The sequence below is a fragment of the Corvus moneduloides genome, chromosome 3, assembly GCF_009650955.1.
Source record: "Corvus moneduloides isolate bCorMon1 chromosome 3, bCorMon1.pri, whole genome shotgun sequence".
In the NCBI taxonomy this organism is placed as follows: Eukaryota; Metazoa; Chordata; class Aves; order Passeriformes; family Corvidae; genus Corvus; species Corvus moneduloides.
Window position 1 is genome coordinate 111,954,444 of NC_045478.1, and position 144,179 is coordinate 112,098,622.

The 144,179-nt window shown below is 41.0% G+C and overlaps 1 long non-coding RNA gene across 4 annotated transcripts; it reads left to right on the forward strand.

Annotated features, from left to right (window-relative positions):
* Positions 1-32,617: 32,617 nt before the first annotated feature.
* LOC116441541 lies at positions 32,618-102,896 on the forward strand. 4 transcript variants are annotated; one of them, XR_004239123.1, is made up of 9 exons: positions 32,618-32,724; positions 54,483-54,559; positions 78,177-78,337; positions 80,162-80,251; positions 82,326-82,475; positions 83,652-83,847; positions 94,010-94,175; positions 99,755-99,847; positions 101,820-102,896. It is a non-coding gene; the product is annotated as an uncharacterized LOC116441541 (long non-coding RNA). The 4 variants fall into 4 exon arrangements; XR_004239124.1 differs by lacking the exon at positions 32,618-32,724 and adding an exon at positions 45,966-46,323 and having other exon boundaries at positions 83,652-83,791; XR_004239121.1 differs by lacking the exon at positions 32,618-32,724 and adding an exon at positions 45,967-46,323.
* The last annotated feature ends 41,283 nt before the right edge of the window (positions 102,897-144,179 follow it).

Sequence of the window (144,179 nt, forward strand, 5' to 3'; positions counted from 1 at the left end):
TCATGAGTGGTTTAGTCTTTTTTTGGCTATTGGCTGACATTTTATGGTCATTTATGGTCCTGTGGCTGTGTCAACTGTTCCTGTTACCACCACTGGTTTTAAAGCTGCCTTTTTTACTATAAAGTTGCATGAAGATTTTTGAGATGGTGCTTTTTATTCCTTTCAAAAAAACTCCAAGAAAGCTGGAAGATTTGTAATGGGTAATTAAATTCTGTTCGTCTTTCCAACAGTGCTCTTTTCTGGTTTTGTTTTTGGGTTTTTTTTGGGTCTGATGTTATCTTACTCAGCATCTTTCTTAAACGTCTGGTGGAGTCTGTGTGACAACTGGACCCCAGCAACACGCTGTTGCACGTCATCTTTATACCAGAGGCAGTTGACTCCCTCTCCTGCTTTCTGCCTTGCCTGGGAAAGATCGGTACCTGGATGAAGGCCAGTCAGCTGTAACTGAACCCATTCCACAAGAGATAAAAATGCCCGGGAATTCATCCATCCACAGAGCAAAAAAGCAAGATTTGCTGGCTTTCTCACAATCAGCCAAGCTGCCATTAGTGGGCGGACAGTGAGAAACTCTTACATTTAGTGCAAGAGCGATAGTCTCCTGGATAATGTGGTGATAAACACGTCACTGATACCTAGAACTGGAATTTTTGTAAAGCACATCATTCTGGCTTCTACCTATACCGGCAGTGGGAGAAGCTGTGCAGATTTCAGTGGAAGCAGAGATTGAGTAACTTCTGAGTTATTTTGAAAAAAATCAGTTAAAACAAACACTGAGATTTTGTTCAATTTTTTTTTTTTTAGGTATGCAAAGAGTAGACAAAGCTTTTCTTTAAGTGGTGAGTAAAACAGTTCTGTAAGGTGACAGGTAAGAAAAATGCCAAATTGTTAAGGCAGTTGCTAAGCTTTGCTGATTTATTTTGTTAGCCTGAGCTGTATTTGTGCATTTGTTTTATTTATCACAGAATATTGTAATAACAATATCAAAAGAATTTACAGTGGGGTATACTATTTTACTTTCATCAAAAAAAGTTACAGCAGATGCTTTAAATTTACTGCAGATGGTGGCAAATATTTGCCTTACTGTAAGATTACACTAGTAGAGTGTCATGGCTGTTATTTAGTAAATCAGCTCATGATTCAGGTGGTAATATCTATTAGCTGTGGCTGGCAAGGCTCAAGTGAAATAGAAAATAAACCAAATACTCAGCCGGTTCTTGCTCTTGGAGCAAATGTTTTTTCTTTGGAGAAACAAGATTTTTTTTTTTTAAATTTTTTTTTTTTTTGGTGTTAACTCTCTCATACCCTCCTTTCCTACTTGATTGTGAGAATTCCTGTAGCCCTGCAGGGCTCCCACCTGCCTAGAGAGCGAGGCCTCAGCATGAGCAGGACTGCTGATGTGTTCTCACTGGGGTCCCCCGTCACAGGGGTCTAAGGGGTGATGTTTCACAAGGGCCTTGCTGAATCCAGTGCTGCCTTCTGCTCCTGACTGTCATCCATACGGGTTTGTCCAGGGCAAGGGCACTGAGCCTGCTCAGGAGGCTGGGCCACACATTTTTTTTCCTCAGGAGCTCAATAGAGCTGAACTTTCCTCTTGAGCAGTGGTGTGAGGTGGGGGACGCAGGTGCGTGCACAGGAGCTTGATATAAATGGATTTGACATCGAGGTGCAGGGACGTGGCCTTGTCCCCTGGTATCAAGAAGGTGATGGGTTTGTGGGACACCTATCACTATAGTCTCAGAAGAAATTGCATTTTGGTTGCCAGTGTCCCAAGTGCACCATCAGGCCTTAATGGTCAACATCACCAGAAGTGTCCACCACACCCGCTTCGCATGTTATTTAAGCTCTGTCCCTGCCTTTGAGAGCTGAGCTTGGTTAAAGGAGCTTTAGTCTCCAGTCCAGCTGCAGCCGTGCCCCTCTCTGGCTGTGGATACCCTTAATCTGGGGACTCACTCTCTTGGGCCTGTCTTGCCACCATGGATGTCCCTGGTGACCCTTGGGCTCTGTCTGACTTGGTTGTCCTCAGCAGGTCAGATCCTGGCTCTGACTTGTGCTCCCAGCCTGTTCTTGGTCCTGCCTCCTCTCTGTGAGCTCTGAGATGACCCTGGGACTGCTTTACCCACCTTACCAAGGTGGGGGGGGGCTGGGTTTTTGCTGGTAAGGCCTCAGCCATGGGATTCCCCTCAGGTCCTGGCTCCCTGTCCCTTGGGGAGAACCTGACCCATGTGGTGCTCCGGCGTGGGCCCCACTAGTCCTGCTCGTTTAAAATGTCAGGTATATCTGAGCCCTTCTGCATCCGTGGAGTGAGCATAAAATAGGAAGTATTAGTGGGGTAGCTTCACGTGTTTTCCTCCATCTTTTTTTTTCCCCTCCCAAGAAATGTGGGAAGAAGCCAAACATGAAGAAAGTTGTCTTTATTCTGTCTTATCAGCAGTGCTGTTACACCTGGTGCTGAGCTTACCCACATGAAAGGACGTTGCTGCATCCTGTGTGAAGTGACGTGAGTGCCAGCTCATGAGGTAATTCTCAGTGGATTGGGAGCAGGAAGCACAGCCCCTCTCCTCAGATATCTCACTCCCTGGGGAGACTCTAGAGGTTTGAACAGCTCAGATAAGTAACTAAAGTTTTTCATGCTTTTACCCCATCTGGTTGGAACATATAAATCTCTTGAGAGTACAGAAGGCGTACAAGATGTACTTCATGTCACTGAGTTTGTTCCCTGAAATATGTGATGGTTTTCCTAGGTGAGAGGTGCATCCACACAGTCCAAGGATGAACAAAAGATTTGCTCCTTACAGAGCTTGATGTCATAACGGTTGAAAATCACAATTCAGGCTCTTCAACAGGGTAAAAATTATCTTATTTTGCCAGTTTGATCTTATGTGTGAGATAACTAATAATTTTTGATGTGCCAGAATAGGTCTTAGAAAACAGGAGTAAGAGAGGACTAAAATGTTTGGGATAAGATCAGAGAAAATACTCTTACTTTAAATTAATAACTGCATAGTTTGAAATATTGGAACACTTTCAGCCATTCGCTGAGGTCCTTTTGGGAGTAAGGGAGTGTGTAAGAGTTAATCCAGTTCCACAAAAGGTAATCTTGTTATGAGTTAGTGCTAGCAATTTCTAGGTTAATGGATATCCATGAGGAATTGTCCAATGTTTATGCTATCTAATGCATGTCTGCATTATGTGGGGAGTGGGATTCACTACTCTAGCATATTTTTTTACAGAACAATTGCCATTAAAAAATGTATACTTTAGAGAGTTTTAATTATGTTAATTATCACATATTTTGTTAATAACATTTTCTTTTGAAGATGCCCATTAGAGGTTTTAAAGTGTTAATTTACTAGAAAATCAAATGAGAATGCTGTTTGAAATTTCCTTTTAAATTAACTTTACTTACTTTTATGTCCTAATTAAGTGGAGATAATAGTATTGATGGAAATATTACAGAACTAGGAATTAGTGCTCAGATATTTTACTTAATACCAAGACTTTAATCTTAGTGTAATGTATCTTTTGTTCTAATCAACATATAGCCTTTGCATTTAATTTACTGATGTGTTTTGATCAAGACATCTAAATAGGAACATTGATGCAAAGTGGAGCTATCCTGACAGATAGCCCTCTGATACTGTTGAGCTGTTTCTGAGCAATAGGTTCCCCCCACAGCAGCTGTAATCTCTACTGGAAAAAGTGTTGAGGGTTTTTTAGTATTTTAGCATTACCTCATCACATATTAGGTAATACACAGTGATCCCACTTAAAACAAACTTTCCATAGTGTTTGTAAATCAGTCTAGGATGTGTAATTCCCTTCAAGTTTGACTGCTCTACTGCCTGGTCCCACAAAAGCCATGGAATTTGTCTATTGCATAGGTCTTTACCTTGACGCAGAGATATATTGTATTGATATGGCTGTTTCTCTGCAGTAAAAGGGATGACATTTCTATGTATCATCGGTTTTATATCAATAGAGCTGCATGAATAGCAGGAGAACAACTGGAAAAATAAGTAAAAACCCCTTAGTATCTAAGCAGTTATATTCCTGCAGTATTGATGTGGGGATCAGACTTCAGGGGAAGGTCTAATCCAGCTGAACGAAATAGCAGTTCTGCCCTGATAAAAAGGAGTCAGGCTTTCCTGCATGTCCTAACCCAGCCTGAAGGGACTTGTCAGGGTTTTGTGGGCTTTTGCACATGCTTCAGTACAAAATGGAGAGGCAGCAGTGGTGGATGCCTGCTTAGCACATGCACACTCATACGTGGGGGTTGCCCAGCAGGATAATTCCACACGTTTTTGTGAAGTTCATTCTTCCTGTATGATGAACACTGATGGCACCTGTTCATCGATTTCTACCTCGACGTTCACTCGCAAAAGAGCCATTCTCCAATGCTTGGTCTTCATGTACTTTGTTCCTCTGAAGTCCATGCCTGACAGTCTTATAAAGGGATAGAATTGATCTGAACCCCTGGAAAATCCATTCCATGTTTCCTATTCTGCATGTATTGCTATATTTTTGCCATTGCAGGAAAACTTGTGTACTGATGGTTGGGCTTGTGGCTTGCAGGGCTGTTGCGCTGTGGGATGTCTATGACAAGCTGAAGAAGATCCAAGCAGAGCAATATGATGGGTTGGTGACTGAAGAGGGGCACTTGTAAAAGCAGCGCAAGCTATGTAAACCAAATATCCAATTTGCTCAGAAGGGGTAATTTGAGTTACTTTTAAATAGTTAGCTTTTATGGTCAATTGGGTACTGCCACATTACTAGTAATAAGCCATAAATCTATTTGGTATAATATGAAATCATTTTTTAAGACTCAAACTAAATTTTCAGGTAAAGAGGAGAAATTGAAATTTATAATCCATACCTTTTTTTTGTGTAAGTGTTATTAATAAATTAGCAAGAAAGAGGCAGCAGATGGAATGAATTGTTGTAGTTCATTAATTTTATGATGGCTTTCTTTGCATGAGCCAATTACGTCTGTCATTGTATCTCTAAACTGCAGTGGTGCCCAAAGGAAAGGGCACACAGACAGGGACAAATCATTGAGGGGATTTCCTGCTTTCTGAGACTGCCAGAGAAAATTTAGTCTCTATTCTTACTAATAGCTTTGGTGGAGATATCAGGCCCCAAAAGCTGTTGAAAATATGGTTCTTAATCCTACCTTCAAAATCTGGTGAAGAGATGATTAGTCTTGTTGAGTGTGTACAAAACTGGAATCTTCTGTCTGAAATAATTATCAATTCATGATGATGATGACAGTTTCCGAGTTTGATCTTGGTGTGCCTTCACGTTCTCAGGATGTGTTCAGGAATGCTTTTCAATGATGCCATGCTGCAATTTGCAGAAACAAGCGCCTATGTGGTTAAGGACAATAGGAAGGAAACTTATACTTGTGGTGCCTGTGTCTCAGGAAAGCTTCCTTATATATGGCATTGTGACCTCTTTAATTAGAAAACACTCTGCTATCTCCTGAGCCCCTCTGTGGCAATACACTGATAAAGTTTCATGTGGAATATGAGTTGATTTGCTTTACCTTCAGACCCTGTATTCTCAACTTGGAGATAGTGGTTGTTTTTCTGTCAGATGTATGCTTCACTTAATGACCATAGTTTATTACCCAGTAGGTCATATCCTGTATATATTTTAAGAACAAACACCTCTGAGATTGTGACTTGGTGGAAGGAGGTGACATGTGTCATTGCTGTTGTTTTCACTACAGCCTTGTGGAAAAACTAATTACCTTTTCATCTTGGTAAATTCAGAGGTCAGTTTACCACTACTATATCACAACATGACAGGGAACATGGGTAATTAGGTAGGCTGTGTAACCTGGATATTCCATGGATCTCATTACATCTTATTTAGAAAGGCTATAATTTGATTGGTGGAAAATTAAGGCATCTCCTCATGGGTCATTTTATCTTTCTGCAATAATAATTCTTGGCTTGATTAAAAATTGATCCAGTGTCTTAAAGTGAATTTATTATTGCTGCAATCTATCACCCACAGACAGATAATCTGGTTCCCATCTTTATCTGATTTGAAAAATCTGTCACTTATTATGTGTTGTTTTTTTCCCAATCATTTAAATTGATGGTTTGCTGAGGCACGGCGTGCTACCATAGGCTTCTTGGAGAAAGCATGTACGAGACTTTCAGCCAGTATTTTTTACTGCAAGGAATCTGATACTGTGTCAAGTATCGATTGGAACTGTGTTGTGGCATCATTTTCTCTAGAAAAAAAAATCAAGCAGAAATTTTGGATGCAGAGCAATAAGAAGGACAGACAAGTCATACTGTTGGAGGAGATGGTCTTTGTGTTCCAAGTGTCTGGGTGAATTCCTGCCTTGTGTGCTGCAGCTCCTGCTGAAAGCACATCTTAAATTGGTGAGGTTATGCAGAGGCTGGTCCCAACCTGCTGGCCTTAGGGAGTCCTGAAACCACCTTACCAATGGGGCTGTGTGCCTAAAACCTGACTTGCTCAGATAAAGAAAGCTAGAAAAAACAAAGGTTACATGCATGAGCAGTCTCACCAGAATCACAGTTTTAGGAAGTACTTTTCCCTCCATTGTATGCTTGAGCTTTGACAGATCTTCTTCAGGCTTCAGTTTTCATCTAATTTGTTCATGTAAAAGCAGAGTGTGAAATTCTGATCAGGGAAGAGTGATCTCCAAATTTGAAAAACATCCAAGTTGAAGAAATGTTGCGGTAAGCATTGCACTAAGAATACTAAAAGGATTTGACACATGCTCATCTCTAAAATCAACATTTATAAACCAGATGTAATTGTTGGAAAAACACTGTATTTGTGGTATAAGCATTAGAGAATCGCCATGATTCCTAGGCATTTTAGCACACTTTCTTTCCAGTTTTCCAAAATATTTTAAAAAAACAGGATCGTATTTGTTCCTGTGCAGAACCCTAGCAGATTCAGTGTACCTATACCTATGCTTATAAGGGAGCACTGGTAACTGTTACATACGGTCTGACTCTTGCAACACTCTGGAGAAAAGGGATGAAAGAAGATTGTGCAGCCAGCTGGTCAAGGGCTGGGTGTGTGAGAGAAGAAATGATTATTAACAGTCCTGCTGTATGGCTTTAGACTGAGGCAAAAACATGAAAAAACAGAGGCACACAATTTTTGGTTGAATTTTTTGGAGCAGAGTAGAGCCTGGGGCGGGTGTTTCTCTCAGCCAATTTCCTATTATTTAAAATATGGTGGCTCTTACCAGATAAACAGTTGGAGTTCAGCTCTGGAAGTTTGTGTAGTTTGGTACAGAAGATTGTCTATAAATTTAGACTGAAAACAAATAGCAGAAAAGAATTGATGTAATAAACCTTTGGTTATGGAAGACAAGCTGGCTGATATTCTATCCTTTGGGTAATCAATGGGAATTTTGCTGCTGACTTTTGTAAGGCGGAAATTTCACTTTTTGCATATTGTAAAATGTGTCCTTTCTAGCTTAGAATAGGTTGCCAGACCCACCCAATCAATGTAATCCAGGACTGATAGTCTAAAATGTTTTTTGTTTGTTTCTGGTTTTTTTTTTTTTTTTTTTTTTTTTTTTTTTTTTTAAGTAAGAATTTTAAATGGCATCTGCAAAATTGAATCAGTTCTCTAATGTTGAACAAGCATAGTTGGCTCCCTTTCCCAGCCTGCAAAGGATGTTTGTAACCTGTGATTCTGGATACTAATCAGAACAAGAGGTGGTACTCTGTGAAGTGGGGGAAATAACCTTTGTAAATTAAATTTTCCTGCTTAGGGTTGCTTACTGCATTTGTTCAGTCTTGATGTCCTGTTTCAGTTTGGGAAAGAGACTGCTCAGAAATGTGTTCTTCGTGACTTGTAGTGATGTATTGTGAGGTCCCATAGTCTGGAGATGTGCAGTCTTTGGAAGGGGATTGTGACAGATGCTTTTCTCTGTTTTGAGATGAAGCTTGAAGACGGGACCCCAGGGCAGGCTGGGAGATGGTCCTTCTCCAAGAAGCATTTTGCTGTACCCTGGGCCTCAGGGCAGTATCTTGCCTTTGGGGAAAGAATCAGCTCCTGAAATTCGGATGTGGGAGCCTTGGGGTAGTCAGAGCTGCCTCTCCACAGCGTTCATTTTGCACTAATCCTGCTCCCAGCTCCGGGGTTTTTCATGAGGTGTTTAAAGTCTGCTTCCAACAAGCACCAAGCTGCTGACCTTTGGCTCAAGTAATGACTGATAGCAAGGGAGAAGGTTGTCTGAAGAAGGGACTGCCAGTTGCACGATCCCTCATTGATTGGCTCTTGTCGTGCCTCCCAAGTCACTGATGATATGATCTTGCTGCTGGTAATACTTTCCCCAGAGACCGCATGTTCATTGCTTATTGCTTGTCCGTATTCCCCATAATTAGACCCAACTACAGGATTGGAATGCAGATAAAAGCAATAAGGTGTTACTTTCTCTGTGACATGTTACCAGCAATATCTGAAAAGCCATCCAGATGGATAAAGCTGCACGTGACCTTCAAACAGGAGAGATCAAGCTTGTAGACGTGGGGTGGATTTCCCCCCTTGTATTTCTCTGAGGGCAGCAATAATAGGTGCTGTTTGTTTGATCTCCTTAAATCCAAATTTCAGTCTAAGCTAGGCTTAAATTTCATAATTAAACAAGATGTTTCTAGATGCAGAGGATTCTTACATATACTAATAGATTTGTATTTGGCCTAAATGTCTGTAGTGCCTAAAAAGAACTGATGTAATTTTAATATGGATTTAGTATCTCCACCCAGGAAGTAACACCAGCAGAAAACAGGGTCAACAGAACAGTAGCAGTAAGGATAAAGAAGTATAACAGAACTGTTTAAAATATACCATCCATTAGTTTTTAGTGTCCAAATCAGCATTACAATCTGTAATCGGTGTTGCAAGATCAGGCCGTAGTTCTGTGCATCCTATTTAATTATTAATGATTTTTTCTGCTGCCAACTTATTATAGAAGGAGTTTTTGCACTTCATACCATTTGGGCTGAATTTGGATTTTCCTGACGCTTAATGCAAGTATGTGTCTGTAGCTAAGGACTCTTGTGCCAACACCTGAGATTCCCAAGGCAGACCTGACAGGCTTAAAGGCTCTTCTCAGTCACCTCCTGCCCTGCAGGCTGCTCAAGGCCTTGTTCCCATGGGCCAGCAACATGGGTTTAGGGTGCTGCAGTGCAGTTCTGCTTGTGGTGTTTAAAAACATGTTTTACATTAGAAATCATAAAATCACATTTTGTTCAGTGCAGATTTTCATATGAGATTGTGTTGGAATTTTTTTCCCCAGTAAGGCCATGCTAGCTTTTATCTTCCTGTTGTGTAAGAATGCCTGTGCTCATTCTTAAGCAAATGTACAGGGTTGTTCTCAGTGTGCAGGCTTGCCTTGTGGGTGTGGGTACTCAGAACAAGTCCAAGGGCTTTGGTGGAAGACTGCTGTGCCCACACTCTCCTGAACACGGCATCAGTTACTCAGCTTCCTAAACTCACCTGCAGGCACCTGGGCAATTGCTTTAGAAGGTGCTGGTCTGTATTTTCACTTTCCTCCTCCCTATCTTGTGATTTCCTCACTAAAGAAATACCCAGGAACATCCATCTTCTGTCTTATCTAATTAGATGAGCCTTCTCAATCATTGTTGGGTCACTTGTCCTGTCCATTTCTTCTCACAAGTGACAAACGGGGCAAGGTTCCTGCTGTATTCACCACCAGCAGTGATACCAATGAAGAGGGGAGAGAGGAAAATGGTTTGCAGGGTATTGGCACAAATGATAGCACTGAACACTGTGCTATATCTGAAACCAAATGGCTCTTTCCCCCTACCCTTCCCTTTATTTATAAATTCTCTTCTTCCCTTTATTTATAACTCTGTTTTCCAAGTGCGAGAACTAATTACCACATCGTGTAGTTTCATTTACTCATCCTGCACATAAAAAGTGTTTTCTGTGCTCAGAAAGTACCAAACTGCAGTAAAATCCAGTAATCTTATATACAAACAAAGTGATCCAAGCACAGATACACTGTGTGTCAGAGGCTGTATATGCTACCAGCTCTCCTGCCAGAGCAGAGGCAATTTCACTGGGGCATTGGCAAAGGTAACAGTTTTCCATGCAATATTGAATACTGGTGGTACCAACTAATTTGAAGTAAAATGAAGTTAGTGCTGGTGATCTCAAGTTATAAACAAGGCGGGTTGTTTGGTTTTTTTGTGGTTTTTTTTTTTTTTTTTTTTTGTTGGTTGGTTTTTTGCTTTATTCTGAGGGAGGCGGGGGGGGAGAGAAAAGAAAGGGAAGACTTCATTAATTAGAAAATGAAACATGGGAATTTGTAACTTGTAATTTCATGTGAACAAATAGTGATTTTTTTGAGGGACAGTTATTATAACCCCCATAAAACCAACCTGAAATACCAAAATAATACCTGCTGGGTCAGCAGATGTTCTGAGGAGTCTGTACACTAAAGGAAAAGCTCTGCGTCTTCAGCCCCTTGGAAGCATCTCTTTAGCACCGTACACCACCTGATGTATCTTGCTGTGATCCTTTGAAGCCTTTGTAGATGTTTTCTGGGATCCTTCTGGGATGCATTTAAACTAGTAAACAGTGATTTTGTGTAAATACACCTTCTTTCCATGTGTTATATGGGACAGAAGATATTCTTGTTGGGGAGACATTCAATATGTGCATATTTTTAATGGGATTTTTCCTTTCCCAGATGGTTCTTCAAAAATAATTTTGTTATGAAAACATAAGTCAAACAGGAGTGCAGGGTGTTAGGATGTAGCAGGCAGCTGGGCTGTGCAGGAGGCATGAACTGGGGTTCAGAGTTTTTCTCCTTGTCAGTTTAAGCCCCGCCTCTTCTATGATACTTGCCTCTAGTAAATTAATGCAAATCTGTGGGTACCTCAGAAAGTGTACCTCAACCTGTAGCAGAGGTGGAAAACTGTATGAAAAAGATGTCGGAAGGGAATTCTGTTGATTACCTGGTCTGACGTCCTGCTGAAAACCTTTTCCAGGACCCTGTCAAACTGACTTGACTATTTTCAGCAAGGGAGATTCCACCACCTCTCAGGGCAACCATATTTCAATGTGCAGTTGTTCTCATGGTGAACAATACATACGTATTAGTAGAGAATTTGCCCTGGAGCAACTTGGTTCTCTGCATAGAATTTGGTGTGTTCTTTGTCAGTGTGACTGAATGGCCATTTTACAAATGACTTAGATCTATTTGAAGAGGAGTATGTAAGTTATAAATTAACACACACACAGGAAATGCACATTTTTAATGAACATTCAGGAAATCTTTGAGAATAAAAATAGCCTTGACCGTAATTTGAAATGATATCCTGGCCAGCAAAAAGGTTTATTCCTAAAGCATCCAAGCTCAGTTCCATTATGGATACAAGCTTTATTTACTAACCATGGCAATGATGGAATGATATTGCCTTCCATGTTACAAAGCTTTGATTCACCTGTTGATACCAATAGAAATATTAACACTGTTTTGTGGCTCTTCCTTCCTTAGCACAATGCAGACTCATTTTGTGTACACGCTCCCCTATCAAAGGCATCCTGACAGTTGTTAAATCTGTTCTTCTTTATTGCTTTGAGTTAAGAGACGTAGGCAAAGATGGAAAGAATAGAAGGGAAAGTTGAGCATTCAGGGAGAGAAATGAAAACCATTCTGGGGAACAGAGGCTGCAGAATGGGAGACTCATGGCAGCAGGGAAGAGATTTGTCTGAGGGGACAGGCAATAAAACCACATAAGAAAAGTGTGGGGAGTGGGGCAGAAGAAGAAATGGACAAAAGCGACTGTAAATTGATTCCTTGGCTTCCTGGAGATGTGCAATCCAAATGATTAGCTACAAAATCTGTGATTTGATAGATCTGGTGCAATAGAAGAAAGATGACATCCTACTAATCAAGAAATGCATAGTTTGATTAATCCTTTTTTCTCATTTGTAAGTTTTGATTTTTGTCTAAGTACATCACTGCCAAACCCGGTGTTTGCAGTACTGTGTCATTTTGGCTGTGTAACCCTTGCCATTGCAAGGTGCTGGAAGGCACAGTGTCTTTCTGGTCAGAATGTTCCCTTTTGTCAGTACATTTCTGAAACTAATGTGATTGCATCAACTGTATGCGAACCATTAAACCTGATTTTTAAATATATCAGGAAGAAGTATTTGTCTAGAATTAGCTGACATTTGGTCAGAATACTGCAGGAATAGCATGGTAGAACTGTTTATGTTCTAGGCCTTTATAAAGAGTAGATATGCTCCATCATATTGGAGAAGGGGGACACACTAGGGTATTTTTGAACCTTGCAGCAGCTGTCAGGATTTCTACCTTCCCTGGGAAGTGAAGAAGAAAATGTATTTCTGTTCTCCCTGGGGAGGAACGGATGACTACTCAGTTGGAGATGTGCTATTACTCTCCCCCTGATTTTCCCAAGGAAACTAGGTATTTAATAATTGTCTTCACACAAGTACTGACTCTGACTGATAGGAAACAAATGGTTGTTTGATGTGAGCCCTGCCTCACAATGCTGCTTGAGCCCATGACTGAATTTCTGGGTTGGCTTTCACATAAGTTTCCATTTGATGCTGATCACCAGCACAACTGAGCACCTCTCATCAGTGTAGTAAGGTACTTGTTCAGTAGTTCTTCCTCAAGAAGAGAAGAGATGATATGAAATATAGACACAGAGCCATGGGAGTGTCATTCATTTTCTGTTGGGGTTTTTTGTGTTTATTTGTGGAAAGCAATGGAATTTCTCTTGCTTTTTGAGGCTGCTAATTCCGTGGGGAACACCTGAGAATGAGAGCCTTGTATTGATTGTAGAAAGTCTTGCTTGCACCACAGACATTCTTAACTAAAGAAGTCATCTTTGATATTTTGTCCCACATAAATATCTTGAAATGTCCTGTGCTTTTGGTGCCCGTGTACTCATAGCAATGAGTGCCCTGGTGATAAGCATCATAACCCAGTCGTTCATGAGAGTAGTGAGAAGCAAGGCTGCTTGGATGGACTCTCCAGATCAGCATTTCCAACTCACGGCTGGAATTTGGTGCACTGGTCTTTCCAGTGTGTTTAAGGCATCATGTCTTTACAGTGCTATGAAAACAGTGTCTCAAATTTATTTATAAAAGCTTTACATTTTCTGTTTTGCAGAAGAGGATTTAATGGGAAGAAATGTACCTGAATTGCTGGAGTCACACAGCATCTTGTATCCATAATGGAAATACAAAACAATTTTGGGCGATCTGATGCCCAACTTCCTGACCTTTGGCTTCAGATTTCTTTGGACTCAGCTTGTCATATTGTTGTAGTTTCCTATTCAAACTATGATTTAAATGACTCCCCTCCCCCAGCCTTAATGAAGATGTTTACCAGAGTCGCATCTGTCTAGTGTGACTTGCAGACTTTGTTTAGTGGAGGAAGGCCCAAGGCTGGCCTGCCAGAGGTGAGATAAATTGGGACTGAAATCCCCAGGGAGAGCCTGAGGTGTGAAAGCTGTTTTGCTATGACTAGCTCTCATCAGTAATGATAACCCCTCAATTTTGTGCCACCTAAATTCACCCAAAATTATATGCTAAATATAAATATTCATTTTATAAATATGCATGTTAATTAAATATACATTTATTTTAAATGCATGTGTTAATTATACATGTTACATCAGATCACAATTAAGTCAATAGAAATTGGAGATTTGCATATAATCATCCTTGTATACTAATCAGTTGTCAGTCTAGAAAGCCATTTTCTGCATCTAGACTGAATATAGACCTTGGTCCAGTGATCAGTTCAAAGATTGTGTAGCAACGTCAGTTCTTTTGTTTTTATGGATTTTCTTCCTAGAAAAGAACGGGAAGAAATATGACTCCTTTTCAATGTATAAAGAACATTCAATAGTTTCTTCATGTTTTATACTACTGTTTCCAGGAGCACTGGGGATTCAGATTTTCAGATTTTGGCTGAATGAGGTTACTCCTCTGATGTGTCAAAACTGTGGTAAGCCTGCCTCAATAATTTCTTTTGATATGGGATGCAAATTCTCTTTGAGCCACACACGTCATTTTTTCTGGTGTGCTACCTAAATGTAACTTTGCCTGACCCTAGATCTTCTGGGAAAAATATGAGCAATTCCCTGGGATGTACTTGGATAGTTATGGTCATATTGCCTTCTCTTGCCTGTTGATTTCTGCGTGGTGAGAGTTTTGGGTGCATACTGCATTTACTATATTAAAAGCCATTTGAAATCTCCATGACTTTGGTTTCATATCAATGTAGCTGAAACTGGGCATTTTTCCTGTTCCAATACAAATATATAAATGTCCCTGAGAAGACACTTGAGGGCTGAACTGTTCATACAGCAGAGTCACTTTGAGAGTTTGGTTTATCTGAAGCATTTCTCTAATAGAAGCAGGTGAATTTAGAGCTCGGTTTTGCCCGACTGTATTCACTGGTACCAAAACTCACCGTGGCAGTTGGTGCATCCAAGGCCATCCATGTTGGGCAACGAGCTTCAGTCAGCACATGGTAAAGTGCCATCCAACCCAAAGGAATCGAGTGCATGTGCAAGTGCTCTGGGGAAGGGATTTCTTCCTGAACTGGGATTTGGGGATCAAAGAGGAGATGAACATCAAGACCCTGATGGCTTTGGCAGTGGGATGCTATGTTATTTGGGAATAAGGACCCCATCCAGAGAAGCAGTTAAAGATTTGTTTCGAGGACTGCCAAGGAATGTGGTTCATGGAAAGGAATATATCCCTAAGTCAAGACTCTTTTTGCATCTGAACAGTCTTGTGGGGGGAATATGAGAAAGTGTTGTGGTGCTTTCCCCCTTGGCATTCTCCCCACATCCCCAAACCCTTGGTTCAGTGTCTCAAACAGGACTGTGGTCAGTGCTGCGTCTCTCACTATGTGCTTTCACTGTCTTCTTGATTTTTCCTCCAGAGCTTTAAATACAGTTTTCCTCAAAAACATTGTCATTATAGATCATTATTTACCCTGAATAGTTTGCAGGTTAAAACCCATCAAGGTATTAAAACAAACCCTGTGAAAAGTAGCTGTTTCATCAGTCATTTTAATCTTTAAAATATTTGCTTCAGGTATCCAGGACACCGTTGATTGCTTGCTGTATTATGTAAATCTAGAGCACAAAATAGGTCACTTTCCAAATTGTCTTCTTGTAAGGATGTAATTAACTGCATTAAGACAATTACTGTATTGTAAGTATCTACTGATTTTTAAAAAACAATGTAGTTTTAGTTTTGACAGCGATATAATTTTCTATTTATTATGTTTTAATTAGAAACAGTGGTAAGTAGGATTAAAGCCAATTGTATGGTAATTTGACATAACTATTGAAATTCTGAAGTCTACAGTACAGTAGTAACAGAAGGGGGATAGGGAAAGAAAAACTACTGATTATTCAAATCAAGAATTCTGGTAAACAGGAATCCTCAACCAGTTGCCTCTGGACTTTGCTCATGTTTGAGTCTGACTCTCTTCCCCGATAAAGGAAGGGTGAGCTTGGTATTAACTTTAAGAATCCTAGAGTTTTTGTAGGTGCTGGGAAGGTTGACTGTAATTTTGATGCCAGTGGTGTGATTTTTGTCTCAGTGTGTCCTTAAAGTCTGTATTTTGGCTTTCTGCAAATGTAAGAATTAAGATGAACTGAAAAACTCAAGTAGAAGATATATCCACCTTTCAAAAAGTGATGGGTAGAAAACGGCTACCTTGGCATGTCCAAAGGATTAGGAAGAGTAAGAGAAAAAGCAAAAAAGCACACATTTGGGGGTAGAAACATTGTTCAGCATAGACTTCAGCAGTGTGGCAATAGAAGATTAAGGAACAAATAGAAAACTTGCAAGAAATCAAGTCAGTTCTGGCGTTCCAATGGTCTGTCAAATCCATGGTCTTCAACTGTATAATGGCATGAAAATGGGCTTCCCCGTCTATCTGTTCCACTCTAATTCCTAATACCACTGTAAGTTTCTATGTGTAATATAAGACCACTGTTTCTCTGTCTTAAGACCTGCAGCTATGGAGAACAGATGATTCCTTCAGCATCAGCTCTTCAGCTGTAGCATTTCTTGTGAAACCTCGGATTATCCTCTCTTTGGACAATTAGATTACATCCATAAATACTGCTCATGTTTGCACAAGACTAACCTCATATCTTGGGTTTGTAACTTTGATTTTAAAGAAGGAAATGCAGTAGGAAAATTTCCAAGTTCCATCCATCATGGTGTTATGGCTGCAAAAGAATTTACTCAAGTGAAGTGAAAGGGGATTAGAACAACTGTAACCTGGCCAAATAGAAAGCTGAAAATGCCGAGTTGAAAGGGAGCTGCTTGACTGAAGGGAGCCTGTAAGAGGTCATCCTCAGGGGTGGAATTTTAAACCTGGTCATATTTAATGTTGTCTTCAGAAGTCATAGGACCCAAACTGATGAAACTTACTCTTGAAGTTTGTAAATGCTGCAAAGATAGAGTATGAACATCTCGTAATAAAGAACTGGACAACCTTGTTGTTGGGGATGGAGAGAAATGGGATAACATGGTTGCATTAAATTTTAAGTCACAAGTGTAAGAAGTAGAAATAATTTCTGGCACAAGCAGGAAAATGTTGCATTTGGATAGAATGGTGGAACCAGACCTACCTGTGCTAAGTGTTAACCTGATCACAAATTTCTGGCCATTATTATTTACTGTCGGTAACACAAGCCTCAGATATGTCGTGTGGAATTTTTGCAGTGGGAAAAACAGGTGAAAATTTCTGTAAATACTGTTTACCATTTTGGTCATCCATGTTTAAGAAGGAAGAATTCAGTCAGGAACGTGTGCAGAGAAGCGAAGGAGAAGTTTCCTTTTACAAGGGAAGGATACAATGGCCTACATACTTAGTCCATTTAAAATCAAGGACATCTGACCTCTTCATAACAAATAGGGAAAAGATTCAGGATAGGGAAAGAACTATTTATGATAAAGGATAGTAAGTACTAAGAATAAACAACTGCTAATAGTCTGGGAGTATGGATTTACCTCTGTGATCCTCCATGAAGTCTTCATGAAACCCTTGCTTACCATGGGGGTCTAGCAGGTGAAATATCTTTTGAAATTTCCTGTTTCCTTGAGGCTGCTGTGAGTAGGCTGCTGTGAGGAGTCAGCAGTCTTTTCTATCCACTTCTAGGGACTAGGCTTGTGGATGGGGTTGTCCCCTTGGAGCCCATCACCCTGTCTACAAACATCCACAAAGGGATTAAGTCTCACCTAAATCTGAAAGCAGCACCTAGAATTGAATTTGGTATTCCAACAGAGAAGTGTTGTTCCCCCCAGTCTGATCTGCCAGTTGGCATGAGGACAGCCGAGTCTGACCTGGTCACTGTGATGACCTCTGGAGCAGCAGAAGAAATTCTCTTCCTAGAGAGCCATTACCTAAAACATTTACAGGATGAGCAGTAAAGATGGGATTTAAGGGAAGGAAAACCTCACTACTGCTAGTCTGTCAATTTTATCTAATTTGCACTCATGAATAGAGATTTTTTTTCTTCTTGCTTCACAGGTGCACCCCTGCTGCACCAGGCATATTATTCTAGGCTGCTATGAAAATGTGGCTGCCAGGGTAAGCTGTTACAGTTAAATTGTGTAACTATATTTTACAAGATCCATAATGCTCATATCTGAAGATATTAATTTATAATAATTATATACAGAATTATACACATGTATTTACATAAAGAAACCCCAGGCTAACCAACTGTCCTTTAAGTGTTTTGCCATTGTTGTCCTCTCTTTTCCTTTCTTTCATTCCAAACATCCCTAGGACTCCAAGATAACATTTTTAAAATAAATGTTGGGCCTTCAAGTAAAACTTCTTTTTTGTGTAAGGAAAGGTGTTGTGACTCTTACAGCCTTAACACTAATCACTCACTGCTCCTTCCTGGAATATAAACTAACTCAGTTTATTAATCTGAAATAAACAGCAGTAACATCTCTAGCACCATTGAAAAAATGAATGCTGTACACTTTATTTTAAATGTAGTGAGTGGAAATTTTACTGTTGGTGCTTACCTAACCAGTTCAGGTGAATAATTTCGTCATGAAGATGTGAATTAATTGGTGGGGTTTTTTTCTCCATCTTGATTTTACTTAATGGATATGGCTCATAAATTTGTATCCAGATATGGAGTGAGATATATTTTGTTTAAACTTGTATTCCAGGCATGTCTGTGGAGGTACCAAGTACCTCGAAATCATCTGGCGTCTGTGGGAGTTGCAAAAGTTCAGTGCTGAGCAGAAAATCAGTCTCTTTGTGTTTTGAGAATGCTGATCCATTGTTAGGGTTTCCTTTTAAACTGAAAATAAACACAATGTGTGTTCTGTTAACTTAGACAGGTGCTAGAGCCGACAGCTCGAGGTTTAAGGGCAAGGGTCAAGCAATCAAAAGTGGTCCTCTCTTGCACAGATCATCAAACAGGGAGTGCATCAATGGGCTCAGTGGCCAAGGCTGGAAATTAATCAGCTCAGCCCTCGGTGTTTAGCCATGCTGATTATATACTGGCAAAGTGAGCAGGAGCTGACAGGCCAGGGGAGCTAACGTAATAGGAGTGCATTCCCAACAAAGGCAGGGAAGAAAGATCAATTTGCAATATTCTTTTCTGTACCCATGCAACAAAGCAGAAACATGAAAGCAGAACATTAAGGGATGCTCCCTATGAACTGGACAAATCAATAAACATCAGTGGTAAGGGGAGAAAAAAAGTTTCTCGTTCTGTTGTGTACCCTGAGGCCGCTTCTGTCTTTGTGAAGTGCTGAGTAGCAGTGGCCTCTGTCATGTTTCCTTTCACCTACATGGTGTCATCTGCTTCAGTCTCAAGGTGAATGCTGGTTTGCACAATCAGAGCGAGTGTTTAAGGAAATTATTCAATCTCTTTGGGAAGAGATGGTAGGAAAAAACACTCTGCAGGAACTGCAGTGGCTGCTCAATACACAAAGCTCCATTTCTGCATCAGTGCTTGGGGTAGAAACTGGGATTTGGTGCTTGCACGTGGTGAAAGGTTTTAATAGTTTCAAAGATTTCAGTTCAGAACACTTGAATAAGTGCCAGTTGCTTTCATAGGGAGCAGCAGATGCAAAATCTGGTTTGATGTATAGGAGTTTACCTTTTCTTGGAAAATGAATTCCCACAATCAATAGTTGGAATAATGTTAGGAACCCAGGGAAAAAATAGAGAGAGATGGATCCAGTTTGGGGACATAAATAATGAGTTCTAGCAGCATTTGGGAAAGGAAACTACAACTAAAAAGAAAAATGTTTACTGCAGCCACAGCCAAATCCGGTGTTTGGCCAGTTATTTTATCATCTTAAATATCTGGCTGTGAGAGCCAAGCCTGTAAATGAAAGTATTTCCAGCAGTGTTACAGCTTTGCACTGACCACTTTCACCTGTATGTGGAATATCTTTTAGATGTACATTCAATGCTGTTGGTGAAAGAACAGTTTTCTTTTGCCTTCCCTCTGGCTTTGATGGAGGAGTCCTCACTGTCTTGGCACTTTATTCTTAAAAACAAATTGAGCAGAATGCTAAAGCACACGTTCCAGCATGTGACTCCTCCCTTTGCAATGAAGCCTGTGCTTTACAGGGCACATGGTGTGAATTGGCTGTTACCTGCTGGCGGGGAACTAGTGAAGACCAGGGGACAGGTGGGGGCTTGTCAGCCTGGGCACAGTCCCCTCCACCCAAGCAGGATGGCAGATCAGGTCTGAAGAGAGCACCCATGGTGGGATCCAGCATGGGCCCTGGTGAGGGTGATGGCAGTGGTACCTGCAAAGTACTTTGCTGGTGAATGGCAGTAAACTATGAAACACTTTGGACTCTGGAAGATATTTGTGTTTTTCAGCAATTTTATTAAGGTAGTCTGTTATTTAAGAACAGTTTCCCCCCATTTGCAAATGGGGTAACACAGCCTGGCAGGTCCAGCCAGCAGGAATGCAGAGTGTGCCCGTTTAGAACAAACCCCCAAACTCAGCAGGTGCTAAAAAGCATTGATACCTCCTGCGAACAGGCTGTTTACTTGCAGAGCCAAAGCAGGTCATCACCAAGTTATGTGTGATATGAGGTGTTGTATGTCATGGCTAAGGTATGGGTGAGGAGGAGACCTTTTTTTGGCTGACTATTTTCTGACAGATTTGCAGGGTGAGTAAATTCCAAAAAGGTGATGATAAGCCACTAGTGTCTGTCTCTTATCCATGATCAAGAAATCCAGCAAAGGGGATGTGGGAGCAGGGCGGAGTGGGAGCAGTTGCAGAAGCCAAACTTGTGCCTTGGATTAGCGTCAGCTGAAGTATTAGAGAGTCAAAGAGAAATGCCTGGTGCTTGAGAAAAGTAAATTGATGCAAGTTCTGTAGAATAGATCATCTTTATGTAAGCAATGCAGCCATGCACCAGACTTGAACCTCTGGCATCCTGGTAAAGAAGACAGCAGTTGTGTGGTTGCTGTGTCCCCTGAGGGATCCCTGGGCTGCCTGGGCTTCCTGAATGTTACTGGGGAGACTGAGAAGAAATGATGACGTAGGAAATGGAGCAAGTCTTGAAAATGATTAGTCAATAAATGGTCGGAAAGGGATTACTGAGAGAGGTGCAGGGGTTGGTGGTGTCCTTTTGTCATGCTGCTGATCTGTTTATCATCAGCAATGCTTAATCACAATGCTCTAGGACTTGTCAGTGTTCTAAAAGGTTTGATCTAAACAAGTTGCTTTTGCAGCGTTTGCCGTGCTTGAGGTTCGCGTGGACTCCATACACAGAAAAATCCTTGTTTTGTAACCTGTTTTGTTTCCCTGCAATAAGATTGCATGAACCTGAGGGCTTTGATGTAATCAGAAGACTACTGAGGACTTAAAATATTTAAATTTTTTCAACGACAAAGTTTGTTTAAAGAGCATTACATTAAGATGTAAGAAATCATACAAAATGAGCATTTCCCAGGAAACAAATCAGCCTAGGGCATTGATTCTGGTTAGAGAACTGAAGTGTGGAATTTGTTATTTGTTTCTCTTGAGCATTCCATTTTGTGCCACCTGACTTGGTGTGTGTGCTGATTATTTTTCTCAGGATAGCACACAGCCATAGTTTTTTGACATTTGTTGAGGGAAAATGTGGTTAGATGGTTCAGCTGATACCCCACCTCTGTGAGCAGAAAACATGCAAGAGGCTTATTGGTAGTAGGACATTTCTGCTAAAATAATGAAGACTGGAATAGTTAAAATTAAGATTTTAAAAAACATATTGTCATCTTCAAGGTTCTAAGTGGCTGGAATGGAAAGCCAGAGCCATATGTGCTCTTCTTTAGGAACCTCTTCACAATGAGAGTGGTAGACATTTTCTGTATTTAAATAAAATAAGCTTTTCCATTACAGTAGATTCAGGAGTTCTGTTTATCAATCCAACTTGATGAAAGCTGGACAATGGAAAATAAAAATTACATAAATTTCAAAGGTTTAGTTTGGATAAGCTAAAAAGTTCTAAGTCACTTATGAATACAGGTGTTGAAAATCTAGTGTCACCTGGGTGGACTTGAAAATGTTGCCTTGTCTTTTCAAATAATATTGACAAGAAAATCTTGTCTATTGGGAAGAACATTTTAGATGTGCATGTTGTTAAGAATGGAACAGGAGTAATAGCTGATCTCTTTGACCTGACAAAAGTGCTCAGAATTTTTAAATGGATGAATGTTATCAACTGTTTCCATTGAGCAACAGCCACAGCCTAATGAACAATCTATTTTTGACCATCAGGAATACCATCATTTCATTATTTAATTTCAATTAAAAATTTCTGGTTTACCCTCTGGAAGTTCTATTCCAGTGTCAGCAAATGTCTAGAGGTTTGTAGATATTTTGGTTGTTGTAATGGTGATGAAACTGAGATTAAATTTGAGGAAATGATGTTAGTGACTACAGAGGAGGGAGAGGGTCTGGAAAGAAATGGAAAGGGAGTAAAAGTTAGGGGTCTCTTCTACCAGAGTTCATCATGCTCAATCCTTCCTTCCTTTCCTGGATTAGCATCCTGCTTAATTTCTGATAAATTAAGATATGGAAAAGAAATGCTTGCAGGAGAAAATGCCTCAAAGGGTATGGATGGCCACCTGCCTCCTCCAAAGGTCAGAGCTAGTGCTGGGCATTCTGTCACCTCCGTATGTGGATGCTGCTCCTCACTTATTTGTGGTGGTCACGCTGACAAACTCTGAGGTCTCGTTTAAAATTGCAGCTCGGTTTTTCCTCCTTTTTGTTCTCTGGTGTAGACTTCAAGTGTCCCATGTGTTTTGAAAATCCTACGAAACATAAACTTCCTTCTGAACACACCTGATTTTCTTAAGTTGCTGTGCATGTAGGGTTTTTTTTGTTATTTTTTGCCTCTCAGAGTTAAAGTTGGATCAATGTTGGTCATTGCATTCTGGAGAATGCTGTAATGTTGACATTTGGCCATCAAGAAATGCTTTGTGAGTGTTTTTGTTGAGTCTTCATTCCAGGACTTCTGAATAAAACAGCTAAATCCTGAAATACCAACAGAAGTTGGAAAGCAAACCTGATCTAGCTGATGTTAAATGACAGGCTCTTTCTTTTCCAGATTGTCTTAATTGCTTGTAGTTGATCTTCCTGTATCCTGTCTTTAAAAGCTGCTAGTTTTGAGGATTGTCACAACTGCATTTCAGCAAGGTCCGTCCAGTCTTGATGCTGTTCCAGGCTCTGTCTCTGAAATGCTCAGAACAGACTTTTTCTTCACTTGAGCATTCCCCAGAAGTTCTAGTTTTCATGATCCCTTATTTCCTAATGTTTTAGGATGTACTTTGGTTATATCTGAGGTGTGTCTGCCTTCTCTTCCCCTATTCTATTGCGTTGGCTTTTTAAAGGAAAGTTGTGGCTGGTTTGTGGTATGATAGGCAAACTTTACATAGGGTTATACTGGCTCTTCTGAATTCAGGAATGTGAGGACTCTGGGCAAAATCTGGGTGATTTTTCTCTTTGGTTTGTGGTAAGTGAAACTACAATTTAGAGCTCTTTAAAAAAATCAAATTCTTAGAAACAATCATTGTCATTCTGTATCTGAATGGAAACACAGATGGAAAGAGAAACAAGATTTATAGGAAAAAACTTGAGTTATTTTGTTTTGAATTATTTCTTAAAATGAAAAGCTGAATCAAGACTTCTCAGATTAGTAAAATCCAGCATTTTGACATCACAGAAAAAATAAAAAAATCCCCCAAACCAACCCATTTATTTTTTTTCCCCACTGAAAACGTAAAGTCAACAGCTTTGCACACTAGTGTTTAAAAGTTGTATTTTGTCAGTGGGTTCTGAACTCTGAGATTTGGTTTTCTTGGGGCTGCTCTGTGGTGTGGCTCCTTCCTCCTTGTGCCCTAGTTATTCTGATCTCTGCCTTTGGAAATTGCTCAGAGGTATTAGTTACTTTTCCTGTCACTATTGCCAGACCTTATCAGTCCTGCTAGCTAGCTGCTTATCACTGAAATAAGCAAAAGTTTGCTTTGTCATCTACTAGCTGCCAAGTATCATTCACAATCAATTTTTTCTACTGCAAGATGGACATGAAACACCTGCTAATTTCAGGCTGGTTGGTAAATCCCTTTGGACACTTTACAGGAGGCTACACACAGGCTGTTCCTTCAGTCCCCATTCAAAATGTGTGAGCATTTTCAAAAGGTGGTGTCGATTTCTCTGTGACCTGCATCCACACTTAGTGGTCCAACTTTTGGGATTGCAAAGGGAACCTCATTTTCCAGAATCTCTGTAGCTCATCCCTGTTATCCTGTCATGACCTACACTGCATTTAAAAATAATTTTGTATTAAGCAATGAAGATGCTAGGTTGGCACGCTTTTAAAAAATAAAAGCAGACTGTTTTTAAAGTAGCATGGCAATTACCATGCCAGTTGTTGCTGATGATTCAAAATCTCTCCCTCCAAGTTTCAGGGAGCCTTGTTTGTTGTTAATGCTTCTGCTGAGGCTACAGTGGTTATCTGCTCTGATTCACTGGTACAACCAGTATCTGTGAACTCTCTGAGGACATTCTTGGCAGCTGCAGGACATAATTACCACATTTGAGAATATTTTTTAGGCATTTGGATCTATGGCTGGCTTTTCAGGTTGCTCCCCAGCTAACGAATATGTTACTGGTTTGACACAGTTGACAGCTGGCTGTGCTGGTGGCTAAAGAACTGCCTCTGGGGCTGTCTCAGAATGAGGTTAATGACGGGCTAGATAAGTTCCCTGCATTTCCTATACATCATTTACCTGGAATTGTGCTCTTCACTAGGCTTTTCCATGATGACAAGGGACCTCACCAAACTGCCATATTTACTGAATGGTGCAGCTATTCTGCTGGGCCAAATTGGGGTTATTTACTGCGTTTGTTTATTTTTTGTTTGTTTGAATGAGTGACAACAGGAGCAAAAAATCTCTGCTCTGAAAATGCGCTGTTTCAATAAAGGAAACATCCGTTTTGGGCTGGACTCATACTTGTTAACTGTCTGAGCATCCCTTTTCTCTCTCAAGTTATTATGATCCACAAAGGAGTGTTTGTACTTGAGTGTGCTTTTGGTTTTCTTGCTTCCTCCCTACAGGGCTTCTGGAGACCATGACTAATGATGGATTTGTGAAGCTTCTGTGTAGATCCCATGTCTGTAAGTGCCTCACACATGGAAGTTTAATAGCTATTTTTCTTGTGATACTTCATTTGTGGTCAGCTGTGCAAGGTGAAGAGCAATCATAATGTTGATATGTGGTGCTGATGTTTCAAACAGAACCACAGGAAAATAATTATATTTGGGGAGGACAGCACTAAAGGGATTTTTTTTTTTCCCTTAAAGCTTTTCCTTCTCTCTGGGATGGTTGAAATAGTTAAGTCATTTTAAAAACAAATTCCCATCCTCCCTGATTTAAGATCTATTCCTGCAGTATGTATTGAGTGAGGGAGATACTGTAGCATTTTTATGAGGGGATAAAATATTGGCTTAATGATAATTTGGCAAAGTTTCAAGATATCTGAGAAGACTTCCTGGAAATTAAAAACAACTCAAATGTAAGAGAAAATTAAGCTAGTGACCCCAAGTACAAAAGGGGAAGAGCTCAGACATCCATTCTTCCCTGCTCCTTGATTTATTCTGTCTCTTTTCCTTTCCTTTCCTTTCCTTTCCTTTCCTTTCCTTTCCTTTCCTTTCCTTTCCTTTCCTTTCCTTTCCTTTCCTTTCCTTTCCTTTCCTTTCCTTTCCTTTCCTTTCCTTTCCTTTCCTTTCCTTTCCTTTCCTTTCCTTTCCTTTCCTTTCCTTTCCTTTCCTTTCCTTTCCTTTCCTTTCCTTTCCTTTCCTTTCCTTTCCTTTCCTTTCCTTTCCTTTCCTTTCCTTTCCTTTCCTTTCCTTTCCTTTCCTTTCCTTTCCTTTCCTTTCCTTTCCTTTCCTTTCCTTTCCTTTCCTTTCCTTTCCTTTCCTTTCCTTTCCTTTCCTTTCCTTTCCTTTCCTTTCCTTTCCTTTCCTTTCCTTTCCTTTCCTTTCCTTTCCTTTCCTTTCCTTTCCTTTCCTTTCCTTTCCTTTCCTTTCCTTTCCTTTCCTTTCCTTTCCTTTCCTTTCCTTTCCTTTCCTTTCCTTTCCTTTCCTTTCCTTTCCTTTCCTTTCCTTTCCTTTCCTTTCCTTTCCTTTCCTTTCCTTTCCTTTCCTTTCCTTTCCTTTCCTTTCCTTTCCTTTCCTTTCCTTTCCTTTCCTTTCCTTTCCTTTCCTTTCCTCTCCTTTCCTCTCCTCTCCTCTCCTCTCCTCTCCTCTCCTCTCCTCTCCTCTCCTCTCCTCTCCTCTCCTCTCCTCTCCTCTCCTCTCCTCTCCTCTCCTCTCCTCTCCTCTCCTCTCCTCTCCTCTCCTCTCCTCTCCTCTCCTCTCCTCTCCTCTCCTCTCCTCTCCTCTCCTCTCCTCTCCTCTCCTCTCCTCTCCTCTCCTCTCCTCTCCTCTCCTCTCCTCTCCTCTCCTCTCCTCTCCTCTCCTCTCCTCTCCTCTCCTCTCCTCTCCTCTCCTCTCCTCTCCTCTCCTCTCCTCTCCTCTCCTCTCCTCTCCTCTCCTCTCCTCTCCTCTCCTCTCCTCTCCTCTCCTCTCCTCTCCTCTCCTCTCCTCTCCTCTCCTCTCCTCTCCTCTCCTCTCCTCTCCTCTCCTCTCCTCTCCTCTCCTCTCCTCTCCTCTCCTTTCCTCTCCTCTCCTCTCCTCTCCTCTCCTCTCCTCTCCTCTCCTCTCCTCTCCTCTCCTCTCCTCTCCTCTCCTCTCTTTTCTTTTCTCTTTTTTCTCTTTTTTCTCTTTTTTCTCTTTTTTCTCTTTTTTCTCTTTTTTCTCTTTTTTCTCTTTTTTCTCTTTTTTCTCTTTTTTCTCTTTTTTCTCTTTTTTTCTCTTTTTTCTCTTTTTTCTCTTTTTTATCTTTTTTCTCTTTTTTCTCTTTTTTTCTCTTTTTTTCTCTTTTTTCTCTTTTTTTCTCTTTTTTCTCTTTTTTCTCTTTTTTTTCTCTTTTTTTTGTCTTTTTTTTCTATTTTTTGTCTTTTTTATATTTTTTCTCTTTTTTCTCTTTTTTTTTTTTAATCCCCTTTTGCTAATTATCTCCCCTTGACCCTGGCTGCTCTCATTACAGGGTGGAGGGGTAGTTTGGTGTAAATTTGCTCTTACCATATCTGCACATTTGTAATTTTCCAGGGGTTTTGTTTTTTGATGATGGTGAAACTTACTGTGAAGCTTTCTGAATTGAGCAAATGTGTCTGAGGCCAAACCCCCTTTCTGCTTGCAGTGTGAGGGCTGAGGAGAGAGACACTTTCTCTGAGAGAATTAAATTCTTTCCTGTACTCGAGCCATTTGCACCATTTTTCTACAGGAAAATGTGTAAATATATGGAGGTGTGCAGGATGTCATAGATATTTTTTTGGTCTTCCTATTGCTGCTGCCTGTATATGGTTCATCTGAGCAGACTTCTCCATGTTATTCCCTCTTAAGGACCTGAGCTGATCCTCCTAGACATCTTAGATGTCTTATTTTTGGGATCCGTGTGAGTTTTTCCTCAGTTGGAAAATATAGAATCAGACTCACTAGACCTCTTGTAGCATAAGGAATAATTCCTTCTTTATCTGTGGAGCTCCTGACCTCACTGCTGGGAAAAGTGGAAGGTGTGGTAGTTGGAGACAAGTTTCTTGGTCTTGTTTTTCAGGAGGGTGGAAAGAGATTTTGGCATTTGGACATGCGGAGCCAGACACACCATTGACGTGTTTCATTTAATCACATCAGTCAGATAGTGATAACCTTTGATTCCTGCACAGCAGACATGCCGTGAGAACTGGCTGTGCAGAGCCATCAGAGAACATCTGATTTTAATCCGTTGTATGATTTAGCCTTTTAGAAAATTGCTACTTTTTAACACCTCCATTCTGTTCTCTTCCCATAATTCTGGGGAAGGCTGGACTGGGATGGAGCATATGACACAGAAGCTTGGGAAAGCTGAGAAAGCAAGGGAAGGGATATCAAGAAATAGGAATCAGAGTAACATTTGGTGGTGGTGTTGAAATGTGTGTTTGGGAAAAGTTTCCAATCTTTATAGCTACAGATCACTGTGGATGTCACCCAAATGTAATGGATGCTGGAGTCTGCTGTCAACCTCAAACAGCAGCTGTTCAGGGTGTGCCCCACTGCATTGGTTTTAGCTCTGAAACCCACTGTTGCTCATCCAAGTGATTTGCTTTGGTATGGAGCACAGAGAGGGTTCATGAGCTATGCTTGGAGCCTAGACTAGTTTTAAGTTTGTCTTGGGGAAGGCAGCTGGTCCTATGAAAAGCTCTGGAAATGCTGGTCCCTGCAGGTCAGAGCCATGTTGTGCAGTACATCAGCCTGAGGTCTGCTGGCATCATCTGTAAATCCCACAGATGCCAGCGGTTCAAGTGCTGATGGAATCCAGCTGATAGAGCTGTCATTCACAGCATTGACCCTGGTCCCTGATAAAGGTCAGCACCAGCTTTCAGGTTTCTTTCATTTATTTATTTATTTTATTTCCATGCTAACCCCTCAAAAGCAGTGATTCAAGCCTTGTACTATGACCTGTTGTTACTTGCTGTTCCCATTCTTAGCCTCTTAGCTCATGTTCTGCCTGTCATCTGTGTGCTCCAGAATGTCTTTTGGAAACTGCTGTAATTACCTCACAGAGCCTGTGGAGTTGGTTTCTTGTCAAAGCTCAAGTGGTGAAACTCTCCTTTTTTTTTTTAGATGCGAATTACAGAAACTTATTAGAGAGACTCTTAGTCCCCCCTTCCTCATTTCTTTGTCTTTTCACTGGATATTTTATTTTCTTTCATGACGTGCCTTTTAAAACAATTCTATGCCTGCCATGTATGTCTGTCTACTACTCTGTCTTGAAGAACAGAGGTCACTGAGAAGAAGAGGATGTTGTCCACTGCTTTGACAGCAAAATGCTTCTGGACAGGATGCTCTGGATACGCCAGCTGTGTCCACTCCGAGACTTGAGCTCTTTGGAGGGAGGCAATGATAGAATAATGTTAGTGGAAATCTTTAAGAATAAATAGGCTTTGGTCCAAGCCAGTTCTGCACTAGAACTGGGCAAAAAAGGTAAGATTTCATGGAGTGTCTCCCCAGATATCTAGGCATTTACTTTGTGCCCACCAGCCACTTGTAGAGATGCCAAGAACTGGTTGTGTCCAACACTGTTGTTGGCATCACCAAGATCTATGCAGAGGCTGTTGGAGTGTTTCCTCCAGTAAATGCCCCTTCTGTACTTAAATTCAGGGATAAACTGAGCTCATGGTTCAGCTGCCAAGATAAGCCACCTAGCCTGGATTTTGTGCCTGACTTCTTGCCATCCCTAGGAACACAGGTGTCTAAAGTTGTGGGAACTTTTCCTCCCTTTAAAACAAGGATACCAGCATGCCCAGTCTTAAAAAACATAAGTTAGTCTACATTCTATCTTTGTATTCTTATGTTGACACGAACAGAAAAAAGAGGTGAGCTGAGGAAGAGGAGGAAATTCTAATTCTAAAATTCTGAAGTGGAATTTCAGGGTCTGATTGGCTGTCTGTTTTGTTTTTCTTTTTTTCACTTGAGGAAATTGTTCAGAGAACTAACTTGATGTCTATGAAATTTTGGATAATCTCTGAAAATATGTGTCAGCTACATAAAAAATCTTGCTTGTGGGATTCAAGTAATTAGGATATAAGTAATTAGTAATTAAGGAATTAAATAACATTGTGAGATTTCAAAAACTCTTTGGGGAGGCTGAATGATGTTTCTCAGTGTATTTTGTTTGTTATAGTCCTGTTTTGCAGTGTGTAGGTCAAATATTAGTTGTGCCTGTTTAGGCAGGAACTTTGGGTGGGGGGCAGAGGGCTTGTCCTTGGTGTGCAGAACATATTTCCTGTCAGTGCTGGCTGATGGTCTGTGTGTCCATGTTTCACATGATGTGCTTCCCCTTGCAGCTCTCAATCCTTTTAAGGCTCTTCTCTCATTTAGTGGCAAGGGTTAAGCATTCAAACGTCCTTTTCCTGCCTTTCTATTGCAAAAGGACAATTTCTTTCAAAAGCAGAAAGATTCAATTTCCTTGACCCGAGGAATCCAGTTGATGTATCAGGGAACCTCAAATGCCTGGCAGCTACCAAAAATTTAGCTTTGTATTTGCATTGTTGGCTCTGAGCTGTGGATCTTCCGAGAGCTGCTGTGGATGCAAGCAGGCCATTCCCAAAAGGTGAACAGAATTTCCTCTCACCTTGAAAAGGGATGGGGAGGTGTGGCCATATATAGCTTTACAGACCTGAGCATCCTCTGCTGATCCGATTTAATTAGAAGGGAAAAGAATATCACTGGGTTGTTTGTTTCTTTTTTTTAAATTGCAGCCCCATAGAAATTCAAGACAACTGTCAGAGATTCCATCAGAGGGAAAATGACAGTGGGGAAAAAAGCTAGAAGAAGCAGGTAGACTTTTTCTCACTAGACTTCTTATGTATTATATTCTTGACAGAAATGTGCATTACGCATACATGCAGTATAGTTTTGTATCCAGAAATTCACACCAGGGACTTAAGATTTCAAAGAGTTTGGACATTTATCTGTTGTAAATGTAATTGTATCCAGAAGTAAATAAGACTCTGCAATTTATAGGCACTTTAATCTTACACTATTTATGGACACAGGATTGCTTAGAATAATGCTGCCTTATTTTATACTGATGGCATTGTATTTTCACCACTGTAGTACGGGTTATTTCAGCTGTGAACCTTTATCAGAGTCTGTGTGTTTCTAGAGGGTTATAAACTGGCTCGTGTTGTCTCTGAAGCAACATGAACTCTCAAGCTTGGAAGAACATAGTTAAAAATTTAAGATCCATCAGTGTACCAAATATTTATGCTTATGGATAAATATAGAGGATTCTTTCCAAACATGGGTGGGTGTGCTTGTATGAATGTCCTGAAGAGAGAGTTAAAATTAACAGCAGTTTATCTGATTCTGCTGTTTGTTATGTAAGGAGAGAGAGGGTGCACTCAGAACTAAACAGAAATACTTCTAAATTCAGAGAAAGTTGCTGTAAATAGACCCAAAATCCTTCCTTCTTCTGGGAACTTGTCCACGCACAGTGCTATTCTGTCTCACCAGGGCAAGGTGGATGTGTTGTTGCCTAGCTGGACTAATTTCTGGCAGGCTGTTAGACTGCACAAGAGCACCTGCAGGTGTAATATTTTAGTAAGAAACAGGGCTTCAATTTCTAGCACAGAAATGGGCTGGTAGAAGCGATGTTAACACAAGACAGAGTGTACCTCTTTTCTAATTCTAATATGCTGGCTTTTAATCAGCAGTGGTTTGACGTCTGCTGCTGAATAACAGTGAAAGAAGAGAGTTGCAGAATCAGGGCCCAAGTTTCTTAGCTATTGTAGCTGGGGACAAAAGAGACACGTCAGGTCACTTTAGAGTAAACAGTGGGGTTGGAAAGTGAGGTGAAATGGAGAAAATGTTTTGGATCTTCATCAACCCACAGAAAAATCTCAGCTGTTGAGTCAGCAGTAGAGAGGTTTGCACCTAACTTTAGCCCTTTTTTCCTTCCTGCTGTGCTGGCTCAGCTGCATTTGGATGTACCATGGAGGCTTTTCTCAAATGTGAGGTTTGTGCAACTGTCTCAGATTTTTCTACTTACTATCTGCAATTGCTGCCTCTTATTCCCTTAAACAATAACCTTCCCTACCCCACAATGCACATATATATGTGTGTTTATATGTATCTACATCAGCTCCCCATGTGCAAAGACAGTGTTCACACTCCGGTGTGCCGGTGTCTAGACAGGTCAGTTTATAATTGTCTCTAAGTGCTGACTCCTGCAAATGGGAACATTGTTTATCTGCTGCTTGGTGACAGTCAGAGATTCTTCTGAAGCATCATAGAAAATCAAATAAATTACTTCAAATCTTATCCTTAGTGGTAGAATGTACATTGATCAGTGTGAGGAGCCAACACATCCCTGTCGGCAAGTAATAGCCTCTGGGAAGTAATTTTTTTGAACCAAATAGGTGAACAAACCCTGTAAATGGTGATCAGTAAACAACAAAATTCCCCTGTACTTCAATATCAACAAGGATACCATCAATTCTCCTGCTGTTCATTTTTACCATCTCTATTATTCTGTGTTGTGCTGTCCTTGCCTCATATGGTGGCAGTTCATTGTGTCAGATATTCTTGCTTTTCAGTAAAAGTAAATAGATTTTTGATTTAGGATAATTTATGTTTAGCAATAGAAGAGAGTGTTTTATTTTCTCCTTCTCATTAGATACAATTTTTTAAGGTGTTTGCATTTGAAGAAGAACTTTTTCCTCTCTCTTCACATCCTCCTGCCTGTTCAGGCACTTGAGTGCCTTCTCATTTGAAATAGCTTCTTGTTTTTTTTTTTTTTTTTTAAAAAAAAAGAGGTCTTAAAGGCTAATAACCCCCCAAATTACAATTATCAGTATTTATCAAAGTAAAACGTGGTGTCATGCTGCATTTGATACAAAAGCATCCAGCTGAATATTCTATTAGACAGGTCCTGTGAAGTTAAAAAGAGGACCGGGTTGAGTTATCTCACCATGGGAGGAAAAAGGCATGCACAATCAGATATTTAACACTCCTTTGCAATTATGGGAATTTTTATTCTCTCCCTGGTAGGAAACATAGCATTTTACTGCAGTGTTTCAAGTTTGCCTCCAATGGTATCTGATAGAAGTGCTTTTATCCCCTGAAGATACAGTACAAAATACAAATCATCATTGGTTTTATCTCAGCTGGAGCTGCCTATTTTCTAAATGAGCTTACTCTGTGCTACTGCCCATCAGGCACATTTTTCATCCTTCATCCCCACTCTTTTACTATAGCTGGGTTTAAGTCCTTTCTTCTGTCCTTTGTTCCTTCAGCTCAGCGAAGTAAACAGCAGGATTGATCTTACACTGCATTTTGGTATTGTTCCAACTGCTCATCAATAGACATGGGCTGGGAATGCACTGACTGGAAAAGAAGGGCAAGATTGAAATTCACTTTTTGTTCTTTGTGCCTTTTAGTGTGCAGCGGAATGTCCCTAATCTGAAAGCTGCTACACTGACTGCCTATCAACATGCAAATTAATCATCAAGTGACGAGTCCCATATTCGCTCGAAGTAAAAGTCTTTAAAGGTATCTGTGCAAAAAAAAGTGGGGGGGGGTGGGGGGGGGAAGTAAAAAAGCCTTTTTTTGTTTATTTGTTTTTCTAATGTAGTTGCTGGTGACTGGTATGGGGAACAAACATGGGTTTTGAATCTACTCCCTTGTTTAGTCAGAAGCCTAATGCTTTGGAAGCATCTAGGTAGGGAGGGAATCTTTTGGTATCCTTGTAAGCAAGACAACTTAAACTAAAGATTACCTGTGGTTAGCAGCAAAGCAAAGGAGGGATTGCAAACAAAAGCAATATCATGACTGCAAATTATTTGTACCTGCTTTCCTGGGGAAAGACATTAGAAATAAACTTACAAATGCCGAATGCCATCGTTTCTCATTTTTTTGAGCACACAATGTTTCCGCTTGTAACTTTTCCCTGGGGTCTTGAAGGATTATAATTGAATTCGGGGCTGTAGCAAGAATATACAGTACTACTCTGTTTTAATATCCATTGACTTTTATATGGCAGTTTGATAGAATGTTTGAATGCAGGAAAAATGTAGGTATTCTTTATGGAAGACTAAACAGCTGGCAGAGAATAACTGAGGGCTGGAGAAGAGCTGGCTTACATGTATGAGAGCTGTTCTAGTGCGCTTATCTGGCTGTTGAGGAGCAGTATTTCAGACAAGGTTTCACGTTCCATCACTGTTGGACTGATAAATACATTGCGCAAGAAATGGCGCCAACCTGTGTCCCAAACTGAAGTAGTTTAATTAATTATCATAGCACTGGATGTATTTCATCTTCCTGTTCTTACTAGTTCTGCAGGATGTATTCTTCATCCTTGCCTGTGTGATTAGTCCCAGCCACAGAGCTGTAGGTATTCTGAAATCTTGAAAACTTTATTTATTTATCTGCCTTGCCCACTATATGATCTGAATCTCTATCTGCATCTTAGAAAGGAGGAAGAAATAAGAAAGGATTGCGTGCTGGTCTCACACCAGAGACCTACCCGCATCCAAAGTTGCTCATAATTTTTGTGTTAGCTTACATTTCTTTCAGCCTTCTTGTTCTGCACCCAGGGGTAAAGTATCCTTTGCTATGTAGATAGGGTTGTAATTTTCATTCTTTCTTGGAGGCAAAAATGTTTCCTCCTTGTCTATCTCTGGAGGAATCTTTCAGAAAAGGGGAAAGGAAAAAAGAGAGAGAAAACCAGAATGTTTTATGCTGAGCTAGGTCTGAGCTGTGAAGTACATGTAACAGTCCCAAATCTCCCGCAGTCGGGGAGTGAACACTCTGCCTTGTGCCAGGGTGCCTGGTTTCTGGGCTTATGGAGAGCCCCAGGAGGGGAGGGAGCAGTGTGGTGTGAGATGGAGGTATGAGCAGGGAGGCCAAACCCAGTGAGAGGAATTAAAGTCCCAGACTGGACATGGATGTGAAGGAAGGTGTGAGTAGGTGTTTGTCCCTATAATAATCTGTTAATAGCTGGAGCTCTGCCTGCAGGCTCTGAGCTCACCTTTGGCTTCCCACTGTTGCCTGGGCTTGCTGTCACCCTGCTGCATGGAAGCAGTGGTGGGTGCACAAGTGGGTTTACACCTGGGCAGCAGGAAGAGTATTGTCATAACTAACCTATTACGGCACCAATTGGGAGTGACTTCCAAGCCAGCTGAGAGCCTGGCTGCAGGGGCTGGGGCTCTGCCTCAGTGCTCATTGTGGGGGCAGGCGGGTCTGAGGGAGAGAAAATCTGAGCACACTGAGGAGAGTCTCTCTGTGGCTCTGGGGCCAAAAGAATTAGTGCCTTTAAAAATATAAAAGAGATTTCTTCTTAGCACAAGAATAAAGGCTCCTGAAGATTTCCATGGGAACAAATTCTAGTGTTTTTAATTTGTAAAGCAGTGGCATGTTATGCCTTTGTTCAGTTTTAGGGGTCTTTGGGGTTGTTTTCTTGTTTGTTGTTTTTCTTAAGTGGAGTGGCCAGCTTTCTCTTACCTACCACCAGCTCAAACCAGCAAAGTTTGCAGCGTCTCTTTTAAGCTGGAAGTAGATATCTTCATCCTCCCTATCCCAGTGTTGTCCTTTGGCTGGGCTGTAGCTGAGCTAGAATCCTAGCCTCCTTCCCAGTTGTCAGCAGGCACTGCAAGGTCCATATGCAATGGGGAGAGCTCCTGCTCATATGTGGATGTGTGGGCTGTTGTGGTGGAGCTGCATCCCACTTCTGCCTGCTCAGTGCCCCACTTCCAGAGGGCACCTGGCTGCTGCCCAGGACAGCTGAAGCTCTTCTCAGCTGTAAGTCACCTTCTATGCAAGACACCAGGCTCTGGACTCAGCATGAAAGGTCACAGGGTTTGTTTGCAAGCAGCCAAGCCAGGTAATATCTGTACATACACAAACACAGGTGCATGCTGATTTTCCTCCTGGGGGGGTTTCAGGCAAAGCTTTGGTTGCAGTAGCATGTCTGTAAACTGATGACATGCTGGGGAGGAAGATGTAAGCAGTAGCATAACCAAGACCTGCATCTAGGCTTGTTGGAGTCCATCAGTGCTTATAGCCAGGCTTGAGGTTTGAAATGGGCCTCGGTCAAGGCTCTGACTAGTCCTTCCCAGCAAGGATGTGCTCTCTGCTGAGAGAAAGCTCATTCAACAAGGTTGGCAGGACAACAGAGTGCTGACATGTCCATTAAAATTAGTGAGATGTCCTTCCCTCTGCCTCTGCTGCTGGCCTGATCCTTGTGAGCTGTCTTTGTCAGGAGCACCATAGTGATAGGAAAATCAGTGCTGCATATTAAGAAGGATGTCACATAAAGCCGGAAATCTTACGGGATCATTGCCTATGCACTCTTTTGCTTTCCTTTAAGCATATGGGTCATGCTCTAAGAATGGTACTCCCCAATTTAGTGCTCCCACTGAGAATCTCCAAACCTTGCTTGCTCCCTCCTACTTTGCTTCCCTCTGCAGTGGGATGGAAAGGAGAATTGGAGGCACGAAAGGTAAAGATCATGGATTGAGAAAATAACAATTTACTGGAAACAGCAATGAGATAAGAAAATAAACAGCAACAGTACTAATGACAGAGGGTACAAGAAAGAGATGAATGATTCCCAAGGAAACCCTCTGACAACAGACAACACCCAACTGCTCCCTCTCCATGCTATGCCAACTGGAAGAGACCCCTTTTCCCTGGAAGAGACTTCCTTTCCCCCAGCCCCGGCAATGACATGAGGTGGTATAGAATATCCTCTGGGTCCTGGCCATGTCCTCTCCTGGTTACTGCAAAAATTAACCCTGTCCTGGCTGGAACCAGGACAGTATGTTGGACTAGGAGAGAGGCAGGCATTACTAAACCCATCCCCAGATAGGAGTAGTGGGAGTAATGAGCAGTAATTTTACTGTCTGCCACTGTTTCCTAGACGTTTGAGTGAAACAATGACGTTAGATGGCTTGTGGTACCTGGCTTCAGTGCACTGTCTCTAAGCCTGCCTGGTTATATACTTTCTTAAACAACTGCAGGCATTTTCCACTTACTTGTGCAGGGTCCTTGTTTCTGTAACCTCTGAATTTTGTGCATGCCAGTGGCATGGAGCTTCCTGGCTTCTCTCCGAGATGCATTAACCCAGGAGTGCTCTCAGTCGTTACAGCTCAGCATGTGGGTATTGATCGTTGCTGCCTGTCCCGGAGCCAGTGTGGATGAAAGCAGGTTGAAGAGGGCATTGCTAGCTTGTGAATGAGTATGGGTGACATTCTGGCTCTGTGACATCAAACTTGTCCGGTGAGAAGGGGTCTTCTGCTCTTTTGTATTATTTTGTGAGTGTTGCCATGCTACTTTTATGCAGAAAACACTGACTACAGGTATCCGTACTCATGCTCTCTTTTCCCTGTGATTGATTGTGTGCTGAAGTACTGTCGCTTGTAGATATGTGTATGTATATAAGTGTACACTTACCCCATACAGGGGTGAGTATCATCCTGGCTTGCATGAGAGTTGGATTCATGCATGCTTGTGTACCGGTCCTGTGATTTTCCTTTTGAAATTTTATAGGTGGGTGGGAGCTTTTTCTCCTCTTACCTGCATGTGCTGCCCATCCCTTTTCCCAGGGAATTGGGCAGTGATGGTGAGGGTTCAGCATCTTTAGATATAAAGTCAGAAAGGGAATCCTCCTCGGTTGCTGACTTGCTGAAGCTGGTCACATGCTGAGCCAGTAAGTTTTGCTCTTCACCTTGATTGACTTCAGAGGTCAGTAACTTGGGGCCAGACAATTGCCTGGGATGTCACATGCTGTTCCTGTAGCTCGTGGGAAACTTAATTTTACAGTCGAAGCATTTCACTGATAGTAGCACAACTTTTTTCAGTTAAACAGGATGCTTTTACAAGAGCAGGGCTTTTGAAAGCAATGTGGTGCTTTTTCTTTGACTTTTAGGAAACGCTCACTGTGAAGGCTCAGTGTTTGTAGAGTAGGTTGGCCTGTACATGAATGCAAGAGGTCAGGTGCTAATGGAATCGGCTGGAGCTGCATTCAGGTTCCCTGTGGCACTTGGCCTAGCTGGTCTTTAAGAGATGTTTTGGAAGACTTGTAGCAAGTGAGAATGATAACTGTGCTTAGACAGCACAGGCAGGTAAGCTCACTCTCTACAATTTAGTTGTAGCTGGGAGTTTTCCACCAGAGCAATGTGTTGGGTCAACCAGTCTGCTGACATCAAAATGTTTCTGCAAAAATGTGGCTTTTTATTACAACCTTCCAGAGCTATGAGGACTGTGAGGCCTTCTTGGTTGCTCTGCCTCATCTCATGTCAGTGCCAGGCTGCATTGGTAGGGTCCAGAATGGAAGCTGAGCTGCCCTGGGAGCTTGGATATTAGGCATACAGCCTCTGCTTTTAACTGATGTTTTAAAAATGTCAGGGTTTTCTTTTTGCATGTATGTGGGTTTTTTGTTTGTTTGTTTGGGTTTTTGTTTTGTTTTTAAATACTTTCTTCAGATCATTAGAGGTAGAGTGGGGGAATCCTACAGCTCAGCACAGCTTAAAGCTAAAGGAATCTAGACAGATCCTCTGACTCCTTTCTTCCATATTAGCATGAAAGGTTTGGTTATATTTGACTTCTGCTCATTGAAGTTATCCCCGGAGATGGCACGAATAGCCTTAAATGTTACCAGATCAGCCATTTAAAGGTCACTGTCTTCTACAGCCTGTCACCTTTTCTGGGCCTCTAAGGCTATCATTTGTGCTGGAGTTTTCCAGTGTGTCTGGGATGAGATAGTAACCAGCACCAACCCAACCTACAGCCTCACAGGTGAGGACCAAGGATTCAGCTGTGGTGGTCTGCTGTGATGAATTTAAAAACCAGACAAAAATCTTTTGGCAAAACTAATTTTCTTCTAAAAGTGTCCTCCATTACACTTACCCCCTCATTTTTATAATGGAATGCACACAACAGTACGCATATTGACTTATGTTTTCAGTCAATATCAAGATTTATTGTCCCCTGAGTTAAATGAATCACAATATTGACCTCATTGTAAGCCAATACCAGCTTAATGTATTTTTTTAAAGTATTTTGTATTCATTTTTAGTAAGAGGGCCCATACAGTAGTCTATAATATTCATTTGTATTCCCCTTCTTGCTCTTTCCCCCTTTTTTTTTATTTCCTCATCTGTCTCTGTTGATGGCTATCACAGCAGTAGACACTGGATTCATTTAATGAATGAGAAATAAAGATGTCCAATAGCTGGTGTATCTCCGTTACAGAGACTGAATGAGTCATTTCCACAATCACCTTGCCTTCAGCTTGAGCCAGGAAAAGCAAGGTGCAGTGCCTCTAGCAGGCACTGATATAAAAACAATAGCCAAGTGTTGCTTGTATCTTACCACTCCTTTCTTTCCTCTCTCTTTCTTTCTTTCTTTCTTTTTCTTTCTTTCTTTCTTTTTCTTTCTTTCTTTCTTTTTCTTTCTTTCTTTCTTTCTTTCTTTCTTTTTTTCTTTCTTTCTTTCTTTCTTTCTTTCTCTCTCTTTCTTTCTTTCTTTCTTTCTTTCTTTCTTTCTTTCTTTCTTTCTCTTTTTCTTTCTCTTTTTCTTTCTCTTTTTCTTTCTCTTTTTCTTTCTCTTTTTCTTTCTCTTTTTCTTTCTCTTTTTCTTTCTCTTTTTCTTTCTCTTTTTCTTTCTCTTTTTCTTTCTCTTTTTCTTTCTCTTTTTCTTTTTCTTTTTCTTTTTCTTTTTCTTTTTCTTTTTCTTTCTGCATTTAAATTTTCCACAGGAGGGAAAAACCCAGTACTTCTTTAATATTGAATTCCATTTATCTCCATAAATTGGTTATGGTATACGATCTAAAGGACTCAGCTGTTTTTAAAATAGGTTTATTCCTTTTCCTTTAAGATTATTTCAGATTATTTCCACACAGTATAGGCGAGTTATAAGAAGACTCATTTTGCAGACTTCAGTGAGAGCTGCACATTTGCAGTGCATCGTTTCAGATGTGGAATGTTGAACAAAGAAATTAAATTTATATGTATCACCTAAATTATTTCAGATTCATGGTTCAGCAAAGAGTTCAGATCCTAATCAAATATGTAGTTTGCATGGGCACTACACCTTTTCTCAATAATAACATGGCAGTTCTATTTACAATGCTTGACTAGATTTTGTAATAATGCTTTTACTGAAATTTACCTTTTGTTTTTTCTGCTGCAGTCTTGGCTGCCCATTAGACATGTGCACTCTTAAAGCAAAGGTAATGATTGCAAGTAACTTTTCTTGAGAGAAGGGTTGAGAGAGTGAAATCAGGGCTTCTGTCAAATATTCCTGCCTCTCAGACTTTTCCTATGACTACTAAAAGACATGCTCATATGGGGGCAAGTAGATCTATATTCTGTATTAAAAGGAACAGTTTGAATATCGAGGTCATGAGAAATTATCTGAAAAGCTGCCTCGCTAGAATTGCCCCAACTATCATCTCATCAACATCCGCTGCCTCTACTGCGGCATGAAGGAGAAAAACACCAGCAGAAGATGTAGGGGAGGAGAAAGGGTTGGGAGAAGAGGACTAAGACATTATTGGAGCTGAGCCCAGGGTGGGAAAAGGTGAAGGAGCATCCTTCTTTCATGTGCTGGTCCTGGCCAAGAAAGGAGGAAGCTCTGAAATGCCTTCTTTTGCTCTGGCCTTTGTAACAGTCCATCAATGGACTTCAGGGTGTTCTACAATGCAATCCCCTGCAAATTAAGAATGTAGAAGCAAGTAATAAGCAATCTTCCCCATTTTGTTGACTGCAGCTTCCCCACTTGTCTCTGAGCAGAGCCTGGATCTGTGAGAATTTGGGTGACTGTCCAGGGGAAAATCAGTAGCCCCACTGAAATAGTACTGAGCTGAAGCTGGGCCACAAAAGGCTGCACTTCAGTCTTGCCTGAGCTTAATTGACACACAGTGTTTGTTCTAGAATTGAGATTTTTAGACAGCAAGGGAAGAATATCAGTTTCCGTATTGTTGAGGGATGACTACAGGTGGATGCTGTGTCCCAGCATAGAACACCTGCAGAGCTGGGAATGCAAACACTCCAACCTGTATGAGCAAATCAGTCACGTGTGTTCCCCTGAACAACATTTCTCTGATGGGCAACGTGGATTCGCAGACGTGCCCCTGATGCAAGCCCTGCTGGAGTCCCTCCAGAGCCTTTGAACGAGACCCAGATCTTCACTTAGCCCACACTCACATGAGCCAAGGCTGCCAGGGTGGTGCCTGAAGCATCCTTAGGATAGGGATTATTGGTGGGGTCACAAGAGTGCGAGCGTGCATGTGTGTGCTTTGAGAGAGGAGTTCTGGGGTGTTGGAGAAACCCTAGGCAGCATGAGAATTACTTGTGGTTTTGTTTTTCTGCACTGAGGGTTGCTGTCTTGTGCTGAATGGTTCTGTGCTGCACTCTGAGCTCAAATCCTGTAACTGGTGTTTTGCTGGGCTCTTTTTTTGTTTGGTTGTTTTTTTAATGACAAAGGAAAAATTCCTGCTTTGAAAACAGCATTGTGCCTTATTTTGGTCCATTACTAAGAATAGGTTTAGGTTGTCCTGTTCAGTGATTTCCACTGGTATTACACACCTCCAAGCCTGCTTCATGCCCTGATGGTGGTGGTTGTATTATTTTAAAAGATCTGTAATTTTGTTTGTTATTTGGAACATGCTCTCTGTGTGCATCCAAAGATCTGAAAAAAAAGGACAAAATTATCTTCTAATATGAGTTTTTTGCTTCTCCAGTCCTTGTTAGGAGGAAGTGGGAAACCCAGAGGGGAAAGCAGTCTCCCCCAAAGAAGTTTTTACTCAGACTTTTATCACTTTAACTTTCTCTTTTTTTTTTTTCTGTGGAATTGCTTGTCTAAAATTCTTATTCTGACACTGTGGGTACAGTAACATCACTGCTTCTGAATTTTGATGCTGAAAATAGGCGGATGGGGAACACATGAGAAATTGTTATCTGTAAGGCTAACTTCCTGCTGGAAAAGTCTTGCCATCTTGCTGTCCCAGCGTCTTTTTTGTTTGAAGAGCTCTGACTCCCTGAGCAGCTACTCTTGCTTTGGCATGCATTCTTATCTGGAACCAAGTAATCCAGAAAACAGCCAAAGGATGATGTTCTACCCTCTAAATCCTTCCTCTCTTCTGGAAATACCGCTTCCTTTCTCCTTGGTCGGGTGAATGAAGACTGAGAGAGGAAGTAGATTCAAACGAGATATGAAGTTCCTCTGTTTGTTTCTAATGTTTTATTTTGTTCAGGACAGAAACCACAAACTCAACGTTCCCAGAAATAATAAAATAGAACAGAGAAATTACACAGGAAGGGAAAAAGGAATTGCTTGGAGATGACTGCCCCACCTTATGTATTGGGGGTGAGATACCAGCTGTGTAAATCTTTTTGGCAGAACTTCCCCATTTCAGAGGTAGGAAGGAATTCTTCCTCTCCCTCACAGCTTAAAAACTGCAAGGTGAAAATATAAATACAAGTTTATAATTACATTTTAAAAGTTTCCTTCTGAGTCATGACATTCCTAAGGCTGCACGAGCAGTGAAGGGTTTCCTTAAAGCAAAGAAAAAACCAAAACAAGTGAGAAGCTTGAATAGTCAAGCAGGGAGTGAGCTGTGGTGATGCTGACAGAGAAGCTGTGAAGGAGCACACTAGAGAGGGCATAGAGAATTTGGATTGTGTATCCTACAGCAAAGAGAGTAGATCTCTGTTAGCTGTACATTAATTGGTACAGGAAGGCAATTAGATGCCAAAAACGGCAAAATGCTGGGCTTGTAAATTCAGTTTTCTGTCCAGAGGTGTGTCTTTGAAAAATCCCTGGCTTGTTCAAACTTTGATCTCATTGATCAGATGTTAGCACCAGGTAATTAAATGATAAAATAGAAAGAGATAGTCCAATAAAAGCTCCTTTTTTTCTTAATGATGATGAACTTAACATTCTCAGTAGCTGTTTTCAGGCAGAAGAATTACATTTGATATCTGGTCAATAGTGCATTTGCTTATTAATAGAGTGAATGATTTAAAATTAAACAAATGACCATTCAGATATTTATTAGTAGGCATGATAATGCCTGTAGTTCTAATACAGTGCTTAATTTATTTTAAAAAGTATCCTTCTCCTACTTTGTAATGTTTCTGTAATGTAGATGTTGCTTTACTGGGAGAAGGAATGGCAAAAGAAATAAAGTGGTTACAGCTTCATCCCTTTTATACATTGCTTGCTTGGTCTGGCACAAAATGCCCTTTTTTATTTGTGTTTTTTTTTTTTTTTTTGTACTATACCACCATCTGTGTACTGGGGGAAAAAATAATTTTTAATCTCAAGAAGGGATTTTTAGAGAGGAAACTAACAGGAGGCAAAAATAGCCAAAACCATCAGTTCTTCTAGGTGTGGGATTCAGCAGAATAAAAATATTCTGTGACTTTTGGGATTGCTGAAATGAAGTGAGTTCAAAAAGGCAAATACCAGTCTCCCACAGACTGAGTTAAGCTTTGGGGGGTTAATGTGCAGCTGATGGCAAGCTGAGAGGGGAGGGGGCCCAAGGTGCTGGGTGTGGTGCAAGGGCATGCAAAGCGCTTTGCAATTTTGAGATCCTTGAACAGTGCCGGCTCATTCCTGTTCCACTGTGGAGGTCTGCTGGAAAAAAATGCTCAGGAAGCACTCGGGGGCATCCTGTGCAGCGGAGGTAGAGGCTCAAGGCAGTAGAAGTAATACGAAAGAGTTAAGTGGAAAGCTTTTTCAGTGGAGATGCCAGGCTGAACAGACCTGTAACACAAGGTGTGAGTCTGTTAAAGGAGATAATACCACGGGAGCTGGGTCATACCAAAAAGCATCATTCCCTCTTTTGCCCTGCCTGTGTTGAGTCCTGGTTCCCCTTTGTGTCTCTGCTGTGATGTTTAGAAGCCCCAGGAAGGGCTTTGCCCTCCTGCAGAATGCAACCAACGCTTTCAGTGAGCGCGTGGAAGGAGTTAAGCATGTGAGTTCAGCCTGAAGCTCGGTTTCCTGGCTTATGTTGGTTGTTGCCAAAATCTTAATGTTGTTTTAATGCATTTTTGTGTTCATGAATCCATTTTCCAGAGCTGCCGATTGCACACACTAACCCTTTTTATGTGACTAAAAGCCAGCTGTAGTATCCTTGAAGAATCAAATGCTCTCATAGCTCTGGAAATTGCTCTGGGTGTGCATGGGTGTTTATTTGTGTGTCAGCTCTTTTAATCTTTCTACTGAAAACCTAATATACTGTAACTGGGACATTTTCAAAAAAGAGAACACTTCAAAACAATTCTAAATATAAATTAAATCCATTTCCAAATGGCTTGTTAAAAAATGCAGATGGTTTATATTTATTATATCATTTTTTTGTTTTATCACCTTGCAAAATTTTACAGCATAGAATCTTATTTAACGCGGGGGCATTTTAAGCAGCAATATTAGACAGCTGTACGTGCGTCATACTAAGAGATTTTTACAGGATATTAAAGTTGGTTCTGATGTAACCTGGTGTTTTGAGCAGCATTGATTAGGCATTTTCCATGTTTGTAGGTTTTTTTTAAGTAGGTGTTGTTTTTTTTTTTTTTGCCCCTCCCAAAATAGCCTTTTAGTCCTTGATTCCAATTGTTCTCAAGGTGTAAGGGAATTCAGGCCAGACTGATTGAGAAACTGCTCTCTGAGCTTATATGAATAACAAAGTGTGGCCCAGATATTATCTCAGCTGAAATTAGGGGTAATTATACTCTATAGCAAATTATATACATAGTTAAAATAAATAACAAAGCACAGTGTTCATATTCTGGTGATTAATTTTTTTCCCCCAAGTTCTGTTTGCCTTTACAATTTTTCCATTGCAATCAACATGCGAATATTGCTGGGTAGCAGCAGCACCTGAATAAGTGCCAGCCCCATTTGTTTTTTTTTTTTTTTCTCAGCCTCCAACAGGCACAAGCAGGTTTAATGCTAACTCAACTCCAGCTCCTCTGCTGGTTCTCACACCCTTCAGGTCAGAGCTAAATCCCCTATTAATTAAACAGAAATTATATCCGAAATAAATCACTTGGCGCAAGAAACCCACGGTGGAATTTTTTGAAAGATGTTTGCAATAATTAAACATTCTGTGACTGGTGACATTTTAAATAACTCTTAAAATACCAACCTGTGTTGATATTTAAAATAGGCTCTTCAGTGGAAAGACAATGATCCCATTGAGCAAATAAGATAAACCACGTCATCGTATAAGAAGGGGAAAAAAAGTCATCCAACAGCAACAAAAAACTCCCAAATGTTTTCATATGGCAAGAGTCATAAAAGTGCTTGGAAGATGGAGGTTGGGGGTGATTTTGTGGATGCTTGTGAAGGAAGAGCTGATAAACTTTCAGTATCTGTGCACTCCATCCCCAGTTGTTGAAGGGTGTGAGGTGGGTTTCCGGGCTTATGGGCACTGGTATGGGAACAGAAGGGATCATGGATTTTGGCTGGTCTTTTAGGGTTTTGCTCTCTATCACCTCATGCACTGCACCTTTCCTCCTGACCTGGCAATTTCAGGGGCATTTTGTGCAATCAAGCTGAAGCCCAAGTATTTCATCATTGTCCCCAGGCAATGTGCCACTTGGGCTGATGGGAGCTCGCAGCAGTGCTGCTGCACACTTGCACGGGCTTGCCTCACCCTGTGCCCACTGGCTCTGGAAAACATACAAACAAAAATAATACCTCACCACTACCAAAAAAATCCTGCCGTGGTTCCCTTCTCCCAGAGTATGTGGGGGAAATAAATAGTGAGTCTTGCCTGAATGCAGGAGGAGAGGAGGTGGGGGAATGTTGGTGTAGGAGCAGAAGGAACTGTGTGCCTTGTTGGTGGGGACTGGTCTTTGTGGTCAGTTGGAACATCTCTGTGCAACGCCTCTTGCAGGCTGGAGAGAGGGAGAGGATTGGGTGTCTTGCCAGGTTGGGGATCAGTGTAGGTGAAGTGGCTTTTGCACTTCCTTCTTGTGCTCATGGCCTGAGTGAGTGTGGCCACTGGGAGAAGGCTCATGGCCTGAGTGAGTGTGGCCACAGCTGGGAGAAGGCAGAGGAGAGCGGCCATGCCCTCTGCCCTGGGAAGGCATGGAGTTTTTCCAGACCTGGGCAGACCTAGGGACCTCTCCAGGCCTGTCCTTCCCCTGCCCTGGTCTCTGTGAGCTCCTGCAGTCTTAGGGCAGGCAGGGGGTGCCTTGAGGTTAAGTGAAAAACCAGCATGGGAATGAGAAGGGTCTTCCTGTGGGAAGTACAGGCATCTCGCATGGGTCTACTGCTAGACTTTCATTAAAGGTGCAACAGGTTATGTAGAAGTGGATTGTATCTATACAGTGACTGAAGACTGTCACACAGTATAGCTATACTCTAATTTCTTCAAGATGCCTCATGTCCAGCCTCTTTTCCAAGCAAACTGTCACTGCTGCATGCTCTCTTAGCTGCCTATTGCTCTCCATCTAGGTGGACCATGCCCTTCACCTGTAATCTCTGCCTAGAAAAGGACCGTGTGTGCAGCCAAACCTACTTTCTCAAGGAAAAGTCAGAAAGTCCTGTTTGTCTTGGTTTAGTCTTTTTTTTTTTAACTGCATTTTACATTCCACCTGGATTTTATAGCAGGCAATTTCAGTGAGAGGCACAGGAACCAAGAGACTTGGCATGTCTTTACTTGAGGAAAAATTGTCTTTCCTACTGCTGCAGCAGTCTGGCTCCATGTCTGGAGCTTCCTTGTATTTTGCTGGAGCTTCTCTCCTGGCTGCTTGCAGGGAATGCAGCTGAGGAGTGCATGGCCAAGGAACACGGGCAGCGTGCTGCTCATTTGGAACAGTCGAGTGGCAGCTCAGACCAATGGCTCGTACCTGCGGGTTGGATTTGTAAGCATTTGGGAAAATACAGCTATTCTACCCAAACCATGGCTTTGCCAGTCTAATCCTGTTTTCTCCTTGAAGGATTAGTTTCTAAGATTGGGACAAATCTTTCTGGGGATAGAAGAGGAGGAGTAAGCAAACACAACTGTCACTTGGAACAAGAATTAAGAAGATAAAACGTGAAGAAATGCTGACTTAGACTGATCTAGTCGCCAAACTGTAGTTCAGGGATGTGAGCTATGGAGCTGAGGCTTGGACTACAGAAGCACCTGGACAGGTAAATACAATAATTCCTCTCTGTGCTGGTGAATGCATGTCCTCCTCCTGGTTTAAGGCCTGAAGGTCTGGCAGTCGACGGCTTGTGACTGAGGTTACAATAGTGCCTGACAGCTGTGGCACCACTGCTCCAAGCTTCTGATGGTCTGGGAGGGTTTTCAGGGTCCAGCTCTGCCACTTGTGTTGAAACCCAGCGGTGATGCTCCTCCTGCTAGGGAAGGTGGGCTGGGGAGAGTGGGTCGCCTGCACCTATCAAAGTGTTCTTTTACTGTTTAATAGTTGGTACTGGCAGATATAAATTATTGCTTGTCCCAGTTGCTTGATGCTTTTAGGTGGGGGGTGAGGACTGTATCCTGAGTGACGGCGTGGTGGTTTATTACTCGTCGTTGTTAATTATTCGGGAAGCTCTGGTTAGGCTTGCACTGTGAGCACTACCGCAGGGCCGGCTGCGTGACGGCGGAGAGCTGCGGGGCGTGGGCGCGGCGGGGCCGCGGAGCCGGGGCTCGAACCCGCGGTCCCGCTCCGGGCCGCTGCTGCGGGTGGCCGGCAGAGGGCGCCGGGCCCCCAGGCACGGGGGGGAGCCCGGGCGGGGGGAGCCCACCGGGGCTGCCCCGAAGCCTGAGACCCCTGGGACACCGCCCCCTTCTCTCCCTGCGCCCCTTCCCCGTGGGCACGGCGCAGAAAGGGGGTGGGGGGAAGGATAAAATAAAATTTTAAAAAATGTAGGGAAAAGAAATTTAAAAAAAAATCCCAGTTTTAGCCAGACCAAACTTTTTTCCCGTGGATGCGTCACCCTCCGCGAGGAGCGGCGTGGGGAGCGCTCCAGCACGCGGCCGTGGGACCGCAGGGCTGCCTGCGTGGGCTGGGGGTGCACAAACTCATCCTCGCTGACGTTCACTACGAGGCCGCGCAGGGAGGACTCACCATTCTATATATTCGTTGGACCAGGTTTTTGGCACGTTGGGGCACTTTAAACTTGAGCGGATTCATGTACAAATCAATTCGGAATTGGGAAACCATCACTTCCCTTATGTATACATCTCTCCTGCATTACCAGTTTTCCAGCTGGGAAGGCTGGCAGGCAGACGGCTTCAGAGGTGGTTGCCAATGCTGATTCATGACCCAACCCACAAAGGATATTAATATGGTACCATAGGAACATTTTTCCCTCAAAGACAATGAATGTGTAACTTCTGTGATGCAAGTGGAGGTCAGTCTGATGCTGCTCTCTTGCCAGTAAGTTATACAATAAGTTTATAAGTGTACTTGTTGGACAGAGCCAAAACCTCAGAATCGCTTTCAGAGCCAGTTTTTTACCCCATTTGGTTTACTGTGAGCCCCTGGTTTTTTGGCCAGCTATAGTCATACTATAAATTAATTTTATTCTGCAATTTTAGAAGGCACTATAAGGTTTAGGAATATTTTTTTCCAGTTGTCACATTTCTAAATATGCTGTCTTTTTTTTTGCCATATTCAATGCCAAAAAGCACAGCTTAGGAATGTAGTAGGAACAGAGGAATTGCCACAACAGTCCATCTTGTCAGTCTCCTGTCTCTGTTGGCTGCCCGTGCCAGATGCAAATTCTTAAAGCAACTACGTAAAAGAAGTTCTCCTAAAATAAAAAATACTGAGATGTGGCGGGAGGGTAGGAAAATAAGAGTTGCAGGAGAGACTGGGCAGAAAGCCTTTCTATTTATTTTATTTATTTATTCATTCCAGCTACTTACAGATTTGTTTTACAGAACTTTAAGCTGATTTTCATTTTGCCTTCACTTGCTTACTAGTCCTCAACATATGGGAGGTAGCAAAAACAGATCACGGAGCTTCTTACTTTCTGTTTCAGGAGGAGGGAGCTTACTTTCTGTGTTAGGAGGGGACATAAAAGGCTTCAAAAAATGCCAATGATTTGTCAAAGATCATGGGAAGATGCAGCAGATCATTTAGCAGAGGCGACAGCGAGGATGCTTTGTGCAGCGCAGTGCCGGGAAGCAGGATATGCTGAATGTATTTACAGCAAGTTCATCTAGCCTGTCTAATGGCTAGTTGTTGTTTGAAGTGCTTGCATGAAAGCACAGCGCTGTGTGAGCGCTAGAAAATTCAATGGTACAAGGGAGTTATTTAGCTTATGCCCTTGAGATTAATCACAGGCTTGGTAACTTAACTCCAGAGCAATCTCTTCCTGCTGTAATGTGACTTACTCAGATAGCAGCTGAGCAGCCAAGGACTGGGCACTTTGCAAAAATCATGTCAAATATTTTTGAAGTGGAGTGGAATGCCCAGTTTCCGAAGAGCAGCTTTGCAGCCAGCTGAGCAGCAGGACCTGCTCCCTGCCTCAGTTAATCCGCTGGAAAACAGTGTTCCTTATTACCCTCGGGAGCCTGTCGGCCTTCAGTGGTGACGAGGCACACGAGGGAGAAAGCTGGAGCAGGTACAAATCTCGGGGACGCTACTGTGAGGTGTGAATGTTCCCGCTGATGTCTGTGGAATCATTTTTTATGCTGCAATTTAGAGTGAAATATTCTCCAGGTGCTCGGTGTCGAGGATTGTGACCTGGTCTTTTAGTGGGTTCATTAGCTGGACAAAGGGGACTCTTATGGCATTTCCTGGTGCTCTCGTGTGCAGGAAGCTTACTGGAGACTTCAGACGAGCATTCAGTGTGAAAGAATACAGACAATGCAGTGGATTAGAAGAGGCTTGTGTATAAAAGTTACTAACCCTATGATGGGTCATATTCATAAAGGATTTTAGGGATCAACATATTCCTCGCCCAAGAATCTTTCCATCCTCACTGATAAGTGTACTGGATGAAGGACATCATTAATTTAAATGAATGTCTTGTGCTTATGTCTGAAGCTTATCCTCGTTCACTGATGAGGAAAATAAATGCTTTTTTCTTCTCTTTATTGCAGCTCTGTGTGGTGTGGGCCACCAATATACAAGGAGAGATTTTTTCCATACACATGTCCCCCCAAAATGTCGCCCTAAATGATCAAGAGGAGAAAAAAATAAAAAGGACATTCCACATACATAAAATATGTAATTAAAATGATGAATTATTGTAAGATAGAATATTAGCCTTTTGACATTTTAATCTGAGCAGGAGAGAGTGAGAGAGTGCATTTGGAGCCGCTCAATTAAATTTAGAATTTTTTCCCCTCCATTGTTATGAATAAATAGAAAGATTCTGTAGCAGTCTGCGGAATTATTAATTGCAAGTACTGTAGAAGGTGCATGCACCGTATCATGAAATGGAGTATCATTGTTAGTGACTATATTTCTTGGTAATTAAGGCCCAGACTAATGATGCAAGTTTTCTTCAGCATGATTTTCATCTGATTATGAGGCTGCTTCATTAAGAGCACTCAGACTAACGAGCTGTAGCTGTAATAAAGTAATTTTCTGTCTTGTGCTCTGATTGATAAAGAGTTTCTATAGCTAAAAGGAATTGAAAATATAATTATAATTAGAAATGGTTGAATAAAGTTATTACAGGATTGCTGAAGGGTAGTGCAATTGACACCATAATGTTTTTTGGAAGTGTGCATCTTAAAATTAGACTTCATAAAAGGAAGGGGAGAAAAAACCCAACCCGCAACCCCAAACCCTCTGTGCTAATAAATGGGCAGAATGTTGCTGCTTCCATAAAATGAACTGCTAGATTAAAGTAAAATGAGGTTTTCCCACATTGTTCAGAACAAGAAAAACATATGCAGGAAGAATGCTGTTGCCTTTCTTCCCAGCATTCCTCTTAAGTGAAGTAAAGCTTATGAAAGTGCTTTTTACTCCATTTATAAAAATTTTCATGCTGCCATATGTTGCAAAAAAAGATCTTTTTGATTAAGCTGATGTGTTTTGAAGCATACGGTATAATTTCGGTGTTTCCCTTTAAAAATGTGCGAAGAGTTATGCGAGTCTTTTCTGTGTATTTGCATACAGTAACTAGTGGTCTTTTAATACATGTTTTTGAACAGAGTGGTTTTCCTTTCTTTCTGTCTTTTTTTTAGTCTCCTTGCATTGGCCAATATCAAAATATAACTGGGTCAAAGACAAGGTCTTTCTTTTTTTCTCTAGGGGAAGCAAATCAACTTTTTATCCCAGAAACCTTATTCTTTTTTATGATGTTCATATTATAAACAGCACAAACTCTGTTAGAGCAATCCTTTGTGCGTATGTCATAGGATATATATGCTGTATTGATAGAAAAAACTATAATAAGGGTTTTATTTAGAATTAGCTGATGCACTTTAGTACTCAGAAGTTGTTTGACTTATTTAATTTGGAGGCTTTCTGTATTGCTGTATCTCCCTCTTTGGAAGTCATGCATATATTTTAAGGCTACAGTTATGCACATTTGGTTATGTAAATCTGTCCCATGCAGACTCCAAGGAACTTTATTGTATTGTATTGAAACAAACAGTAGATCATCTAGATGTATATTTATGCTAATTAACTTAAAGCCAGCATTTTGCATTGATTGCCCAGTCATAATGCTTTTTGGAAGATTTTTAGAATTTTTGAAAATCATTCTTAACACATTATATGGTGATAAAAGTGTGTTATTGGAATACCATTAGCAGGAATAAAAAAAGAGCACAATTTTATTGGTTGTTCATTGAAAATGTTAGCTGTGATTAGTTACATAATCCTACATTAACCTGTAAATTAAAATTCCTTGGTGCAATTTGATGGCTGATTTAATTTTGTCTTTCTTTGTTTGCCGCAGGCTAATTCCATTATGAATTCTTTATACAGCCTTTTCCCTCAATGATTAGCAGCTTCTACTCAAGTTCTGATTACTATTGTACACTTAGCACTACATAAAGCTGGGGATTAATATTCCCCTGAAGAATTGTTGCTATGGATCTGCTCTATTCCTTCTAAGAGATGTTTCTGCAGCTTCAATTGTCCATAAATTATGATCTCTAGTGAATTATCAGTGGGAGTGAACTAAGCTTAACAAGCTGAAGAGAGCACTCTAGTTCTGAAAGAAAAAGGAAGAGAGAGATAAAAAGATTCTCAATTATTAATTGCAAGGTTTCCGTAATACAGAAGTGGTGATATTTTCGCTATCTTCATTCCTGTGAGCATGTAAGAAATCAGGGTGAGTCAGAAATACTGAAGTCCTTACCCCCTCCAGCACTTAGAGATAAAACCTACAGGAGGATTTTAATTATGTGGAGACAGAGGTGGAAAAACCAGCCCCATCATCCTGGGTTTTGTTTGTATTTTGGCTCTTCTCATTTCTGTTTCGCCATCTCTGTCCTGCTGGTATAGTTTTCAGTCTGTTGATAGGACTATTAGTGGCCTGGCTCAACTGCCTTTAAAATATAGTCAGGATTAATAGGGGATTTAATTGCAGATGTCTGAGGAGCTTTCATATTTGGAGAGGTTTTATTAAGAGACAGCTATTCCAGTTCAAGTTTGTGAGCACTTTGCTATGCTTCCACCTGTTCCCCTTTGTTAGGGCTTTAAAGTCATATTTCTCCTACTGATTCATGGCTGTTTTCCTTCTCCTCCCTTGAAAAATCTGTCTTGAAGGCTGCACTGCAGCGTTATTCTTTCTTGCCGGGTATGTTCGATTTCCCTAAATGAGATGATCCTGTCCTTCTGCCTTCCAGCCCCAGCCAAGCCCCCTCTTGCTCAAACTTTAGGCTGCAAATTGTTGGGGTTAAAGACTGCTGCAGACGTGAGTTTGTGTGTGCCTCGTTTTCAGGGGAGTCCTCGGGGGGCACACAGCTGGCTCTGAGCCACTGTGCCTGGCTTCTGCCAGGCTGGGGAGGCAGTGACCTGGCATCACTGCCCAGCAGAAGCAGAGCTGTCTTGCCTTTACTCAGGGTACTGGGTCAGAACATCTTTGGCTATTCCATGCCAAAGGGAACACAAATCTCTAGACTGATGGTGTGTTTTAGGTTGTCTTGAGACCCGAAGGCATTTTTAAAAATTTTCTTTATGCTAAAAGCACTGTTGGATTGCATCTGCTAAGCTACCTCATGCATTGTGGTACACTATCTATAGTGGTAAATCATATTTAGTAACACACAATGTTAGAGGGACTCTGTAACTCTAGGAGTTACTGTACTTTCTTGAGGCCTGTCTGATAACCTGCCCTAACCCAAAAGAGTTGTTTAGCCGCTGGAGCTGACAGTGTTTCAGACCTATTTCAAGAGAAAAAAAAAGACTTCTGACACGTGACTAATAGAAGGTGTTTTTTCATCTCCTTTTTCAGAGCTCCACTTGATAATATTCAGCAAAATCTGTCTATGTTTGAATTAAAACCAGCAGCTGAGTCCAACTGGTGTTTTGTGCTAGGAGCTAGTGACAGAAAGAACAAAGGTGGGTTAGTTAGGTTACTGGATCTGAATTCTGTGGTCTGCTTAGTCCACTTTGTGCTGCCTACTGAAACTGCTGGGGACGCCCATCAAAGAATTCACTGTGGAAAACCACAGTGTTGCCTGTTGTCTCAGCCTGTAACACAATCAACAGAATATGGTGTTTACAGAGGAGTTTTTGACTATCCCCAGGTGCTAGAGTTGGGGCTAAGAAAATTGAGGAGATTTTAGGGTGGTCCCTGCAGAAGGGCAAACTTCTTGATTTTTAAAATTTTTGTTTCTTTCTTACCTCTGTGTTCTCTGGAGTACTGAAAAACTTATTGTAATGCACAATTTGGCCTTATAGTTTCCATTCAGTCTGTCGTGTTGAATAAGCACTAACAGACTATTCTTGAAGAAGCTGATCTTTCCACTCTCTTGTCTTCATAGCCTCCTTTTTCAGTGGCTTCCTCAATTTAATTGAGAGCTGTTGAAATTTTACTCCTTTTGCTAGGACTTTGACCTGCCTGGTGTTATTTGGGGGTTTTTGGAGCTCTGTTGTGAAAAACAGCGTCTCACACATTTGCCTCCTGAGTTCCCATCACAATTTTAAATTTGCTATGTCTCCTTTAGATAGCTATTTTCCACCCTGAAGATTACTGCCTTCCTACTCTGTCTCCTCCTGTGGTCAGGAGCTGGTTTTCCTTCTTTGCTCCTTCCCCGTTCTGTTGGATTCTTTTCCAGGTGGGACAATCAGAACTGCCTGCAGTCCTCTAGACTTGGATGTGTCGTGACTTTGTCATAATCACATTTTCTTGAATTTATTGGCATTTTGTTTTCCAGTGCTGAACAAGTCCTTGTGGGCTTTGGATGGGGTAGTCCTAATATTTGCTCTCATGTGCAGACAATGATCTTTCTGTTAATCCTTCTATGTTGACAGTGAAGGCAAAAGAATGAATGTAAAAAGTTCCTTCATGTGAGTGTTTGTTACTCCTGTTAATTGATGTTGTTATAGCAAGGGTCTTCACTTAAGCCTCAGGCACAATCATGTCAGTGAGTTGCTTACTGACATCAGTGCCATACTAGGCTGTGGTGGCCATTACTTCTTTTCCTTTAATTTGGCAATGGAAATCATCATTCTCCTGACTTCTCTGTTTTCCAGCTGAGATTCTAGTTATAGGATCATCTCTAGCACATCACTGATCAAATACAAGGAAGTGAAAGAGACATTAGTCTTACTCATTTTTGGGGTTGGGTCTAGCTGTGACTGAAGCTGGCTTTGCTTCAGTTTCAATTCAGTAAGATTTTTACTAAGATCTGGATCAGTAGAATAGGTGAAATCTTGGTCTGAGCTTGTTTTCAGTTCAAGTTTATTTCTCCAGCAGGGATAAACCCCTTAAGTTCTCTGCTTGATCCTCTCTAGCCATCTCCATTTGAGTGCCTGATGTCTCTGCAATGTTATTACTGCCTCTCTCTCATCTCCCTGAAGTGCTGGCTTCTCTCTCTGCTCTGCTGTATTCAAATGGACTAAAAGTGGTGAAAGAGGGCAGCAGAGATCCTTTTTAATAGTGTATTTGCCTCAGCTATGAAAAGGAGAGCTCCTAAACAGAGAGCCCTGGTACAGGGCTGGGGATGATGCCAGTGGAACTCCAAGGGAGGAAGTGTGGGGATGGAGAATGATGCAGCACAAGGCAGAGATGCTTGTGTGCACTTTTGAAACCAAGTCAGCACAAAGCTAGGTCAGCCCTGAATAAAGTAAAGGTCTCAGAATTGTACTGATGATAGAGAAAATGGGGTGCAGCCCCAGAATGCTATAAACATTCAGGTCTAAATGTGTGTATCTATTCTACAGGTGTGCCAAGCCAAACTGAGCACTGAAAATGATGTTCAGTGATCTTTTCCAACCCAAAAGGTTCTCTGAATGTGAAGGTAAGGATGACCTAAAAGAGGGGGAAGTGTGAATAATGTTGGAGAGAAAGCAGTGAATCCCCTTGACTCATTGCCAGGGGGGTGTCCTCCAATTCCATGGAATACAGAATCCATTAAACACTGGGCTGGAAGGTATCCCTGCTGTGTGTGTGGAGTTAACAGCAATCTAGGTAGAATGGTTGGATGCTTTCCTGTGGCATGTTTGCCCAACCCACTCTGAGGGGCAATCGGTGATGGAGGTTATGTAGCTGCTCTTTCTTTTGTGGCACTTCTTTCTCGTGCTTTGCAGTGTTTGCTGTAGTCCTTACCTTTCATAGATGTGTCTTGAACCTCCCAGAAACGTCATCCCATTGCTGCTCAGCTGCATCCACTCTTGAAGTCAATGCAGTGTTCCTGTGAAGCCCTACTGACACTGCAGAGAGCAGGGAGATTATTCTGTGTGTTTTGATACCTGTTTATCTCTTCCAACATTATGTTTTCTCTTTTCTCGACAGCAGAGCCATGTGGACTCTGATCCAGTAACCCCTAAACATGTTTCTGGAGAACTGCTGTTTAACCACATGCCTCCTGTGTTTGAGCAGTTAAATACTTCAACATCATTTTTTCTGGTCCTGGTTTAATTTTGCCCTATTTTTTTCTGTCTTTTTCTGTGATTTATCAGGGGCATTTGAACCTTCTTCCTTCAGCTCTCTGCTACCATGAAATGTGCTAAACTTTATACAAATGAATTTTTCTCTTCCTTGATTTTAAATTGGGCCATCAAATCATAATTATTCTTCTTATACCATGAGCAGCTGACATACATTGTTCTGTAGGTCCCATTGTCCATGTAACCTTAAAGGAAAATTTTTGCTCCTTTGTTGATGGCTTTAACTCTTCCTACGGGAAATAAACCTGGAATTTCAGGGCCAGAGGGCAATTTTTCACGTTTAAGCTGTCTTGCCTAATTTGCCATTTTATTTGTTTCTAAGTCAGATCATAATGACACTGTGGCATTTTTCATTAAGGGTGTATCTTCCTGTCAGAAAAGTCATATGACAGTGAAAAGTGACTCCCTAGAAAACTTCATCCACACCCTTGACTGTCTTTCTCAGACATTTTTGAGTTTAGAGATTTACTTCACCTCCCCTCCTGTCCTCCTTTCTAGCAATGTCAATGCTTTATGAGAGATCTACATGGCAGAGGTACTCCTTGAAAGTTTCTGGTTGAGCACCAAAAAATATTTAAGCAATATGACACAGGAGCCAGTGCATTTCGTAGGAATCATTGCACATCTCACATAGAAGTTAAGGGCAGCAGCCCCTAAACATCTCAGTGCCCAAGAAGGGCACAGACTTGCTGTACTGAAAAACAGTAATAGAGACAAGAAAATGAGAGAGTAGAGGCAACCTAGGCAAGATGATTTACAGAGTGTTGTAGAAATAAATACGCTGCCAACAGCTTGTCACATGCTCCATTCACGCATTTACTGAACTCTGCAGAAATAGATGTGTTTAATCAAAGAACTGGAACTTTTTAAGATCTGTTGGCAAGTGAACCTCTGCCAGATTTGTTTTCTGGACATAAAGCTATGTCTATAGCAGGGTGGAAAATATTCCTTGATTCGAAGATTTACAGCAAGGATGAATTTACCTGTCAGGTAGATATTACACCACATTTTCACATGCATAATCCAAAGCTAATATGTCTGAAAATGAAACTTCTAAACTTTGATTCTGAAATTTTATGGGCCTTATAAATGACCTATTTGGCATAGAGATGTTTACTTCTACTGAATCTCTTTCTCCATAGATGGTTTAACCCAAAGGTGAGGAAATCTTTTTGTGGAATAGTACCTCTAAATGAGAGTGGATGATTTGGAGTGCATGAAAATATGATAATTCTCATTATTGCCTTTCCTTTATTTTTATATTCAGTAGCTCCCACCCCTCTCTGCAGCAGCTCTGATAACCAAAGACCTACATGCTGATTGCTGTGGACTTGGTGCTAACTTTCATTGATGAAAATAGGCTCAGGGCCAAAAGTCCTATGTGAATATTTGCAATTCCTGTTAACCTCAGCAGTGCGTAGCACACATTAAAATTCCTTCTGGGACCTTCACCATCTTTCCTATTAAATTGCTCACTTGTAATCTGGTGACTAGTGGTGTTCCCCAGGGCTCAGTATTGGGCCCAGTCCTGTTTAATATCTTTACCAATGATCTGGATAAGGGGATTGAGAGCAGCCTCAGTAAATTTGTGGATGACATCCAGTTTGGTGGGAGTGTTGATTTGCTGGAGGGCACGGAGTCTCTGCAGAGGGACCTGGACAGGCTGGATCCATGGGCCAAGACCATTTGTAGGAGGTTCAACAAGGCCAAGGGCCAGGTCCTGCTCTTTGGCCAAAACAACTCCCCTGCAGCACTACAGGCTGGGTGGCAGAGTGGCTGGAAAGGGGCCCAGTAGAAAGGAGCTGGGGGTGTTGGTTGACAGCAGCTGAACATGAGCCAGCTGTGCCCAGGGGGCCAAGAAGGACAATGGCACCTGGCCTCTATCCGGAATAGTGTGGCCAGCAGGACCAGGGCAGTGATTCTTTCTCTGCAGTCAGCACTGGTAAGGTCACTACTCAAGTGCTGTGTCCAGTTCTGGGCCCCCCAATTCAGGTAGGAAGTGTTGGAGTGAATCCAGAGAAGGCCAACAAGGCTGGTTGAAGGGTCTAGATGATAAGTCCTGCAAGGAACGGCTGAGGGAGCTGGGGGTGTTTAGTGGGGAAAAAGATGGCCCAGGGGTGACCTTGTCACTCCCTACAGCTCCCTGAAAGGAGGCTGCAGCCAGGCAGAGGTCAGGCTCTTCTACCAGGCAACCAGTGGCAGGATGAGAAGACATAGTCTCAAGCTGCTTCAAGGTGGGGTTCAAGCTGGACATCAGGAGAAATTTCTTGACAGAAAGGGGTTTTAAACATCGGAATGAGCTGCCCAGGGAATTGGTGGAGTCACTGTCCCTGGAGGTGTTCAGGAAATTACTGGACATGATGCGTGGTGCCATGGTCTAGTTGACAAGGTGGTGATCAGAGGTTGGACTTGATGACCTCAGGGGTCTTTTCCAACCTAAAAGATTCTGTGGTTCTGTGTAATGGCTCCCTATTAAATGTTAATATATTCTGCTCCTTTTTATTGGGTATTGTTCACCATCTATTGTCTTTCTCCACTTTTCAGCTTCTGTCCCTATATTTTCATATTTAAAGATAAACTAAGTAATGATCAGAATCTCCACGGACATACCAACAGAATAAAAACCATTGTGCCTCTTCAGACCAAAGGTTCAGCAAATCCAGCGTCCTGTTCCCATTGATAGCTGTAAATGGATGCTTGGAGAAGATTAAGTTTGTAAGTGTTGAGATTGTTTTGTCCTTACCAGTACTCTCCTAATGCTATAGTACTTTCTGATCAAAAGATTTCCTGATCAATGTGTGGTATGTACACATGGAGCTTTCACCTTGAACCACTGAAATATTATGTAGTCCTAGCATCCTTTGCTCAGGAGTTCTCCAGGTGGCTCTTTGTACAACAGATGTGTTAGACCTCCTTCACTGTGTTTTAAATTTTGCTTCCACAAGCTTTATTTGATGATCTAGTACTGGAAGATTTGGTTAATAGTCCTTCCCTTCTGTCCTCTTGAGGTTGTGTGCAATTGTTTAGGCTCTTACCACACCCAAAATAATTTCCCTTGCCAGACTGAAGTGTCACAGCCTCTTTTGTTTTGCATAGGAACATTTTTCAATGTGCAAGTGTGTGTGGGTGAAACCTAGCTTTCTGCCTGTGGTGGATGGCAGATGACTGAGCCGTGCATGAAGGCTGTTGCAAAGGAGGTGGCTGAGTCCAAGTTTCATTCATTCTCATGCCTGTCCACTCCAAGCAACTAATTTCTGGAATTAGTGAAGTGTTTGCTGTTCTTTCCCTCAACATCATCACAGTGTTTGTTGTTGACCAGTTCTCCTGCAGAGAAGCTGAGTATTTTGTTTCTGTTGTGTTCCTGCTCTGAGCTGGCATAGAGGAAAGAATTGTGGACAGTCAGCTCTTGGGCTGATATCAATCAGCACAGCCCTGTTGATTTCAGAAAAGCAGTACAGCTGGGTTAGCCAAGTCTTTTCATGTGCATGGGAACTGCTTAGTTTCCTATCGTAAAAGTAGTTAAGAGTGTGGCTGACTTTAAGCATCTTCCAAAGAATAGTGCTGAAAAGGAATTGATGCAATAAACCTTCTCCACAATACTATATTCCTCCTCTGATGTTTCAGTATATGCAGTAGTCAAAATGTTTGCACATGGGTTATTATTATTATAACCCCCAGTGAACTTGTCTCCCCAGCAGGAGCTCAGATATACAAGATAAAGTTAATTGGGCTCCCTTTCAAATGGAGAATTTAGACCTCCTTCCGGCTTTTCAGGTAAAGGAACGTGTTTTGGACTGTTGTTATCTCTCCCTTCTCCCTTGAGCTATGCTAAGTCAAATACTGTAAGCTGATAAACATTATTCTAACATTGGTAACACTTGTATAAACTCTAGTGCCGTTCCCTTCTTAACACCTCCCACTTCCTTGCATCCGTGTAAATTCTTTGCCCCAGCATGGTGCACAAAGGTCCGATACGGATCGTGTAACATACCCAATACAATGAACGCTTTCTTTCCATCTTTGCTGGACTCTGGAACTCTTTTGCTTTCCTTCTGTTCAGCGGTGAAACCCAGGCCAGCTTGCCAGTGATTTATTGGGTATTCAGGATTTCCAGTGATTTACATTTTCCATCTTCCCTTGAAAGCATTCGTGCTGCTTTAGGAGGATGTGGTGTTTGGCTTTAATGTAAAATATTCTTTGCAGTGATTTGACTTCTGAATTCAATAGTCTTACCTTCTTTGTAGGAGTTTTAAAAGCAGTACTACCAGCTGGATTTGGGCTTGAGAAAGAATAAAAGGAAAGTTTCTATTTGCAAGCATATAAAAAACATAACAGTTTTGCTTTGGTTTTTCTTTGCTCTGGAAAGAGAGGAAGAAGCCTTGGTTTGACAGACCCCAGTGAATTTGTTTGGAGTATAAAATGAAGTCCATCTTTTCATAGATATTCATCTAATTGGAAGATGCTCTTTCTCTTCTGCTCAGGGTCTAGGCAACAAGTAGAACTCTTCCCTTCCATACAAAATCATTAGTGAAGGATCAGCCTTTCTATTTGGGAGCATTTCTAGGAATATTTATGAAGAGATTGCATCCTTTGGTTAAAAAGTACGATCAGACCATTCCTTTCTCTCCCCCTGCCCCCTGTTAATTTCCAGGTTAGTTGAATGAAAGTTGCCATTTAGCCTTTGGTTCAGGGAACCTGAAGACACTTGTTTTAAGGGATTCACCAGCAACTTCTAAGTCTTGTCTTTTGTCTTGTCTGATGCTTCAGGCAGTCAACTGCCACAAGAAAACTCCCCACCCTAAGAAGAGCTACATTCCTAGGAACAAAAATTAGAGCTTCCTGCTGCAGTAATTAAAATCATTTTGGTTTTCCAGGTAGCTGGGTGTCTACAGGACACACCTCCCCTTTGTCTGGAAGGTCCAGCTGATCCCAGCATTTTGAACTGCTGGGGAAGTAATGTGGGCTGCAGAATACATGACTGAGGCTGTGCTTCCCTTTCCCTTCTGCTGCGGTGTGTCTTCCCTACAGGCACTGCATGCACCGTTGGAGAATGATTTATACATCCCCTGAAAGCATAGGAGACCAAAATGGCAGCTACAGCATAAGGTTTTGACCCTCCCAAGATACTGGCAGCCTTGTGGAACTGGCTGTCCTCCCAAGCTTTCTCCCTTTGTGCCTGAAACCTCCCAAGCATAAATTGGTTGGGCTCTACTCCAGATACAAGGCACATCTTTCAGGTGTGACAACTACTGCCCTGGGTATGACTGTAAGACAAAGTTAGCTGCTGGTGAACCTCTTCTTGCAGTCAAGAGTGGTTCAATCTCTTTTTTGCTGTTGACAGACTCGTGAACATAGAGTAGAGGGGGTAGCAGGAGAAGGAATAAAGGGAGAAGGTGGAAGTTAGTACCATGGACTAGTGCTGTTCCACAGTAGCATTTGCTTTCATTGTGAATCCAACAGCACTGAAATGAAACCACAGGAGAACATGATTCTCCCTCTGTGATGGTTCACCTGCTGCAGTTCCACTGGCTTTCTCCAGCCTCATGGCTCAAGCAAATGAAAAGATCACTTAGGGCATAATGTCAGTTTGTTTTATTTAGCTGTAACATCCTTGGGCCCAAAGTGAATATCTCAAATCCATCAGACAGGATCACTTGTGATAACTTTGAATAAAGCTGTTGAACTTAAGCTCCTGTAAAACCTATAAAGCAGTTTGTCTTTCTCTTAATATCATTGTTGCATGCTATAATTTTAATTGCAATGTTCTTTCTTGTGAGGCTTTTAAGGATTACTTCTTGAAAGGTGTTGGAAAGGTGAGAATGACAATTAAATCTTATCTCAAGTGTAATTTTATGGTTATATTGTACTATTCCCCAGAAGTACGGTTTTGAAATCGTTGTGGGCTGTGAGCAAATTTCTGAGGCATAACTGAGAAGAAAGTGTTTTAACATGACTTTTTAGCCCAATTATTTCTATGTCTGCATTGGAATGAATTTTCAGCTTCTGGAACGTCTTTGATCATTTCACTAGTGTCATTAAGTGATTATAGTAAAAGAAATAGTCCTATCCTTAAATGTGCTGTGTTTATCACAAATTGTTGGAAACTAGAGAGCTGAAAGGATTCTTTCTGAATTTCCAGAACCAAAACTGCATGTGTGTTCAAATGCAGACTTGCATAGGCATCTGAAATGTGCCTTGTAGTGACTTCAGTCCTGAGCATGACTTATTCTTTCTTGGTGTTTCAGTTAGAATTATTTTATTTTTCAGGCAAGATTATTCTCAGCTATCCCAAAAGAGAAATGGAGATTCAGTTTTGTGGTTATTGAAATTATTTGCAAGTCTGGATGAAATTCAAATGTTAGTTTGGGCTGAGTAAAAGGACAGAATCTTGGGAAAATGTAAAGAAAATGTTTTAATGTTGATCTACAGAAAACTTTTCTTTCTTTTAATAACATTTTTTCATTCTTAAAGAATACATTGTTTTAAAAATACTTTTGGTGCAATGTGACGCTTGCATTCTACCCCCAGAAAGATTTTCTTATTTATTCATTTTTGCTGAGAAAAATTTGGTTTCTGGTCATCGTGAGCCTATGCATTTTAAAACTTTCATATTCATGTAGCTGCAGTTAAATCTGCAAGGTTAGATCATGGGGATAATTGAATGAAAGGGAGAGTCGGAGGACATTGCCTCTGCAGAAGCTTCTCACAGCATGGGGCTTCCTTCAGATAGGGCAGTTTGTTAGTTCATGCCTGCAACCAGCTGGACCTTGAGCCAAATCTACCTTGAAGCCCATCCACCCTGTGGTCCTGACAGTGTCACTTCTTTGTGGGTGACCTCTTCAAACTGGAGTCAACATTCATGACCAAGCTCAAGCTTTTTTTCTGTGTGCAGTCTGCAGGGGCAACTTAAAAGCTGAGGTTAAAAGGATGACTGAGCCCAGCAAATGCATCTGCAGCTCCTGAGCAGAATGAGACTTTTGTAGAAGGATTGCCAACAGGAGATCCTCTGTCTTGCTGTGAAGGAACTGTCCAGGAACTAGCAAAGATGGATGGTAAATCTCAGATCCTGATCCTAGAAATGATCAGACCGTACTGGTTTCAGAGCTTACTCATCTGTCAGAACTTACTGGTTTCAGACTCAGCCCTGGGCAGTATTCCTCTGAGAGCAGGAGGAAACTTAGCGTTTTGGAATGATTCTGCTTGCACACTTTGGAAGGGTGTAGCGTATGTACCTGCCTGTGAGCTCAGCCTGAACAGGTCCCAGGTAGAAGTACATTTGGAGAGGCAAAACCCCAGGAATTATTCCAACACTGCTAAGCATAATTTGCACAAAGAACAGGAAACAAACTGAATGTTTCTGCTAATAATATTTAAGCCTGCATAATATTACATTTTCATCAAAAGCTCATGTGGAATGTAATTTATTCTAACTTTTTTCCTTTTCTTCTTTGTATTTTAGATAGTTCCAAGATACTGTCAAAGTGCTTTACAAATCGAGGGGGTTTTAAATTATTTTTTTCTGAAGGGATTTTTGAAATTATGTGTGTCTAACTCATATTTTTTAAAACTTCCTAATGAAATCTAGGTCTAGACAGAGGTTGATTTTGTAGAAGTTAGGCCATGTTTCTTTTTCCCCCTTTGCAATCTCACAATTGAATGACTTCTTCCTGACATTAACAGGAATTGCACATTCATAAGGAGAAAAGAGCACATTCCCACCCTCTTGCTTTAAAATGTATCCAGGAGATAATATGAAAGGCTTTATAGTCCTAATGATTTTTTTTCCCCTAATGTTTATTTTAAAAAGTGTTCCTCTGCAGGGGGTTGATCCAAAGCCCATTGAAGTCAGTGGGAATTTTTCCATAGAATTCAATGAAGTTTGGATCTGGTCCTTAGATAGCTCCGGGAGGTAGCCTGCTCATTTTTTGCAGCTGTCCTTGGGGGTGTTGGAGGAGAGCTGCTGCACTGGCAAGTCCATTCAGTGTGGAGCATGCTATTGATTATAAAGCATAACTCCTGCAAAATTTCAGCTGGAAGGGAGTGGGAGGTTCCACATAATAATCAATAGCACAATATGAGACTATATCAAGGAATTGGCTTTTTAACAAACACTTTTTAGAACAACAAAGGAGATGAGATGGTTTTCATTTAAAGGGCAAACTCCCCTTTATTCTTGAGATTCCAGGCAGATTAGCCCTGGTATGTCCTCAAATGCTGTACTGAACATATTTGTGATGCTTTCTGTTCTCTTTGCAAAAGCAGCACATGAAATACTTGCCTTTCTAAAAGTACTGGTTAAATTGAACTTTCTCATTTGCTTTGTAAAGCTGCTCAGTATCTTGTGAGCCAGAGATACTCCAGCAAAAACCAGAAACAAATAGTTCAGAGGGAAGCAAACTGAAGAAGGTGATGAACCTGTACAGTATCTACTTCTTCCAGTTCTATATTTTCCCAGCATCTAGTGGCATAAGAGTCCTCTGAAACATCCATTTTCACTGCTTATTTGTTCAGTGCTTACTTAAGTGTGCTAATGAAGGGAGATTCATAAGGGCAGGTAATGCATGTGTACTGTTAGAGTGTATTAAGGTAAAAATCCTAATTTAGACCCAATGTTAATCTTGAAAGAGAAAGTTGGGCTCATTCTGTTCATGGCAGCTCCCATACACATTCCAGTCAAGGCAAACCTCTGTAAGAGTTTGCATGGAGCAGCTGGATGGAGAGGTTTACCAGCTGTGCATAGCCAGATCTCTGTGCCTGCAAGGAGTCCCATGGATTTTGGCCTAGCAGGTACTGCTCAGGTTCAGCACCAGGTATGTAGCTGAGGGGAGAGGACGGAGGACATCTAGAAATGTATTCTTGTCTCTTATCCCAAGGGTTAAATGAACAGTTTGGTTGTGGTGCCATTGATACTGAAACTATAATTAGTCAAACGCAGTGGTGATTCCATCCAATGCAGGGTGGAAAAACCCATTTGTTTTTCTCTGCACTACTTGTTTTGTATTGAAACATAATCACACAGGGCCATGGATTTTTTCCCTTTTCCGCTACTCATGAAAATATGTAACTAAGGCCCCCAAACATGTGGAGATCAAGGTGATATGGGAATCTGAGGCTAAACAGCAGTTAGAAGGCAAATACTTAATGGTGATAATCTTCTCAAAATTAATTGTATAAAACATGATAGTCAGACAAGGCCATAGTTCAGTTCCACGTGGTGCAGCTGCTTCTCTCGGGCAGCGGGAGACAGTGTGTGAGGAGGCATTTCCTGGACAGGTTCTCCTAGCTTACACCAGATTGTTGTGATGGGGTTTTCTGAAGAGCTAGCCTTTATTTAAAACTCATCAGCGGGGAGCTTTTGTCCCTTTGTGTCCTCTCCCATAACTTTTCCATTCCTTCTTTGGCTGTTAGAGTTGTTGGTGTCCTGGGGCAGGACCACCAAGGTGAGAGTCTCCCTTTCATCTTGTACCACTTCCTTTGAAGTTCATTTGGTATCCCTCAATTCAGGGTTGGAAAAGATTGACCATCCTGGTCATCATCTTCATGACAAAATTTTATCTCTTTTTCCAAATATGCGAATGTCAGGAGAGTGGGAATTGGAAGGATCAAGTTTAACGCTTTTATATGTAGGCTTGTTCTGAAAAAAAGTCATTATTTTGAAATATTAGTGATTCTATTTACAGAAATCTGTAGTAACTATGTATTATTAACTTGGACTTTTGTACTAAAGTTTCTTGTAACTTAAAACACATTTGTTTTTGAAATTTAGCTCTTGGGAGTTTATTTAGTTTTGACTGAGAAACTGTTAAATTCCTTATTACTGTCATTTTTTTCTCATCTGATAGAAAGATTGTCCCATTTTATTAATGTTCTTATTTGTCACAGCAAAGTTATATACAATAGATCTGTTTGTATCTGTTTTGTATTTCTGCTTCTTAAGTCACCCAGCCTTCCATAACAAATGTTCAAAACATTTCTTCTCCTCCTCTCTCTCTTTATCTGTCTTGGGTTGAAACTGAATAGAGCTGATTAATGGTTGTGGGAGTGTGGGGTGATAGGAGAAAGGACTGTGTGAAACCTCTAATTACTTTAATCCCTTTTCACATAAAATTTGGAAAAAAAAATAGACTAATTCCCAAATGTAAAATGAAGAAAGCCACTGGCTCAGAAACAGAAGAGCTGCCCATAGGGCTCTGGGTGGATGGATGCAGGAGACTGGCTTGGCCTGGTGCTCCACCAGTGGAATGGTGGGGTGGTCCTAGGTGGTAAAATACTTGAGTAAGTGCTTTCGGGGAACTGGTGGTATTCCTGCTGGTCACTGACAGTGGTTGACATTGATTTATTAGAGGTGGGTTTGGTCCTTGGGGCAGGGGAATACAGGTAGATAAGCACAGGTTCTGGACTGCATTCTGTGTTGAAGGTTACCAGATTACCAGGTTCTGGACTGCAGCAATGATTGGAACAATGCTTCCAGTGGTTGTGTGTGTTCTCCAAGTCCCAGTGAAGATACATGTGTGCAAATGTTGCAGAACAGATGTTGGTCAGTGGGGTAAAGTATTCCCCAGTGAAGAGAGGGTGGGTGCTGCAGTACTTCTGAAGGCCTTGTGCACCTTCTACGTTTCTGCCCTGCCGCTGAGAGGGCGTGCATTGTGCTTTTTCCCTTGATGTTGCATGCTTTTAACATCTACAGTGTCAGTCTCACCTTTGTGTGCATGACATACCATATTTACTGTATGTCTGCCTGTGTATGTAATATATAGTATCTGTATATAATAGGCATGAGGTATGTTTTGGATTCAGCCTTTCCCTAAATTTGTTTCTGTATCACACGTGGCTCTCTGTTCCTGTATGTGCTTGGCACGGTTGGCTATGTTTTTATTTCCCAGAGATGAGTCTTTTCCACCGTCACTGTGAGGTGTGAAGGATCCTTGCTCTCAGTTGTGTTTAAATGGATTTAGGGAGCCAGTTGGCATTGACTGTTCTGGAAGTGTGATAAATATTTACTTATACCTATAGATACATTTAAGTCTCACTCCTAAGACCCTTTTCCCCCCTCCACTGAAGACATAAATGCTTTTTTCTTTTTTCATCAATAGTTCTACAAAAGAAGGAAATTTATATTTAATGAGGGCCTGTCTCCTGGTGTTTACAAATTCCTCTGTGACGAGACTACAGCACTAGCACATGGAGACATTTATACTCTAATAGGATTTACCTTTACAAATATCTGAAAACCTTTTAAAGCAGAGATTAAATTGTTTAGCTCAATATTTAATCTGTTACTTCCTCTTTAAAGATGCCCAGTGGAATTTGTCATACACTGAGCTGATAACACATAATATTGATCAGTCATAAACATAAAACAGAGAAATCTCAGGAAGTCTTCTGCAATCCTTTTCTTTTTAATTAAATTTTGATCTGAACTGCTTTTGATTAATTTTCTTATTTGTAAGTATGTGAATTCTGGGGGCCAGCAAGTTTCTTAAGTTGCCTGGCATTGGTCTCTGGTGAGTGGCTTAGCTCGGGAACAGTATGATTGCATTTTTATGGTTTTCAGATATTTAATAGCTTCTTCCTGTCATTTTCTGAATGAGTGAATAAGGTTTAGCCCTCTGGGAGCCAGCGCAGCATCAGAGAGTGGAGAAAATGACTCGAATCTGTGTACTTGACTGATTGCCTTAGTCTTAATTGTTCTCTTAATTAGCTGCAGTAGCAACTGCATCTGGGGAGAGATCACGGTATTGGTAAACAGCTCCACCTTGGAGCCCTGTGTAATGCCTTTTGGAAACATGACAATGAGCTCTGCATCTCCACTGAGACACAAACCTGCCAAATCTTCTGCCCCTGAAGTCTTTGGTTTCCTCGTGTGATCTGTCACTCTTGTCTGTGAGATGCAGGCCCCCAACTGTTTGTTCTTAAACAAATTAAGCTTTAATATGCCAAAAGCCAGCTTTATTGAGCAGAATAAGGGAAGGGGAAAACAAAAGAGTGTCGGTAGAGGGTTGTTCAGACAACTTGAGGGTGTTATCCAGATTAGAAGTGGGAGACAGATGTGCTTTAGGGAGTCAAGGCAGGCTTGAAATGTTTTATGGTGGGAAACGCAGGCAAACTGAGGTCAGAGAAGATGTCTCCTGTCAAAGCAACCTTCTTCCTGTGGGGGTCGGCTTAAGCCTTCAGTGTGAGCTGCTGGCACAGCCCAGCCACAGCCTCCAAAGGGAGCTATTTGGCATGTCTGTGGAATGAAAAATATTGGGTGGTGGTGGAATTGCCCACCAGTCCAACTTCATTTCTCATACACTCAGTGATTCTCTGAACTAAACTCTGGGACTTGCAATGAGAGGTGTGAGGTTTAAGGTTGTATTAAGATTAGTGTAATTCAATCCCTACTTCAACTTTGTAATGTAGTCTTGCTACAGCACAGAACCTGCAATAATAGGCATGGTGGATCACTAAAGCCGGTGGGTTTTAAGGATATCTACTAATTCTTAGGTACTTTCATTGCTGAATAGGTGGCCCAAGATTTAGACTGAGATTAAACTGGGTTTTATTCATCACTGCATCCACACTGTGAGTGCCCATTACAGCATGTATGGCATTCCATGCAACAGGGCACTGGCAGTAGGAAGTGTGAATTAATGGGATTTTTAAATCTGACTGAGGCAGGTTTGGTTTTGGAGACCAAAAATGTTTTGTTGTTTTTAATTAAATTGCTGCTTCTTTAATCCTGCAAGCAAATAAACTTACTGTGATATTGCAATATTCCCTTTTCAATAAAGAGCGTATTCCTTTTCATGTGCCTATCCAAATGAAGAGAATACTGCTGGATTGTTTAGTTTTGGTGCTGCCAAAAGGAAATGCATGGAAAGGCATGAAAAGGTTTGTTGCTGTGTCTCACCTGGCTTTCAAAAGGCCTGTTTTTAGACTAGTGAGTATCTCTTTCATAAAGGCCATCAGTGCCAGAAGTTGGGTGTTTTCTACCTCTTACAGAGGTTTAGCTCATAGCATCGTCTGTTGTGTTACTGTAACTCAAACCTGTTTATTAGCAAGATTACACTTAGTCTGCACAGTTCACCTGATCCCTAATTAGCAGCAATTTGTGATTATTTTGCATTGTAGAGGTGTTAGATTTGGAAGACTTTTTCTGCAGGAATATTTTAGATATCCTTCCTCTGGAAGCTTCTCTGTGCTTAGATACTCTTTGTAACTCTAAATCTTCTATTGAACCTTTGACTGAACTTTAAGCTGTGGAAAGAAGGCAGGTTCAGGTGAATGATGAGCAGATAATGTCCATGGGATAAAAAAGGCCGTTTAGTCAGGTTTGTAGTAGTTAATTCTGAAATTAGTAGTGAAGGTTAAACTACATTTTATTATATTAGGGGCAATAAAATTCTGTAGGGAACTATGGATGCTGGAATCCAGTATCAGCAGTGGTTAAAGTTTTATGGCAAATTAACTCATCCTATGAAACAAGCAGAAATTAAATCTAGGTAGCAAATTCAAGCTATTTATTCTAAGCATGGCTTTACTATTTTTAGACTGCTGTGGAAAACTGAAAGGGCAAAACAGATATTTAAAAAAAGTATTGTTGAAGTGAAAAAATGAATGCATTCACTGTAACTGTAGCGAGTATCCTTCTTGCTGTTCTGCGAGCAACATAAGCATGAATGCCATTTGCAGCTGCAACAGAGAGATGTGAGGTGAGAGAACATCCAACTGGGCATTAGAATTTGGAGAAATGTGATTCTAAATGGGTCATCCTTTCCTTGTTACTGCTTAGCCCTTCTGATCAAACGTAAGACAGGTGTGAAGGTGAGTAGTAGACACTGAGGGAATAAATGAGTGGATTCTGTATCAGGGCTCTCAGATGAAGTTTTGTTATATGGGATGTGTAAAATAGAGGTGAATGAAACATCAAATTCTGATTTTTATTAAAAAAAAAAAAAGTTAAAGTGCTTCCTCCTGATACAGCACCCGGTTATTTCTGTGTGTATTCACTCTTGAAAGACACTTATGTCAGCTCATTCTCTCATGGTGACTAATGATAATATTAATACTCTACCATTTAAACCGAACCTAAACCCTCAGAGCCAGTGAGCAGACTATTACCACAACTGTACCAGTATAAATCCAGAGTTACCCCTGCTGACTTCAGTAAAATTGGGAATTATTGGAGAAACTTGTAGCAAGATCTTAATGTGATCTAACGTAAATACCACTTTTAAAAGCCCTAGTTAAAAGCCATGGGTTACTGAGTAATGTCATCTAAGGCCCAAAGATAATTAGCAGCAATACACCTAAAACTCTGTTTTCTAATTTTTGCTGTCAAACTGAGATTGCAGTTTGCTTTGCATTTGTCCTACAATATTTTAAAGCTAACTTGGGCAAATTCCACTTTGAATTTCCTATTCCCAGGTGGGTGAAGATGGCTTTTGTTGGAATTAGACACTTGTGCCTATTAGAAGTTTTTTTAATAAGGTGAGATTAAAGTGAGATTTAGAAATAGTTTGCTGGAGATTTCTTGTTGCTTCATTAGCTATGTGCCTTTCTCACATCTCTGTCTCAAGATGCCCCTTTGTGTTAAAGAGGATGATTCAGAAAAGTTTTGTCTGCTCTGTGAAACAAAAACCATCTGTGCCTGCCTAGTTTCCTGGTTTCTCCAAGCCCCTTCTGGATGTGCGTGTCTGCGCTGCTCATGGAGAATTATGCATGAAATCCCACAGTGTCTAGAAACCTCAAGGGCCATAATCATAAAAAAAAAAAAAAAATTGACAGTCAACGCTTGATTATTGGGAATGCCAGATATGTTACGAGCATAGCCATAGATTCTTTCCCTGCCTGTGGTCTGGGAGCAGCAGAGCCATGTTTTGTGGGTTGCTGTGCTGCCTGGTGTGGCTTTGGGGTGTGTTCAGGGATCCCCACGTTCCACAGTCAGCAGCATCACAGATGTTCTTTCTCTGTTGAGTGCTCACTGTATGTGCCAAATAATGGGTCATGCAGTTAACCCTGTTCTTTTTCTGGATTATTTTCTACTATGTTATTACACAACTTATTGAGAGTTCACCATAGCTGAGAGTGGTATTTCTAAACCAGTGTAGTAATCATAAATGTTAGCTGCAAAGGCAGAAGGTGTAGGTTTATCAAGATGGGAAGTTAAAAGCTGCTCTTTGTGATCCTGTTTTATAAACATGATGCTTATTGCTAGAAGTTAAAGTCCCTTACTCTGGCTTTCAATCTTACTATTTGCTGTTCGTCTTAAGCCCTGATCAGCCCAGTGTGTTTATTCTCCTGCTCAGAGAAATTATCTTCTTTACAGACCTGGGCAGCTGAGGCAAAATGAGAACAAATGAGCTCAAAGTTGCCAAGTTCACCCAGAAGGTTCTGGAGGGCAGGGAATGCCTTGAAGGGCATGCTAAGCAAATCCATACAAAACACCTCTTTCCTATCCCAGCTTTTAAAGAGAACAAAAAGCTGATCATATTCTCAAACCTGTTTTGCATTTGTTTCTGCAAGTAAGGGCTATAAATATGTGCAGTTATAGTCAGATTTTCTCAGGGAGTCCATTAATCGCAGGTATCTGAAATTCCTCTCATATATCACTGTGCTTCTAAAACACCCAAAATTTCACTTTATGGTAAAATAGGTTTGGATTAGATTATGGTTTGAATGACCTCAATATCTTTCTGTCATGTGTTGACTACTTCCAGTAAAATTATAGGTAGTGGATACATTTTAATTTACACCATGGCAATAGAATTAAGCAGATTTTTGGTTAATCTTCATAGTGACTAACTAAAAAAGAAAGATTCAGATCTGAGTGAATACTTAAATCACAATTAATAATTTATTCAATAAATTGTTTGTGCAGATTGCAGAATTCTCTGATTTATTTGCTGTAGGAAGTTGCTCACAAAGTTCTTCAATTAATAATTAATTGTTTGAAGATTGTTCATAAATACTTAGAAATAGTTTGTGAGTTTCTGATTTGCAATTAATATTTTATAATTGTTAGTCTTTTTTAGCCTGCTGTCTGGCTGGACAATCAGCTTTCCTGATTAATAAATGTAACTTGTGAATATTGCAATTCTGTATTGAGATAGGCATAGAGATGACTTTTTTATTGTTTTGTTTGTTTGGTTTTTTTACTTAAAATGTGGTATTTTCAATATTTGATCACTTGTGCCATTCATGTCCAGGAATCAAAGTTTGGCTTTGAATGCCTACTCATACACTCAATTTCCATGTGTATATTACGCTGAGGAAGGATGATACAAAAGGTCAGTTAAATCAAAATCCGAAATGACAACAAAGGCAGCCAAAAAAATTAGTAAATCTCCTTTGCTGCATTGAAATGCATAGTCATGGACAGATTCCCCCCACTTGCCACTGTCTATTCAGGTCTACAAGAATCATATTCAGGTCAGCATAAAACTCTTTAATTGTCATTAATTCACAGGTTGATAACAAAGGTGACTGAGGTTTTGCTCAATGCTTAAAAATGAAAGTGTACTTGGTAACACTTTGGTTTTTTGGTGACCTTTATGTGTCTGGAGATGAAAATCTGGCATCACCGAAGATAACAGCAATCATCATGACTTTTGGGTTCCTCTTGGGTGCAAGAGTAAGGACTGATTATCAAAGTCATGTAATAGCTAAATTTATGTAACCTGCACAGCCTGGGTTCTGAGAATCCAAAGTTTTTTACTCAAATACTGATTGATACAATTTTTTTTTTAATATATGCTTAATGCCAATACCTGACAAAACTTTGCCAATGGGAGCTTGTGGAGTAGGATTTCCTTTGTCTGTGACAGACCAAATCTCCTGGGTCTTCGAATGTGCCCCAAAAAGATCTCAGTTCCAGTGGTGTTGATCAGAAGCCAGAGTGTTTTCCTAAGATTTAATAGGAAGAAGAGGTGTATTAAAAATTGTCCTAGGTGTTTGGAAAAGATCTCCATGAATTTGGGCATAAGAGACTTCTCAAAAGAGTTCTGATTAGCTTCCTACTAAACCAGAAGAAAGATGTAGCATCTTTTTTACATCCAAATTTTAATCACTCGTTGAATACTATTAATTTTAGATAAGAATGACTTAACCTACTAATGTCAATCTTCTTTATTTTGTCAAGAACTGATTTAACTCACATACTAATTATATAAACAACTGTCCACTCTGGGCCAAATTCCATCCTTGACTGAAGGTGCAGTTGGGATACAATGGCCCAGAGCTGTTCAGTGTAAATATTCCTGCAATTCTGAGCATTACCTTTTTTTTTCTCCTGACTCTCCATTGTATTATTTTTGGAAGGGAATAATGTCAAAAGCCTTTAAAATGTATATATATTATTTTAGTGATTATGTTATCAAAACCCCTCTGGGATATCCTTGCCTCTCTCTCTTTAACACACTACTTCCCCAGGTCTCCCTCCCCCTGCTCTCTCTGGTGTTTTTTTCTGAGAAAGCAAAGTAAAAATTAAATAATAGTTGACATCATTTGGTTGGACTTGTGCTCAGATTCTCTCTATTATTCATGTGATCTTTCTTATTATTTTTCTTTTTCATTCACTGTTATATTTTATTTACTTTAATGAGCTGGATGCTGGGCTTCAGCCTGGGACTGGAGAGAGACCTGGCTTGCTTTCAAACTATTGTTTCCCTGTGGTTGAGACTAACGTCATCAGGATTTTCCTCTCTGTTATTTATTAAATCTTTTTCTTCCTCTCTCCCTCCCTGCCTCATGTGTGAGGAGCACCTTGGTGATGGTCATGAAATAGAAGATGCATAAAAATGGTGAATAGAGGTTTGGAGTCTTTCGTTCACACCTTTGTTTATGGAGACAATGTTAAGTGTAGCAGATCTCCAATTTTATTTGTTTCTCTTTTCAAGTCTGAGTGGGATTTTAGCAGAGGAAATATGTACATTTAAATGGCACTTGTGTAAATTCCCTAAATTCTCATTTTCTGTAGAAATTTCTGGTCAGCAACAGCTCTGTGCAGAGGTAGCCCTCTCTAATAAGCCAGTGTATATGTGCGGTGCTAGTAAAACAGTGACAGAGGGCAATTAAAGGCCTCCATATCTCAGCTGCAAAGGGCAGAATGGAATTGAATTGCCTTTGCAGATCCCGTCTGCAGAACAAGTGTGTCTTTTTGGTCAATTTGTTGAGCTAAATATGCACTTGAGGCTGTTGTCAGGTGCCTTAGATCCTCCCACCTGCTTTTTGCTGGCTCTAAGCACTCAGAGGCGCCTATCCAGGAGGAAATGTTACTCAGTTTTAGGCAGAATACAGGCTGTTGTGGTTTTTTCCCATAAAAGTATAATTTTGGAGAAGGAAATAGTTAAGCCTAAAATTTTGGTGTTCAAGGGATAATTTTTGTCTGAAAGCAATGTTTTCAGTGTGTCTGACAAGGTGGAGCATCTCATTTTTGGTTGATGGCCATGAAAATTAAGAGGATTTATACCTGGGAGTTCAGAAAATATTTCAGTTTTGCTTGTTCTTGAGATAGACTAGATATTAACAGCAAAAGGAGGCACATGGGTTGAGTGCAATAGCTGGAACAAGGATTCTTTCCTCTGCCTGTGCATGCCTCTTTTGAAAGGTACCTGTCTGTGCTGGCTTTTTTTATTTACTGCATCAGCAGTCTTCAACACTAGAATAAAAGGACAAGCTGAGAATGTAATGAAGTCCATGGCACAATTTCTCTTCAATGAAGACATACTCAAACGTTTTTTGGCTTTTTTTTTGTTGTTTGTTTGGTTTTTTTAGGTTGTTTATCACATAAGATTCTCAGATGGGTTCCAGCATCCAAGTTGTTTAAATCAAGACTGTTTTTTCTGTTTTCAAAGAACTTGGTTCCTAGGGAATCTACTTAAGCCTATTCAGGGGTGTTGAAACATGTTCCCTTTTTCTGTTGAACTACATTGCTATCTGAAATTTCAGTCATTGTGGAAGAGTATTTTTGATTTTGTTTGTATTTCCTCAGAGTTAGTCTTCATCCTTAACCCTCGTTCACCTGGAAAGGCGTTTGTATTGATCCCAACATGTGGGTCTCAGACTGTGAAACTTGGGAGCTCAGAGCTGACCTTTGAATGTCTAGTGAATCCATCCTCATTTGTTTTAGCACAAACAGGGACCTGAATGTCTGTTCTCATTTATTCTTTGGAATCACCCATTTTTCTCCAGCCACTACATCTGGGATAGATAATCTTTAAACTCTTCCCGTCTCTGAAAAACTCTCTAGGTTTACCAGTCCTGTGGAATAACATGAATTACAGATCTCTAGTTAAATGTGCACTGAGTTGGGGCTATGCTGTGAAGGCACCAACCCCAAAAGAATTTTAAGGCTTTAAGAAAATTCAGTCTAATCCATGCTCTGGAAAGCATCTCAGAAGGACTCTTTTGAAGGGTTGTTTTGAAAGGGATGACTCAGTGGAAGATCTGTCAGTTGAGGCTTTCCTTTGTGAAAACTCCTTTGCAATGTGATTCCACAAATGTTGCTTCTGCTTGCCATGTTAGTATAGAATAACTCTCTCTGATTCTTGTGTGTGAAATTACAGATAAGTTGATCCATAATAATTGATCTATACTGCAGATGGACCAAATTTGCTACTCAGGAAGCAACTCAAGATGCTGCCCTAAAGTTTCTGCCTTCAAGAGATACAGTTAAAGGGAAAAGCATGGTAAGGCTGTTTGTGTTTCGCTAAATACACATTGTCTTGGGCTTGGCACAATGGAGTTCTCAGGTCTTAATGGCTTTGCTTTATCCTGACTACATTTGCCGGTGTCTTATGGGCACCTTCAGTAATATCTTGAACTAACCAGGTCATGCACCAGAGTGGTCCATTTTTTGGCATTAATTAATTTAAGGGGTGCAAGGGAGTGACTGCAGCAGCAGTTGTAGAACTAGTTCATAAAAAAATGCCATTTGTGCATTAACTCTATTCGTGGATAACAACCTGCCATCCATATGTTTCTGGCTTATCCTTGCAACTCATTTTCTAAATAAAGTTGGAACCTAACTAATATGGTATTGAGTCTCTTGCTGTTTCGGTTTGTCAGACTTTCCAATAAAAGGCCTGTGTATGATGGCTTCATGCTTTTGGTATGTGTCAGAAACAGTTCTATGCATATACATTACGAAATTAGGATTTAATTTTTGTTGTGTAGCCATAAAAAATTAGATTATATAATTATTATGTTTTCCTTTCTTATCTTTTATATTTTTAATATAATTTTTGAGGATGCCACAGGGCACTCCTGCTGTGAATTAGCTGCAATAAACTCTCTTAAACAGATAAACATCAAAGAGCAGTAATGTTTTAAAACGAAGCAACCTGCATTCAAAATCCAATTGCTTTATGTTGTAGATCTTGAATGCTTCAGCTGCTAAAAGTGGATGGGGTTTCTCAAGGGCACAGAGGAGTTGCATTACTGGGATTTTAATGCAATAGGGATCATTTGAGTGAAGTTGCTAGCAAAATACATATGTTTTCATAGGAGCAGGCTTCCTTCTATTTTTCTTCTTCCTTATGGAAAATATCAAGATGTGAAGAAATTCTCTGCTACCAGGAATCCTACAGTTGTATTTAGACTGTTCTTATTGAAGGGGTTCACAAAATCTTGTGGACTTCATGGTGAATTCTTGTGGATAATTGATTAGCTGCAAACTTCAGTAGGAATATTAACTGAATAATTCCTTTTTAAATAGTTTAGAGGGTTTTCTGTAGTCCTGCATTCATGTTGAATCTAGAACTGCTACTAGAACTGAAGTACCAAGCCTAGATTCTGTTGAAATGCTGTCAATATGACAAAAGGTCCCAAATTTGGATTGTCTGCATTCTGGACACCTACATCATATAGCTAGGGCACTCTACCTCCTGAGGCTAAGGCTGCTTGGAAAAGCCACCCCCTGATGGTAATGTGAATACAGGATCAGAAAAGCAGGCACCCATGTTGCCCAAAAAATACTCTGTGAAAGTTAGTAAGACCTCACACACAGACTCTTTAGGGTCTTACCATCAAGGGTTATGTTTGGCCTGAGCTCTTCAAGATTCTCCAGTTTTCAACATGTCCTTGGTAACAGTTGTGCTTTGCAGGTGCAAAGGTAAAAATATTTATATTTGCGTACACAGCTGCATTTGGTTGCTCTATGCTTTTGATACTGCTTTAGCTGTGTTGCCTCTTTCATATAGTTTTCTGATGATCTGGGGTCCTGAAACAATGGTTGATAAATTGGTACTTTGTTCAGTTTTAACTTGAAATAGATATGAGGCTGGGGCAAAACCAGAGCTGAATAAAGCTCCCTATTTCTTCTTTTCTTCTTAAAGCAAAACCTGTGTTGAAAGATCCAACCTCCCTGATACAGTAATTACAGGGTGCTATCCTTAGTGATGTTAAATAGCTCCCTTTAGTGTATCTGTTTGATCTTGAGCTGTGAATTCCCATTCTCTCGTGGGTATAACTGTAAACAAGAGGATTAACATTGCTTCAGTGATGTTTTGCTTAAGTGAATCGAAGTTGAAAGGGTGTCTTGAATATCTGTAGAAAGCTTTGTGTGTTGCAGGATTCCTGTTCTATATATATGCACAGTGCACCTTTCATGGTAAACTCCAGTGATGCTTTAAAGTTTGAGTTCATTTTAAGCTTTTTATATTTTGGTTGTTTTTGTGGAGTTTTGTGAGTGGGATGCTCTGTCTGTGGTAGTGGGTGACCACAAAGAGGCTGTGAAGTTCCAATCTATTATATCCATCCTTTCAGCTACATAATTTATTTCAAGACCTATCATGGAGAACAGATTTTCACCATATTTGCCAGATTTTAGGCTTTCTTATAGTGCAGTGATGGCAAGTAGTTACTACACCAGGGATGTGGGTCTGTAGGTGAGTGGAAGTCCTAAACCACTGTCTTCTATTGGTGCTTGGAATGCAAGCAGAGGAATATTGTTTTTTGACAGGAAGATCTGATGGCATCCCATGGCTTGGTGCCAGTGTGTGTTGTCCATCATATCCATAAGACTCCTCATATGTTGTTGCTAACCCAGTGCAGGACTCTGAAAAGGAAAAAAGAAAATGGGGAGAGAAGAGTGTGAATATTTTCAGTTCAGTCCCTACCTGACATGGAGAGGCTTCTGTGTCATTGTCATCAGCTGTGAGAAAGGAGAGGAAGGAGCAGCATCTCTAGAAACTTGTCCTTCCTCTGCAGGGCTCCCCCCGCTGCTCTTCCAGCCTTCAGCAGCCAAAATCTACTGTTAGGGCACCCTTTGCACATGCATTTTTTTTATCAGGACTCTAATTAGAAAATACAGTCCTCCTCCCTTCCCCCAGTTATCCAAGTAAGAGCCTAATATCTTGATTCCTCTTTTTTAACCTTAACTCAGCCAGATTCTTACTGTGCATGACGCCTCTCTGTGACATGATTGATGTATCGAGGGTTTCCCTGTTATCTCCTACCTTCATCTGATATGACACTCAGAGCTTGTCAGTGCCAGAAGTTACATCTGCCTCTTTAGTTGTGGCAGGAGCCCAAACCATGTCTCTTGGATGGGACTCCTCCATGATTCCTTTCCAGGTTGTCAATTAAGTCTGTTGTTTTCATTTCAGCACGCCTGGTTGCTCTGATCTGAAGGAGACGCTCTGCTCTGCTGGGAAGCAATACTTCCGGGAGGACAGCAGCAGTTATGTGGGCCCTGTTTTCCTGCCTGAATCCTGCGGAGGAAGAAGTGTTCATGTTCATACGCTATTCGTTGTTTCAAGATTATTTAAGAAACCACTGCTGTTGAACTAGCAGGGGATCTTTCCTTCAGTGACCTTTGCCAGAACAGCTGATTGGTGTGCCCCAGCTGCAGGCCATCATTTTCTTGGGAAAGTTTTAAGATTGTCAGAAAAATGACCATCGTCTTTCCTAGCCCTTATTGACATGGATGGGCTTTGCTGGCCTTTCCAAATCCAGTGTGGGAGGGGTTGTTTGTTTTCCTTTTAGATGTTATCCTGCCATCCTCCTTTTTTTAACAATGCTGTATATACATGAAGACTTGCTGCGTATTCAGTGTGGCGCATGGATGGAATGGATGCTTTGAACTGCTTTTGCAACAATGGATTCTGCTTGACTGATAATGAAACCATGGGACAGACCTCAGGGAGGTGAGTCATATGTTAATTTGTTCTTGACGTTTCCTTGGTATGTTAAAAGCTGTGATCTTTCAGAAAAATCTCTTATTTTATTATATTTTTTTTTTTAAAGCTACTTCCTGGGGCCATGGCAGATGCTGTTTTGGAATGGCACCCAATGAGTTGTTCTAATGTAGTTCAGTGCTTGGTTGGCATTCTGCTATTGTGCGAATATTTTTGGTACTTCTTTTACCGCAAAGATATTTTATTAAGAGTGGCACATTGTTATACACATGTGGTGCTATGGAGCTCCAGAATATGCATGGGACATAATGTTGAGCTGCAGAAACACAATAGCAATGAGTCACTGAAATCCCTTGTTGGTCACAAGAGTTTGAACAACTGCAGTGATAATCTTTTGAGACAATGTACAACTCCAGTGGTATTTGCTATCTGCTCTGTGGTCTCCCTCAGTTAACTGCTTGATTGGCTTGGCTTTGTGGGTATCCTAATCATGTTGGCACAGTCACTTTGATTAACAGAGACATGCAGCTTGGAAATCTCTGGGCTTACACCGACCTCAATAAAGTTGTGTGCTTTTTCTCTTTCCAAATTTCAGCAGCTTCCTGAGGGCACAAGAAATGTTTTGCACAGCTTTCCATGATGGCTGGTGAATATCAAAATGTGGGGTTCAGAGGAGTCCATGTGCTTCTCTGTAAATTGGAGGTTCAGAAAAAGGAAGAGTAAATAAAAAAAGAAGGAAGGGAGGAATGCAAGATTCTTAAATCTGTGGGGTTTTTTTCATGGCCTTTCATATAGGTCCCAGGTCACTTTAAGCATTAGCTTTAGTCCTTTCTTTGGTAGTACAAGAGAGTAGTCTCATCAACATGACTTCATTTGTGCCTAATCTGGCCAATCTTCTCCTGTTACATCTACAGTATATTTCTAGGCGTCATGCTGAATGCTCTCTTGATCTTAATTAATTTCTGTACTGTTCTGTCTTCTGAGAGAGTGGGCTTGTTTTTACAGTCAGGTAAACAGCCTTGCAAGTCCTTTGGCAAAATGAGGGAAAGCTTAATTTCTGTTATGCCTCAGACAAGAAGAAATAGGTGTTTAGTATCTCATATTACACTTACGGAAACTGAGGATATATGAAATCCATGTGGTGGTTTTACTAGTGGTTATTCCTCTGCAAGTTGACTATTTTCCCCAGTCTTCTGCTGGTGTTTTTTAAGGAAATACAATATTTTCAATGGCCATCATCTACTGCTATGTGGTACTTGAATTACCATCTCCACCACTGAAGGTAAGGAGGTCTTCTAAATACCCTTCAGTCAAACCAGAAGGGTATTTAACTTAGATACTGTGAAAGGTGAAGTGTCTAGTGCTGAAATTTGAAATGAAATGCGATTTTCGAGGGAGACATCCCCATCTATCCACAGACAAATATTTTTTAAATATGTTTTATATAGGGCAGTGCTCCCAGCTGTTGAAAGTGTTGTTTTAACAACAGAGAGTTTGTAGATCCCTGCAGTTACATTTAAGGTAGTTTCCAGGACCCGTTTGCATGGTCTCCTTGTTTCCAAAAACCTCAAGCCTGTTTCTTGAAACCCTCTCTCCTCCTTAACTCAGCTCTGCCTTGTCTCACAGGGGTTATCAGGTCACATGCGCATTTCAGGGGAGTCATCCTTCAAACTTAAAACCTTCCCATCCCTCTCTGTGATGTTGTTGTTAGGGGTCAAACCTCATGCTTCCATTTCTCATTGAAGAAAATGTTACTTAAAATATACCACAACACCTGCTGCCTTGACCCACTTTGCCTTAAGCCCTTTTTCATAAGATTTTTTTTTTTCGTAGTGGTAAAGAGACGAGGGATCCTGAGGTCACTGTGCCATGTGGGACACCAACTGAATGTGCCAAATAATGTGAACATGAGTCTGCTGACAAGTGAGTCGTTTCCTGGTGTTGAAATTTCACCCATTTACATTTATCCTCCCATTCCTCAAAGATCTTTCAGGTCTTTAAAAAAATTTTTGTTCTTTAGTTGGAACTTACAGTAATAACCTCTTGTCCAAAATAATTTTATTAGTAATTACTTTACTCTAAAAAAATTAGAATCATTCTAGGAGTAGAATCTGCATTTTCAATCTTACAGGAAAAGGAAGGGAATCACATTTTTTAGCTTGTTTTGCCTCATTAGGAAAAAGCCCATTTCATTTTGTCTTTTTCTCTCTCCTCCTTCTTTTCTCTCTTAATTCACAGGAACATTTGGACTTATAGACATAAGTAATTTAAAAATAATTTTGGTTTTTATTGTTATAGAAGCTGCTGTCTTATCATGCATATTAATTTGACATTGTTAATCCTATACAAACACATTTCTGGTACTGGTTTCTTAGGAATGCAAGTCTTTAAAATGTATCAATATAAATGGAGTTTGCTAGCCTGATGGTGTAGTGCATATGTCATTATTTCACTTGACTCTCCTGAGACACCACTTATTGCATATGACACCTTCTTTTGTGTTCTAAATTATTCAAGTTGGGGGAAATTTAAGCGCCCGTAGCTATGAAAATTATCTTTTTTTCGGCTACAAGCTGGGTTTTTGCCTATGAGACATTTATTCACTTTGAAGGGAACTGGTGTAACACTATAGAAGAATTTAAGACATTCGATAACATAAGCATCTGTATGAGAAGATGATTGTTTCTTTGTGAAAAGATCAAAAAGAGAGGAGAGGTGGAGTTTTCCTTTGTTTTGTTTCTGCATGTTTCCAAAATGAACTCTAAAATAACGTGAACTGTAAAACAATATTAAAATTGGTGGTGGTGGTACTTGATGCCCTCATACTTCTCTGCCTGCTGCTGGCAATACTTCCTTGCTTAAGTTAATGGACCATTTACCTTGGTAAGAGGAGTGTTGAAAGACTCCACCTGAAATGCTTCAGAGCAGAAACCCCGTGAGGATGCTCCCTTCCACTCTGGGCAGGAGCCCGTCTGCCATAAGGAACAGAAAAATCCTGGGGGAATCCACATGCACAAATTCAGAGGATTTTGTAAGTCGCTTTTGTCAATTGAAGCTGGAATTGCCCCTTATTTTAACAAAGAATATTCTCCTGTTACTTTGGCTGGGAGTTGAGTGTGCAATTTTATCTCAATGTCATGCTACTGCAGATGCTGGATGGGAAAAGAGGCCTTTAGATGGAGTTGAAAATACTGCAACCAAAACACTGGACAGCTTGGGCTGCTGAAAACCTTTTGCACGAAGCCCTGGCTCCCTTAAAGTAGCTGGCAGTGCTCCCATTGAGTTCAGTACAGCCAGGATTTTGCCTTATATATTTATTCTGATTTATGAAAAGCTCAGTCATCACGGTATCTAAGCACTGAGATACGGTATTTAGTTACAAACAATCATTTTAAGAGTGATGCCAAAATCTACACATGCATTAGACTTGGAGATTAAAGAACATGGAGCTTTGGTTGCATGGTGCTTCTCCAGTTTTAATTATTGTTCATTCTAAACACTGCAGACCTCCGTGCTGTCGGGCACAGAGGGGCTCCAGACTGAGACAAATCAGAAAGATTATGTGATATAGTAAATAGCTATAAATTAATGGATCTTGCTGAGGTGCCAATAACTACCTCGGTTTCCCTGTCAGCCCCAGAGGAATCAGTAATTCCTCAGATTTTAGCCAGCCATTGCAGGAAAGGATTTTAATCTTCTGCATTTTTTAACCGAAACTGTTTACCTTGCAGTAATTTGTAGAGCACTGTGTGCTCTCCACTCTGATGTTGCATTACAATAACTTGCTGCAGAAGAAAGCTGGTTGAGTTCAAGTGAAATCTATCCCAAGGAGAGAGTATCCAGAGCAGCTGGTTTCATTTATATATTTTATTTCTGAAGCTCATGAGCATTCCAGTGAGAGATGGTATAATTGATTTAAATCAAATTATGAAACACTATACTTTTTATTCTAAAATCCACTTTTCTGGCATTCAATTCTGTAATGTATCACTCACAGGTAATGCTGGTTGAAGTTGAAGAGGCTAAAAAACACTCCTCTGCACCATGCAGTCCATTGCTGCATGTTCTTGCCTCGGAGCTGAAGTCAAAGTTCCTGTTTGTAACAGAATCATCATATCATTAAGGAATTGAGGCTCCATTGCTTCGGGTGAGATACAAAACCTTATTCCTTGAATTTCTTAGTAATAGAAATGTTCCTAGGTTTTGGGAGGAACATCTTGGTTCAGTGTTTTCTTTCAGCTGATATAAATGTATACAGAACAAATACAGGGCAAGCAGAACAGAGCTGTTTTCAGAAACGGATAACGTTGGACATTCATTGCAGCACAGGTTAACCTGCATTTTAAAGGTTCAAAATATTCAGTGTTCAATTGTTCACTCAATTTTCTAAGTGTTTGCTGAGGTTGAAGGCCTTGTTAGTGTGTTAAAAGCTTGCCAGAGTGTTTGTTTTCCCTAATAACTTCTGAACTGGCCGATTTAAACCAGATTTTATGGAGGTTATGAAATTCCTATAAATTTTCTGAAAAATTTTGGCTCAGAGGAAAGAAGAGGGAACAACTGGTGCTACCAGTAACGGAAAGGCTGCAGCTGGAGCTCAGCCGCTCCCTGCTTAGGTTTGGCCACCCAGCTTGGCTGGCTGGGAGAAACATGGAAGTGTGGTGCACGTGTGCAGCTCTGATCTAGGGCCAGCAGATACCTGCCCGTGCAGGGCCGTGGAGGAGGGATCAGCTGTGAGCGGGTAGATGTGTGTGCAGAGGAAATGTGTCCTCCATAAGCAGCACAGCACAGGAACAAAGGTTCTGGAGAGTATCCAGACAAGGGCAACAAAGCCGTGGAAGTGTCGGGAGCACAGTTCTGATGAGGAGCAGCTGAGGGAGCTGGGAGTGTTTAGCCTAGAGAAAAGGAGGGTCAGCAGAGACCTTATCACTCTCTACAACACCCTGAAAGAAGGTCGTAGCCAAGTGGGAGTTGGTCTCTTCTCCAAGGTAATAAATGATAGGATGAGAGGAAATGGCCTCAGGTTGTGCCAGGGGAGGTTTAGATTGAACAATAGGAAAAAATTTCTTGCAGAAAGGGTTATAAAGCACTGGAACAGGCTTCCCAGGGAAGTGGTGCACATCCCTGGAAATGTTCAAAAAATGACTGGATATGGCACTTGGCATGGTTTAATGGTGAACACGGTGGTGGTGCTGGGTCGATGGTTGGACTTGATGACTTAAGAGGTCTTTTCTCACCTTAACAATTCAGTGATTTTATGTGAACCTTGCACAAATGACAATGTGATGACACACTTTACAGATCTCTGTAATTTCACTATTTCCAGTGGCTGGTTTGAAGCAGCTGCGGGAGGATGACTGGGGACATGTGCCCTGACCTCACTGGCACCATACTGCTGCATACAAGCACGTTGGAGCTACCTGTGACTCACAGCCTGGGTTAAGATACAGGACAGCAGATTGGAAGGTGATATTGCAGCCTGAGAAACAACTGTACCTAGAGGCAAATTGCTTCATTAGGAGGTGAGTGTTACTAGCTTTAAGGAGCCGGTCATTACAAAACACCCATGACAACGGATTTGTATTTATTTACTGGCAGCCACTCAAACTGAATGTGCATCTCTGAGCAGTGTCAAGTTTCAGAAGTGCTGGTGCTATTCCATAGAATCCAAGCCCTGGCTGGTGTATGTGGACATGGTCATGGTTCTATGTTTTACGCTTCTGCCCTTTGCAGGGCCTATGGGTTTGGGGCATTCGTTTGCGTGGACAGGCTGGTAAGCAGGCAGGAGATTCCAGCTTTCAAAAGCATTTTGCTAGAAGCTGGTAAATCAAATGCTTTGTGCTCTGAACTTACCCAAAGCTTGATGTGGGATGAAGGCCTTTTCAATGCTTCTCCTCTGTTTTTGTTTTCCCTTCCAGTAGGAACTTTTCTGCCAGGCTATGTCCACTGTAAGTCAAACTTATGTTACATTTCTCAGGTGCTCAGTTTAAGTGTGTTTGAGAACCACACAGGTTTTGCTTAGTCCTCTAAGAGGAGTCCCTATCAGGGATGATGTATCCAGATTTCTTTCACAGCCCCTCTTGATGATGTTGGACAAACATTTATCCTGGACAAGGTGGTTCTCAGCTCCTGTAACTCAAATCTGTACTTATTCAGAGGGACCTTTCAAATAAGTGTCTTGGTGGTCAGTAATTGTATTAGCTATTCCTCTCTGCTTAAGAATAGACTGAGACACCTGTTTTAAAAAAGGTCTACAGATATAAGTAATCCATTCTGATCAGTGCTTATACCATCACTAGCTGGATTTGAACCTGCTTCCAGTTCAATATCTGATTGCAAATGCTTTGAACTGTCTTTCAAGGTCAGTGAAGTGGCATCATAAATGAAGTATAAAATGTATCATACCAGTGGTTTACAACAAGCCCACAGCACAGCTCAGTTGGTTGATGGGCCATCTCTGTTTATGTCAGCTGTTAAAAACTCATGCACACAGCCACTCTAAATACTGATGCCATCAAATGTGGTCAACACAGACAGTTCATCCTGTAAAGTGAGCCAGAAAAGGCATTAAAATGCTTAGTCTATTACATACTTCCTTATTTTTGTCATTTTGACATTTATGTGTTGTATCATTGAGGCTTTTGAGAAAGAAGACCCAATTCCTGAAGCAAACTGAACTGAGATGTTCAGTTTATAATGCCACAGCCGTCTGGTTTGCATTCAATTCCAATTGACCACCTGCATGCTGTTAACCTCTGGAAGGTTACTGTGATCACAGTTGTTGTTGTTTATTTAAAAGTTTTGTAGCTCAAGGAAAATATTAGTAATCAGTTACTTAACCTACGCTGTTTACTGATCTCATTGAACTTGCAGATGCAGCTTTGCTGGCCAGTGAAAACTGGGAGTCGTTTGGTGCCAGTAATAGCTTGCACTTATTTTTTAGGCAGGAATAGGTTGAGCAATTAAAAGAATTTTTTTTTCATAAATATGCTCTTTGTCTGTTGGCTATTCGTCTTAAATGTCAAAATCCAAAATATAACTTAGAGCATGTGGAAGGTAGCTCTAAATAAGCCAAACTTCCACAGAGGCATGCTTGAGTTTTGAGTGCTGCTGGTTACACATGCAAACCCCCAGAGCTGCATGTGAAAACATACAGGAATTGCAGAGGTAATTCAAGTGAACAAGACAGATGCATTCATATTAATGTTCTCTGGACAGGAGTACTTAAATTGCTGTAATGAAGCATTTTACTAAATGACAGCATTCAAAAATTAGGAATTACTTCTTCAAAAGTACCAGCATTTTTTAAAAATATGCTTTTTGTCAACACCCACCTAAGCCTGTGAATAGAGACCCTGTTGCTCCTTCAAACAACCCCTTTCCTCCAACAAGAGCAAAATGCCAGGACTTGGTGACTTTTAAACTGTGACTTCAGCTGCATCTGTATTCCTCCAAGAGCTTAGCACAAGATCATAGAGTGGATGATCTCCAAATAGATGACGAGTGTTTGGTTTTATTGCAAGCATCACCTAACCTTTCAGTTTGAGGACACTCTGTTGGTGTGGGCTACTGGAAAAGCTTTTTCAGGTAGGACTGATTGGGTGTATAGGGGGTAAGGGGAGACAGTTATTTCTGCCTTCAAATTCTTGAATTTTAATAACAAATCAAAGGCTAAAAGTGGTTTGGTCTATGATGGTAAATATATATTCTAGCTCCAAAGCCATTTCTCTGATGAACCTGGGTTTATCTGTCATCCTGGTTGTCCCTGACCATAGTGTGCTGGGCTAACTACTTGGACTGAAGACTATGAGGATATGTGATGGCCGACCAAATAATACTGCAGCAGCAGTTCTAATTTCTAAAAGAAAGGGTACTCAGTTTCCAGCTAAAATTTAATAACACTGAATGTCAACACCTTTTTCAAAGAGACTATGTAGTTGAAAACCAAATTTTCCACCAAAAAGCCAGGAAGTAAAACTTTCTGCCAACCTCTCTTAACCTCTCTACTACTTTATTGGGTTTTTGTTTGCTTGTGTGAGTGTCTGTGGGGACACTTGGGCATGTGGATTCAAATGAGCTGTTCAAATAGATTAAACAACTTTAAACCCCTCTGTGGTCTTTGGAAGTGAATTAGATTAAAGTGAATTAGAGCTATTTTAATTCTGAATGAGTGAGTCCACATGGGCTTAATATAGTTGTATATAGAAACCCACATTAAAATCACATCCTTAGTTAACTCAGATTGTTTCCCGTGTAGACAAACCCATCCTGTGTCTGTTTAGCAGGGCATACAGAGCTCGCTTCATCCGTAACTTGCGCTATCGACAAGCAGAGGAGCTAAATCAAAAATGATTTCGTACCGGTACAAATGGTTCCACAAACAATCGGTCGGTAATGCATCTGGCCTGGGATGTGTCCAGAGAAAGAAGCTGGGCCTGAATAGCTTTTAGCTCTCATCATTGAAATCAACAATCCTTGCCAGAAGAAAGCCTTCAGCATTAATTCCATAAGCTATAAATTATTACGGGGCTCTGATTCCTTGGAATGAAATGCAATAGATAGATGGCAGAGAAATATTATTAATGGATGGTTTACTATGTTTCTAACTGCACTGACTTCATGAGAATACATTATATTACTATCTGGAATAGCAATACCCGGGATTTATTAAAATGACTGAATACACATTGTTAGCTAGGATACCAGGCTATATTGGAAACATAAAGTATTCTGCATCAAAGCATGTAATCTACATCTTTCCTTTTCATCCTTAATTTGATTATGAACTATTACCATGCTTTGTCATAAAATAGGAAAGTTGTACGTTTTGATGGTTTCTCAAATGCTGATTTTACTTTCTGCACAAATACTTTGTATCTTTTCAGCATAATTATTTAGCAGCCATTTCGGGTTAATTATTGTCATTAACAATATGAGTCCTATGAGGGAATATCAATTAAAATATGCACAGCTGAACTTTCAAATGAGTAAATAATTTAGTTTTTGAAAATGACTGGAAACAGCAGGGTAACAGTCAAAAGGGGAACAATTATTTTAATGCTTATTTGACAAATGAGTAATTTTTACAGCAAATTAGTTTCTTATTGTAGCACCCCTACTGGTAACAAGAGAGAAACTGTTAACACGAGTTTTAAAAATAAAACCTGCTAAGATATGCATGCAAAGTTAAGGAAATCATTTGTATGAAGAAAAGGTGATTATGATACACATTGTTAGCTGAAGAATGTTGCCATGGGAATCTAATTAGGGATATAAATCACGCAAAATTGTGTTTATATATAGGGCTGGATACATTAAAATCATATGCACAGTTATACATCAATTTCATTCTTTGTCAAAGTATTGAAGATAGACCCTCATTGCTCTTCATTCTTGACCCCACTAAATAGAGCAATTGAAAGTTAATAATTTGATGGAATTGCTTATCACAGTAGCAATGGTAAGAAAAGTTAACAAATGAAGCATGGAATTCCAGGTGTGAATATATGATGTTCGGTCATTTGCATAACAAAAAAGAATGTAGAAAAACTTCACAAGGTGATTGAGTTTATCCCTGTTTTGGGGAAAGTTTTAACATACATGTTGACTTTTTAGCAATGCCACCCTGATTGTTTATATAGTTATTTGGGAGGGGCAGGGTGAAAAAGTAAGAAAAAGTGTATAGAAATCAGAGCTATTGAAAATGTTTGCGGTTTTTCCAAAGCACTGAGAAGGTGTTTTGAGGCCTTCTATATGAGTTAAAATGGAAAGGGAATTTCAACAAAGATGTCTTTTGTCTTTCTCTTATTTGCATGCTCTGTTTCATATCTGATTTTCATGTTCAGCGTGATTACTGCCTGTAGTCAGCCCCAGTGCTGCTGATGGTTTCCCACAGCTATGATTTGGTGCAAGTGGGTAGTTTATAGTGAAACACTGATTACCAAAGACAATTCAAAATTTCTCTTAGGTTTCAGTGACTTTTTTTTTTTAATCCCTCTATCGAGTGTGTCAAACTGCACTACTTAGTTGCACTGAGTGCTACTGAGACTTGTGCCCAAAGGAGTTTCAGTGAAGGTGACCAAACCTTTTAATGATACTGGGGCTTGCTGGACCAGGGAGTGCAAATCGGGTGGCCCTGGCATGGTAAGGAATTAAAAGAAATTTGGAAAAAAAAATGCAATGACAATGAAAAATGGAACTTGCCATTTCTTGACAGGAGTGGGGAGTTGTTCCTACTCTCACCAACTGGTCAAATTCAGTTTTAAACTTTGTTACCACCAAATGTTTTGCACTCTGTCCGTGCTAGTCCAGAGGCACATTTTGGGACCTGATTCTAACTTGCTAGGAAGTAATCTTCCTTTTCCACATGACCTCTGTGCAATAAAGGGAATTGCAGTACCCCTGGTGTGGTTACACACTTTCTGTTGACATCCACAACTGAGCATGTAATTAAGTGTGTAGATTTAATGCTGTCTCATTCGAAAAGCTGCTAGAATTGCAATGTCGCTTTGACAGAGATATTCCCTTACTGGGGTATATCTTCCACATCTTTTTTTTTTCAGTGATGTAATGAGACAAAAGAGAAGAACCATATAAGTTGTTGAGAAACTTCATATTGTATGCTGGAGTGGCTACGGCTGTTGAAGGCTGGAGTCAAGGAACGGCTGTGAGCCAAGGAACAGCCTGTCTGATCTGTTTTTAAGGAACCTTTCCAGTATTTGTGTAAACATTTATTTCACAGTAGAGCCTCTTTAAGACGGTTTTACCTTTTTTACTCGTCCACTTCAACACAGCATTCTCTCACCCCACCTCAAGCCACCACACAGTTTCTCCCTGAAATCTCACAGCACAGAAATTCCATAGGAAAACACAATGATGTCATTTCAGTCAGACCATAATTTTCCAGCTGTTGGAAGAAGGCACATTGTGGTGTTTATTTCACTACTTATAAAGATTTGTGGCAAGGAGGGAAATACTTTACTTCCAAGATCATTGTTCAAGCAATTGAAACTGTTCATCAGGCGCTATGTGCCAAAGTGGGGGGAGGCAGAAGGGATGATGTGGGAGAGCGACTGCATGCATGGCCTGTAGGTAACTGCATGGATGAAGCCTCAGAGGAATTAAGGGATATTTTTCATTTTTGTTCTTGTGGCAAGAAGGAAAGAGGCATGGAGTAGGCAGCTTTTCAGCATATCTGTGCCAGTGTGAACTTTTGCAATTCCCATTACTGGCTTTGCATTTGACAAGGCTTCACGTGGATCAAGCAAGCTCTCACCTGGGCTGGTGTCAGGTTGTCTCTTGCATCTATCATGAACAAGCCTTTGTCCTGAGCTGCTGGCTCTGCTTATAAGCCAGAGCTCTATAGGTGGTAGAAATGGCTTATTGTAACATTGGTCAATGTAGATTTGAAAGCCTCGTGGCAAAGATTTCCAGAGTCAGCTGGGAATTTCAACAGCTTAGATTTTACTGAAAATGAAGATCCTTGGATGTTGCTTCAAAAACCCAAACCACCAATCAGTCCTGAGCCCTGGAATATCTCCTCTGTTCAGAGTGGCAAAGCTGCATTGTGTTGTATTAGTGGCCCAAGTGCTCCTCATGCTTTACAAAAGCCCTTGCATGTGTGACAGTCTAGAGACATGCCCTCTCATCTTTGGAGATGACCAGCTGTCCTCAGGCAAATGAAGGGGGAGGAAGCAGGCAGGTATCTGAGAGACCTCACATACTTTGATCCACTCATTTCTCATTAGTTAAGTAGCGTAGGGGAAAGTGGGGTGGCTCTGACATGTGAAACTTTTGGGACAGTCCCTCTCAGTACTTCTGTCAGGAAGTGTTAGCCAAGCTCGCCCTCCAGTTCATCTGAGAACTCCAGAAGGGCTGGATGCAATAACAAACAAAAGCCTTTTGGATGCTGCTGTTGTTCATTTTTTCACTGTGTGGGTCCATTAAAGCATTGCTGCCTTTTGGGAACTCAGCTGGAAGAAGAAAACAGGCCTGGAAAAAATAACTGCATTATGTGAGACCACTGGCTACTGCTGGAATTGTGTCAGTTTGTAACATGTTAGGCAGGTTCCCTGTGCATCCGCTGTGAAGCTTCTGCTGACAGGACTTGAGCTCTAGCAGCGAGAGCAGCCAACAACAGCAAAAAAAACCTGTGGGCTCTTGGATCCTGTGTGATCCCAGAGGTTGTGGGCAGCGTAACTCAGTAGGAGAGAAAATGAAACTGTTAAAATATTCCCCTGATGTGCCCTGCAGTTTGTAAAGACAATCACCTGTTCAAAGGTGGAGGTTTCTTAGGTGGAGGGAAGATGTGTAGATGAGTGATAGACAAAATAGCTGCAGGTTTGATTTAGTCCCCAGATTTTTCATTATGGTCAATTCCACATAATTTAACTTCACTCTTTCCCTGCTCTATGTGCCTTTTCTGTCACGCTTGGCACCACACCTACCTCTCAAAATGCCAGTTTAAGAGAATAAAAGTAGTCTAGCACAGAAATGTTTGCTAGCTGTACACACAGTAGCCACCCCTCACAGCCTATTGAAGCATGTACAGAAGCAGAGCTGAAGTTTGTCATTGATTGGGTCTAGAAATTGAAACAACCTCTTGAACCTGACACATAAATATAGTCACTTCAGCTTTTAACCCTGCTCCCCATTACCTCATCATATTTTACCATGAAGGAAACATATACTATAATGTATTCTTTGTCAGATACAGTCTGTACCCTTATGTAAACTGCATTTTCAGTCCTCTTCCCATGCAGACACATTCCCCAACAGGCATTCCTCAGACATGCCAGTTAACGCTTTGCTGCTTAGCAAATCTATCGGATTAACACAATTACAGTAAAAGCGCGGGACAAAATAAATATTCCCCAAAGAACCTTTAGGAGGATTTTGCCATTTCTTGGTTAGTAAGAGATGATCCCTCAACAGACACCAGGCTGACCCTGCTTTCGTTTCTCTTATTTCATTTGTCCCAATGGAGCAAGAAAAATATATCACTGTATGGGCAGCAGGAGAATGAGCAGCCTGGTATTATCTGTACTTTTTGATGCAGTCTGCAGGGAAAGCTGAGAGTCAGGGGAAGAATCAGGGAACTTTGTGTTCAGCCAGATTCCAAAGCCTTTGGTGTCTGGCCAAATTTACAAAACTTAATTGTACATTTGTATTGTGTGTTGCAATATCTTGGAGATTTGCAAAGTTGTTCTTGTGGATCCCTTTCAGGTGCTCAGCTACTCCAGACATTCCCACTAAACACGTGCACAGCTTCCATGCTTACAGTACAATGTCCAGTGTCCCCACACTCCCTGGTATGGTGGTCCCTTACCTGTCTAGTCATCCCAAGGGAAACACAGAGAGAGGCTGAGTTGCTCAGTTGGTCAGCCTGGAGCTGTTCTGAGGCATGTTTTTCCCCAGGGTGTTGGCATCAACTCCTGCTTCCCCATCAGGAACGTAGCAGAAGTGGGTGAGAGCTCATCATACCTGCCGCAGTGTTCTCTTCCAAAGTGCCCTGAGGCAATGTTAACCGTTTTGGTTGTTCATTGTTAGTATTTTCCTTTGAATCTTGTTGCAGCGGATGGCAATGCTGCTTTTTCCTTACAGAGGCACCAGTGATGTTTTTTTTCCCACCACTCTTAACTTCTTGGTCCAGTTGAGTCATTCAAGCTTGGAAATCTCCAGTGAGTTTGGATCTGAATGTGACTGGATTAATCTGTGCTACCGCCAATACTTCTTTAGGGGATAGGGGGAGAGAGAAAGGGAAAAAATGAAGACAAACATTGAATTTATAGCACTCCAGATGTCAGAGAAATGAACATAAAACTGCAGATGCCTTATAGTCAGGCAGACTGCTCAAATGTATGCAAATGGGTGACAAGTTTATGTGAATATGGTTGAAAAAAAGAAAAAGTGAGGGAAAAATGCTTAAATAATCCTGTTCTCGTTGCGGTAAGTCTTGGAAATTGGGTTTGGTGGAAGTCAGAATTGTGATGGCCTAAAGAAAGCCAAAGCTCTGGTAAATGTGGCCAGCTGGATAGACTTTGATTGGTCTTAATGTTCTTGGACATACCATTAAAGTAACATAAATTCATACGTTCTAAGTTATGGGGCCTATTGATCAAGCTTTTCCTTGCACAGCAGTATTTAGATTATTCTGCAAATCATCTTCATGGCTAAGTGTGAGAGATGGCTACAGTGTCTTCAGTTAGGGTGGTGTAAATGTATGGATTTAAGTGAGAGCAGATGTACTTGCACGCACATTTCACATAGGAGCTTCTCGATTGTTTGGGGGTAACAAAAACAATTCTTTCTGTCAAATATGCTTCCAACTTGTGAATTAATTATATCTGCCTTCCTGCAAACTGTTTAAGAGCAGCTGGTCTTCCTGGCATTTTTATTAGCACGCGAAGAAGCTTCTCCAAAGCATGAAATGCCAAAAGGAAAAGCCTCTGGCTAAGTTCTACCATGGATACACAGAACTGAGTGGTGTTTGTCTGCAGCCAGATGAAGGAAAGAGCCAGTGGTCATCAGTCTAAGGCATCCCTCTGTGCAGGGCCTTGATTAACTTTCTGTGCCTTTTTGCTGTTGGATAAAAGCAACTTAAAATTATAGTCGTAAGGAGGCATAATGTTGAGGAAAACTGATACAGTCTGGATAATCTGCTGCTAAACAGCTTGTGTGGGTCTGTGTCCAAACCCCATTTCTTTAAATAATATTTCAAGCCAACTAGCTTTTCTGGATTCCTTTGCTTAAAATGCAGAAGGGATTTTTGGATGGCAACTGCTATTAATGTTACTAAGCATTGCTCGGGTGTGTTCTTTGTTCATTTGTGCGGGAAAAGACCTACTGTATCCATAGCCCCATGATGCAATACTAGAACCTTTTAAAAAGTTATTAAACAGGTTGTAAAATCCCCTTTAAAAATATCCTTCGATTTGTACAATTTTTAGAAATGGCAAAGGACAAAACCACATCCTTACCCCCATTAAACTCCTGAACACCCCTGCTACCCTCCCCCCTATGCCAAAGCCTTAATTTACAATATCTTGGTTTTACTGTATAGGAAAGGTGAGAAAAACAATACAAGTTATACAGTACACTTACAAATACCAGCTTATATGAGCTAACACTGGCAGTTAACATCTTAGATTTTTCTCAGCAATAAGCTACATCTGCAGAACTTATGAGTTGGGTTTTATAAAGTTCACAATTCAAAAATGTCTCTGTGCTAAAGGGCTTTGGCTTCCTAGCTCAGGGCAAATTTTATATGCTACAGTCTGTAACCATCTTTGTTTCTAGAGACATATATGCATGGATCATGGATTAAAACATTTTACTATGTGCCATGTGGGTTTTATTATCTGAATAGATCATATCCTAAACAGGTCAACTGCCTCTGATTTAAACGCATGGAGAATGGGAAACAGCATTTATTCATGCAGTGGGTTTATCATGTGGTACTGCAGCTATTCTTCACTCCCAGCCGCTACCCAAAAGGGAGAGCAGGATGCTGGGCATCCGAAATCAACATCAAATCTAATCCCACTTCATTTCAATAGATGCAAGTGTTGCTATAAAGAAATAAGTCTCAGCAGTCATTGTGATAAGGCATTATATATGAGGCATTGTATATGAGGCATTATATATGCCATTATAGTGTTCTTTCTTGTTCTTCCTGTTTACAAGATCACCTCTTTGACAAAAGTTTGGCTCTGCACCAAGAACCATACTAGACACCAACGAGAATGTGGTATAACTGCGCCCAAGAAATAGATGATCAGGCGTTCCTGGATGCTCCAGGAATCTCTACAGATGCTAAAGTGCATTGTGTACAGTGGAAAACACAAAAAGTGTGAGTATTCAGAAATCAGAGGGGGAACAGAAGAGTAAGTAGGTATAATATCTGTGCATGGAAACGGTTGTCTCTTTGGGACAAGGCCAGGAGGGGTAATATTGCTACTACATATTTATTGTTACAATTAACTACTATTAAATATGTTTCAGTATTGTATTACTGTTTTCAGTGAGACCAAACTGACTATTATATAGCTGTGCAACAATTTCCCAAGGGAAGTACGGGGAAGCTATTTACTGATTTGCTTAAATCTCTGTTGAACAAAGCAGTGGAAAATATTTTGTAGGAAATAATGATCCATTGGCAGGAGGCTGGAATAGGTTACATAATAGAGATCGTATTTCTGTGACAATGAATGATTCTGTTTATGCAATATTCATTGCTGGTCATGTACCCTAGACTTCCTTTATTTTTGTCTCATCCCAAAATGATAAGAAGATAATTCAACTTACATTTTTGCCCAGGCATTCTAGAAAATAGTTCAGTGTTTCTTGTCTAAATTTGTGCATGGCACTATCACCATGCACAAAAAGTCTTGCTTCTCCTGGAGACATACACGTTTTTCTGCACTGAATTCTTAACAGACTGTAGTATCTATCTATAAAAAAGGGAGAAGGGAGATGGTCTTGGGAGTTATGCACTGATCAGTGTAACCTTGATATCTTAAGAGGTATTAGATACTAGAACAAATTGTTAAGCAGTCCATGTGTAAGCATCATCCAGATAAAAAGGTGACAAAAAGAGAGTCAACACATATTTGTCAAGAACAAATCATGTTAAACCAATCTAATTTCCTTCTTTCCCTGGCTTAGTGGATAAGGTGAAAGTGGTAAATGTAATACATCTTGATTCAAGCCGGGATTTTTGACAGTATGGGAGATTATATGCTCTCATGTAAACTGGAGAAATTTTGGCTGGATAACAGGGGAGGGCCTGATTCTTTAAAAACCCCACTCTGAGAACGCAGTTAGCAGTGATGACCTGCTGAAAGAAGAATTCACTTTTGCTCTTGAAGAGGCTTAATTTTGGGCCTTGTTCCCATCAATATTTTCATTAGTGGCTTGTATGATCGGATAGAAAGTGTAAAATTTAGACTGAGTATACAGAAGTGCTTTAGAACACAAGACTAGAAGAACAAATGAACATGATACATTGAGAAAAATACATCAGTATGATGGCACTCAGATTATAGAACGGCAAAGTAATATGTGTCAGAGAATCTGTAGCTGCAAGGGGGCTTGGCAGCAGGAGAAAAGATGGAGCCTTAGTGCCTGGAAAGTGGAACAGGAATAAAAGATGAGATATTAAGGGAGCAACTCTTAGTGTGCAAGACATCTCTGTCCAGTGGCAAGAAGTCAGCAGCTGGATTTTTGGACCTGTGTTTTTTCAATTCTTTTTAAAGTGATGCAGACAAGTGGGATGTAATCTAGAAGAATGACCCAAATGATTTGAGACTTAGAAAATATGGTCTGTGCTGAAAGATTGAAAGATTTGTGTGTGTTTGTCTAGAAAAGGTATGTCTGAGGACGGGTATAATTCTTGTAGGAAACTGCTGTTAGAAAGGGGATGCAGATCTATCAGTCACCGTGGCTGTGGAGCGTAGGATCGCAAGTAGTGTATTTTCACACGTGTTTAATAGAAGGCTCTCTGTAGAAATGAAACTGAACTCAGATTTAGCAGATCAGTGCTTTTCTTGCTCAGGCATGTGAAAGGTGTATCACACACTTAGCTCTCAGCACTGCCACAAACCCTGATCTGTGCCTGTTGCTCTCTCTGCCCAGATTGCCATCATGTCTTTGTATTTAATTTGATATCTATAGGTGCAGTGTGTCTTTAGCCTTGCATTCACCTGTCAGTGTTTTCAAGAGGGTGGAGTTCCTTAGGTGTAGATTAACCTAAAGTGTAGATTAAAGATGTGAAAAAAAATCCAGAGACTGGCTTCACCAGTAGCAAAACAAGGCTTTTGGTTGTTTAAAAACTGTCTGTATGGATAGGTTTGTTAATCACTGGAATAGGTTACCCAAGGATGCTGCAGACTCTCTTCTAAAGGTTTTGAGAAGTTTGATGGACATATGTCATGGCTGCAAGTAAACCTGGTACTGCTTCTAGGTAACAAGATAGACTGGATGCCCTCTTAAGATTCCTTTTAGTCTGATGTCTGTATGATTTCTGTGACATGATTTTTTGCAACAATATAATATATTTTATATCCCTGAAAAAAAAGCATAGAACTGACATAATCCAGGCAGTTTTGCTTTATGTTGAGAGATGAAAATGTACGTAGTCATTCATAAAAGTCTCAGGAAAATAAATGCCTGATTTGACTTTAAATATAAATGAACATGGCAAGAATGATATGCTGAATAATGACCCTGCAAAAAAAGAACTAGCTCAGTTCCTCAGTACTAACTATCACAGGGCATTGATTATCTATCATGTCTAGTTTGTGTGATAACGTAAGAATTTAAATTGTAGCCTCACCCAGAACAAACACAGATGCGTTTTCTCTAGGTGTTAATCTCCCAAAGGCCCACAGTCTTGTAATGTAAACAGACCTTGGAGCCCCAGCCTGGTTCACTCTGTATCAAATAAGCTGTATTAATATCCTGGGTCAAAACTTCCTTCAGGCAGCCTGAGGGCAGCAGCCATCCAAATCCATGTGCACTGACACCTTCCCAATGACAAGCCTCTCGGTGCTGGACCCTTGATTTATGACTTGTATGTTTTCTATTTGTGAGAAATGTAGTGTTTATTTGACACATGAGGCTTCTGATAACTCTGCTGGTTGTTAAATTTCATCCTGCTTCTGCGGGGAATGCTTACCCTGCCCCCCCCCCCCCAAAAAAAAAAAGCTAAGGAGGGAATGAAGGGGAAGGTTGCAAGGAAATCTAATTGCACTCCTTAAAACACTGTTTTGAGAAAGGGCTCTGGAGTCAAGCCTTCTCATTCCAGCCCCCACTCTTTGCATTTTCTTTGTACTAGAGAAGCTCGACCTGGCAGTGGTGAAATTAATAAAATGTTGGTGTGAAACTGTTCCTTTTTTTTTTTCCTGATTCACTACCATACAGCCCCTGGCTCTTAAATTGGAGTATGTGCTTACTAAATCAGTGATTTGGGGTGATCTGTTGCAACTCTTCCAGGAAGGCTCCTTCCATTTCTTCCATGCTGGCTGTAGGAACTACCTTGGGTGCTGCTGGAGCCTATTTTGGGAGGGTAGCTGTATTCTGGTGCCTTGCCTTGTTTGTGCTGCAAGTGGCCTCCGAAGGCAGAAAGGCAGAGGGCAGTCTTTGTCTTCTCTGCACAAGGCCTGGGAGGCTGTTAATACATGGCACATGTCCACAGAAAACAATAGCTACATGAGAGATGGCTGTGTCCCATGGGTGGCCTTTCAGGAGCAGGGAGATTTTGAAAGAAAGATGCTGCTGTGCCCAACTTCCCTTGTGTACATGCTGCTACCAGAAGCTCCCCCTATGAATCCCTTTTCTTCAGAGCTGAAGCCAAATCCTGCTGCAGTCCATAACCAGAGGAGCGTCCTGCTGACTTCTACGTGAGACTTGTCTGAGGGTGGCATGAAATGGTTCCCAAACGGCAAATCCTTTCAGCTCCCTTCTTGTGAATACTGTGGCTTAGCTCCACTCCTGGTCTGGAATATGACCCCACACTCACCGATTGCTGGTTAACCCTTGGGAATCTGCTAGTCTTTGTGGTGGCTCCTCTGTCTGTGGCCATGGTGGGAAGATGGGGATTGCTGCAGGGTTCAGTACCAAATGTGAAGTGTTGCAGACTTTCTCTATTTATCATATCAATTCTGTGTTGTTTTACTGAGTCTTTGCTCATAATATAGAGTGGTTGCAAGCCCAGAAAGAGCTCCAAGTCCTACCTGAAGATAATTTATATGAATTTTAAGGAAAATCCTTGAAAGATTTGACCCAAAGAAAAGCTTGCACTCATTTTTATGGTTATTTTTGGCACTGCTTGTCTGACTTTGAGATACATGAAATGTCAGGTCTGGTCTCATGGCTTCAGTGAGGGACCCCAAGCATTTGGGAAGCAAATTACTGTCAGTTAGGTTTCAGCTGGAATAATGTATTAAATTTTCAGAGTAGGCTTTCTTTGAGCACAGTGTTGACAGCACGCTCAACTCGTAGCACTTGGAGTTAGATGGATATTTACCAAAGTAACACATCTTACACAATTTAACAAAAATGGAAACATGCAAAAGCCTCAAAACAAAATACTTTTCTGACAGATTGGTAGTTACTGTCCTAGTGTGAGTGAGTTTGCTCCTTCCTCCATTGTCAGTGTTTTTTCCCTGAGATCTTTGCTATTACACCCCCAAAATTTCCAGCCTTCTAATTACACGAAGGCATAAACAAATAGAAATAAGAACAAATAAAAGGCAAGACCCTGATGTGTTTTCAGTTGTACATTGCTCCTAATGAAAGTCATGTGTGCAAAAACCTCAGTGATTTTGTCCTGGCTCACTGAAATTAAACAAAGAATGATACCTATTTATAATCCTGAGAGTTCTGCCAGTAATATATTTTATCGCTATGGTTGCAAAAACACAAATAGCCACTAAGGAAGTATTTTTCATAAAAATGAATGAGCACAGAGGGTTCCATGGAAAGAGTTGCTGCTTGTGGTGGAGTAGTGGGGAAATGCGAAGCAAGTGAGAAGTAGTTAAAAGCAAAAAGGGACTTTACTTTTATTATGGTGCTGATATTTACTGTTCTCTTTCATTTCATCGGCTTGGTTTGCAATAACCTTCTGTCACTTACATAGGCTAGTTTTTATACTTTAGTTTCAGCAGGGAAGAAAAGCGGGATATTTAAAATAATTTTGTTTATTTGTAATTAGAAAGCAAGTAACTTAATTTCTTTTTCTTGAATTGAATTGATTGCATTTAATAAATACAACAGAGTGCTTACCAAAATGTTCTCAAAGTAACGTAAACCACATGTACCATCCCACAAAGAGAGGACATCAAAATTGAATTTCTGAATGGTTTTATGTAGATTAATTTATTGTGGCTAAATGCAACCAGCCTCCTTTTCTGCTGCCCCATTGTGTTCAGAGCTCACTGCATAATATGGTCCTAGAAGGGAGTGGCTGGAACACCATAATCGTGATAGAGTGAGGCTATAGGTGAGAGCAAAGCAGGAATCCATCCTCAAACTTTACCCAATCCAGAAAATGCCTATTGCAGGCAATATGCTATGTGTGACAGGTCTGAAAAATGTAATAGCAAGATTCAGACCGGGTGCCCATCCGTTTCAAGGAGCATTTGCAGAGTTCCTTGGTGGTGGCAGCTATTTTGGGAAGACTTCTGCAAGCTGTTTGAAAAGTGAGACTCCAATCTTTACTGGGGCATTCAGGGTATGAACACTACTCATCACCAGTGGTAATAAGCCTGAAGGTGTGGTGTTCAAATCCTGTTTGTCACACCTTCAAGGACTCCTCTAGATGAAATTTTCTTTACACTTGTCATCTTCTAAGAAAAAAAAGTGATTTGTTCCTAGGGAGGGAAACTTTCAAAAGACATTTACAGCATTAAACCTTTCTTTTTTTTTTAGGTGCTGCACCCCTTTGTCTCTTGCAGATGTGAAGAGCTGGTTTAGGTCTGGCATCCTCCATAACCCCACATTAGTACTTGCCTGTCTTATCAGGTGTGTAAAACTAGACTGCCTATTATACAGTGAGCTGTGACTGAATCCTTTATTTATGACTTCTGCCCCACGTTGCATTAATTAGAATGCAAATTAAGTGTTTCCTGGAAAGCTGCTGTTACTTCTGGTATACTTTACATGTTTCATTAGTCTTAGGACCCTGACAGTTAAGTTATGTCAATTTAACAAGTTATCAGTCAGCAGAGCTGCTGTAATGGTACGTACACATGCGCGTGGGCTTTGTGGGCTGCAACGGGATGCAGACTTGAGTTTGCCTCCAGCAAAAGGCACTTAAGATATGTTGCCTTGTCTTAGCTATTGGGCTCAGCTAATTAGAGGTAAATTTTTTCCAACAGCATAGCTTGATCTTGTGCGCGAGCCTTTAGTTTACACCAGGGCTTCTGAATTTGACTTTGTAACATGTTTTTAATGGAGAACCTCTCTTTCACTAGAGAGTAGGTTATTTGGCCACTGCACTTGATAGTGGCTGAACAGTCTGTATCCCTGAGTAGCAGGACATGAGAATCATTGGTAGGCACCTTAAAGGTTATCTAGTTCTAATCCACCTGCCATGGACTGGGATGCCACCTACTAGATTGGATTGTTCAAAGCTCCATTCAACCTGGCCTTGAACACTTCCAGGGTTGGGGCATCCACAAACCTCTCTGGTCAACCTGTTCCACTGCTTCACCACTCTCTGAGTAATGGATTTCTTCCTAACATCTAATTTAAACCTGCTATCTTCCAGTTTAAAACCACGGCCCCTTGTCCTGTCACTATTTTCCCATATAAAAAGTCCATTTCCCTTCCTTTCATAAGCCCACGTTAAGGTACTGGAAGGCTGCAATCAAGTCTCCTTGGAGCCTCCTTTTCTCCAGGCTGAACAACCCCAACTCTCTCAACCTGCCTCCATAAGAGAGGTGTTCTATCCCTCGGATCATCTTCCGTGATCTCCTCTGAATTCAGTCCAGCAGGTCCACCTCTATCTTGTGCTGAGGACCCCATTAAGGACCACATTGAGGTGGATTGCAACTGAACAGACCACAAATTACAGAGGGTTTTTTTTTGTTTTAATAACACAGTTTAGCACAGTCTGCATTTTCATCTACGACCCTGTTTACCAGCCTTTAGGAGCTGGCACTTACTTGAATAAAGTGTCTGTGTTCAGTGCCTCTCTAGGCCTGAGGGCAGCTGCTGAGGTTTGGCAGTGTGGCTTGTGCGAGGCTCCCTCAACCTTCCTGGCACAGACCCACAGAACTTTGTGAGGACTGATGTCCTGTGTGAAGCTTCTCTTGTCTCTGCTTGCCTGTAAGGTGGTGGGTCTGGAGGGGAAGCCACATGAGGAGTGGCTGAGGTCACTTGTTCTGTTCAGCCTGAAGAAGAGGAGACTGAGGGGAGACCTCATAGCAGTCTGCAACTTCCTTGTGAGGGCAAGAGGAGGGGCAGACACTGATCTCTTCTCTGTGGTGGCAGTGACAGGACCCAGAGGGAATGGCCTGAAGCTGAGCCAGGGGAGGTTCAGGTACAATATTAGGGAAAGATTCTTCACCCAGAGGGTGGCTGGGCACTGGAACAGGCTCCCCAGAGAAGTGATTGCAGCACCAAGCCTGACAGAGTTGAAGAATCATTCGGACAATGCTCTTGTACACATGGTGGTGTGATTCCTGGGGAGACTTGTGCAGGGCCAAGAGTTGGACTGTGAGGATCCCTGATGGGTTCCTTCCAGCTCGGGGTGTTCTATGATTCTGATTCTATAGCTGTGCAAAGTGCAGAGTTGAAAGGTTGCATTTTCTGTTTTGTAAAATATTGGGAATTATGTCACTTTGGAGGAAGATCTATTTTGAGGGCATGGTTTAAGAGTGAAAATGGTGGTGTTGCTGGGTTGATGGTTGGACTTGAGGATCTTAAGGTCTTTTCCAACCTTAACGATTCTATGATTCAAAAATAACTGCTACCTTCTTAACCTTTCAAGGTGCTGCGATGAAAAACATATCTCTGAATGTGTTTGAACCCCAGAGGAAGAATTTTCATGCAAGAAAGAGCTTACACCAAAGTAATGAAGAATTTGGCCCCTGGCACCATTATTTTCCTCGGCTCCCATGGTGACAGAAGGGGGTGGAGGGAAGTAACCTATCCCATTTCTGTTTGAAAATATTTAGCTTGAGTGATGTGAAGATTTCAGTAGATCTGTGACAAGATCAAAGACTATAAATTATTTAACAGTGGTTCTACTTTTGTGGAATTATTTAAAGTATCATAATTGCAGCTCAGCTTCCCAGCCTTCATTTTCAAGTCTGGAATTCTGTTGGGAACTATCATAATCACTGAAGAGTATAATATTACAGGCTGGGTATAAAAATATCTTTTTAATGACTAGCAAATTAGTGAAATGTCTTGACCTAAATCTAGACCAAACAGAAGACAGTGTTTTTATGGAGGAGTAAGAAAGACTAAATTGTCACCACATTGTTATTCTTGTTAAATTCTCCACTACTTAAAATGTCAGTTGATTAGATAAAATTTGTAACACTGTGCATCAATGCAAGTGATGAAGGGCTGTGTGTTACATAGTATCTTGGCATTTCTGCACTTTTGTTTTCCTTTTAATGGTAGCATGTGCATTCTGTGACTGAAACTTGGAAAAATAAAGGCTATTCATTACTTTAGTACCCTGTGAACAATAGAGATCATGAAAGGCATCGCAGGGAACTCCTCTGTATGTTGGCTGTTCAAGAAGCAAGATGAGCCCTTGGAGGGTTTTCTCATAGGCTTCAAGTAATTGTTGTGTGCATGATCTGCCTGGCTAAACTCTTTGTGTCTGACTTAAATAAGATCTAGAAGACACAAGAATGTCTCACTCCATACCATGTGACTCATAGTGTTAACCAAGTCTCTGTTAACACAGAAACAGGAATTTATTCTCCAAATTCTGGTTTGCAAACGACTTAAGGAACCTGAGCCCTTGTGTTCCTGTGCGCAATCAGTTTTCAGTGGCAAAATCCTCAGTTTGATGAATTTTGACAATATACTGAAGATACCATGGAGATCTCTGCAGGTGAGCACTCTATTTCCAATTACGTTGCCAATTTTCACCGCGATTTGGGGCAAGTCACTGGCCTTTCTGCTCTTCATTGCCCCCAAATCTAGCCAGAAGTAACACTGACTGGTTTACATGTTAAGCATTATGGTGCTGCAGCTGCATTTGCAGTGCAGAGTCTCTGTAAGGAGGGAGGGAAATAAGAGTGGTGGTGCAGACAGGCTGTCTGCATTTCTGCCTTCGAGCCAGGGTACAATGGATGTTTCTGACACAGAGACCACCTTAATGTCCTGTGTTCACGGAATTCCTTATGCAACGAGGCTGCAGTCTGTAACTCTGAGCACCAAAGTGAGCAATAGGAGCCCAGGGACAACACAAGGCAGGAACAGAGGTGGTCTCCATTGCTGCCTTTCTCTCCACATGGCCAGGGCCCATGGTGCTCTGCATTGCAAAGACAAATGACAAATTTGTTCAGCACCTGGCTGCAATGAATGTGATTAGTCTTTAATTAATATTAATTAAAGCATGAAGCATGCATGGGCATGAAGGAGATTCATAAATTAAATGGAAAAGACTGTTACCTTGAGAATTTGTATCCTGGTAGGACCTGTGTAGCAGGTTGGAAGCCATCTACAGCGAGGTTACACTCAGTACCTGCATGGGTTGTGGATGCATGTCAGACGTGGAATGTTCTCCCAGAAGACAAACACAATGTGAACAATCATTTTTACTGGCAAATGTCATCTGTTAGATATCAGCCTAGTTTTCTCCAGTGACACAAAGCAGACTTCACCCTCGCTGTGTTGAGCATTTAGTTTGGCTGTATGCAACCTAGGGCTCTGGCTCAGCTACTCTTTCAGGCTGCGTGTTGACATGCACTGGGGATCTGGAGTCTCCAAGGCGTTTAAGCAAGATTGTATCGTGGTGCAGCCATTTCTTTCACTTCTCCCCACTGAATTACGTCCTCCTACTCCTTGAAAATATGGTAGAAATTGCTTGAAGAGTTTACTCATTTTGTTACCATTCCTTGCTGTCTAGTTTTGCAGAAGTTGTGCTGACAGACTGGGAAGGGCTTAGAAAAGGACATTAGGAGAATGATCAGAGACCTGGAAACCCTACACACATAAGCTCAGTCTAGTTAGTTTATCTAGCACCATGACCTAATGATTCCTAGATGTACTTTGAATGAAGAGCTTTTTGATTAGTGGATAGATTTTTCCTGTCCCAGGAAAAGGCTGGACAAAATAGGAAATGAGGATTTTGTTTGGGTATTTTTATTTTGTTTCTATTTTGTTTTGTTTGCTTTTTTCCCCCCTTCAGTTGTAAGAGTGATTAACCCCTGTTTTCCTGGGTGTGTGGTGAGGTCTTCATCACCTTCAGTCTTTTACACTTAAGCTTTTCATTTCTGGAGTCAGGAGAGGGTTTTATGGCCCGTGGTTGTAGGAGCTCATGGTCAAGCAGACTTGATTCTTCCAATTGTATGTGACTGGCTGCAGTGACTTTTCTGGTCCTTTCCAGAACAGTATTCCTAGGCCTGTGTCTTCCAAAAAAGCCCCATCCTTTGATTTTCAAGAAGGTTGAAAGTTTCAGTGAAGCAACCACTGACCTTAGATTTTCCTGTGTAAGAGCTCAGGTGTCCACAGTCCTTCCACGTGGCTATAAATCTTCAGCTGTACAAACTCGGCTTGATAAGTGGTAGAAGTCCTCTTCCACTGAAGAAGCTCCAAACCCCTCTCTTTACCAATTAGATTTTGCCAGGAAGTCTCTTGGTGAGACTGTGCTGTATGCAAGCAGGCTTTGGAAAGCTTCCAGATACATTCCACACTGTACACAAGCTAGACCGGGCTGAAATCTCATCTAGTGTGTGTCCTGGAATTACTACTCATCCCTCTTTATAATAAATGAGTGCTGTTTGGCTATAATCTTTCTAAGCTGTAATGCACTGGCATCCTGGAGTGCAAGAGTCCTATCTTAGATGACTACATTCAAAACATACCCTAGGGACTGTTAGAGAAATTTATAATCGTCCCTTTAGAATCCCAGGATTAAATTCTAAGTGGCAAGCAAATAAATAAACAATGTTTCTCCCTAATGCCTATTTATTTACTGTAGATCAATGGAACATTCAAGGATGAAATTGGTTTTCTCAGAGGATTAAAGATATATTTAAAATAGGCTTTATTATGAGAATTAATGTTGTGGATTCTGGAGGGGTGAAGGGTTAATGTGAGCCAGGTTATCATAAACAGTTCCATTCTGAAAGAATTATTTAGGGGTAGGAGAAGAGAAATTAAGTTAAGGGACACCTAATTCTGGTTCATCAGTTTGACATCCTGACATAAAAGGAGTCTTTGAAATTGTCTACTGTTGGTGGGAACTGGGCAAACAATGTGGAAATGCATTGACACATGACATGTGGGCCAACACATGGGATTGCAATACCTGTTCAGGGCAGGACCTGCTGTTTGTCTATTTTTGTGCCTGGTCCAGAAGAGCAGATGACATCTGTGTGCATGAGAGGCAACCTCAGCAGCTGCAGAGCCCAGCTGCTGGACTGCACCCCACTCCTACATCCTCTGACCAAAATACACCTGGCCATGAGGCAGAGGTGCCCCCTGCTCTTGGACTAGCTGTGGTAATTGATGCTGTTTTCCTTCTCGAGTTTTTACTGGGCTCCTCATCTGTCTGAGTTTGGAAGATACTTTTGATTCTGTATTGCCAAAAGGAAAAAGAACAGCAGCAGCCAAGAGTCCAGGGCTGTTTAACTGAAGTGCAGAATGGTTTAGATTTCTGTGGATTGGGGCACTGATTGCTGCCACCTCATAAAAAAAAGTAAAGCACTCTCTTTTCGTCTTTGGGAAAAAACCAAACCAAAACCCCTGAAAAAACAATGTTAGCAACCAGAGAATGAAAGAACAGCCCATGCAGTCTGTAAGAGAGGAGATGTTAGACCACAACATCAATAAGTGCCCTGGTGAACAAAAGACCTGTGAAATGAAAACCTAATGTTGAAGATATATTGTGTTTGTATAGAATGTTATTTTCTTCCCTCTCTGGTTGTCATTCTCTGTGGTTTCTGAGTGAGTTGCAGTGTTCTCAAAGATTGACAGTATTGCAGCTCTGTTGACCAAGATGTAGATTTGAATGTAGCCTCTACTGATGAGAGAATGAAGTGTATTCTGTATTGTATACATGGAATCTATAAGGGTGTGCGTAGATTGTCTAAGACTATTCTATATGCTGCATGTAGCTTCTGTACCCTTCCATTTTTTTAATATTGTTTTCCCCGCAGTGCCTGAATATGTATATTTTTTTTATTTAGTCCCATTTCTACTGCAATCTTTATCCAAGCTGTTCGTTTCTGTGCTGTGATGGTGGTGACACCTGAATGTTTCACTTTCAGGGCTGTGAAATCTTCCTGTTGAAGCTGTGTGTATGGTATTGCTTTCTAGTGCACAGGCAGTGGAATTTGCACCTTGTGCTTCCAAGGTAGGGAAGAGTCTGTTACTAAATTTCACAAAGGCTGTAACAACACATGAACATGGCAGAACATGAGGGAAAGTTCCTTTTGATTAATTTTTTGGGCACAGTCCTTTTTCTCTGAGTTAAAACTTGTGTTCCGCAGGAGGCAATGATTCCTGCCAGGCTGCTGTGCGCCACTCCAGCCAGGCAAAGCAAAAAAGTTAAATGTTGTTGAGTATCTGTGACTCACAGGCTTCGTGTGGAACAGAGGGATGGCAGTGATCAAAGCAACTATGAAAAAGAATAACTGGGGCATTTGGTTAATGATGGCTGAAATCTGAAGAGGAAGGAGGGTGAGAAATTTGGGTACTAGATAGTGAATAGGAGCCTGAAGGAATGTGGAAAATATGTACAGTGGCAAAAAGAGATACTGCAGAGGTCTATAAATGATGCAGGGAATTGTGAAGGCTAAGATACAGTTGGGGGGTTGATTATATATATGCGATGGACTTAAAAATTCTTACAGTTGTCTGGAGAGGTTACGTGAAAAAGAAAATTTGCATGATGGGACTAAAAGGCATTGCTAATTGATAACTGTAGGCTCTGCTTTTGAAAGGCCATGAGAATTTTAAAAGATGGGAGGGATGATTGTGGGCTTTGCAAATGAACTCTCTGTGTCAGGGGGAGGTGAAATATTCTTCTACACTTTGTTTGAGGACTGGAGTTTTGGGGTTGTTGTCAAGGAAATGCTTATGGCAGTAAATTGCATTTTTCTAAACACTCTTTAATTTAAAAACCCTTTGTCCCATTTGCTGTATTAGTCTTACAGCTCTTGCTTTAGGCTTATGTTAAAAGTTGGCAGTCTCAGCTGGAGGAAAATTAGGGGATAGGTCAGATTCTAATTAATTTCATGCTAATTGTGCCATAATTTGAAATCCAGTGGATTAGTTTTCTGTTGGAGAGCTGAAATATACGGAAAGACAAAAACGAATAAGGACAATTAATCTCTGTAAAATTGCTTGGGATGCTCTAAGAAAAGAGGGTTTGTTGTTGCTTTTATTTTTTGTTTGAGGTGTTTTAAAGGCGCCCGTGCTGGGGATTATATGGAAGATTCATTTCTGCTGAAAAACACCTTTTTGTTCCTGAAAAGCCTAACAGAAATACCTCAGTGGCTGGCTAAGCTCTTGCTGAGGGTTCCGTCCTCATAGGATGAGTCCTTGAATTTGGACAGAGTTCCTGTTTCCCCACCATGGGAGGGTGGTCCAGACCTTTGAACTGAGTGCCTGGGAGGGAGAAAACATTACTTATCCTAGGATCATAGAGTGCTAGGTTGGAAGGGGACCTTGAGGATCATCTGGCCCAAACTTTCTTGGCAAAAGCACAGTCTAGACTAGGTGGCCCAGCACCCTGTCCAGATGAATCTTAAAAGTTGTCTATTTATTTCTTTTCTAGAAGTAGACAAGGCTGGAATGGACAAGGGATGGATGCCAACCACTTCTTGCTCTCTGCATTTCCCTCCTGCCGAGTCTCCAGTGGCTGGTTGGAGAGCTTGACTTGGAGCCAGACTGGAGGGAGTAATTTACTGCTGGCCTCTAATGGCTATAAATTACTACACGCCCTGGGGAATAGCGGCTATAAAGGTAGAGCTGTGACTCAGAGGTGGGTACCATGCTCACCACCTCTAATGTCGTTCTCTTACACACTGAGCACCAAGCTCTGACTGACATCAAAAAAGCTGCCTCTGTGTTTCCAGGCTGGTCCCATACAAAATATCTCTGATTATTGGAGTTTTCTCCATACGTATTGTCAGTCTACTAAAGTTCAGCAACGTAATTCTGAACCACTGGGGAGCAGTGACTTCCCAAGAAATCATCTCTTGTTCTGAAATCCAAGGAGCTCCAACTCAATGAGCAGGCAGGGGGGAATGGCACCGGTTTCACCACTGAACTTTTGTTTTGCCTTCTGCTTATGAACACCAAGCAGAAGTTCAAATAACATTACAAAGCAGAAAGTTTTATGATTAATTATGGCTGGTACAGGTATAATTTAAGCGTATTGACTTGTCTGAAGCAAGTGCCAGACGGTGCAATAGTGGAGACAGGAAGTGGCTGGTCGAGATTGCTGAACCAAGCTGGAATAAGAAGTCAGGGAGAGGAAGCGCATCATCATTTAACTTTGCTTGGCAGCTCAGCAGAAAACTGATGCAATCGCTGATGGATGCTGATATCAAAGGGAGAAAAATCATGACAAATTCTTTGTGCTTTTAAAATTAATGTAAAGCTAATCAATAGCTTGACTTGGTGCAATATAAAAATGTAGTACTGGGACCTCCATTAAAATGATTTTTCTTTAAACCTATATTCTGGGATTGCTATTAGAGAGGCTTTAGAGATAATAATTGCAGTTAAAAGAGAGCTTTCCTATTCCCACCAGGTTGTTGCATTTCACAGCAGCTAGTCTGTAGCTGTGCTGGGAACTAGGTAATGTCAGCCCTTGAAAGATTATGTTTTCTTTAGCATTTTTTCTTTACCCACCAGTGGGTCCCTAGAAATATTTAAGATAGCACTTAAATGGAGTCAGGGATGGAGAGGAGAAGAAACCATTTGACTCTTACTAGACTCACTGTGCTAAAGGAGATCTTGGCTGGTTTTTTTCTCCCCCCCCCCGCCTCTCTCTCCAGAAAACTGTGACCATATGTGCATCTATGATCCAACCAGCTGCCTTAGGTTTCTGATAACAGATCATATTGTAGTGAGGGCTCCCTTACCTCTGATAACCCATGTGTCTAAAACCAGAATATGTGTATTTTTCTCAATTTAGTTGGTGTGTTCTATCACCCTGTGTGCACATTCTTCACTCTCTCACTCAAGCTGGTCATAACTGTTTAATGGTTATGAGTGTGCCATCTGTAAAAGTGTTACATGGTTCACCACGGTCCTGCTCAGAGACATCTATTCCCCCTAAATTGTGTCTCTGTGGGTGCCGGTCACAGAGACACCACAACTCAGCACTCCTGGAGCCGACTGGTGATTCATGCCTCCACAGTTCCATGGTGCTGGCTGTGCAGAAGCCAGAGGTGAGCCTTCTGCCCCACGCATTTCTCCCTTCTCCTTTCCTGAAATGAGCTGGGCGTCGTGAAATCGCAGCTATGCAAAACTTTTGCACAAAGAGTGAATGTTGTGCAACTAGGTGAAATTTGCATAGTGTGGTTTTGGAAATGGCTTTTTTTTGTTGATGCAGGGCACTATTCCAGGTTTTCTGGTTTTACTTTTCTTGTGTGAGTAGCCTCTGCTCTGGGAGAGCTGCAGTGTTTGCTGGACTTACCTTTGGGGAATACAAAGTGGGTTGGTCAGGCCTGCCTCCTCTATCACCTCAAATATGATCTGAGCTTCCCCATCATCTTGGATTAAATCTCAGCTTCCCTGTGCTGGTCTTCTGACTCCTAGTGCTCCTGTAGAATTTGCAAAGTCTGAATCATGGTTCTGTGGCAGCTTCTCAACTACATTTTTCAGAGGTTCTAGAGGAGATGCTTTTTGGGATTTGGAGTTCCTCGTTCTCAGCAGCTGTTGCCAGGATTGGTATGGGTGAGATAAAGTTGCAAAATGTTTTGGTGTTGCATGCTGCACTTCTACTGAGTTGGTCCTGAGAGCTTTTTAATGGTAAGTTACAACTTCATCAGGAATGCTTACAGCATAACCTCACTGTAGTTCCTTTTTGACAGCTGTGGCCACAAATATGATGTCTCCGTAAATCTGTTTTTCACCTTAGTGTGAATTGTTGCATCTACTCAGGCCATGACATTGCTAATAACCCATTATATGAGGCCAAAGCAAGTCCAAAGAACGGGAATACTCTCCTTTTACTGCTTCGGTGTGACTCTTAAACATGGCATGGGATTTGTGATTCAACTCTTACTTAGGGCTTCATTTAGATAGATGGGGGCATGGGAATGAAGGGAACCTCTAATGCTTAACATGAGCATCTGGATGGGATGGTAACGAGGTTTCACTGTGGGAGAGATTTTGAAGGCACAGAGATGGCATTGTGAGTTATTCTGAAAGCTGCCAATTGTTGTCAGTATGTTGACAATTATTTGCAATTTGTTTTGTTTTGGTTTTTAATTGTGAAAATGTTCCCAGAAGCTTAGTAAATGAGGACAAGTTCTAATAAATATTGAGCTAAAATGTAAGAGCTCACATGGTGCAGCTTTGGTTACAAAACCTACTTCTTGTAGTTGGTGTCATTTTGCCCCTTGAAGGCCTGTGTTCAGAAGTGGTGCCTCTAGTTGTAGTATGAGGGTATTTATATCAACCTAAGTGAGATTAAGCTTAGAATATGCTTCTTTTAAACTGCACATGCAGCCTTGCAAATAGATTTAATCCCACTCCAGCACATGGCTCTGTTTGTGAACATAGGCTACCAGAAAACAACAATATATTCTGTATGGTATTTATAAGCTCCATGCAAAACTGCTGAACCAAAAAACCTACAATTAAGATGAGGGTTGTGCTTGCAGAGGTGTTTTGTAGTTTGTTTTCTTTCACCTCTTAGACATTTTATTTTTCCAAGATGATGGACGTTGTTGAAACTTCTGGTTGTCCATTGCATTCAAAAATAGTTTGTGAAATACCACCTTGAGTGGCTCTAAGAGATTTCCTCCTCTAAGAGATTTGTGCATGACCAAGATCAAAATTAAGTGACTTCCTTGCAGTAGATTAGTTAACTATTCCCAATAGTGTAGTGGGGATATGGGAGCTCCGGGTAACCATCCCACAGCCAGTTTCTAAAAGCCAAGTGTGCACTGATAAGGCCTGAAACAAATGGAAGTTTTTAACTTCTTGCTCACATATTTACGTGAGTCTTATGGAAAATGTGGAGCTTGTTGCCCTTATGTTATTTGCCTGCTAATAACATCTCTGTTCTTGTCTATGCAGTGAAAGATAAAATAATGAGCAATGAGTGGACTAAAGACTTGAATTCCACTTGATTTCTTGATGGCTCCAAGGAGCCCTCCAAATGAATACTCCAAAAGAGTACTGCTTAGAGAGTAAGTTATCCCTCACTGTGAATATGAGTGGCAGAATTTAGGTCTTTTGATTCTGAAAACCAATGTTTCTAATTCTGTGCATTTCAATTCTGCAAACTGTTTATCATGGCTAGAGAAATTAAACTTGCAGGGATGGTAAGTTTTGCTTTGCTGCTGCTAAACCTGGTCCTACAAATACTTTTTAAATGCAAAAATAACCCCTGCTGACCTGTGCAAGGTAACACCTTGATTTATACCCATCCAAGATTCAAAGCATTCAAACTCATTTGTGGGAAGGAAATACATTAAGGGAGGTTATTAGGAATTCCTCTCCTTATGTGTTTTTCCATGTCTTCTGTGGTCCATCTGTGAAATGGACCATAAGGGGGAAGCATAGGGATTGGGAGATCAGCATAGTGGGAAGACAAAAACAATGAAACCTCAATGAATTGATGATGAAAGGAAGGGAGACAAAAAGACTCCAAAGTGAGCTGTGGGTGAGCTGGGGGAAAAGAAAGGAGAACATAGTGTCCGAATGCCCAGAGGAAAAGAAAGGGCCACAGAACTGTCGGCTGGTTAAGCAAAAATGAGGAAACGAATGAATGGGGAGAGCAGCAATAAGCTGATGCAGTTCGCAGCATGCAGAATTAGAAACAGAGTTTGCAGACAGGAACAGAGTACATTTTGCCTGTTGTGTTTTTATTGAGTAGGACCTTGTCCTGCTTTCAGCTGGGATACAGGTCATTTTTTTCGTGATAGCTAGTACATGACTGTGTTTTGGGTTTAGGGTGAGAACAATGTTAATGCGCTGATGTTATGGTTGTTGCTGAGCAGTGCTTCTCCTGGGTCAAGGACTTCTCAGTGTCTCCTGCTCAGCCAGCAAGGAGCAGCACAAGTGAGGGAGCATGGCCAGGACAGCTGACCAGAACTGGCCAAAGGGATATTCCATACCACAGAGCATCATGCCCAGTACATAAACTGGGGGAAGCTGGCTGGGAGGGGCTGACCACTGCCTGGGCTTTGGTCAGCGGGTGGTGAGAAATTGTGCTGTGCATCACTTGCTATCTTGCATTTTTTCATTTCTCTCTCCTTTTTTATTACAATTATCATTATTATTATTAGTGGTAGCACTACGTTTGGGGGTTTTTAAAACTTTGTTTTAATTATTAAACTGTTCTTATCTCAACGCATGAGTTTTCCTTTTTTTTTCTTTCCCTGATTCTTCTCTCCTCCCCTTCCCCCTGGTGGGGGGAGTGAGCAAGCAGCTGATTTGGGACTTAGTTGCTGTCTGGTCTAAAACCATGACAGACCTTAATCTCTGAATGGTTTACCTGTCTTCATAGTGGACCAGCTGGAGAAATTGGGTGTGATTCAGAGTGAATGAGAGGGGCAACATCTGGCTCTAAATTTGCTGTAATCCTTCTGCTTCATGTCAGTGCCACAGAATAAAGTTTTGTATTAGGGAAATTGGGACCTCCATTAAAAATGTATATCACGCTAGGTGATGTATTACTCTTCCAAACCCTGGTCTCGAACATCCAAAAATAGCTTGCCATGGACATGTGAGTCAGGTCATAGACTCTGGTGAACAATATTTAGTGTTCCATGGGGATGGGGAGAAATGCTCTGATGAAATCACCAGCCTTGAACTAAGCTGCTTTTCTTAGGTGGCTCCCCCAGACCTCAGTAAAAATGTGTCTGTGCAGGTTCAGCCAAGCTGCCTGTTGAATAGTTTGGCCAAATGCAGGAAGCAAGATCTTTGACCTTCTGCAGTGTCCTCATTGTAGACGCATGCATATAATTTCCAGTAATTTAACAGGAGCTTTAGTTTGAAAAAGATTTGGGTTTTATTACTTTCATTCATCATCATTAACTCATGCCATGTGGCGGAGAGGAGGGAATGACATATTTCCGCAATTAGATTCAGTATTTTGCATGAAAAAATGAGCTGTTACAGCAAATGCTGCTTTTGAAATAGGGACTAAAAGCAATGGAAACAAAAGTTGTGATGTGTGCTTGGAAGACAAGAGTTAAAAAAGGATATTTTTACTATGAAGTCTTCTTTAAGTTGTGGTTAGAAATGATTTAACCTTCTAACCTGTTCCTATTGTGTACTTGGCTTATGTTCAAGAAATGTTTTTATCCAGTACCTTGATGCGCTTCTAATTTGTCTGTTACAAATGTGCTCTATTTCTGCTTACTCTTAAAAGGTGCACTGGCTTCATCTGCTGAAAGTACCTTTGTGTAGGGCTGCTTCACTGTGCAGGGGGAGTGTGAAATTTCATTTGATTTTAAGTTCGTGTGGGTTTGCTTTGCTCGAATTTTGATTTAGCTGAGCCCAACAACTTAACACAAAACACAGGTAGGAAAATTGTATTTCCCATGGTGCGGAATGAAAAAGGGATCAGTTCTTAGGAGTGGCTTGCTTCTGGACTGAGGTGCACTTTGAGCATTTTGCTACACTTCATTTTTTAACCCTTTGCTGAGCAAGGGCCTGATCCTGTTCTCCATGAAGTCGAAGGGAAGTTTGCCATCATGGGAACAACATGGGGCCTGATGTAGGTAATGAAACCCAAAAGCGGGCGAGTTTTATGTGGTTGAATGTTCCTGCCAGCATTCCTCACGACTGTGTGTGTGACACATGCTCCCTTGATAATTTAATGAAGAATATGTCTACAGCCAAACATGTATTTTATTTTACAGACCATACTGCATTTTTGGTAATTTGCCTTTTCTCCTTGTATGCATCTCATTCTTGTGGATGTTCACATGAGCCAGTACTCCTGATAGCTTTTCTGCTTTCCTTCTTGGAATGTTGGTTTTCTTTTCTGCATGTTCAATTACATGTACGCATTCATCTATCATTAGTTCCTCTTCACTGGAGGATATTTTGCAGAGCTCTTTACGCAGCATTCTTAATACTCTCATCCATGATCTGGATTTCTTACTGACAGCAAAAGTTCAATCCTTTTTACTGCTGTTTTATTCATTTTATAGCTTTATCTAGATAAACTACTTTCAAGTTCTATAGTGGAAGTTTAACAATTTGGTTGAATTTTTTCCTTCTAATTCAATTGTGCATTGAATTCTGTTCAAATTTATATTTATTTGTACTGGTTTTAAAGCATTTAAAATGTAAGGTCCTCATTTATCAGGATTTCTCTACTGATTGCATTCTTACATTGTTGTCATAATTCTCACTGGATTTTGTTGTTGTTGCTCTCGCTCTTCTTTGGAAAAATGATTCTCATTGTTTGATTATGCTTGCCAGCTCATTTCTGTTTCAGGAGAAAAAAAATGATCCTCTGTGTTACTGCACTCTATTACCTATGTTAGTAGTGAGAGTGTACGTGTCTAGCTGTGGGTGGGGGGGGAGATGTGCAAACCACTGTAGTCTCTCCTTGCACCAGCTGCCCTCAAGACTATTTTTGCTAGAATATCCACCATGAGAAAGACATTGAAAATGTCACCTAAACTCAGTTTATAACATATTTTCTTGTGACCTCACCACAGGCATGAGAGGAAGAATTCAGACCTAGTTTGATTTCTTTCCTGCATCTCTGGAAGAGTATGATGCCTGCCTGGCTCTCTTAGGAAGGTTAAAACTTGCCCTCTCCACAAAGGGTGTGTCTGGGGCCTCAGTTCTTACTCCTCATTTCAAACATACACAGACGCCAGCACAAGACTATTGGAGTAAAAACTTTCTGGTTTGGATATATTTTCATAATGATATACTAAAATGTGTAAGTGACAGGCATAAGTGACAGAGAAGAAACTACACCAATAATTTATTTCTTTTACTAATAATTCATCTGGTTATTGATCTAGGTTGAGTTTGGCTCCAGCTCTGCCCTTCAGCAGTTTTTTGTAAACAGGTTTTTCTTATCTTCGTGAGTCAGGGTTTGACATTCCCACTCTGTGCCATAAATTACACCTGTGTCTTCACTACTATGCTAATGCCTGGGATTTAGTGACAAAAGGAAGGAATTTGAGCTTAACTTTTTGTCTTGGAAGGCTTTGTCTTTTCTATTACTCGGGCTCCACACTGACACTTCTTTCTCTCTACCCCGTTTAGTGCCTTTACAGAGAGAAGAGCAGAGTGAAACAAATTCATTTCCCACCTTTGGAAATCGATGTTTTAGTCTACCTTCTTAAGTTTTTGGGGTTTGGTTTTAATTAAATTTAAAGGTAAAATGTGGAAGGTTCTCAAGTATACTCATGTAAGAAATGTATCCATAGAAGCAAATAGACTCTCTACACTCAGGGAGATTATTAATACGAGGCGAATTTACTCAAGAAATTCTAGGATCAGGCCCATGATATGGAATTTGATTTAATTCACTCATACATAATGATTACCCACAGCTCTGAGCAGATGCAGTAATGACTACAATTACTTGCAGATCATTTTTTACTATGATTAAATCTGTACATTATATTATTCTTGAGGCAGCAGTTTTTAATATTCAGCTTGCTCCCCTCCCTCATCAACATTGACTGTATACAAGCTTAGAGGCAAATCCCCAGTTCAGCAATGAATAGCTTTTTGCCAGGAGGAAGTGTTGGTTTGTGTTGGAGTCCTTTGGTGTATGCATCTAATGCTCTGAGTTCAGCTTTGAAGCATCAAAATTGCATGTGTGTGTGTGTGTGTTTGTTTTCAAACATATTTCAATTGTGAAGCCCCCCCTGCCCCCAGCTTCAAGAGGGAACTTTCACAATAATGTTGAGTGTGTAAATGGAACTCACCTGTAATGTGTCTCAGTGACTGAGGACTGAAGCAATGGAGTGACCAGCAACCTGACCTAGAATTTTGATCATCCCTTGGGAGTTGTCAGCTGACTCAGGTTGGTTTTGCTGGGGCCAGCAGATTTCTGCGTTCCACTCTTGGTTCTGCCCAAGTCTCTTTGCGTAAGCCTCGAGAAGTCTACAAGACTGCTTTTTAATTTATTCTTTAGTGAGATCAGGATAGGAGTTAATTTGAGAGCAGAAAGACTTGAATTGTGTTAGGGAATGCTGAAGATATGCAAAAGGTCTTGTACTGGTGGGCTTATGAAAGAACAGGACTTTTTGAACAGGGCATTTGCCAAGTGTTTATCATTCATGTGTGATATTTGTCTCATCTTTTAGATTAAGCTCAGCAAATATTGCAAAATGGAGACCAAATGGAGATAAATACAACTGAACATTAAAAAGTCACTTTATAAGCTTGATTGTTCTATTTTTGGTAGAAAAATAATTTTGGTAATTGGAGACCAGGTTAGAGAAAATCAGAAGGATATCATTGTCTGTGGACTAACTGAAGATTTTCTAATTAGGAGAACAAATTTCATCAGCCACCTCCTCCCTCAGTATTTCCATCTCAGCAAAACAAGTCTTGTCAAAAAATACTCACCACTCTTGATTGTGATTCTTTATCCACATAGGGAGGATCACAGGCATCTGTCACAGTTTTTGTCATCTGTGTTTGTTTCTGGATTTTTTTTCTGATGAAAGGCATGACAAAACCTCTGATTATGATGAGGCAATCTTTAAAAGCATTGAATTGTGGTTGGGAGGTGAAAAGTTGTTTGCCTGTGGAATTTCTACTCAGCTGGGTGACCAAGAAAGAACCTGTTAAGGAACATTTTGTTTTGTGTTGCTTCACGGCTAATAGTCTTGATTTCTAGTTTGCAGTAAATTTTAGGAATGCTCTTGATTGCAGGAGATGACCTAAAACAAAATTCTGGAAAATAGCTACTCACAAACACTTCATGTTGCAAAAACCATAATTTTAAACCACTGCATTACCCTTAGGGCAATGTGATAAAGGAGCAGAAAGAGAAAAAAGGAAAAAAAAGACTGATTCACAGTAAAATGCCAAACTGTACATGTAGAAATCAATTCTTTGCATAAAGCAGCTAAAAGGAGTGCCAGTACTCTTAACAATTCTATTTATCTTAATGATTAGCTGCAGTAACACTCAGGAGCAGTGGACTCTGCATTGATCACAAGAAAATGATGCATATTGCTCGATGCGGATGAATGATGTTCCGGAGTGACAAGTTGATGTCTTCAGATTGAACAAAGCCCCCTGTGTTTTATAAGCTGGCCTCTGGTCAGAAAGGGTTACTGTGATCTGCAGTGTCTTGAGGTGTGCTAATAGCAAGGTGGGTAAGAGCTGACATGATACTCAGGGTTTGGTTTTATAAAAAGTCATTGACCACTTTAAGGGACACTCTTAGCACTCTAGGCATAACTGCAAACTGGGAGGCCATTTGTCATAGAGATTATTACTAGGTGGTTAAGCACTTGAAAGGCTACCACTTGATGCAAGACCTTCCCTATAAAAGCTTGGCTATAGGTCGGTAATTTGCCAATATTCCTGGGTCAGGAGAAAGCAGCTTAAGACCAGAAATAATAATAGAACATTTTAAAGCTGACAGTACAATGCCAGAAATGGGGGAAGTATTAATAATTTTCATGATAAAAAGACCCTATCAGGTTTAGGGGGAGGAAAAGAGTCACAAAGGAATCTAGTTGAAGATTTGAAGAGATACTTCAAAGGGCTTCATTAATATAAAGGAAAGATTAGCCCAAGAACAAAAGAATATGAGAGGAGTTTGCAGGTATAAAGCCAGCAGAAGAATTATAATAATGTCATACATAGGGTATTTGAGTGAAAAGCTAAAGAGAAATTAAAACAAAGCTATCTTTAAACTTTTCAAACCAATAATGTCATTAAGGATATCCTCCAAAAGTTAAGATGAGGGTTTTTTATGGAATGCTGCTGTAAAACTTATTTTCACTTTTGAACACAAATGCAGTGCTGGCACGAGGAGGGATAAAAAAAGCAGCAGAGGACTTACAGCCACTTTCGTACACAACCTAGGGCCAAATTCTTAGTTCTTTGGGAATTTCACTGCTTTTGTGAGACAGCAGCAACTGTAATTTCTTCTTTTATGGCTTAGAGTGTAGTCCAAGAGCTTAATAAAACAACGTGAAGGAAAGCTCATTTGCTTGACTTTGTATGCAAGTTCACATTTGAAACTGAAGAGCAAACAGTGCCATGAGATACCCATTGTGGCTCATGAATGGAAAATGAATTATGTTGTTCAAGTATCATGTTCACTTGCATATTTCCACGTTGCTGAACAATGGCTTACAAAATACTGCACGCAGCATGCCTATAATTTTGGGTTGGAGTTGAAGGGCAATTTAGTAATATTTTGCCCAAAGGCTCCAAGCAGCATTGACACAGTTTTGGCCCCTTGTGATGATCCCTTTTTGAAGACACAATAATGACCTGGTTTATGTCCCAGGGAGCTTACAATCTAACTGAAGATCCAAGAATGCTGATGATAAACAGGAAGGGAAAAAATAGATGAAGGGAAAAGGCCAATATCCATTTACCTACTGGTAGCAGCAGTACCCGTCCCCTCTACTGCTGTGCTTCCATTTAAGCACTGTTCAATGTGTGTGATGTCCCTACTACGGCAACAGCGTGTATTAATTTGGAGGCTGTACAGCTTGGGTTGACTGAGCTCTTCAGTCAGTCTGGATGGCTAGAATTTCTTTTGGATTGAGGGAAAAGCGTGTGTCTAGCTTTCTGCCACTCCTTGTGCTTGTACCTTAGTTTTTAGATGCTTTATTCCATGTCATAGGAGAAGTGTGCAGGTAAGCTGTAGCCCAACGCGTTGAGGCTCTGCTGCTGTCAGATCCTGGGCCATTGCCAGTGTGGCTGGTGGGAAGGAGCTGCTTGAGACGATGTCTGCCCTTGGATGGAGGGGGAGGTGTCTTCTTCCCAAGCTGCTGGGAGTCCAATGCAAAAGCTTGTTCATTTCTGCCAGAAGGCAAAGGCTGTCCTGTCTGCAGAATTTAGGTTAACAAAATATCCTTCTGGAAAAAATGAGCAGTTCTGTTGAGTAGACCCTGTTAATTGACTTCTTTTCCCGGTGCGACCACATTTTTGCAGAGAGACACTTTTATACCCACATGCACCTCATTGGCAGCTCTTGTAAATAAGTTTGAACTGTTTTTCTCCATCAACATCCTGATTTCTGTGCAGGCTCTTTTCATGTCTTGATTATTTTAGCCCACTGTTCATTGTTTGCAGAGGTACTGTATACACACTATTTTTAATTGACTATCCAAATGAATTACTGTTGCTGATTTGGTTACACTAAACCCTCTTCTGTTATCAAACAAATTTGCTGTCAAATGAAAGATCAATGTTATTATACCATGTCCCACTTCATGGATTAAAAAGGGTATTTATTCTAATTAAACTATCAAGAAAAGCACACAGAATGTTCCAAAAATGGGCAGCACTTATAGTCACAGCTGTTAACAAATGTGGTACATCTGATTTGAGATTAAGATACAAAGGAAGAGAAATTAGAATTAAATAAATTACATAGGATCTTAGGACCAAGGTTACAGTAAAAGACAATAGTTTAAAACATGCCTATAAGAGAAGGTAATTTACTATGTATGACTTAAAAGCATAAAATCTTTCAATGACGCAGTTCTGGATCAACCACATAAAATGATGATGATGATTGCCATTATAAATGGTTCTGAGGATGGACATGTCTTATGTACTTTTTTTGCTCTTGTGAGTAAACGTGTGGGTAAGAATTCTTCCAAGACTAGAATGCATGGCTATCAATCATTTATACTAAGTGCAGACAGTCCTGCTCACCTGTCATGGCAGAAAGTGCATTTATTCCTTTTCTGAGAAAGCTGCAGTAAGATCTTTCTTTTGTTGTGGAATGTAGGCTTACTCTGTCACTACTGAACTTTTTGCCATTTGAATTGTAAGGAAACAGAAAATACTCAGTTGGTTTAACTTGGTCTCGCAGTACACCACACAGAGCTGTACATTGTCTTTAGGCTTTCTTAGCTTTACATACAGTCAGATAAGTTTTGGCTCCTTCTGTCTAATGCTGTTTCCTCTAATGGTTGAAGAAATGGAACATTATACTACCTAACGTGTGGGGGTCACATTAATCACAGAAAATTCTTTTAATGTCTCAGAAGTAACTGTCAAACTGGACATACTGAATCTATTTAAACTAAAGCATGCCATTTTTTATCTACAGTGATCTTTAATTCACATAAAAGGGTCAAGAAAATGTGATTAAGTGACAGTTTTAAAATGTACTATAATATTAAATAGCTTGATTAAGTGACAACTATAAAATGTAATACAATATTAAGTATCTGGCTATGTCCCAAAAGAACTTTAAAGTATTTTGAATGGTTTGGGAATTCTCTAGCCCTTCATGAGTTACAAAAGAGCATTTTTATTAAACGTAAACAGGTGAACTCAGGAGAAAACCCAACAGATAATGTCTTGTCATGGTGCAAATAGTGTCAGTCCTGGCTTCAAATTAAAATGACTGCCTTTCCAAACAAGATCCAAAGGAAAAAAGTAGGACTCCTTCTAATGGTGCCGCCTTCATGGGAGCACAGGAACAAAGAACTCTCTGACTAAGGATGTACACAGATTAGTCCAGTGGGTCAAGTAAACATTTTTATGCTGTGTGGCTAAATAAAAAAATCCAAGTGTTGCATTCCTAGCTCTCCAAGTCTGAAGTATCTGTACAGTGACGTGCTTGTCACTCTGGGGAGTAAAACCCTCAGAAATCTCCAGCAAATTCCTGTTTGGCTGGTATGCCCTGTACTTTGTTAGGAGTCTGTGTGTGCCATTGGGCTTGAAAAAGAAAACTGAAGTGAGGGAAGTGCTTTAAAGGGTGCAACTTGATCCGAATACGACCTTTGTGACTGTAAAAACATAGTCTTTGCACAGAAAAGAAAGGTGGTCAGTGGGGAGAATGTGATTTTCAGTATGTTTATGGAGAGCTGCATTAGTGGTTACCATGCTGGAGAAGCTAAGAGAAGATGTGTTGCTCAGCAGTTCACTCTCCAAAGTACAGAGTGCTGGAAGTGGACCTGGTGTGCAAAGCACTGAGAGATTTTGGGATCACCTTTGTGAAGAAATGTCATCGCCAGTGCTGTCTGTGTGAGCATGAACAGGCTTGCATGAACTGGGGAATGCTGTTGTTTCACTCACCTCTTTGTACCAGATTTAGCTTTTAGTTGTCTCTTTTCAAACAAAAATTGATGGTTTCACATGTGTTCACTTCTGAGTTTAGCACTGTTTGGTATTTTAAATTCCCTTGGAATTTTAGTTTCACAGCTTTTCCCTAGGTAAAGGTAGCAAATTTGCTGAATTTGGGCAGGGGCATTTTGAAATTCTAATCTGTAACACGTCTAGTCATTCAGTTTCATCTGTTCTTGGTGCTTCCTGGGTTTCCCTGAAAGCATTCAAATAGATGTGAAGCTCAGCAGTTCTCACGCTAAGATACTTGAAGCAGAGTTTGAGAGGTGTGGGATGCATTGATAGGAAGTGTCCACAAACAGGGTTATGGAGTTTGCTTATTAAATGGCATCCAATTCTGGGTTAATAGGAGCTCCAGCCCCTCTGGTGAGCTTCTTTTCATGTGTCTACTGTGTGGTTCAGGGTATACAACCACTCACTCTTCTACATGGATTCATATACAGAACAAATATGAATGAAGAAAAACACTCCCATACTGTGCTGGCTCTGACCAGTCCTGGAGTTTTCAAGTCAGATGCTAAACCAATTTTAGCATACATTTTCCAATTTCTTCATGCTGAGCAGTGCCTTTTGCATTTTCTCAGGGGCTATGTGGAGAATGGGTATGCTTTTCCTTTAAATATTGTGAGCCACTCTGGAGTTGCAGCAGTATCTGTCACAGATGAAAATACTATAACTATGTTTCTTTGTAATCCATTCATTGGTTTATGGACCCCAGATCCTCAGGAGAGGGTCACAAATCCACATAATGTTCTTACATGCTGGCTTTTGCATTTGGATCTCTGATGTAGCTGACAGATGTGCAAAATCCCATCTAGCCAGATATCTCCCTTCTGACTACACAATCCGTGGAGATCGAGAACACACATTATTCCAGCTAAAGCCTTGAATCTAGGCTAATAACTTTCCCTCCTGATCTGCTGGTTTCAGATACCATCCTATGAATTAGGCTTCTTAAATGTTATTCTTAGTAAGTTTAGGACAACATATAAACTTTGCTGTTTCAGAAATTCAGTAATTAAATGATTTGTCAGCTCACTAAGTGATAGATCATAAATGAGACTTAGTGCACCAGCCACTCTGCTGCAAAACCTTAAATACAAACTTTTATGTTACTGATCTGAGAAGCAGAGGAATTGTCACAGCAGACCAGGTGTGAGATCTATCAAGATCTCTATGGACTGTTTAGAAATGTCCAAAAGCAGAGGATCCAGAAAAGGATTAGGAAGTTAAAATTTTGGTCTCTGCCAGTCAGCATTGGGTTTCAGTTTTAAAATTTAACTGTTGTCCTTTGTAAGAGGAAACCCCAAGCTTTGTGCTGGAGTCTCAGAAGCACCAGCAGAGATGTTCCCATCTGTTGGTTCTGCAGCAGGCACAGTTACCTCTGGAGGTTGAGCTCCTGGGTAGGGTAACTCCTCCAACGTTTGCAATTAAACATGCACAATTTATATGTCAGAGACAAGGTAGTTGGCTTGTGTGTGTAGGAGTCACCCTGAGCATCCACCACCTGCGCTCTAATGTTAGCAAGGATAAACATTGGAGTGGAATTGTTTCTGACCTTAAAATATTAATTTCCACAATGGAAAAACCAAACAGACCAAAGAGAATGCAAAGAGATTTTAGCAATTGCGCTGCTCCTAAGTAAAAAAAAAAAAAAAGAAAACCAGTTGTCTCCAATTCTCCTTAAAGCAAGAACCCATGCTTCGGCTGAGATGAATGGTTTATAAATGCTTCAACCAAATACACTAACAGGATTTATATATAACACATATATAATAACACATATTAATTTTGTAGGTAATATGCATGGCTATTAGAAAATGCTGCAGTCACATTGGTGGTGTTCTGTGGGGTGTTTTCCATGGTCAGCTGATTTTCTCTGAGGCGCTTTACCCACAGAGGGAGAAATTGGATTTCTGACACGCTGGTTCATTTTCACACTCTCTCTCCACCTCCACTGTCCTTGTGGAGATATAGGTGGTCCTGTAGAGGAATAGCTGCTTGCTCCAGGACCCACTGGAGTTAATCTCAGTATTTCAAAAGGTAAAAGTTCCATCTAGGTGTCTCATTCTGGATTTTAAGGCTGACTAAGCAATTGCAGCTTGTGAAGAAACAGCATCAAGATGAAGAAGGAAGCCGGCAGAGCACAGCTCTATTCAGGACTGGGTTTCCTGAGGATTGTAAGGGAGAATGAGGACAGGATCCATGTGTTGGGACTGACTCCCATTAGGTGAGATTCCACTGGGAATTACTGAGCTGTTCTGATCGTGCAGCATTGTGCATACTTCCGTATAGGAAAGCAACCCCGCCTGTTTCTTTTGCAGCTGATGACACGTTTGTTGGTAGCATATGCACAGCCTGGATATTTGCTTTCATGATGAATCCAGGCAGTGAGTAAACACCTACCAAGTAATAGCCACCCCCACCTTCTTCCAATCAAATAGCTGTCACTTAGGTCTTGTGTTTTCTAGGCTTACTAGGCTGATGTTGAAAATATGAACTCCTATCCTTGAGTAATTTTAAAGCAAATTGAAATCCATGCTGGGAACCTGATGTGCTTGCTTTAGCTGACTTGCTAGCAGCATGTAAATTATTTTAATTACAACTTGTGTTTGATGCTCTACAAGACTTGATCCTGCAATGCTATATCAGTCCAAGAGCTTGAGATTGGCTTGCAGGGTGATGCTCCCAGATTTGTGTGAGCCTTTAAAACTGAACTGGGCTGGAGGAGCCTGATCCAAAATGTTTTGAACTGAAGGGGAAAAGCAATCTATCGGCTTGGATTTAGAGTGAGGGATTTGTTTTGACTAAGTCCATCTTCTCCTTCAGTACTTTTCTGGTTTCTATTTTATGTATTCCGAGTTCAAATGGATCTGATAAAATTTTTCCCAAATGTTCTTCCTCTGGGAATTGACTGTTTGAAACATGAGGGATATTTTTTCTGACTGGCTGCGTAAGTCACCTGCTGGTGTTTCTATTCTGTCATTGGTTGTGTAGAAATATTCTTCCAAAGTAAATAATGGCATTTGCTTTAACATTTGTTTTCTGCAAATGCTTGTGCCAGGAAACCAGATTGTATGGCTGAAGTGAATGAGTATTTTTATCCGCATTAGTCACCCAAATCTAATTTTAAATCTCTAAGGAAGAGAGAGGTGGGAGTTCGTCTGATTTGTGCTAATCTTAGTTGAAGATGTATGTTAGTGCTCCAAAGTCAGATCCTTTTAGTACCTTGCTTAATAATCAATAAATGGGCTAAAACATAGTTTGAAAAGATTTTTACATTGGCAGTAACAAATTATTTTTAGTATATTTTTACTGTATTTTATTTCTTTTTACTTCTTGTGGGTGCTATTGGCCAAGGTTGCTGAAATGACAGTGGTGGCTTTATTAGAATAATGGAGGCTGGGGTTTCCAAAGGGAGCCAAGAAAGAAGCGCCTCCCATTGAAATTCTATGGAGTAACCTGTATTGTCAGGATCTTGCATTATAGTCTGTTTTGTGAATGCATTTTTGAGGCTGTGTTGTACTGCAGACATAAATATTTATGGCTGGGGCTGTGATCCTGCCTTTACTTATGCATGTGTCTAACTTAAACACGTGAGTATTCCCCTTGCCTCCAATAGGGCTATTTGCATTCATAAAACTGGGGATGCATCTGGTATTTTTTCATGGAATTGTTAATAATTGCACTGTTTGAAAGTGCAGATGCATTTTTGTGAGAGAAAAACTACACCTCTACCTGGGAAGATGCAGTTCTGTATCAATTGATGCTTCTATGACCTTCACTTTTATACTGCCAGGACAGAAATCCTGAGCTGCCTCACCTCCTCGGACACACTGACCATTTATTCATTCCCTCCTATGAATTTTTTATAACTGCTGTCTTTGTAAGATACAAAGCAAGGAGACAGATGCAAAGTTGGCCATCAGTTTTCTAATGGAGCGAGAGCATAATTAATCAGAAATAACACCTAAGAATAACTGGTGCAGAAGGGTATTTCCCAGGGAGGTAACGTAGTCTCCTCGGGATGTAAGTCAACTTGTATTAATCACATGATAAGATTAGTGACAGTTTGCCTTTGCAACCTTTTGGACTTGTTAGCCAGCAACTTTCTAGCTAATTATTCGGATTTGTGGGGGATTTGATTTTTGATAAGGGTGAATGGAATATTAGGCCAGAGATCAAAAGTCAAACAGAAATGCTGGAAAACAATTCTGATGGTGATGAAAGACAAATTATTTGAATGGAGACAGGACAGAGCATCACCAGAACAGCAAGTGTTGTGTCCCCTTGACAGCTCTGACAGGATCATTAATGTACTGCAAGCAGGCATCAGGGCTGAGCTGGGGTGTGAAAACTGTGTCATGTTTACTGCCATTAGTGAATGGCACTAAATGGGGTCATAACTTTCACTTCAGACTCTTGCAAAAAATATCTTTTGGAAGTTGTATGGCTGAGAATGGTCTGGAACCTGGAGCTGTTCTAATTTCTTTTTTAGTGGCTCTGTGGTGATGCCATAAATAAATCCAAGAATATGCTAGTGTGCTGATGATATAGTTTTTGTGACTCGGATACCGTGTCTAATGTCTGTGGCTGTCTTAGTCTGGGAGCAGTCTTGTGTTATTCATTGTTTGTCCCACAGTATTCCTAGCAGAGAGGTAAGAGATAAGGCAGTACGATGGGCAATCACATCTTATCACATTTTGCTTTTTTTTATAACGCCTTTTTCTCAGAAGATTTTAGTTATGGTTTTCACTGTTATTCACAGCTGTTAGCAAGTGCTTACAGGTAAATGTGTGTTTTGAGCTGTTTTCTGAAAATAAAAAAAAAAGAGAGCCTTAAGCACATGCTTGAGTGCTTTTCTGAACCCAGGCCTAAGACAGGTTTGATTAGAAAAAGATGATGCTTTGCCCACATGTATAGTAGTGCTTTTGTTTCCTCCTGAGCAGTAAGCTGGACATTTGGACTTGGTTCACTTGGTGCTAATGATACATGACCCTGCAGGCTGTGGTCTCAGCTGGCTTCCATTTTGAGTTTGCAATTTCCTCAGCAAATTTTATAATGGCTTTTTGAGTTGGTGATGAAATCTTACTTCTCTCTGTACCTATCTGAATGTGAGCGCTGGCCATGGAGAGATTAGCACGTAAGGAGAGATCGTGCCTTTTTCTGCAGAATGTGGGGGTACGAAGGACAAATTGAACATAGGTATGTTTTTGCACTCTTCTGATCTACTCCTCCTTAGGAGAACCTTCTCTTTTCCGCTTTACTTTCTTTAAAAATCCCACATGGAGGTCTCCTTTGCTGTGTGCTCTTGGTTGTCCAGCAGTCATCTCCCTCTAGTTCCTTATCATCCAGCAGTGTATTCCATTTCCTTTGCTGTAGTGTTTGTGTTCCTATCTTGTTTCACAGAAGTCCTGCCAACTGACTTTCCCAGCTGCTCAGGGGCTCTGGTGTGGTGCAGCTAATGCCGTCATTCACTTCTGGTCGTACACAATTGGACACTTCCCAGTCTTTTCAGAAGAGCTTATTTGCTACTACCCACAGCATGATGAGGAGTGTGGTAGAAATGCTTATGAATTTGGATTAACTTCCATGGTACAATGTGCAGGACATGTTGGACAGTGTTCTCACAAGCCATGTTTTTGGCAATACAGGTAAGAACATTTTCTTGAGTGATAGAGAATGCTAAATTGTCAGGAAAAAGAAGTCTCTTTCCTGTATTGAATTGGTTGTGCAGAAGAGAAACTATTCAAATGAAGTGTGGTTTTTTTCCCTGTTTAATGTGATCCAGGGATCTTGCTGGTTCTCCAGTTTGTTGGGTGGTGGTGCGAGATTATTTGAGCCAGACCTGAATTTCTACTCTAGAACCCAAATGGTCAGGCCTTCTTAAAAACCCGTAAGACACTGAAGTTGCACAAATTCTGTTTTTCTTTGGACAAGTCTCTGTTCCTGCCTTAAATAGGAAGTGCGTCCGCTTTTTTAATTACTGTTGTAACCACCAAAGAAAGTTTTGAATTCCCATACAAGTAGGCCAGAACTAATAAGAGCCATGGGCCTTTTTCAGGCTACACTGATTTTCTCCAGTTGGAGGCTGGATAGACCTTGTGTCTGATTTTGAGAAGCTCTTAGCTTTTCTTCTTTGACTCAGACTGTCTGATTCTCTATATCTGAACAAATTCTGATTCGTGTTCACGCTCTTCCCATTTCTCCTTTGCATCTGGTACTTGCTGGAATAAACAGTTGATGAACTGTGGTACAATAAGTGTACAGATGTTCTCTCAGCATGCCAGCTGCATTTATGATTCTCCTCTCCATAACTGTATATCTTGCACCTTTACTACACTTGAGATTACTTGTAGCTGTTGAGCCTGGTTTTATGTGGGAGAGCTCCTGTTGCGTAGCAGAGGTTCATGTCAGCTTCCTGGGTTTTTTCTCCTTAGGTTAGCAGTGCTTCACAGATTCCTCTCTAAACACAGAATTCCTACAAGAGCATGAAGCATTTTGCAGAACAGTGGGCATTAGGAAAATTGGAGAGTTGAGGCTTTGATTTAATTCTTTATGTGCCCTCCACTTGTGTATGAAAACAGATGCCATCCATGCCATATACTTACAGGAATATTCACCCTGTTAATACCCTAGTATTCATTTTCACAGCAAGATATTCTAGCCTTCTTATACACAAAACCCCTAAGAACTAATTTTCTCCTTAGAATTATTTGACAAGCTCATCAGTTGTGCAATGATTTTCTTTAATGTTGGTTTTTTTTTTTTTTAAATGTAATTCCTCTCTGGATTTTTATACCACAAGAGGTAGCCAAAGATCAGGTATTAATTTCCACCCAAGAATGTTTGTTTATATCTTCCAGGTAAATTAAAATATGATTCAGTGCATCATCAAGCTGTAAATTACAATACTAGGAAATGCTAATGGTTTTATAGGAGCCAGGACCAAAATTTATATGAAGACTGTTGATCTGTTTGGGAGTGTTATGTTAGGCTCATCAATTTATCTTGGGATGACCTAATAATTACCTTCATCAGGGCAAGGCTTGTACGCCTTAAATTCCTGCTTGCTTTGTTAGTTTATACTGCAAGCTGGTTTTGCCAGCACTTCAAATACAGCTGTGTTTGGGGGGAGTGAAAATAGGACTCTTAGATGGGACTTTTAAGGCTCAGGGGCTTTTTTGATGGGGGAGGCATGTGTGGAGGAATCTTAAAAAAAACTCTCACAGGAGGAATTTCCTTTTAATGTATTTCCATGCTATTAAAATAGAATAGACTAGTTCTCCTGAGCTGTGTTTAATTTAGCTGTCGTGGTGTACAAGCACTGGAGATGTTATAGCCCAGACTTTTGGATGTAGTTCAGACTCCATGTGAGACATGGGTGTCACTGAATTTCAGGTAACTGTGCCCTAACCTTCCTGTTCCTGAACTTCCAAGGTCCTGGTCCCTTTTGCCTGCCCAGTACAGATCCCACCTTTCCTTTTGAAGGAGACATCTTGTTTGGTCACAGACAAGGCATGCATGGCAAGAGAGGCTAAGAGATACTTCACCATCCCTAGTTGCTGATAAGGGGCAGAACTTCATAGGACACCTGAGAGGTTTTATCCAGGTGGCTGAAAAAGGTTTCTCAATCTAAATAAGCAGACACTTGTACTTTGTGGATGTTCACAGTCATGATTGCTAATAACTAATTATTTATTTCAATTACAAAAATTTAAGACCATGTACAGTGGGTTTTTTTTAATATCTCCAAGGATGGAGATGGTTCAAATTTCTGGGCAACTTGCTACTGTTTAACAACAAGTACAGTAATATTGTTTCTACTATGTTTAAATGGAGCTTTCTGTAACTCAAAGTGCGCCAGTTGCCTCTTGAGCACGTGTGAGAAGAGCCTGGGTTCATTTTCTCCCTCCAAAATCCCCATCTGATATTTATGCACATGGATAAGATCCTTAGTCTTCTCCAGCCTGTGCAACCCAAGCTGCCTCAGCCTCTTTCCATGACAGATGCTCCGGTCCTTTAATCACTTTAGTTGCTCTTCACAGGATTTCCTCCTGCGTGTCCATTCCTGTCTTGTATCAGGGAAGCCAAATCCATTTCCTGCAATATCCAAGTCAATGTATGTAAATTAAAAACCACACAGTCCTCTCCTTTCCAAGTAAGGTGCCCTGAGTTTTCCTGAGGGTGTTCCCAGTGAAGCGATCACGAACACTGCTGCCTTCACTTGAGTCCTGGCTGCAGCAAAGCACGGGAGTGTCCCTTCCTCCCTTTGCAGCAATGTTGGCTACAGATTAAGTGACCTTTTTGAGTGTAACCAGAGTATTTTAGATATAAAAACCCTGGGCAGAGTGCAGTGAAAGTGGAAAAAGCTTGCTAACATAAAACCTGCTATATTGAAGCATGGCTAGAGGTTAATGCAGGTAACACTGACCTGTTTTATGTAGAGAATAAGACTAGAAAATTTTGGGGGCATCCACTTGAGTTAAAAGGCATGAAATCATGGAGTCAATTTACTTTCTGAGCATCTCTAGATCCTGCTGAAGGCAATAGGTTTTTGCCTAAAAAAAAGATGTATAACTTTTGCCAAATTGAGTTAGTCTCATCTCACTGATACGAGTTTCCAGCATTCTGCTTTGGGATGTCCTTAAATGTGTGAGGTTTTTGTGATGGTAGGGCCACCAGCAGTGGTGTTCTGTAAACGCTAAGCTGACTTTCTAGCTGCGATTTTATTTATTTATTTATTTATTTGTTTTTCTGATGAGCAGTCAACACCTAATGGCACATAAATTGTATTTGCCAAGATTCGGCATGAGACGTGGCTGGCAAGTTAAAATGTTTGACCTTTAGGGGGAAAGCAGGCTTTATGGAAATCACTTGCCTTTAAGGGCCAGCTGAAATTTTTTGAATTCAAAAACTTGCTTTGCATGGAGTAGGTGATATTCTAGGTAGATAGGTTTGGCACAAACCAGTGTGGCTGCCTCATGCCAGTGAGCTCTGCTGTGTAAATACTGTGATTTTCTCCAAATACTGTTCAAAAGCATAGGGGAACATTCTGGTGCAAAACTCTAGAAAGAGAAGAGCAAAAGACTAATTATTTTGAAGAGAGAAGGATAACTAATTGGCAAGGAAGCCCAAGCTGCTGGGAGAACACGTGGGGGCTGGTAGCATCACTGGCAGCTGCAAACTTTTCCTCATTACCACTCGCCCTGGTCTTTCCTTGTTTGAGCTGGAAAGCTGCTGAGAGTAGATGAAGACTCTGCAAAGTACATGTGGTGTCAAGTCTTCATGAACTCAATGTGTCCTGTTAATCCTCAAGCTAAAGGGGCATGCTGGAGCAGGAGAGTCCCTTGGATGTGACATCCCTTTTAAATCTGGTCAAGACAAAGAGCAGCACATCCCCTCTTAATTTTTTTGCAGCCCTGCAAGGGGGAAACCTGGTGGCTGGAAATTTTTGCTTAGCAAAGACGCACAGGGGCTGCCTGGATGTTTATGGGTGAGCACATACTCAACTATATGAAGCAGAAAAAATCAAGTAGAGCCTCAGCACCCACACTTCCAGAAGGAAAGTGTGTTTGTAATGGTTTCTTTCACTCATTTAGTGATGTGAGCTCCTACTAGCTAATTCAGTTTGGATATCTCTCCCCTTTCTCAGATGTTTCAGAGCATAAAATTGGTGGTCTCTGTGTCAGTTATTGAGAACAGGACTTAAAAGGAAAAATAACATTTTTCATTTGGAAATTTTCTTTAATTCCATTTCCCGTTAAGTGTGGTGGAGGGGGGAGAGAGCCTGCACTTTTGACTGGTTAGTGACCTTCAGCAATTTACATAAGCTATTTCCTCACCTATGGAATGAGGATAATGATACTCTAAAGTCTACTTAAAAAATTGCATCAGGGCTGGATATTGTTGAACTACTACTTTAGTACAAAGAACAAATCTTTAGTATAGCAGAAAAATTTCTGGAGATTTAGAAGTCAGTGGAGGAAAGTGAATCTTCAAAAATGTGTTATTTATAAAAATCTTTAAATTAAGACAACAGGGAAGAATTAGAATGCTCTTAACTTTTTTTCCTTCCTCTTTTCTTCCCCCCACCCCCCGATGTTCACTTTTCAACATGGTGTCGAAGTGGGTTTTGCTTTTGTCTATATCGGTTCAACCTCCAAGTTCTCAGCACTGCAGAAGTCTCTATTTATACCAGAACAACTCTTTGCTCTGGAATTTTTGTTTTAAAGTCATAGGAATGTGTTGGTTCTTGCAGCATGCTGGGAAAGCTTATTTGGCAAAAAGCTATAATTTCAGCCAAACTTGAGATGACAGCACTGGCGGTAAAGTTGTGACAAAAAACTTGACAGAAACCAGACAATTCTAAGCTGAAGTAGATATTCTCTTCTTATTCAGAGTGGCACATAAGAAACTTCATAGCAAAGGAATGTTGCCCAAATTCCAATCTGAGGCATCTGCTGATTGCTCAACAGGTGGTGTTTGTACCAAATTTGAGAAGGGCCAACTATCATTAGCCTGTCATTAGCCTGGCAGCAGTTGTGCTTTCTTAAAATTCAAGCTTCTGAAGTCAAGATGTTATGTGAAAATCTTATCTTTCATTAAATCCTGAGGTCCCAAGGCTTTGGAGCGGACTTGAAAATGTGAGCACCAAAGACTCAAAAAACCCCACAAAAAAGTAGAAAAAACATTGCTTTGTTTCCTCATTTAAATGACAGTTTAATAAGGTACTCTTTGAACTATTAAGGAATCCAAAGGATTATTTTTAACACTCAAGGCAGTCTGTTTGGGAATTTGTGTGCGTGTATGTCTCATCTCATTTAAGTCAATTATTTACTGTCTTCCCTCCTAACTTTTCCCTGTGTTTGGGTAAAGCCATCCTACCCTGCTGAGGGTGATGGGTATGTGTTTTCTCACTGAGATGTACATCTCCACATGCCAGTAGCAGGAATGGTCTTTCTCAGTGTTTCCACTCCAGTCTCACGGAGAGTATCTGTTTCTTCTGGACAAACTATAACTCGTTCCTATGAGTGCTGACTAGCACTTGGCTCTAGTGAGAGCTGCTCTTGTGCTGCTTTTCTACTTCAAAGTAGCCCTTGAGGTGGCATCGTGCAAGATCACTATCACTATTGTGGAACATCATCCCAGAGTGACAATATCAGGTGCTGTGGGAAACCATATAAAAGCCAGTGAACTATTCCTTCAAATACTTGGACTTCTTTAAGCATGTCTAGGCTGCCAGCAGCAGATTGTCAGCTCCCCCGGAGACAGCTCCCCTGGAGACAGCACTGTTGAGTTACTCTCTGAGACAATACTCTTGGCAGAAGCTTGAGGAGCAGTATAGTTGTCTGTTAGGGAGATTCTTATTGTCTTAGGGAGATGATCTGAGCTGCCTTGCCTGGCGATGTCAGGATAAAATCCTACATACTGTCAGAATGCCTTTGGGGGCTGTCCTACTTCAGCTCTATTCCTTTCTCCTGTTGCTTGTAACACCCCTTCCTGTCAAACTGCTGTGTCCAGTAGATGCAGTTAAATGAGATGCAGCTTTTCCAGAACCAAACCATGCCCAAGATTACAATGTTAGCTGGTGATTCTTCATCATCTGCCTGGAAGGGACTGGAGACACTTCTTCAGTGTCTGGGGAAGTGAAAATGTGCATGCCTGAGAAACACGGTAAAAGATCACATCCTGAAATCCCTAAGACCGTTTGGGAAGCAGCACTGTTGTTAAAATTGGTCCATAGGATGGTCGCATTTCATGAGCTGCATCTGTAGAGTTTATTCAAGAAGCAGCTTGTGATGACATGGCTGGTTTTGGTAGGGCTTGGGCAGCCCTTCCAGCAGCAGCTGTCTCCATCCTCTTCCCACCTCAGTCTTGCTGTTGAGACCAAACTCCTCATTGCCAAATCCATTTTGCTTGCCACCTTGAAATGTCTCTAGCTGTCCCATAGTCTGAAACTGGCCTAGTGTTTTGGCAGAAGGAAGTAGTGTGCCTAGTGAACTCTTCCTGATGGACACTGTATTTATAAAGCTAATCTCATTTCCTTCCACACCTTGTGTGGACGATAAGATGCCCTTGTGTTTTTCATTGTGCAGAAGAATAGAAACCCCATGCAGGTGTTTACCTTGCCGTTTCCTTTCTTCAGCAGAGATGCTGGTTACATGTTACAGGCCAGCTCAAAGATAAGCTCTTGCTACTCTGTAACTGACTGAATGGCAGAGTTCTTGTGCTCCCCACTAAGCGTGTACACACAGTGTTCCGTGTCTGACTGAAGTACAGGTGTTCATGTCAGAAGGACCTGCTTTCAGTCATAAGTTTTGAGTCATCCCAGCTTTTCAGCAGGAGAGTTGTGCCTGTGGCAGGGATTGGTGAGTCTGGGCTGGGTCCTCCGGCTTCCAAACAAGCTGTGAAGATATTGAGTAATACCAGTGGATGCTCTCCCTGAAGAAAGGAAAATTTAGGGGTAAGCACATTTATTCACCCCTGTTATGGGTTGGGGTTTTTTGTTTTGGTGGGGTTTTTTGTTTGTTTGTTTTGTTTTGTATTGTTTTGTTTTAGCATTCCCTTGCCTGGACTTGTAAAGTGACATTTAGGTTGTGTTCAAATCTGAAGAAGCTGTCCCTGTATAGCTCACTTTCAGGATAGGTTTTCAATAGGTTTCACAACAAGAGCACGATTTCCAAAGCACTGCTGGGTGGGTTTTCAATGGGACTCAGCCAGCCTGGATGCTTAGCTTGGTGACTATCTGGGTGCTTATTTGTCTCCAAAAAGGGTGTCCTGGATGTTGGTAAGTATCCTCAGAAAAGTTTGGAAACAAGTTGATGGGTTCACTTCTGTTTTCTATGCTGACTACATCTGCAGGTTAGCGCTGAGCAAAGCACCTTCTTTGAGCCAGGGATTATGGAATATACAGATAGAGCTCTTCATCCTTAATGGTTTTGAGTGAGGTCATGTTTAACATGCTGGAAAAAGAAATTCCTTTTTGGCATTGCCAATTCTCCAGTATACATGAGGCTACTTCTTTTGCATGTTTTGCTTGTGGGTGTCAAGCAGTGATGTGTCACTCCTTCATAAATGAATGTATATTACATCTTGCTGGTCATGGACAAGTGCCAGCAAGTTGTATCATTGGGCAAAAAGGAAAGAGAGAATGTTTCAGTGTGTCAGGGTTCCTACTTTTGAAAATTTGTTGGAGTGTTTGCTGTGTTAAGCAAAGACCAAGCTTCCTCCTGAAAAACAGATTTCTTGGAACCACGTCTGTCACCATATAGCTGATGTACTGAGGCAGATTCCCTCTGACCTGTCTGTAGGCAGCCAAACCAAAATTCTCACAGCAGCATGGAAGTGAAGATCCTTTCACAGAGAAGGGCTTCATGGGCAGCACACATGTGAACACATGCACATATTGTCCTTTCTTCATCCCTCTGGGGGCAAGTGGGCAGGGGTGTGCATTAAATTCTCCTATTGCGTTTTGGATGTGCTGACTGGGTGAGTTGCTGGAGATGAGATTAATCACTAGGAGTGGTTGCAGCAAGTCAGCATTGCATCCCCTCCTGCTGGGTTTTTATTTGACTAGTTTGCTGATCACAAGGCACCGCCTTTTGCCTCTCTAAGAAAGCTGTGCAATGCTATCTTATTTTATCGTGCGTTAAATGTACAGATTGTTTTATGAATCACTACTCACTTCTCATTCAGTTTCTCAACGAAGTATAAGCTGCAATACAACCTGTGAAATACTTCGCTGTTAGCAGAAGATACCATATTTGTGAAACTGGTCTGGACTCCTTTTATGACATACTGAGTCTTAAGCTCATTTCTTTTGAAGTTCCTGGGTTTTCATAGTCTGTAAGGATTAAAAAAAATTAAAACCCCATGATGTAAGGAAATAACTTGTGGTTTCTTTACAAATTAATAAGCTCTAAGAAACATTGTATATTTCTTTTTTAAAGTGTTTAATAAAAAACAGAGGAATGTGCTGCTGCACTGATGACCACAGTGGAAGAAAGACTCTTTTTCTCTGTTTTGCTGTGGTGAAACTCTTGGGGCTGGTGCGTTCTTAGGCTGATACAGTAGCGTTGTTTTGGGTTCCCACTCACTGCCTGGAGCAGTCCCACATGGCTGGGTACAGAGTAAGTACTGCCTGTGGAGTTGGAACATGAATATGAAGCATGCTAATGCTAGTATCAATTAGACAGTGACCCAGAAATTCTTGGAAGAATGATTTTTCAGCTGTATCCTGTCTCCAGGGCTTACAACCCTAACGGTAGCTCCTCGCTGACTCCTATGTAGAAAGCTGGAACAACTGGGGAGTGAGCCAGGGGAAGATGAGGGGGGACAGAGCTGAAATGCTGCTCCTGAGAGAAACAAATCATTCAGGCAAAGGCATAATCAAAGCTTTCGGATGAATAACGAAATAACCGTTTCAATTATATGTGCCTAGGTTTGTATTGGGCCCAGATGTCATCTAGACAGATGTACTTGCAGTTTGCTTTCCATAATAAGTGTTGGATTTTTGGAAATATTTTAATGACATCTGGGCATTTTACTAGGCCTCAAATTCTTGATAACTTTCCAGGTCATGCAGCCACCTTTGCATCATCTGGCCTCTCAACCTCTTCCATTCTTTCAGAGTCTTATGAAGAACATTAAACTTGCAGATGCAATTGTTGTATAATAAAGTATTGATTTCCTAAGGAACCCTTTAACTTTATGCTTTCATAATTAGCATTTACAAGGCATCCAAAATTAACCATGTCTAGCCTTACAAATTAATTACAAGGCCCTTTTATTTCTGAAATAAATATCAGTGCCTGTGTGCTGAGAAGAGCTGAGCATCTTGTCTAACTTCACTGAGTGCCAACATATGATGTGTCTAGATAAGACTAGTGTAGAAGCAGAGTATTAAAAGCAAATTTTTGTCTTTCATATGCCATTTGATAATTGCCTTTATTTACTCATTTCTTTCAGGTACTTGGCATTGTCTTCCTATGTGTGTCTTAATATTTTTCCCCTGGTAATTTCTATTTTCTGCAGCAGTGGCTCTTCTTGAGAGTAGCTCTGGTCAACTTCAGGCATGAAAGCAAATAAGGCATTTGTTGCTCAATTAGATGTTTTCTCTTTCAATGGTATAAATCTCAGAGGGATGTTATGGTTTAGTTTTAGTCTCTTAGAGGAGTAAACTCCCTGGCAGGTACTGTCTAATCACAAGCCGTCCCTCTCCAATTCTGTTGTTGCAGATGAAATCTACAAGAAAGAGTTTGGTACCCCATAGGTGCTGAAGACCTATGGAGGGGCTTTTCTTCTCTAGGTAGAATGGTGGTTCTGCAACAGTAGCTGCTGTTCTAATGTGTATGGTCTTCCACTCTCATTAGTTTGGGCTCTGAGTTCCTCAGCAACCCGGAGATCTGTTTCTCTTTGTGCCCACAACTGCCCCACTCTGAGCAGTTTGTTCCCTGCTTCCCACATAAGTGTTGGTGAGACACAGAAAAACATGCTAATGCTTTTTATAGGGTCATTTTTCAGGCTGTCTTTGGACCCCTAAAAAAACTCAGTTGTGGGCTTTTTGGTCTAAAACTGAACCAGAGACAGGCAGTAGTGCCCTCTTTTCTTAGCGAAGGAGGAACCCTGTTTCAAAGACCTGCTCAGAAGATTTTACTTGAACAGGATTAAGTTCCATGGCCCAGAGCAACACAAGAAAAGACCCTATGAAAGGATGTAGGAGTGGTGTGGGGATTGAGAAAATTTGAAGGATGCTTGTTCGTGCTTCTTGGGCTAATAAAATCATGAGAGTGGAGGAAGAAAATATTTTTCATTTATTAGTAATGGGTTGAGTTTGGCTCGTAGCAAAGGGAGGATGGTGAAGACTCTCAGGAGAGAGAAATCAAGTGGATTAAATGAATTAACTCACTACATCTGATTGGAGGGGGTTGGAAGGAATCCCCCCAAAAAACAGTACAGGAAAGAGAAACTCCTATAACTTAAAAAATACAAAATTTAAATTGCAACTATTGACTTCCAGGGAGTATCAGGCTGATATTTGCCATAAAACCAAAGCTCTGTTGAAATTTTAGTCAATAACCATCTCATAACACCATCCCAGGGTATCCAGATTTGGATTATGCTCAGATACTTTTTAGTGCAGATTTATGCAAAGTTTTGTCATCCAGAATCAATTTTCAAAAAGAGATTTGAGCAGGGGAAGTAGGGGAATATGCATCATTTGGAGGGGATTTTTCTATTTTTAGGAGCACAAGTATGGTATCATTTCAGTTGAAGAAAATCTTTGTATCATCCTTCATATCTACTGACCAAGCCACTGCCTTTTACACAGATTTTAAAACTCTGTGTTTAGCTGCAATATCTGTAAAAGTGGAAACATCAATGTCTGATGCCCTACGTGTCTGGTCAGAAGTTTGTTTCCAGGAACAACTTATACTGCACCATTCAAAGTGTGGGTCAACTCAGGTTTCAGAAAGGCAAATTTTCTGTGGCAGGCGGGTGTTATCTGCTGGTATTCCAAAAAGGGAAGGTTCTCTACCACAGCCTTCACCTTTTGCTGTTGTTTTGGCGGTGCATGTTTCTTGTTGGATAGACACAGCACAAAAGCCTCTGCACCAGGCTTTGATAAGTAACAGTGACAGAAAATACACAAGACTGCCAATCTACCTGTTCACTTCCTGACACTTACACATGGAGCCTGCTTTTCCTGACAATTTTCACAACAGAATTTGGGTCTCTGTTGGGTTCACAATCCATTTGGATCCTTGGAGCAGGTATTTTTCTGCCTGTTGTTATCCAGGGGCTCTTCCCAGCTGCGGTGAACTCAAGAAGAGTATCTATGAAGGTATTGAGGTCTGCTGAGGCCAGACGTTCTTGGAAGAGCCACAGCACGCCAAGTACTCCCAAATGGAGATGTGTAGCTGAGACCTGCACTTCTGTTGGCTCAGGGACCTCTGCCTAGAAATGCTGAGTTTCTTGACTGGTTTCCATTTTAGGTGAGTGTTGAAAAGAGAATGTCCCAAGGGGTATGTGCTGACCCTCGTACAAGGGCTGATCACACAGGTGTGCTGTGAATGCGTTACTGATCTATCCCACATTCTTGTCTTACTGCAGTGCAGATTTCTGTCTCTAGTTTAAGTGTCATCCCCTTCGCTGTGCTTGGCTTGTGACAGGGGAATAGGCATCTCTGGATGAGAGCTGGCCACTCCTGGGTGAAAGGCAGGAGCACTGACCTGTGTGCGGTGAGTGACAAAACCCTCATTTGTGCTGCTGCTTCAAGCTGATAGCAGGTATGGCTGTCAGGATTAACCCTGCATTGCTGAAAATTCCTTTTAAAAAATCACTTGCAAAGTGACTGTGGGCAGGGTGCTCCTCTCTGGGTACAGGTAAAGCTCTCAGGGTTGTACAGTAGTTACTGCATTAAGAGCTGACTCTAGGATGGACACATGCACACACACATATATTTGTCTTATCTGGGGTGTGGAAAGAGGGATTACTTAGATTATCTGTTCAGAATTTTTTTCTTTTGAAAGGCCCTTTGTTTGGAAGTACCAGAAAGGATGAGACAAACTGGTTGCCTTCATGGCCCAATGAGCAAAAAGAAAGCAGTACTCCTGTTACCTGGAGACATTCAAGAAGGCAAGTGCAATTAGTCAGTAGATAATTAAGCTGAACATAATCAGTGTAGTGGAGACAAACCACCTTGTTCCACAAATGTAGCAGAGCAGGAGAAGCCCTTTTTTAGAAACTGCATGACAAGGAAGGGAGAGAAGGCAGAAACTGCTTGATCAACATTATTCATGCAATGGCCTTGGCAAACAGAAGCTCCATTGGGGCCTTTTCTTGCAGCCTTCCTCCTGGGAATGCTGTCAAGGGAGGGAATGTTTCAGATCTTGTTGTCTTCACTGTGGTCTTGCTGAGGCAAAAGCTTCACTGGTGGAAGCAACTTGGAGGGCTTGCTATTTTAGTCTAGTAACACTAGGAGTGAGGGTATTTAGGAAACAAGCAATGCCCAGGAGGATTGTTGATTGCTCTTGGTCTCACCCCTGTTCAAGACTGCCCCAGTGCTTGGTGCAGGTCTCAGAGAGCTGTTCCTCAGGACCCCTCTGTTGCCCATGGAAAATCCCTGCCATGCCTATGGGGTGGGGTGCCCAGCTGCAGGGGGGCGGTGGAGCTCAGCATTTCCCTCTGCCCAAGGAACCCATAGCTGTTTGCGTCAGGAAGCCCGATGGGTCCATCAGGCTGCTGGCTCTGTAGCAAGACACACTTCACTTAACCTTCAGGAACATTTATAATTAATGCTTAATTGATTTCCATAATGCAAGATCAACACATTGGCCTCTTCCTGTACATCTCTTCTCACATGAACAGTCCTTACTAACCTTATTTTGTCTTTTCTGTGAGGTTTAACCTCAGGCAAGATTCTTGATGAACTTGCTGCTCATAAAAATATCCAAATGTTCCTAGCACAGATCAAATGCTGGCCTCAGGCCCCTTGGTGTCTCTTTTCCAGGAAGGGTGGCTTCTTTTTATCATAATGTTAGGAGTCTGTGTCTTTTCCAAGACTCAATTTTCTTTCTTGTATCTGCCCCTCTGGGGAAAGGTCATATTCACTTCACTTCACTCTGGTTGCCAGATTTTGAAAACTCGGTCTTAGAAAAGTGATCATGTGTAGGATCACCTCTGACATTCTGTTCATATCAATGTTGAGTTTTTCTTCTCTTCTGTACATCTGCAGGAGATTTACCCACTTGGAACTGAGATTGGAGTATTGTCCCAGTAAAAATAGCCTGTGCTAGGTTACTTTCAGCAAAAGTTGCCCAAATCAAGCTCTCCAAACTTCATGTGAGAGGTTCTTGTTGAACCCAACTAGAGATTCCTCAAAAAATCGATGATCAAAGGTGTCCAATGAATGCTGTGTCAGCCACCTGCCTAGGCCCTCAGTCTGGGGAGGAAGGGAGGACTCCCCATCTGAAACAATGTTTTGGCTTTGCTTCATATCTGAGAGAGTGAGGGCAAATGCAGGGGCTGAAGGAATTTGGAGAAAGACATTAATAAAGGTGATAGAGAGCAAACAGCCTTGCAGGAAACAAAACAGTTCACGGTGTCAGGGCAGTGGCCACTGTAAATCTGTCTTTGCTATTTGTCTTTGCACTTTTGAGGTGGCTTTATTCAGGCCTCACCTGTGTGTGTCTTCACAGAACAGGTGCAAGATTGTATCATCAAGATAGAAACAAAGTGTTGCCATTATTTCTATCCTTTTAAAGCATGAGGTCCGAGGTTAGAAAACAAAGTCAGCAATGACCTGCAATGCTGCTTCACGTTATCTTGGTCCAACCATTTATTTTAGTTAAGCAAAGATCTGGTTGTTGTTGGAATTTCTGTAGTTGTGGCTAAACAACATTACTTTCTACACACCTCTGACAATTCAGCACCCTAGTTATGTGTTGCCTCTGTGCCTGATTTCTTTCACTTCTGAGGTGAAGGAATTGGTAAAAGGGTTAGTTTAACCTGAGCATGTATTTTACATTTTGTGAGTTGCACTTCTATTTTCTCTTTCTCTTTTTACAAATGACAGTCTGGTAATACCCTTGACCTTCTACCTAACACCTTTGCAGACAGGACAGATTTTGATTGTCTGAGGAGGGAGCTGGTCTTCTAGAAATCATGGACAGAAGAGGAATCTACCATATTAAAAACCCACCAGTTTCTAGAGCAGGTAAAGGGAGAGGACTTTAAACACACGTGTGCTAGAGAGAGGAGAAACCAAACTCCTGTGAAGCTCAGCAGGAACTTTGCTCTCAGGAGGGGAAGCATTTTCCAAGTCGCAGTTACAGTTCTTCTGTACTATCTGCTGCTGTGAAATACTTGGATACTAATGACAAATAATGATGGATGCTGCTTCCTTGAAGTGGGAGAAGAAAAGCATTGCTGGTGGATTGTCCTGTTTTGTTAATTTCAAACATCAGTTAAATCTTAGTTTCAGTAAAAGAGTGTAATTCACTGAAGTCACAGACTGTTTTGTGTATATCAAGTGTGATTTGATAACTAAAAAGAACAATTTTCCTATTGGCCCTTAAAGAGAACCATGAATTTTATGTTAAATGCTCTTTTATTCTGTTTGTGTGAGCATGCAGGAACACATGGGAGCCTCAAGTAGGCATCAGGAACACATGCTGTGAGGTACTGAGATACAGAAAGTGAAAATAAAATCTTTCCCAAAAGAAGCTTGTGGTCCAAATACATCAGTTTTGAAAATTGGCACATGTAAAAAGAAATTCCAAAGAAATCTACATAGTAAAGAGAAAAAAGGGGCTAGTGCAGACAATTAACTACAGGATCTGTGTGATAAATCTTTTATCTGAAGTTAGCAATGTGTGTATTGAGTGGATCAAGATGAACATGCTACTCTTATAGAAAACTTGTACATGTGAAAGCTGTCATCTCTTATTAAAAGACAAATGACATTGAGGCATTACATAAATAATGGAATCACATGGCCACCTGATCTTGGTTATTTCTTAGTCAAGGGTAAGATATTTCAAATGTCCCTTTATTCTGAATTGTAGAGCTGTAATTCTCCTGAACTGTCAGCACAAGTTGAATAGCTCTAAAGGCTTGGAATGAATTCCTAGTCTGTTTGAAGTCAGTGGGAGTGGTGTGCCTGGCTTAAATGAAGCAAAGGTTTTCAACTTCAGTGCCTGGAAAGGGGTGCCTCTGGCTCTTGTTTGCTAAAGGAGATGTCCAGTCACTGTCTGGAGAATAGAATTTGCATCTCTGTTTTCATCTATTCATTAGTAAATTCTGCTAAAGCAAAAATTTAGTCTGATGTTCTTAGTTTGGATGACCTGCCCAAGCGGGGCTTGGCCTTTAGGAGGGGATGCTTTGTGCCATGAGTGGCAGAATTAATGAACCTGGATTTTCTCGTTATCCACATCTGCCATGCTGTTGTGCTGCAATGACACTGGCCTATGTGGCTGCACCTCTGGTTGCTGTTGGGTGTGTGGTCTACCTGGAGCTCTGTACACACAAACCAGCAGGGGAGGGGACTCTGCTGCTTGGGTGACTGCTCCCAAGCAGCATTTTTAACAGCTGAGCCTGCTGTTCTCTCAGGAGGCAGGTGCTGATTCAGACCTTTCTTATCAATCCAGCTGCTTTTCATGACATTTTTAGGAACTTCCTAATCCCTGAAGTTTGTAGCCCTCTAGCAAATCTTGTTGAAACTGGTCAACAGATTTAGAAGGTATTGATGGGGTTAGGCAGACAGCAGGAAGGCATCAGCTCCAGTTTGAGTGAGGGGATAACAAACTAGAAATGGCGCAAATTGTTTCCTCTCCCTTTATTGAAAACACCAGAGAATTCGGTAGGGACCAATCAATTTCATATAGGTGTTGATTCAAAACTTCGATTAAATGCGATAGCCATTCTACACAAGTTATTTAATGAAGAAGAAAAACATTTCATAGAAACCTAGCATGAGTATTGTTACAGGTGTGAAAAACAATCCGTTTCCTGTGCTCTGCAATGGGCAGCAAAAAACTTGCTTGAATTCACTCTATTTGAATTAATTCTATAGTACCTGTTTGGAGTCCAGGTGGAAGTCCACACCATTTTGTCAGAATTGACCACAGCTGGTCACTGAAGTCAATTGATTTGTACCTGGGGACACCATATGTGTTTGTGGTCTTCTGTCTTTCAGTGGTGGTTAAGGTTTGGACTTTGGAAGAGATCCAAGAATTCATAGGACTTACCAAATGTACAGGAGAACATGTTTGCAGCTGCTTAGCATGCCCTCCTGCCAGAGTTGGGTGGGTCTGTGGCTCCATTTCTCACCTTTCTCCTTTGTCTGGAGGGATAGTTGAAGGTGTTTCTTCCCAGAGCTGATAAAGGTTGTTTGGGAATGATTTGCATTAAAAAATCAATCAATTTCAGTTGAATTTTAATGTGAGGAAAAAGCTGTGAGATCTAGGGCTGGAATTAAACCAGGATATATAACAAACAGAGAGTTTGGATATGATCAAAATAAATGAAACAGTTTGCATATCAAGTTTTATAGTCAGTAAAGTTTTAAATGACAGATTCAGTCTGATTATACAGACATTATATAGTGGCTGAAAATTGCCTGTATGGAGAAATTTCCTTACAATCTTAAACATACTGTGTTATATTCTGGCCTTAGCTTATGGAGTTTTACGTAAGATTGATTTATTTAGTGTAGATTTACATCCAAACAACAGAGATAAGATTCTCTCTTATTTTCAGTATTCGCCTAACCTCTACCTCCTCACACCAATTATTATGTTGACACAGATGCATCTTCTCTGTTATTCTGCTATTTGAAGCAGTTTTCATATATCTCTCTGTGTCCTTCACCTCCTTTTCCGGTAGAAGTGCCATTTGGAAACAGAGTTTCTTCTTTCCTCATGGCTCTAAATGCTCTTTCACTGCTTCTCTCATCTATTACTTACTTTTAGCTGTAGTATTTGAGGTAGAATTACAAAATTAACAAATAGGATATTCTGAAAGGGATCCAAGGACCACTTGTACCCATCTACGCAGGACAAGATGAATTCAGCTGAATAAGGATGATGGGGAAGCCTGTGGCTAAATCTAGGGAAGGAAATATGCAACTATTCATTTTGATGGATGGTCTTAACTTGTCCCTCTAAAAAGGGCTTTGAGAGTCTGGATAAAGAAATCAGAA